The sequence below is a fragment of the Protomyctophum bolini genome, assembly GCF_963924005.1.
Source record: "Protomyctophum bolini genome assembly, chromosome: 3".
Taxonomy (NCBI): domain Eukaryota; kingdom Metazoa; phylum Chordata; class Actinopteri; order Myctophiformes; family Myctophidae; genus Protomyctophum; species Protomyctophum bolini.
The window spans coordinates 38,436,250-38,548,000 of NC_137864.1; the positions used below are offsets into that span (position 1 = coordinate 38,436,250).

The window sequence follows — 111,751 nt, forward strand, 5'->3', positions numbered from 1 at the left end:
CTAAATCCTGCTCCCAGCATAGTTTAAGACCCTCAAGCCTTTCCCTCATGTAGTCATAAAACATTGTAGCCCCACCATTAGATTTCCAGACCTTGTGAAATAATGTGTGAATCCCTGTCAGATATTCTGGCTCTGTTTAAACCACTGTTTTAATACAATGTCTTAACTGTATATTTTTCCACCATTCAATTTCCGTATCAGGTAGACTATATTTGACCTTTAATTGATCAAATGATGTAGAAAACAGAATTAATACAATACATTTTCGGAAGACATTAGTTTGTTTTTCTTTAATCTTTGAGTTTTCCTGTGAGCACAGTTGTAAGAGTTTAAATTCTGATGGTTATAAATGATAACTTCAGTTTGAACATGTTTAAATACATATGGCAGTAGAGTGCTATTTGGTCAACAGTAATTAATTCTGTACTGTCCATATGGAGCGTTTCTTGAGTGTACAGGGTTTGATGAGGTCAGATCAACATGTCAAAACAGGTCAGCTCATATATGGAGATCCAAGGGTGGCAGAATTATCTTGAGTGTACAAGGTTTGATGAGGGCTCAGGTAGGGCCGGGCCTTAATTCTCGGGCTTGTTGAGAACTCTAGTTTTCGCCGGCTGCCGGGCGTGGCTGTCAAAAGGGAGACATCGAAGAGGAAGGATGAGTGGGGTAGGATCAACATATGGAATGTCAGAACAGGTCAGCTCCATAGATCTAAGGGTTTGAGGTTTGAGGTTAGATGTAGAGTTGCTGGCCAGCTCTATATATGCAGATCTAGATGATCCAGTCTTCTCATGTATGGCTATCCAGGGTTTGATGAGGTCAGTGTCGTGATCTTCATATATGGAGACGGCCATAATGGCGTGCAGTGTCACGTGGTGTGATGTCACGAGATGTGATGTCACGAGGCGTGAGGAGGGGGAAAAGTATGGTTCAGTATAATGGTCTATATACAAATACAAATATACACTGTTCCTTATTGTGTCAAGAATCGTGAAAACAGGCCTCCTCGTGGTGCTATAAAGGCCCATGTAAAAATGCAGGGCAGAGATTTTTCCCTGACCTCTAGGGAGTGTGCGTCCGTACATTTGCTGTATTTTGCTAGTTTTTTATAACTATGGTGAATATACTTATGAGCTTATGACACTGAACAAATATAGAGCATCAGTAGTAAACATGGCCATCAGTAGTAAACCCATGTGTGTACTCGCTGACGCTAATTAATTAATGCTAACATGTTTTGAAAGGTCCGGGATAGATAGACTCGATTGTCTCGCCGGACCTGAACATTATTTATCTTCCAACACCAACAGTGCACCTGTTGAGCGGGTAGGCAGTATTTCATCACCCCTGGGCCAGATACATGTCATCACTGGTAAACACACACCTGCCGTTTAATTCTAGTACCCACCCATGGGTATAGTCTGTGTTGTTGCTAGACGATCAGACTATACCGATACGTCTGGACACTTCTGAATGAAGAACACAACGCTGTACGGCCATCACCACCCCAAGGAAAACCTTTTGATTGGTTTTGCAATTAATATATATATTTTTTAACTCTCCTTATTTTCAATGAAAGCAGGGAGATTGCATCATTATCTAGTGGGGAGATTCCGTTAAGGCCTGAGGCATGGGAGCAGTAGCAGGGGGGGGGGGGCACGACAGACACCCTCAGTTTCTGAAGAGGGGGGGGGACGTCCCCCTCCACTTTTGAGAGGAAGAAAAAATCACACCCGTCACCCGTCATCTTACAACATCTAGAGGGTATTCGGTATAGCTTGCATATACATACAGGTATGTTTTACGTGTAACCTCCATTAATCTAACTCTAATTTATTAAGGTCTAACTCGTGTTGCTATGATTAGGTGATGTAATGATGATGTAAAACAAACGGTGTCAAAACAAACTTAAATTCTCTTTATTACTTGCGCAGGCAGAGTGCACAAGTACTAGTTTCGCCCGGGACTCGTATGCGCCATCCCGCCACTTTTGATGCGTATGCATCGTCCCAGCAAATTGTGCCTGATACGGCAGTGGTGCCAGATTACATGGTGTGTATATGTATAACTATCTCTCAATGATGACGTAAAAAAGATGTGGATTAAAGGACCCAATGCCAGAGTGTAATTGGTTTTTGATGGTGACGTAATGACGATATGTTTTAGTGTTGGGAGGATTAAAGGTAATGCTCCTGTGTATACATGTATGTAATCTGGCACCACTGTCGTATCAGGCACAATTTGCTGGGACAGTGCATACGCATCAATAGTGGCGGGACGGCTGGGACGGTGCGTACGGCGCAAAATAACCACAGTATACCGCTAATCAACTTACAATTTACATATACATATACATAGTATATATGTATAACTAGCTCTCAATGATGACGTAAAAAAGATGTGGATTAAAGGACCCAATGCCAGAGTGTAATTGGTTTTCGATGGTGACGTAATGGCGATATGTTTTAGTGTTGGGAGGATTAAAGGTAATGCTCCTGACCTATGTATACATGTATGTAATCTGGCACTACTGCCGTATCAGGCACAAGTAGTCATTACTGAGATTTGACAGTTTGTAGCGGTCGAAAGTACTTGCGGTCTGCTTGCGCACTAGTAGACCATTTATGGCCTACACATGGTCAGATGCCCTCTATAGGCCTCACACAGAAGCCTGTGAACATAGACATTTCGTGCATAGATGTGCGACACAATGGTACGTAGGCCTCAGGCCTGGTATGGTATCTTTTTTTTGTGCCTACCACGAAAATACATGGAAAATCAGTCCCCCCACAATTATGAAATGCCCCCTTTTTTAAATGTTGGTTTTCTGGAAAAAGATACAAATAAAACTATGTTGCTATATCAGTGGTTCTCAAATGCGTGCGTGTGAAATACTGTACATATATTACAGGACACATTATTTTGATATGATAGGATTGTTAATGTAGGCCTATATTAAGCCCTGCCTCTACTGCCTCTGACCAAATGGGTGCATGCATGCTGTGAAGGATTACGTAATTATCATTTTGTGGTACAGGGGATGGCACAGCACAGATGGGCGGTGTGAAAGAGTACGTAGTGGCATAAGGGTGGCACGGGGGATGGCACAGCACTGTGTATAAAACATATAGCAACTGGACAATGGCTTTAGAGAAGGGAGGGCGGTGTTAGGACAGTCATGAGGGCTTCTCCAGACCTATACATGTACTTGAGCATGATTCTGTTCTCTTCCTTCTCTGCTTTGTCTACCTCATCTTCCTCTTCTTGTGAGTTGCAGGCACCTTTTAATGTCAACAGCATTTACAAGGCGGGGGATTTTGTTCTGGGTGGTTTGCTTCCGATCCACTACAGCCCTTTCTTCCCTGAGCTGACTTTCACCTCCAAGCAACAGGAGCCCACTTGCACTGGGTAGGTTTCACAAATACTGTACAACAACAGCAAGCAAGAGAACAGGGAACAGTCTTGTTAGATATGTGTAGGTTGCCTATACTTGCATATGCGTCTACAAACATGCACTGTTACAGTGACATTGTATGTGTTAGTTTTTACACTGCGTGGTTCAGAGAGGCCCAGGCCATGGCTTTTGCAGTTGACGAGATCAACGGAAACCCCAGCCTGCTGCCCAATGTGACTCTGGGGTACAGTATCTATGACATCTGTATCGTGCTGGGAGTCGGGTTCCGCGCAGCCTTGTCATTGGTCAGTGGGCGAGAGGAGCAGTTTCAGTCCAATGAGACGAGCTGTGTTGGGTCTCCTCCAGTACTCGGAGTAGTGAGTGCGTCCTCAACCAATTCTATTGCCGTCTCTAGTATACTAGGTTTGTACAGAGTGCCCATGGTAAGTTCATCACTTAGTAAACACACTTTTACCATCAACAATTATGCTTGATTTTGGTTACTTACTGTGTGTATATATATATATATTTATTTTAAGGAAAAAATAATACATAAACATAATAGTGTTGTTACCGTTTAAAGGCATAGAACATGCCACAGGCAAAGCATGTGGGTGAAGCAGGCACATCTTTAATGGAGGGTGGAGGAGGTTTCCAGAAGGTCAGAGTGCAATGCATCTGTGTTAAGAGGCCCAAGGTCTGCATGGTGTGGAAAGTATTTACTACAGTAATAGTTGAGGAGTTAAATGTATCATACCATTCTAATGTTATAGCAGATCCACAAGCTTAAAATATCACTTTGTGATGTGTTTATAAGCTCGTAGATAAACTATCTCCGCTATTTTGTACATTTTATGGAAGAGGGAAAAAAAATTAAAAACGAGATAAAGTGCTCCTCGTGGCACAGGTCTCCACCATGCAGGAAGAAGAAGCAAAAGAAAGAGTAGGCCTATATTTCAGATGTTTTCTACCTTTTCCAGGTCAGCCCTGGAGCCACCTGCGCTTGTCTGAGTGACCGGAACCACTTCCCATCCTTCTTTAGAACAATCCCAAGTGACGCCTTCCAGGTGAACTGCTAGTACTACAGATAATTATGTTTCATCAAAAGTACTTCACGTTCCACAGTCCACACACTGTTGATGAATTGAAAATGGTGGGCCCTATTGTAAACAAGTGTAATGCGTTATGGTGTCGTCCACTCACAGTTAACAGTTTTTGTATTGAGTTGTACTGTAATTCTGCAAACTGTCAATAAATACAATCAATCAATTGTCAAATACCTCCCTCTAGTGAGTGTAATCAATACTGCATATTCCCTCTCATTTTGCTTGTGTGCATTACTGCTGGAGCTGGAGGTCTTTATTGAAAGTGTAAAAACTAAAAGAGAACGATTAGACGTTTTCCTTTATGGAATCTGTGTAAGAGATTCACTCACTTCCCCCCCCCCATGTACAATCTAGCCCAGAGATGGGCACATTTGATGATAGAGAGGCCACTACAGTAGCCTATATTACACACTCACTCCAGAGGGCCACATTGCATACTGTCAGGCAGAAACCACTTATCTCCGTATTTTAACTTTTTCCTACTTTGTCATTCTATGTTACACAAAAGTAGCCGAAAATCTGCTTGATATATTTGAAATTGGGGATGCACCGAAGGGGAAATTCTTAGCCAAAACTAATACCGAATATAGGAAACAGTTGGCCTAAAACCGAATATCCGAATATGATTCATATTATATATATTTTTTCCTACCATTGCTTTCATGGCCGTACCTTAAAGCTACCTGCTTTATGGCAAATTAAATGGTTATGGCAAAACTTAACTTGAATAATAATCACTATTATGGGTCCATAAAACATTTATTCAGCTCTTTTCAATGCATTAATTGCATACACTATTCGGTGATATATTTTCTGCCTATTGGGGCCGAAAATGCATTTTTAGCCATTGTCTGCATCACTATTTGAAATGGAATCCTGAAATATTTTTAGCTATTTTTGAACTTTTTAAATTTCAAATTAATTTAGCCTACTAATTTAGCCTACTTATGTTAACTTTATGAACTCAAATACAAATTCATTAAAAAAAGACAATAAAAATGTAGCACTAGTCATTGAGCTAAGATAGACTGAAGTAATTATAACGGGTTATCTTTGCATGTTTGGAATTGTAACAGCTGTAAAGGTGAGGGCCGCATGAGGCCCCTGCGGGCACTCCGTTGCCCATAATATGATCTATTCTAGAACTTGCATGTCCTTCCATTCTTCATCCAATCAGGTGCAAGCTATGCTCCAGATAATGAGGCGTTTTGGGTGGACCTGGTTTGGATTGGTGATCATTGATAATGACTATGGACACAGCGCTGCCAGGTCCTTCCAGTCTGAGGTGGAACGCTCAGGGTTGACCTGTCTGGCGTACGTGCAGGTTCTGCCCATGGACAGTGACCCAGCCGAACTTCAGAGGATTGTCACTGTGATGAAGAGATCCACAGCTCGTGTCGTCATTGCATTTGGTTATGATAACCATATGGTTAAACTCCTGGAGGAGGTTGGGGTTATGATACATAATTATGGTCATTCATGATTATAGGGAATCTGAAATTAGCTACATTGAAGTTAAGACATTCTTTCAGAAAATTAAGTAGGTTGCTATGTTGTTTTTGTTGTTTTCGCAACCATTTACTTGCAGCAATTTAATCACTCATTGAATTCCAATGCTCAGCAATTGTTTATTTATTTTTCTTACATTTGATTTCCTTATTTTGCTTTTTATTTGGCCATTAATGAGAACTGTAGCACATTATCATACACATATATTGTTCAACACAACAGGTGGTAAAGCAGGATGTGGCAGGTCTGCAATGGATGGCCAGTGAGGGCTGGTCGACATATACTGTACTCCAGACTCCTGCCTTCATGCCGTACCTGAGAGGCACCCTGGGTATCGCCATCCGTCGTGGAGAAATACCAGGTCTCAAGGACTTCTTGTTAAAAACACATCCTGACCACCACCCTGACAAGAGACGTGAAAATAACCTAGTGAGTCTTTTGTTTCATTTAGTATCTAAGTATTTACTTTTTATATGTGGCCAAGTCTTCATTGTGTTTCTTCAGGTGAAGCAGTTTTGGGAGCACACATTTCAGTGTAAATTTGCACCCCTTCCACCAGCGTGGGTGGATGCTGGTGGAAGGGTGTGTACTGGACAAGAGGACCTAGGAACGGCAGAGACTCCACTGCCTGAAGTGTCAGACCTCAGATATGAGTATAACGTGTACAAGGCTGTGTATGCTCTGGCCCATGCCCTCCATGACATGCTGCAGTGTGTGCCAGGAAGGGGGCCTTTCACTGGGCACAGCTGTGCCAGTTTGCAGAAAATACAACCATGGCAGGTGGGATATTAGTTCACAGTTCTGTTTCAGTTAAAGTTTCTATAGATGGACACACATTTTGAATAATAATATTTAATGATTTTTGTAGGCCTATTTCAAGGGTGTAGTTAATACATCAATCTGACAATGTGTCTATAGTGTTAATGTGATTGTATACAGTAGTTTTTTGTTGTGTCTTCCTTAATTTCCTTCACTATTTCTAGCTTGTGTACTACCTGGAAAAGGTCAACTTCACCACATCATTTGGTGATGAAGTATCCTTTGATGAGAACGGTGATCCCATACCAATCTATGATGTCATGAACTGGGTGTTGCTCCCCGACGGAAGTGTAAAGGTTCAGAATGTAGGTGTGGTCAAGAAGTCAGCCTCCGGAGATGACGAACTCATCCTCGATGGAGACACAATCTTCTGGAGCTTTGAATCCACAAAGGTCCCCTTATTGGCTTTATAAAATATCTAATGTTGAGCTCGTTATGAGAATGTCCAGTGGTTTACAACTTTACTTTGTCTGGATCAGGGCTCACTTGGACAGTATGCATTTTCTAAGCATGTTTATTTTAATGATCAATCGCATTGGTATTCAGGCAGTATGACTCTTGAGTGTGTGCTGGTATTCAGGCAGTACTACTCTATTTGACCTGTATGTCAATACAGGTATTGGATTTAGGATATAACTACTTAAACACTTGCTATAAACACAACACGAGATCAGAACACTGGTATCGGTATATCGGTATCGGGATCGGATCTGTAACGGGAAAAGTGTATCGGGATATCCCTAGAATCAATGCATTGTTACTTCCCTTTGTAGCCTCCTCAGTCAGTGTGCAGTGAGAGCTGTTCTCCTGGAACCTGGAAAGCCAGAAGGAAAGGAGAACCTGTCTGCTGCTTTGACTGCAATGCTTGTTCTGAGGGAGAGATCAGCAATCAAACAGGTTGGTTCATACTTTGTTTACTGGTCCATAGCCTGGTTACTAGCCCATACCCTGTTTACTAGTCCATACCCAGTTTACTAGTCCATAGCCTGACAAGTCCTTGAGGATGATACTTAATTTCTGTCCCTTTAACCTGTCTTTGTTAGACTCTACAGTGTGCATCAGTTGTCCAGAGGACTTCTGGTCCAATCCCCAGCATGACCACTGTGTCCCTAAGAGCGTGGAGTTCCTCTCCTACCACGAGCCCCTCGGTATCTCCTTGACAACCATCGCATTGTTCGGCACATTTATGTGTGCCATTGTCCTGGGGATCTTAGTCTATCATCGAGACACACCCATGGTGCGCGCCAACAACTCAGAACTCAGCTTCCAACTTTTGCTGTCACTCAAACTATGTTTCATGTGTTCACTTCTGTTCATTGGCCGCCCCAGACTATGGACTTGTCAGCTGAGGCATGCAATATTTGGGATCAGCTTTGTGCTGTGCGTCTCGTGTATCCTGGTAAAGACTATGGTGGTGTTGGCTGTGTTCAAGGCCTCCAAGCCTGGGGGTGCAGACATTATGAAGTGGTTCAATGCTATGCAGCAGAGAGGAACAGTTCTTGTTCTTACTTCTATCCAGGCAATAATCTGTATAGCCTGGCTGGTATCTGCCTCACCAACTCCCCATAAAAACACACAATACCTCAGTGATACGATAGTCTATGAGTGTGATGTGGGATCAACAGTTGGTTTTGCAGTGTTACTAGGTTATATTGGCTTACTGGCACTCCTCAGTTTTGTCCTAGCATTCATGGCAAGGAATCTTCCAGACAACTTCAATGAAGCCAAGTTAATCACTTTCAGCATGTTGATTTTCTGTACCGTGTGGATAGCCTTCATCCCAGCATACATCAGCTCTCCAGGCAAATATGCAGATGTAGTGGAGGTATTTGCTATTTTAGCATCTAGTTTTGGCCTTTTGGTGGCGCTGTTTGGACAAAAGTGTTATATAATGCTTTTAAAACCTGAGAGAAACACTAAGAAGGCCATCATGGGTCGTGGTGCCTCCACGACATAGGAGCAGAAATAAAATTATACTAACATTTTCCATGTGTGTTTCCATGTGTGTATTTTATAACAATTTGTGTATTATGGATATTTTTGTATTGCTGAAAACCTTGGGTATGTTTTCTTCCGGATTAAATTAAAAGCAGTAATCCAGTCAGAGTTGCAAGCATCTATCATAAATACAATCTGCTTACAAATGTTGTGTTTTAGTCCTTTATAGATAAGAATAAAATGCACAAGCTTGTGGTTATTATAGGCAAATTATTAAAATCAACAAACTTCCTTAGTATTGTTTAACGGCATCATTTTTTAAGGCCTCTGGCCTCTGGATGTTAAAGTATTGTGTGATATATTCTTTGTCAAAAGGCCTATAAACAATATTCTCTGTAAGGTTAGCACCAGCCATTGTGCACATACTGTATACCGTATCATCCATCCATGGTAATTATTTCAAAAGTGTGTTAGACGAAGATGTCATAATACAAGTTTATCATTTAATGCTGGTATTGGTAATAATTCTATAGATACAGTATGTAGATTTTTTTGTAGAGCTTTATTTTGCTTGTTTATTATATTTATGTTGTACAATATGTTTATGTTCCATTATGTGTGAGACTGAGTGTATTGCCTATGCTTTACTTTTTACAGTCCGACATTGCATTGTTTGTCTACAAGTCAAGAAGCCCAAATAAATCCACCAGTATGCAGAACAAGCTCTCGTTTTTTAGGATCACTGAAGGGAGTGATGCCATGGCGTCACACACTGCAGTGTGCAGTGTGTTGTATAGTCTCTCTCACACAGAATTCATTTTATCAAACTACGGTATAATTTGCTGTGCACGCAATTTTCCTCCGGGGGAACCACCGGCTTCCACTTAGACCAGATGTCAGCCGTTCACTATATTTTAGTGCTTCGTCCGGTCGCATGTGTCTTTGTTTACATTCCTAATAGTCCGGCAGCCGACAGACTTCTTTTGTTTAAAGTGAGAAATGTATATAGTAATTTGAATTGGCCTAAAATATTGTCTATATACATACATTCATGAATCCACTTGCTGACCGACTGTCAGTATTGAGCATTTTTTTATAGGGGTTTCTTGTGACCTTCCCATGCCTGTAGAGGGCAAAAAAGTACTATACTAATGAATGAGATGGAGAGGCCTACTGTAGATGCCGGGTTGTTTACTGAATGAGTGAATCAAAGAGCAGTGAACAACAACAAATGTATGGGGCAAACATTTGGCAGGTGGTTTGATTACCCTACACCAATCGCAACGCACCTGTCAATTGTGTGCCCCATACCTTTGTGCTTCCCAAGCATCAACTGTTCCCAAAGGAAGTTTTCATATGTTCAGTCCGGCCTCGTCGCTGACAGAATGTTGCCCGTGTGAATCTCGTGGAAATTTGAGATATTTTACTAAAATTAAACGCATGTTTTCTGCCAGCAATTTCAAATGGATATGAAACTATAGAGGACAATATCTGACTCCAAATCAGATATTGTATTGTATTGGGTTAGTACACACGCCGTACTGAGCGGACTTATGTTGCGCACATTAGTCTGCTAACAGATCTATATGGCTGTGTGCATACATGAAATGTATGCAAACTGCAAAGCCCAACTAAAAGTTTCGTAAAAACGCAACTCCTTGCAACAAAACAGCTTTAAGGTCAGCAATGCAACTCCTTGCAAGTAGCTGCATGTTGCAAGAAGTGTCATGCAAATCGTTGGTGTGGTTTGGGCTTAGGATCACAGACATTCTGTCTAGGCTTATTAAATATATAATTTTGAAAGACCAAATAATACACGAGTCAGTTTTAGTATTTATGAGATTATACCAGTGTGTGCGAGTTGTTCTCAATGTGGTTGAACAGGAAAAGGAAGGTCTTTCACCTTCCTGTTCTATAAAAAAGGAAGTCACTTTTGCAGTTTACAAAGATTTGGTTTCACTGTCATCTTCTATAGTTGTGAGCATTTTTCCATGTACACACGTTACTGTATGCTTAAAGTTCACCACAGGTTCTCTTTGGATATAATGGCTATGGCTGCTAAAACACCTAAAGAGGCTATCGTAGACGCCCTTGAGGATATGGAGGAGACTGACCTGGAGAAATTCTGCAGCGCTTTGCTTGATCGTAAAGAAGAGCCACGCATTAGAAAAAACGCAATTGAGAATAAGAGTAGAATAGAGATTGCAGACAAGATGGTTACAACTTTCACTGAGGACAATGCTGTAGAAATAACGGTGACTATTTTGAAAAAGATAAACTGCAACAATGTTGCACAGGAATTAGAGAAAGTGATGGGTAAGTTCTTATCCTAATGGATGAATTTATGTTGACATTATCAGGGGTTTATTGTTTTAGTGTTTTTTGTCTTGCGTCAAGTAATAAAGTGTAGGGTGAACAAAGACTATTATAATCATTGCAAAGCCTATTGTAATATCTAAGCTAAAATATATAAAAACATAAATAAATATGTAGACTGGGGGGGGGATTGCACATCATATCATACATATAGCCTATAGTGGGGCTAATTTTAAATGTCTTTAGATAGTTTTGGTCTTTATGTTTTATGTTTTCATGTTGCACCGCAAGTGATGTGACTGAGGGGAAATGGTATTTCATATTCTTTATGTAGGCTATGGTAAGTACATGGAGGTGACAAAGTGATTCTGATTACCTGCACCAAGCTATTGACTATTGATTGCTGTTTTAGTCTCAATTAGTCATATTTGTAGCTCTACTGCTCAGTGAGAAGTATAGGCCAATATTGCCTTTTTATTTTGCCCTACCTTTGCTTATATATCTTAATATTTAGAAAGTGTTGGCACCTCCATTATGCCTTGATTACATTGGTGTCTGATGTAATACGTAGTATTAGCACTTGCCTTCAATCATTGTGTTAGCCATTTGTCTCATTGTCAACACTGCCCATCTCCTGAGCCTATGCCCATTGTCTCATGTTATCATCCTGCATGTAGGCTACCTGATGGAGAGAGCATTTGAATGTTGTATAATTTAAATTACACAAAGTGGGTGCATCTACACTACAGTATATATGCATCTTTTGTATTCTTGGACGTTCTTTGTTTTTAAATGATAAATACAGCAGTATATTAAACAGGCCAGGACTTAAAAGGATCTACACCATGCATTTAAAAATATATATATAGTTAGATTTTAATATCATATTGTTTATTGGTTTTATTCTAAATCACCACTCGGATAACCCAGTCCAAGTAATTTCTCTCCATATAAAGCTCTTTCAGTTGCAATACCACAAAAAATGGCAGTCTCCATCATAGTCTCCTTTGGATGTACACATAAGCTGTTAATATTATTTAAATATTAATATCAGATTGTTATAATTTCCTCATTAAGTGACTCTGCCTCAGCACCATAGGAGGCTGAGAGAAAGAAGACTATACAATTAACAAATGAGCATTTTAAATTCCGTGACCCTAATCCAACTTCAGTAAAACTATAAACCTAACCTTAATCCTAACCTCAGTGAAACCTGTTAAACCTATAACCTTAACCCAAAAATCCCCAAAAAGCATAGTATAAAGAGAATGTGCAGTCCTGAGAGGATTCCCACCATGGAGAATAGACTTTCAACAACACACAAGCTCACACACGGCTGTGGAATTTTCTTTTCATGTGCAGCAGAGGAGCGTCTGGCAAGGCGTTGGAGAGAATTCGCTAACGCTTTGGACCAGGGCTAGGAAGGTGTCACTCATCCGGTCTGGTATTCAGGAAGGGTGGCCCTTCAGACTGGTTGAGCAGTCTGGAAGTGTGCCTCGGTTATTGTGCATATGACATAGTCTTTTTCTTATTGCTGCATTCCTCGGACCCTCTTATTGTTGCTTGCAGCTATTTATTTTTATACAAATCTCTTCACTTACAAAGTGAAAGATGTATTCTGCATGATTCAAGGCACATGTGTAGAAAAGTTCCCAAGCATCGACTGTTCCCAAAGGATGTTTTCATATGTTCAGTTTGGCCTCGTCGCTGACAGAATGTTGCCCGTGTGAATCTCATGGAAATTGGAGTTGGAGTAATTATATATATATGTATGTTACATTATCATATTGTTTATGTCCCTCAAACGTTTTTCACTAGGTTTTATTCTAAATCACCACTCAGATAAATAACCCAGTCCAAGTAATTTCTCTCTGCCATATAAAGCTCTTTCAGTTGTAATACCACTTATCCTGGTTTGGCAAGTAGCACTATTTAGCCAGCTTGTTTGCAACTTATTACATTTCTTCCAATTTAAATAATATTTATTATTTTAATATTGTTTCAGAACAATCCAAAGAAGCGGTTGCATCAGTCTCAGGTGAGTGCTGTTCAAAGTTACTTAGATTTTTGTATTGCAGTCTCCATCATAGTCTCCTTTGGATGTACATATAAGCTGTTAATAATATTTTAATATTAATATCAGAATGTTATAATTTCCTCATGGTGAGAGAAAGAAGACTATACAATTAACAAATTATCATTTTAAATAGCTGACCCTAATCTAAATACAGTAAAACTATACCTAAACCTAACCCTAACCTCAGTGAAACTATGTTAAACCTAACCTTAGCCCAAAACCCCCAAAAAGCATAGTATACAGAGAATGTGCGGTCCTGAGAGGATTCCCACCATGGAGAATAGACTTTCAACAACACACAACAGCCTTTGTTTTTCGGTGAGCGAGTAGTGAAGTTTAGTTCAGTTTTACTAAAGTCGGGAGCTCACGCACGGCAGTGGAATTTTCTTTCCATGTGCAGCAGAGGAGCGTCTGGCAAGGCGTTGGAGATAATTCACTAACGCTCTGGACCAGGGCTAGGAGGGTGTCACTCGTCCAGTCTGGTACCCAGGAAGGGTAGGGGGCCCTTCTGGTACCCAGCCAAACGAGGCATGAGTTATGCCTGTTCAAAGTGCCAGATATCGCTGCTTGCAGATAATATTTGTATTATCACGCTACAGAAACAGGAGATAGGCTCCTGCCCTATGGGCCTCATGGCTCGGAAAGTCTACTTACTTAACTTAATTATTATCTTCACAAATGTTCACGTACAAACTTCTCTTTAACTGGGATTTCAGATAATGGTCCATATATTATGTGTAGAACGTTTCACGCAAATTTCTCAAACATCCCGGCAGAAAATCAGCTTTGAGCATTTTTCAAACTGCTCAATATGGCGTAAAATGTTAGGGCAAAGTGACAGATAAGTCAAGCTACATGTTTTTTTTCAGGAAATGCAAGCAGTGCATGGAATGGGTGGATAAAGTGTCAGATGTGATGTGTGATAGGAAAGTATCAGCAAGAATGAAAGGGAAGGTGTACATTGTACAAGACGGTGGTGAGACCAGCTATGTTGTACTGTTTAGAGACAGTCGCACTGAGGAAAAGACTGGAAGCAGAGCTGGAGGTAGCAAAGACTAAAATGTTGAGGTTCTCTCTGGGAGTAGCAAGAATGGATAGGATCAGGAATGAGTATGTCAGAGGGAAAGTGCATGTTAGATGCTGTTAGGGGCAGCGGTGGCTCAGGGGTAGAGTAGACGGATGATGGTAACCGCAAGGTTGCCAGTTCGAACCGGGGCTCCCCCAGAGTTGGTGTCAAAGTGTCCTTGAGCAAGACACTAATTGCTCCTGATGAGCAGGTTGGTGCCTTGCATGGTTTCCGCTGCCATCGGTGCATGGGTGTGTGAATGGGTGAATGTGAATGTAATGCACAATCTATGTAAAGCCTTTGGATAAAGGCACTATATAAATGCACCATTTACCATTTAGATGTTTTTGAGGTAAAGTCAGAGAGACCAGACTGAGATGATTTGGACACAGAAAGGTCTATTATTAGACAGTGTGATATAATACAGTAGGCCTATTGTTGTTGCTTAACTAAACATTAACGATTACACACAGGCGAGTGCACAACACCGGGGATACCTCTAGCTCTCTGCCCGGGGAGAGAGACAGCTTCTTTATTTTCGAAATATTTTTTATTCTGGTTTTTAAACGGAAGCCCAGGGGCAAGCTTGCATTATGTCACAAGTTATGGGGAAAATGTACAGGAGAATCAAATAAGAGTAGGCCTATACACATCGCGGTAAGGTGATAGGCTGATGGTTATTTATTAAGTAATGAAAGTAGGCCTATGTAGTTGCCTTAAGTTTCACATCAGCTGCTAATTTAAAAAACATAAACATTACATTCACGGATGCTGTCTCCAGAGAACGGTGAGGGAGGGGGAGAGGAGCAGTCGTCTGCCCCGATATAGCAACACATGAGTGGGGCAGTGGGCAGCAGTCCATTGGGTAGACGGCTGTAAAATAAAATAAAACAGGAAACATTGCAACATATTTTTGAGGGGCGCAGTATACAGGTTTGTTTGTTTTAAAAACGCCATTGACAATAAAGTGAATTTAATGTTTGTTTTATCTCAATGTTTGTTTTACATCATCATGTTGTAAGATGATAAGAGCGCCCCTCACTTCACATGCGTGTGATTCTCTTTTTTTACTTACTTACTTTTTACTACTTAAAATATAGATTCCATGTTCAATATCCTAATTACACCAACATTGTTCTTGTGAAGTAATGAAGTAGTTAGTTTGTGCTTTTTTTATAAAGATTATTAAGATTGCGTTTGTCATTTCTGGCAGTGGGAAGTGATGAGATTGTCCTCAAACAGACGAGATGGCAGCAGGGAAGGGTCCCATGGGGTATGTCTGTCTGTCTGTCTGTGTATGTATGTTACATTATCATATTGATTATGTCCCTCAAACGTTTTTCACTAGGTTTTATTCTAAATCACCACTCAGATAAATAACCCAGTCCAAGTAATTTCTCTCTGCCCTATAAAGCTCTTTCAGTTCATCAGTTGTAATACCACTTATCCTGGTTTGGCAAGTAGCTCTATTTAGCCAGCTTGTTTGCAACTTATTACATTTCTTACTAGTTTGTTTCCAATTTAAATATTTATTATTTTAATATTGTTTAAGAACAATCCAAAGGAGCGGTTTCATCAGTCTCAGGTGAGTGCTGTTCAAAGTTACTTAGATTTTTGTATTGCAGTCTCCATCATAGTCTCCTTTGGATGTACATACAAGCTGTTAATATTATTTTAATAATAATATCAGAATGTTCTAATTTCCTCATTAAGTTACTCAGCCTCAGCACCATAGGAGGCTGAGAGAAAGACGACTATACAATTAACAAATTAGCATTTTAAATAGCTGACCCTAATCTAACCACAGTAAAACTATACCTAACCCTAACCTCAGTGAAACTATGTTAAACCTAACCTTAGCCCAAAATCCCCAAAAAGCATAGTATACATGCCTGTTCAAAGTGCCTGATATCGCTGCTTGCAGATAATATTTGTATTATCACGCTACAGAAACAGGAGATAGGCTCCTGCCCTATGGGCCTCATGGCTCGGCAAGTCTACTTACTTAACTTAATTATTATCTTCACAATTTTTCACGTACAAACTTCTCTTTAACTGGGATTTCAGATAATGGTCCATATATTATGTGTAGAACGTTTCACGCAAATTTCTCAAACATCCCGGCAGAAAATCAGCTTTAAGCATTTTTCAAACTGCTCAATATGGCGTAAAATGTTAGGGCAAAGTGACAGATAAGTCAAGCTACATGTTTTTTTTCAGGAAATGCAAGCAGTGCATGGAATGGGTGGATAAAGTGTCAGATGTGATGTGTAATGAAGTAGTTAGTTTGTGCTTTTTTTATAAAGATTATTAAGATTGCGTTTGTCATTTCTGGCAGTGGGAAGTGATGAGATTGTCCTCAGACAGACGAGATGGCAGCAGGGAAGGGTCCCATGGGGTATGTGTCTGTCTGTCTGTATGTCACATTAGGATATAATTTTGGTCAAATGAGGTAAAACTTTCTTTTAAATATTTTGCCAGTTTCCAATAAAGTTCACAATTTTTAATTGCATATTGCCACTCTGACTACCACTCCTTCCAGAGACTAATTACATGCATGATGTTTAATGATTTGATGTTTCTTCTTATATAGAAAAATCCCAGAGGGACTCATGGCTATGCCTTAGGATCTCCAAACGTATGTAACAACCTTCAACCTTCACTGCCTAAATACTGAGTATTTGCCTAAATACTGAGTATTTAGGCAGTGGTTCTCAACCTTTTCAGGCCATATGATCTCCCAAAATAATCACAATTGAACTGGGGACCCCCACAACCTGATACACACACACAAATCACGTTATGTTGTTTGACTTGCTTTCACAACGCCTCACATCTACAGTATATGAGGTGTCCGTGTGTCCTGTGCTCTCATTAGTTTCCTGTCCTGTTGACTCTGCCTTTTAGACCCAGAAATAAACTGCACCCAGATTAGCCTTGTCCTGGGGGGGGGGGGGGGGGGGGGGGACAAGGCTTTAATAAAATAAAATAAAAACATATTAAAGTGCCAAATCACAACAAGTTGTCTCAAGACACTTCATGTAGAGCAAAGGACAGACAGAGACACCTGAGCAAGCAATTTTGTGACAGTGGTAACAAAAAGCGTCAAGCAGAACCAGACTCTAGGGTGGGCAGCCATCTATCTGCCTCAACCGTGTCGGGGAGAGGGGGGGGGGGGGCAGAGAGAGAGGAGATGCAGGCAAATATAGTAGCAATAGCAGTGATATTATATTATACTATTAAATGTATTATGGTATAACAATGTCAGATAACATATAGTGGCATAAGAATGTTAATATAAAATACAGTGAGGTGGTAACCGAACCGTATAATATGGTAGCAGCCCACTGGCCATATGACTCCCAATCCTTCCAGGTATAATTCACACTAGTCATGCTGTTCTTTATGACTTTCTGATTTGATCTTCTTTCTTATAGAACCGTCAGTAATTATGTATGATGCAAAGGCCCAACTGAAGTCTACACTCAAGTATCTACGGGACAACAGCAACAAATGCAAAGAGTTTGAACAGACATACAAAGACATGGTTCAACACAACCAGAAGCAGGTGAAGACCACAGAGCAGCAGATCAGAGCAAAGTGTGAAAAGCTCCACCAGATCCTGACAGAGGTAGAGGAGGAAAGAGTTTCAAATCTGAAAGAGGAAGAGAAGCAGAAAGCTGAAATTGTCAGCAGAGAGATGAAGAACATTCAGGAGAAGATCTCCTTTCTCTTCGATGCAATATCTGATATAGAACAAGAGCTGCAGAAACCAAATGTTTCATTTGACAAAAAACAGTTTACAGCATCAGAACCACAGCTGGTCCCAGGATTGTGGATAGATGTAGCCAAACACCTGGGAAACCTGACCTACAAACTATGTGAGGAGATCAAGGAGAAGGTCACGTTCAGTCCTGTCATTCTGGATCCAAACACAGCAAACGGCCATCTCTGTCTGTCTGAAGACCTGACCAGTGTGAGTGATACAGAGAGAATGCAGCAGCTTCCTGACAATCCAGAGAGGTTTACCATGTATCCCAGTGTTCTGGGTTCAGAGGGGTTCAGTTCAGGTTCAACACACACCTGGGAGGTGGAGGTGGGAGACCATCCTCTATGGCATGTAGGTTATGTTACAAAGTCTGTCGACAGGAAGGGAGAGAGAGATGTCCAACCAGAAGATGGAATATGGTGTTTGTGTCGACACAAAAACATGAAGTACTCTGACGGTGTAAAATATTTCAACCTAAAGAGGATTCCTCAGAGGATCAGAGTCCAGCTGGACTATGATAAGGGGCAGGTGTCCTTCTACGACACTGAAGACATGATCTGCACTCATAGAGGCACTTTCACTGAGAAACTCTACCCATATTTGAATTATATAAAGGATGTTGATTCTAAAACCATCAGAATCTGTCAATTAGCGCAGGGGTGCCCAACCTGTAGTCCGGTGTCCAGATGTTGCCAAGGAGGCGTGACACTCCAACAGTGTTCCCCCAGAACTCAGACAGGCCCACAGCTTTTTGAGACATCAAAGTCACCAAAGTGTTTCAGGAGAAATAAGTCACTCCCAACGTATTTCAGCAAAACCCGCACAGTCCCACAGCCTTCTCGCAGCACTCATAATCAGAGAGACTCACAAAGAGATGGAAGGTCCCCGTGTCCAAATCAAATCAAATCAAACTTTGTTTATATAGCACATTTCCAACAGCCAAAGTAGTGAACAAGGAAAAATACAACATACATAGAGCAAAAGTAAAGTATAGAGATTTGTTTATTGCATGTTGTTTTTGTGAGGGTACCTTACCTTAGGGGACATGGGGAGAACATGCAAACTACACGCGACAGAACATACGTTCTGTCGCTGGCCTTACTGTGTTATATTTGTAATGGTTCCAATTCATTTTAATGTATTCAATTTCTCACTATGTATTCAATGGACATTTAAACTAAATTGTATGCCATAAAATCACATCTAAAATGGCAATTCATTCATGTATCTGATGGATGCAAAAGTCACTGGTACGGTAAAATGTTAGGTACGTTATGCATGCTTGACGTATATGGAAGGTTGGCAGTCGTAAAGCAACGTTTCCTTGTAGTAATGCATCATAGATTTGCAGCTAAATGTATTTGCTGACAACCACAAAAAGTGGTACGTATGTCTATTAGAGGAGAGATATGTTAAAATGATGTAATTGTATAAATGGTAAGTGCAAGAGGGCCGGGTATGGTAAATGTATGTGATTGTAAATTATATATTTCCTAAAGGTCACAGGGAACTGCTTTTTAGAGGTCACTTGGCCTTTCATGTTCTAGGGCAGCAAGGCCATCAAATTAAAAAGAAAAGGGGTTTTACACATCCACATAATTATGTAAAGGGTTTGGGATTTTTTTTATACACATAACACATAACTATAGTGAAATTAATAAATAATAAACCCGTGGTAAAGACTGTGGTGTCTAAAAAAACATACTGCCAGGAGGCAGAGGAGGAAACGGTGAAACATGTCTCCCAACTGTTTCACCATTTCCTGGAGCGTTTCCTGGAGCATCAAGAACACGTTTTGGCCTCAGTTCATATAATGTTTAAGGGAACAATTAGTAGCCATGGCCTTCATGGAATACTTAATACTTCATCAGACTGGACTTGGTCTGATGAAGAGCCGTACGAGGCTCGATACATCATGTCCACTATGGTGTAAGCCAAGGAAGCTCAATACATTTTAAAGCTTTGGAGCTTATTCCAGTGTGCAGACCTTATTTTCTTTTGTATTGTTTACCTCGGCCCGGCACCTGGCGTTTAGTTAGTGGATGTAGCTATTGTGTTTTTCTTCATGGAATACTTGCCCTCAGTGCAATGCAATGTTTTCGGCCTGGGCCGTGGCTCAGCGGTCCAGGCACCCTTGCTGGTAAGCCAGCCTTACAGCGTGTTGTCGTGACGAACTTTGCTGTGTGTCCTTCCCCCCCCCCCCCCATATCTCTCTCCCCTTTCCTGTCTACCTACAGTCAAATAAAGGAAAACTAGAAAAAGTGCCCTTCTGGGCACAGGTCTCCACCAGCAGGATAGGACTGTGTGAGATGTTTGGCAAAATGTTTAGGAGTAATAATAAGCATGCGTTTTAGTTTTTTGCAACAATTTTCGACCCGACTACAGAGAAGCTGTTGAAGATGGACGGATCTTTGTGGTGGTACGTGTGAGTCTGAAGCCTCAGTAGTCGTCTGCTTTCGAGAGGTCTCCAGCTTTAGGCACCGGGATGACGTTAGGTCGAGATCAGTTCTTTAAGACCATCGGGGGAATGCCATCCAGCCCAGCACTTTTTCCCTCTCTTACGGTGGATTCCGTCCTGGCCAAGCTCACTGGCTAGTCGATGTGCAGGTTCTGGAGGAATGCTGGTGTATTTCCCTCATATCAATCTTCTTTTATGAGCAGTCGTTGCAGAAGTTGTTGTTCTTGCTTAGGCCTACTGTAAATTGTTCTGGATTAAGGGCATCTGTTAAATTGCAAATTGTACATTGTTGATAAAATAATAAAAATACACACACCTTGCTGCGTCAGCGTGTATATATTTAATATTATTTCATCAACAATGTACAATTTAGGCATTTAGCAGATGCCCTTAATTAAAATAGTATAGGTAATAATAGTTACCTTGCCATGATGGGACTCCAATGAATGATGGGAAATTAAATTAAATTCGTAGATTGTCTTGAAGAAATTAAATTTGTCAATTGTTTCATTGAATGAAACACGCACTCACGCGTGCATTAACATCCACACCACCACAACGTCCTAATAGCTATGCAGGGTAATACGGTAGGGAGCTGCACTAATTAATATCTGTTAATTTATGTCACTAGAAGGGTGACACAAATTCAATGTTTGCCACCTGGAAAGTACTACAAAAGGGGGTTAATCAAACAGAAACTACAACATGTGGCCAACCTGGCGGGAAGGAAACAACAAGATAGGGAAAACATTTGGCCAACCTGGCGGGAAGGAAACAACATATTCAACAGTTGGTACTTTGAAGCGATGTGAAGAGATGTGACGTCGACCAGCTGAAACCTGAAAGAGAAAACTAGACTGAAAACCGAGGTACGGGAGGCTGGGTAGCCGAGCACACTGGACGGGGGTCGCATGAGGGACCGCTGGGTACGACCCGGTTCCTGCACAACCCAGTTCCTGCACGACCCGCCTGCCGGCCCGACTATTGATCCCAGATTCAACCCATACCCCGGGGAGAACTACACTATAGCTGACGTAGATCCAGCGTCGTCCAGCTCGTAGATTTAACGTTGTCAACGTCGGGCCCCAAATTTCAACATGCTCGTAGATTACACGTCGGGCCAATTAAAAACAGATTCAACACACACACACACACACACACACAAACCCCCCCCCCCCCCCCCCCCCACACACACACCCACACACAACCCCACCCCCACACACACCCTTAGGCCCATCACAATTACTACATAATAAGTACTGTATTTGTGATAATCGCAATACTTTTGGGATAATAGTCATAATCGTCATACTCGTTCCCATGTTGTAAAGTAGTGGAAGTAGCAGATCTAGGAGCTCAAAACCGTTTTGATCTCTTAGATCTGATACTTTCACTATTCATGTATTTTTATTGTAATTTAAATGTATTAATACTTGTGACGGGCCTAATGTACCTCAATGTACCCAGGCTCCAGAGGTACATTTGGGGATTCCAGACAACATAGCGCTCCCACTATCGTTGCCCGGGCGGGGAGACCCTCGACCCTACCCCAGACGTCCCAAGATCACCGTCCTGGAGGGGAGACCCTCGACCCTACCACCAGCGTTCCCAAGGAGCATTCCAGACATCAAGGGCAGCAGGCATCATTTTCCTTTAAAAATAAACAAACAAGAAAAGTGTAAAAACAAGTAGGCCTAAGTGTTAGAAATGACTACACCTGTACGTGCCTGTCGGCCACCGGCCTACTTGAGAACGATGCAACTTGAGAACCTAATAATCGTTTTAACCATCTGTCTGTGTCCCTTTTGTGCCCATACTGTATACTAGAGATCTCTGTATCTGTCTGTCTGTGCCTGAAGAGTGCAAACTGACTGACAAGTGGACTGGTTAACCCATTCTGACCTGAGATCAGATTCATACGAGGTTTCCACTCGACACACACTGGTCTGATGAACCCATTCTGACCTGAGATCAGATTCTAAAAAAATGTCAGTCGTTCTTCGATTTTTCAAAAATAGCAGACCTACAAGCTCGTAGCGAGCCACTCGGTGGCGCGCTATGAGCTTGTAGATCTGCTATTTTTCAATAGCTAAAGCACGACACGATGCTAGCACCAAAACGGGTTCCCGGTCAGAATGGGTTAAGTAATCAATTAGCAGGTGTGGAGTTGCCGTGGCAATCAATTGGCTGAGGCAGAGACTGGAAATTGCACAGGTGAGGGACTTTGGCTCATTACGTCCACTGGCAGAGCCTGACCAGAACCTTTTGTGGTTTTTCTGGACAACGGTGTTTGCCACCGACTCACTGCACTTCCTGTGCGGGTGTGGAACGCGTGTGTAAAGTTTGGACCACAATCGGGCATAGCTCCACCCTAATTGCTACTCCACTACATCTCAGAGGCAAATATTATGCTTTTACTCCACTACATTTATTATTTTTTTCTGAAAAGACAAATAAAAATAAACTAAGACCATTGCTGCATCTAAAGCAACCAACTATACCAAAAATTATCAAACATTATCCAATTGGTAATTACATCAGAAAGGCAATGATTTTGAAAATAGCTGATCTACAAGCTCACAACAGCTCGCAGTGGAAGGCATTGCCACTGCAATGCTGCAGCTACAAAAAATACAATCTTTCTAACAGCAATGATGAATACTATTTAAAAGTATTTGCGTTGGAATTAAGTACTCTCATTTCTGACTTGAAGGACAACTTTAGTGTTTTTTTTTCAACCAAGGTTCATGTTTTAGGTTGTTATTAGAGAAATTAAAAGATGAGTGTTTATTGGTTTATTAATTTATTTTCATTTGCTGCTTTCTTTCGTTTCAACGAGTTTAGCTATTTTTGGGGTATTCGAACATGGGGCTAAATACATATATATATATTTTTTTACAAAATGTTATGGTGATTTCTTTAATATTATTTACTATAGTCCTACTAGGCCCCAGTAATTTACATCTGGCCACAGAAGATCATGGGATCAACTGAATGTGAAGGAGGATACTGGGGGATGCCAGTTTGTCACTTCACCCTTCACATTCAACAGATCTTTTGTGGCCAGATGTAATTTTATGGGATCTAGTAGGACTAAAAAAAGAAATAAAAAAAACATATTTAGCCCCATGCTCGAATGCCCCCGCCCCCATGTAAAAGAAAAAGGTAAACATTTCTAAAACGAAAGAAAGCATCAAATTAAAGAAAATGTACGCTCATCTTTTACTTTCTCTAATAACCTAAAACATGAACCATGGTTGGAAAAAGTCCGACCCGACCCGACTACGGATAATCGGTTGAAGATGGATGGATGGATGGATTCTGCAGAATGTCCCTTTACAAGTTTTTAAATGTGAGCTTGTAGATCTGCTATTTTTGAAATGGTCGAAATGTTACAAGTTGTATGAAATACAGTGACACTTGGTGTCACTGTATTTCATACAACTTAAGTTAAAACAAATTAAGTGTTGCAGCGCTCGTTGAAGTCACTGAACGGCCCCAGCGCACCACCCGTTTTGAATTTGCACATAATGCAGGAGGCAGCAGGACAGCCAGTTAACAACAACGAGTGCTTCCAAACTCCAACAATTGGAAAAAATCAGACCGGTCTGAAGTGAGCCCTCCTCCCTGGCCTGCGTCTGTTTGGCTGTGCTTGGTGGTGAACAAATGCTATAACGCTATTTTGGTGCTCGGACACAGGGTCAGACGGACTCAGTCAGGGACAGACAGACACAGGGACCCAGGGACAGACGGACACAGACAGACCCAGGGACAGACGGACCCAGGGACACAGCCTGGGACACAAGGACACAGCCAGGGACACAGCCAGGGACACAGGGACAGACAAGGCCGTCTATAGGAGTGGCTGCACCACTCAAAAATATCAGGGCACGTGGCTCATAAAGTAACCAAAAAAATAGCCTCTGAGATAGAGCAGAAGAGTAAAATGTATTGAAAATCTGAAATAGTCCAGTATAAATAAAAGCTTCATATCACATCACACAAAACAATGCTTCTATAACTCAGTGGTTCCCAAAGTGGGGTGAGGGATAGTTTGGAACCAAATGGAGTGGACCCTAATGCCTAATGGATCCATTTATACTCTCAGAATTAAATAAACATTGATTTTAGAGATAGTAATGACATTAAATGGTGGTCCGTGGCTCAAATCGGTCTGAGAGGCTAAATGTCATCAAATGGTGGTCCGTGGCTCAAATGGGTCTGAGAGGCTAGATGTCATCAAATGGTGGTCCGTGGCTCAAAGGTTCTGGGAGGCTAAATGTCATCAAATGGTGGTCCGTGGCTCAAATGCCCAATAAATAAATAAATGGGCCTTGATAAAAAAAAAAAGGTTGAAACCACTGAGCTGAGCTACACGCACTCACCTGCGTTTGATAAGCTGGATGGAGGCAGCAGGCCTAGCTACTTCTGTTTGATCAGCTTGTGTTGTAGAAGCTGTTTTTCGTTTAGTTTTTCACAGCCTGGTAAAAACACTGTCGACTCTTATTAACTCCATGTTCATGTCAATGAAAGTTATATTCTGAGGTGTTTAATAAACGGCTTAACAAACACTAGCAGCTAGCGTAGCTTTGTTGAGCGTGTGCTGTGCGTCACTGTGTGTGTGTGTGTGTGTGTGTGGGGGGGTGACCAAGAGGTGGCGCGCACGACCTGATGACTTAAATACATGCACGTGTGTTATTATGGATCCCACCGCAGCTCATCCCCCCCCGCCCGCTCCCACTGCTCCCAGCCCCACTGCAAAGGCACGCACGGCACAAACGCACACACACACACACACACACACACACACACACACACACACACACACCCACCATGCAGTACCGTGCACATACTGTGAAATTACATTTTACAACTGTGATGCTTTGTTTTGGGCTGTGGATGATTATTTAATTTAAAATTAAATATTAGGTAATAAATTATAGCTGTTATTGTGTGAAGCATTGACATTTATTAATCATCTAAATTTTACTATAGGTTTACACGTTGTAATATATAGGATTAAACGGATATTTCTCTTAAAAAAAACTTGATATAAATTGTATTGAGTTCCCAACGACAACTTGCGTGTGTGTGTGTGTGTGTGTGTGTGTGTGTGTGTGTGTGTGTGTGTGTGTGTGTGTGCGTGCGTGTGCGTGTGGCACTGCGTGCTTGTGTGTCAGCTAATAAATCGCTTGATACGCCCCCTGCAGGGGGGTGATTAAAGAAATAAATGGCAGTCACCGACGCAACACCGAAGTATAAAATGGGACAAAACCTGTTGCGCAACAATGTACAAACTACAGTAGGTGTGTTAGTGTGTATAGTCAGAGTGTGTATAAACCCTCCTGACAGAACACACACATCGAGACAGAATGGACGCTCACATAAAAGCTGGAGAGGTTTACCTGCAACCACGGAAAGCTGGCAAAGTGAGTCAACATATCAATCTACAATTCTACATTATTCATTTTAAGACGTTAGGGCATAACAGCAACATCGACAGTATGTCAGACTAAGAACACCTTTTCAATAATAGGCTTCAGCACGTTTCATTTTAGCTATTTCCTTGTAGTAGCCACAGTGTTTTGTTCTGTATTTGCACAAAAGTGATAAGAAATATACAGTAGGCCTATATCTTTCGAAACAGTGTGCAGCCATACACATTATCAAGAAGGCTCCACTACATATCTCGGATCTCCACATATTGTACTTTTACTCCACTACATTTGAAAACGTAGTTGCTGATTATTCTTACAAATTTTGTAATAATAATCAAAATCCACAAATACAAAACACACACATTCTGTACTTCAAACTCAAATCAATTTTGAATTCCATACTTGAGACTTTTCCCCCACCACGGGTAAACATATCCCTGTATTTAACAGCATGTTCATGTGTTAGACACATACAGCTGTGTGTTCTGTGACTGAATATAACTACAACACAAGCCCCAGCACAGCACACATGTTCAGACAGAGCAGCATTACCACAGCACATTCCTTGTACTAGTCTGCTCATCTTGTGTGTGTGTGTGTGTGTGTGTGTGTGTGTGTGTGTGTGTGTGTGTGTGTGTGTGTGTGTAAGCTCACATGCTGTGAGCTTGTAGATCTGCCACTTTCACTATAGTTTTGGGTACCGGGCAAATTTCTCTTTTGGATCTTGAGCAAAAAGGTTTGGGAACCAGTGCATAGATTGTGTTGAGGCTTGTGTTTCATGCTCCATCTACATTCCTTATCTACGTAGCTCCAATTTCAGGCTACGATCAGGTTCGCTTTAAAGCACTGTTTTCCAAACAAATGGGTCGGGGACCCAATTTTTATGGGTCACAACTCGAGTAACAATCTAATTTTCATTTAAACAAAAATATTTCAAACAATTTTTTAAATTGTAAAACAAACAAGTCTAAGAAATTCCATAAAAATAATATGTAGTGAAAATAGCAGATCTACAAGCTCACAACGTGCTCGTTGTGCACTTGTAGATCTGCTATTTTCACTAGTTTGTGTCCCAGGCAAATGTCTAATCTCTCGACCTGAAAGGTTTGGGAACCACTGATTTAAAGGAATAGTGATGACAGAATTGTCCTCAAACATTATTCTATACAGATCAAACACTGATTGTTCCACACAATGCTCATTTTAAATATTGCAACTTTCAATTAAAACAACTTAAAAGGACCACTTTGCTCATTTGCAACCTCGTCTTCATATATTTTCTTCACTAATGCTCATAAGATGGCATAATTTCTGTCTGCTCATTCTGTGTCTCAGAGGAGCTCTTTTATTAGATTTATTTGTAGGCATGCTCCATTTTATGAGTTCATGCTCCACTTTAACCACTTATGAGTTTTAACTCAACATTCACTAATAAAGGCTTCTATTTCAGCATGCTACATTTTCCAGGAAGGGTTAGGTTGGGAGAATCTGTTTGTCCGTCACTAAAATACATGATGTAACAGCTAGGGATAAGGGAACTTGCCTCTCTTTCCCTTGTGATATCCTGCAGTATAATATGGCTTTGGTAGTCAAATGTCTAACATAACCCTCTCCCACTCACACACATGTAACATGTACATTCACTTAGAGTAGTGGTTCCCGGACATTTCATGTCGAGACCCAAAGGAGACAATAGACGTTTGCCCGGCCGGGACCCAAACTAGTGAAAATAGCAGATCTGTATACAAGTGCACACTCCGCTGTGACTGTTGTTGTTGCCTCCATGGAGAGGCCAGTTAGGGTTGCGTACTGTACGGCCATAAACACTGCGTAAACTAAGGAACTGTCAGCTCATGTCAAGGTATACACTAGGGTTCTTTACTATGGGGTTAAGGTTAGAGCATGAGAAATATTTAAGAGACTTGGTCCTGCCTTATACAAACAAGCCTTCAAAGAGAAGGAATTTGCTGAGCAAACATCCATAAACAGTGGCTGATACTGGTGGACAGGGATTTCAGGGAGGCCACAAAGGCCATGGCCGTCGTTGCCACTCAGTTTGGCCTTATGCCCCTCAAAACAATGGCATTCCCTGAGGCCACAGTGGTCCTAATGCCCCAGCTGACTGTGACGCAAACACCTTGTTACTACACCGCTCCGGGCACCGCTCCCATTTGTTGAAGAGAGATTTATAAATGTTCAAATTATATTGTTGTTATGCTTAAATTATCGATTTGGCTCAAGCGTTGAAGTCCGCTGATAAAGTAGGCTATGTACATAACTACAGGCATTCATAACTACAGACATTAATAAAGCCTACCACATATAGGATTGTACAATTATATACCCTACATTTAACAAACAAGCTTGATTGACATTTGTAAATAGGTCAATACAAAAACTGCTACGAGGATAAAATCAGAAAAAGCACTAAGACTTGTTTACATCAGGTATAAAGTAAAAGGAAAACGTGACATCCATCTTCAACCGCTTATCGTCAGGTCGCAGGGACAACAGCTCCACCAGAGAGCTCCAGACTTCCCTCTCCAGGGCAACATTAGTATCTTCCTCCTGGGGGATCCCGAGACGTTCCAAGGCCAGTTTGTCGATGTGTATCCTCCATGGGTTGTACCAGTGCATCTCGCAGACGTGATCTAACCCCGCGTGTCATTCTGTCCCTTCTTTCAGAAGTGGAAGCAGGTGTGGATGGGTCTGTACCCCCCCAGAAGTAACGCAGTGGGACGCTTGGAGATCCAGAATGCAACCTGGGGAGGTAAGTACATTAGCTACGACTTACTTGATCATCCTCTTGTGGTTGTTTGGGTTTGGGGTTGGCATGTAGCACAGCAACCACTAGTAGAACGTAATCTGTATGGTAGATAGAGCTGTGCTACATGCCAACCCCAAACCCGGTAGTGTGGCATTGGTCCGACCTCCCGTTAGTCTGACCATTACTAACACTATCCCAAACCCTAATCCTAACCGTAACCTCACAGGAAGCCATGCGTGATTTGTAACCCGCAGCACGGGTGATTTGTAACCCGCAGCACGGGTGATTTGTAACCCACAGCACGGGTGATTTGTAACACGCAGCACGGGTGATTTGTAACACGCAGCACGGGTGATTTGTAACACGCAGCATGGGTGATTTGTAACCCGCAGCACGGGTGATTTGTAACACGCAGCACGGGGGATTTCTATGCAGTACAGGTGATTTGTGACCCGCAGCACAGTGATTTGTAACACGCAGCACGGATGATTTGTTACCCGCAGCACGGGTGATTTGTTACCCGCAGCACGGGTCGGACTTAGCCTCGCGTTGCGATACTCGGATGAAGTCTGGCTGCGCCAGGCTAGGTCGGACTAACAGGAGGTCTGACTTAATCTAGACACAAGGCCCATTCTAAAAAGGGTGCCTCCAGACCTGCACCTCCACGTGGAACTTTGTCTCCCTCTCATGTCAACATACAGTATAGGCATAGAATATATCTTGAAAATAATTGACTCTACAAAATATATTCAATGTCTAGGGCCATTCTTTTTTTTTATATTTTTTTATGGAGGGACAGACAGTAGGCTGACAGGAAGTGGGGAGAGAGATGGGGGGAAGACATGCAGTAAAGGCTGTCGGGATCAGGAGTCGAACCCGCGGCACACTGCCAGACTGGATTACCAGCCAAGGTGCCTGGACCATTGAGCCATGGCCCAGGCTGTCTAGGGTCATTCTAATCTAATCATATCTAATCTGGTCTGATCTGATCTAGTTTCATCTAGACAAATCCAATCTAATCCAATCGTAGTTGTTTAATCTACTAGGCCTAATGCATGCATCCATGTGTCGCTCGTGTGCAGGTGCTGGAGGTGAGGTCTGGAGGCACCAGCAGACCCACGGGGACAAGAAGATCAGGGTGGTCAGACTGTCAGACGTCCTCAGTGTCCGCAGACTGCCTCCCCACGCTGAAGCCTGTCCCAAGGTATACCTGATATGTTTATTGATAATGTGTACATGTACCGTAAATACACTTAATTATACACCACCATCAAAATAAATGCAAGAAAGCCAACAGCTTATTTCCATTGTATTATGACATGGTCATGCCATGTGATGTTGATTGTGTGCACTTCAACATCCCCTTCCCCCCCCCCCCCCGCCACACACACACGCCCCCCTCTAGATTCAATGGATGTGACACCACAGAACCAGGAGTAATCGTCACCTTGTCTCTGTGTCGTTTTCAGGAGAACATGTCGGCGTTCTGCGTGGAGACAGAGGAGAGAACCATGGTGTTTGCCGCCGCAAGAGACGACAGCATCGACTGGGTGTCCAGACTGTGTGCCGTCGCCTTCCAGGTGAGAGGGACACACATTCACAGTCACATGACATGTCACACATAAATTATGGAGTAATGCAAATGCAGAGACTCACAAAGAGAGTCAGGTTAATCAGAATCAGCTTTATTGTCACGTCACAACTTTACAGAAGTAAAGAAGTGGGTAAAGGGTGAAATGAGATCAAACAAGAATAAAATATAATAATAAATAATAATAAAAAAATAATCTACATATTAGTAGGAAGGAAGAGCAAAGAAATTCAAATTCAAGTCACTCTCTGTATAATCCACAGAGGTCCAAGGAAGAGCTAAAATACAATCACCCACAGAATAGGGCGCTAGGATCCATGTAGTTAAATCTCTCCTTCCTTCCTTCCTTCCCTCCCTCCCTCCCTCCCTGTCTGTCACTTCTTCAGAGAGGGAGCAGTCCACTCCATATGGAGAAGAACCAGATTTATGTCTCTACAGAGGAAGGTGAACACACACAGGCACGCATGACGCATGCTTGCACGTGCTCGTGTGTACGCACGCACGCACGCACACACACACACACGCACGCACGCACGCACGCACACACGCACGCACGCACGCACGCACGCACACACACACACACACACACACACACACACACACACACACACACACACACACACAGTGGTGTCATTTCAGCTAAATGGCAAGCTCCCGATGCATGCGTGATCAACACGCTTGTAATGTAGATCTACTATTTTCACATATATTTTTTTTCATAATCACAGTTTCAAATCATACAGTTTCAAAATCATTATGAAATGATCGATATGTGTTTAGCTCTTCTGTTTTTACGCCTTTAGTAATGTTTATATGTGCTCTTTTTTGTAATGTTGCTAGTTTTCTGTACAGGGACTACAGACGTTCTTGCTACATCCGGTGTATTTACACAGCATTCTATGTGTGTCATGAATGTCCGTCTAAAATAATGAACGTATACAGACAACATATTGGTTTGAAGTCTTTAGTTAGTGTTAGAATGTAATGACACAATACAAGTCTACGTGAACTTCACAATAAAAGCCCGCTGCCTGTGAACCATGTCCATTGCAGTGTGCCAGTTCTCTGTGCTGGTGCAGCAGACGGAGGCAGCGACGCGCTGCGGCCTCCAGGGGGCGTACTGGCTGCAGGTGGGGGAGGATGGGCTGACGCTGAAAGAGGCAGAGAAGAAGAGCAGCGTGTTAACATGGCCCTACGCCCTGCTGAGACGATACGGAAAAGACAAGGTGAAAACTGTCATTATGTGTCTATCACACAACTGTGTCACTTAACTAATTAAACCCATCGGGACCTGAGGCCGATTGTTACAAATGTCTTCTAACAGTTGTTTTAGCCGACCCCCATCTCAAAATATTTTGTTTCAGGGACACCCGAGAAAAGGATTTGAGTTAAAAATGTTCACTTTTAAATTATATGTAATCAAAGATTTGCAAAAATGTTCTAACCTGACTCCATCAGATGGTGGCGGTATTAAGTTCAGTAATTTTGTTCCATTTGTACACTCTCAGAGTTACCTGTAATGGTCCATTTGGTTCCGAGTTACAGACCTGTTGGCGTCCATTTGGTTCCATTTGTACACTCTCGGAGTTAATACAGAGTTACAGACCCATTTGGTTCCTAACTATAAATCATTTAGCAGGGGTTTCCAGGAAGTCAACGGGGCCTCTCGCACTGAGTCATATTGTGTCTAATTGACATCCTTGGCTGTCTGTCCCGTTCTCCAGTTGTCCTTGTCCATCGAGGCGGGCCGCCGCTGTGACTCGGGTCCCGGCACCTTCACCTTTAAGACGGGCCAAAACGACGACATCTTCTCCCTCATGGAGCTAGCCATGAAGCGCCAGAGGGTTCCCGCCGCCGCTGCGCTCAGCGTGGGCCAAGAGGCCGAGAAGGCTACGATGACGACCAATCGGTGCCCTCGCTCGCCTCTGCCTAAGATCCCCGACGCAGCCAACATGGCCGCCATCCTGGACAACAAGCTCAGAGTGGATGTTGGACCGGTGGATTCAACCTTGGAGAGCCCTTACTCCACGCCGGCCGATTCCATTGTTTGTGGCGGGCCGAACTCAGAACCTTCGGGCAGGAATCCCAGACAAGCACCAGCCCCCATTACCCTCCAGCCCCTCCCTCCTATTGCCACGCATCATGCCGCTCCTGCCGTTCATCGCACTGGCCAATCGGAGCCCTTGTACGCCGACCCGGTCGATTGCCGCTCTTTGACGCCAAAGGAGATAGCGGACGCAAACACGGCCGTGTACGTGGATCCCGCCACCATTCTGCCGCTCAAACCCCCCGCCTCGGCGACTGCGGCCCCCCAGATCGTCAACTACGGCCCCACAGCTTCGGTGCCTTCGACCACGGCCCCCCATCATCATCAGGGGGCCGTGGTCGTAGGGGGCGGCTCCGATCTCTCCCCACCGGACCCCGTTTACTCCGAGGTTTACAGCCCGGTCGCGGACAGGCTCCGCCCGATTGTGGAGCCCATTTACACGGAGCCCATGCCGCGCAAGACGGAAACGAAGAGCCAGCAGCCTGACCCCTTTGCCCACCTGTACGCACAGGTGTGCAAACCCAAACCCAAACCCAGCTCGGCCACCGCCACCTCTTCTTCTTCTTCGACGTCTCCGTCTTCCAGCGCCACGCCTCCTCCTCTCTCCTGCACCTCCTCTAACTCTGGGGTGGTCAGGTCCGCAGGGGATTGCTCCGCCCTCTCTGATGTCATCTATGAGAACCTGGGGGTTATTTAGGCCAGTGTCTCTCTCTCTCCTGGAGGGGTGCACGCCAACGATCACAGGGCGGTCTGCATGTTTTGATCGTTTTTATACTGACTGCCAATGTGCCAAAGGCAAATTCCCTTTATCACATTCCTAGATGGTTTGACATGTGATTCAAATGTGATTTCTAAACATATGTTTCAGTCTGGACACTTTGACACTGAAGACTGCTTTGTATTTTATCGTAAAACGTGTCCTTCACTGGAGACTGATGACATACTTTACAAGCCCACCACAATGTATTTTTTTTAAGTCCTAAAAATCAGATTTAATAACAGTGTGGACAGTCTGTCCTAAAGATCAGATTAGAGAAACACATTTTCAGATCTGCCTACAGTCTGAACAAAGTCTTCGAAATTTCATTTTTGGAGACCAACAGCTCCAAAGTATTCCTGGACTACTATACCAGGATTGAAATGTTCTTTATTTTATTGCTGTATTACTGTAGGCTATTTTAAATATTTTCAGTGCATACAGTATTTGTATCATTAACTCTGCATTGTTATCTGTATAGTATTAACTATTTTGTTACTGCAATAGGGACAAGTGTATTATGTTGGTCAAAGTAATATATTACAACATATTATTTTCACTTGGACATCCCATTTCAGATTTTAGTTTTAGCTTACTTTGATAGTGAAATATATGATGAATGTTAAATATGTTTTCTTAATGGCAAAAATGTTTATTACATGTGTCTGATATACTGTATGAGGGCTCTACTAATTTGGAAAATTCATTACGTAAAACATTTTCAGGAAATAAAAAGATATACCTTATTTATTTAAAACACACACCCCTGCTTCTGGTGACTGATATTGTCCTTCTAATGAATGTTACTCATTGGAAACACACGTTCCTTAGTCTCGCGTAGCCAGACAACTATTCCACAATCTCCAAATGTCTGGAACTACACCTCCCAAAATCGAGTAAGGAAGCTGCTATTTCCGTTCACGAAAATATATTTTACAATATATCTTTACACTTTATTTTGTTATTTCCTTTTCTGCTAAGCAACAAGCTATATATGCTTAGATGATTTGTATTTATAATTAGGATACATTTGTGCGACTGTAAAGACGAAACGGAAGTGGGGAGGAGGCTAGTAATTTCATGCGTGGACTAACTTACAGGACTGTTTGATGCAGTCATGCACATTACAGAAAATAGTAACAATGAAAAAACACATTAGAGGGACATTATCAGTCACCAGAAGCAGGGATGTACTGTATGTATGAGTCTAACATGGAGTTCAAAGTTAAGGGTTTGGGGTGCAAGAGGACATGGAAATGACCCCAGAACTGATCCTAAAACTGTCCTAAAAGCCACATTCAGGGACCTGACTACAATCACCCTCATGGGTCCATTTGTACACTTGGAGTTACATTAATACTCCAGATATTTACTTTCTTCTCACTTTCTATCTTACTCAGCAATAAGCCTACAAGGAATTGCAGTTTTAATATCTTTATTTAATGTTAAAACAAGTTTTTATGTATATAAAAAAAACATGTTTTTATTCAAGTCTCACAGTGTGTTTCTTATAGATTTTGATCATTTAATCCAAACATGTATAATTGAATCTGCCGTGGTGCTTTGTCAAGCATCTATACAAACACAATTGGCCGGTGTTCGGGGGAGGGAAGTCTGGCGGGGAGGAAGGTGATAATTGTCACTGTTCATACTCCTAGTAGCACCTGTCAACGGGGAGTGCTGGGCATGAGGAGTAGGATGGAGGCTCCATATCCTCCCGGTGGGGGCTCCTCACTGGCAGGTGGAGTCAGTAGGATACAACAGTAGTGATAACACAGAAATGTGCGTAGGGAGGACTAAATTGGGGAGAAAACATACAGGTATACCCAAAAGTGACTAAATAACAATGTGGCAAAAGGTGTAATGTATACCTTATTCTTGTTAGTTTGCCATCTTCACTGTAATTAATGACATTTGAACTACAGTTTGATGAGTTTTTTATGATACTTGCGTTATGTTTCTCTTAACATTGACATAGATCATAATAATCAGTGGCAACGTAAGTTAATATGTAATCATATAACGGGTTCAGCACTCATCAAAAGATTGGACGTGTCCTTCAGCCTGTCACACACACACACACACACACACACACACACACACACACACACACACACACACACACACACACACACACACACACACACACACACACACACACACACACACACACACACACACACCAGAGAGAGAGAGAGAGAGAGACACACACCAGAGAGAGGGAGAGAGAGAGAGAGAGAGAAAGATGAGTGAGTACTTTGATTCAAAATCCACATTCAATTCAATAATCCAACAAATCAAAATATGATAAATGGGTTATCTTCTATGAAGAGTAGACCATTTCTGGGTTTGCGTTTACATCACATAAATGAACAAGAAAGGTCATCTTAATTGGATTTTGGTTGCTCTGATTAAGAAATGAAGCATTGACATAAAATTAAGACCACACACAGTGATTGCATTATCAATCAGGTTAGATCAGTGGTTTTCAATCTTTTTCATATCAAGGACCATTAGTTATTTTGCATTTGAGCCAGAGACCTTATATTTCCATTGTTCCTTTTATATTTTTCATCATACATCACACAAAAGTAGTGAAAATAGCCCATCTACAAGACCGGCTATTTTCACTATTTTTTCATAATTTTAAAATAATAATAAAAAATAAAAAAACAGTTTTGGACATACAAGGTTTCCAAAGAAAGAAAGAAAGAAAGAAAAAAACTAACTTACAAGTTAGCGATCCTGTCCAGGGACTGTTTCACATCCTCCTGCACAAGAACATAACACAAGTCACTACTCACATTCCGGATCCATTCTGGGTATGTACAAATTAATGTGCTCAGAACATATATAAGCAATTAAGCATACATTAACACACTTTGTTTTCTCTAGCTGTGAATAGTTGATTTGGCGTTTAAGTGTCTATCTATGAAATCTATGACCAAGATTCAATCTGAATGTAGTTGAGGTCCCTATTTAACCTTTCAGTTAGGGTGTTCTTGGCCTGGTGTCTAGATATTATACAACTGAAATCAGCTATAACAAATCTGGTATTATGGGATAAGACTGTATGACTGTATTGCAGAGCTGTATTCATTATAGCTTATGATGATGATTAAAAATGGACTCACCTGTGGGGCTTTAGGCTCAGGTGACTGATGGCGGTACGGGACTTCATTGACCAATATGTTCTCTTTCTGAGAAGAGAAGAGAAGAGAAGAGAAGAGAAGAGAAGAGAAGAGAAGAGAAGAGAAGAGAAGAGTGTTGTTAACCCATTAAAAGCATTGAACGTATTCTGTGTCATTTTAGATTTTAGCGTTAGATATATATATATTTTTTAAGATTTAGAATTTTGTTAAAACAAATTCTCTTCTCTTAGACAGGGAGACAGACAGCCAAGGAAGACCTTAGCGAGATGGGTGTCAGCTGGCACGGAGCAAGAAGGGTCGCCAGAGACCAGAGCAAATGGAAAGGACTTGTGAAAATGGAGAGGACTTGTTGCCCAATGTTCAATGTTCCAATAGGAACGGGAGGAACTAAGTCTAAGTCCCGAGGTCGGCAACCGACCGAACATGCTCGGTTCTTTATCAACCCGTTGCTTGCCGTTGATATTGGCTTCCCGGCACGTTGGAAGCCGATATCAACGGTAAGTAACGGGAGCTTATGGTCAGGAGTCTCCTGCCGACAAGCTCCCGACACTTTGGGCCGTCTGTGCTGTCTGGAGCTGCCTTTACACTGTAAAATGTACAGTGTCTCACCTGTGTATTGTTGAGTTGGAGTTGTGTTTCCAGCAGTGTGACTCTACTCATCATGTTCTCCCACTCCTCTCTGCTTATGGTGATGGTCTGACTTTTATTCTGAAACACAATAACATTCAGAACAGAAATCTATTCTAAATTCAAGAAAAGCTGTCTGTCTGTACACTTCCTTAGCACAGAGCAAGACTGCTCTTTGCTTAGACGGCCATCTCAAAATACCACAATGCACAGACAGCCTCAAGGAACCGAGCGCCGCACAGACCTGTCCTCCAGCCTCAATGTGCCCTGCTTGCAAACACCTCCCCTTTTGGTTAGAGCGCTCTCGCTGACTGTTCCTCCTGCCAGGCAGGCAGCAGAGCCACACGGGGAGTCGGCCGGGGACAACTTCTCCCGACACGGCGCATACTACAGTGATACAAGCTTGATACCCGAGACCGACCTCCTCTCTTTCTTTCTCTCTCTCTGCGACACATGAATAGGCTACACAGGGCGAAATGTTTGCGATAGCGTAGCCTACGCGGGCTATAGCGACACAGGATGTAACATCTTTTCATTACATAATTCTGTCTCTCTCAGCATCAACATAGAGCTGGGATGCAGCCTCATCACCAGGCTGAGATACAAATGCCCATTCGGGATTTCGGATCAACACGGTCGCATTAACTACGCGGGTGACACACTCCTCTCCTACACCACCTCCTTCGCCGTGCCAGACAAATACAACAGGGTTTTTCGAGTCCCATTCAGCCCGGGACGGGGGAATTAGCACACAACCTTACGTGCGTTATCGTCAACACATGCACTGTCATGCGATGATTCGAGACAACAAAATGGAATGAGCGGGTCCAGTAGGCTACACTCCCAAAGTTACATTACTGTGACAGCGCAATGACTGCCATTCCGTGCCGTAATGACAGATATCCATATCTATCTATCTATCTATCTATCTATCTATCTATTCCGGGCTTCGGAATGCTGGTGTGTAACCGATATTTGGCCGCAGACCACTTGGCCCCCTAAGTGAGAGAACCTCCAAATTAGAAGGCATGTGTAGAACGGGCCTCAGGTCTTAATGTGGTAGAGTCCACATACCTCAGGTTGTCTGCAGCTCTCCAGGCGCTGCTCCAGAGCACTCAGTCTGTCCAGCCCACAGAGCAGGCTCTCTACCTGGGACTCCAACGCAGACAGTCTCCCTTCCACAGCCGCAGTCTGGAGGAAAACACACGGCAGCACAGAAGAGGCATCCACTAGTTAACTGTGAAGTGTGTGTGTGTCACATGTCACTAACATGACTCTGTATGAGGGACTACCGAGGGTGAGCCAGAAAATAGCAGCCAGGAGAATGAGACTAGCAGGACACTGCCAAAGGCATCAAGAACTGCCAGCCAGCAAACTGGTGCTCTGGGAACCAACACACGGGCATCGATCACGAGGACGCCCCGCGCTAACATACGTGGATGTACTCAAGAGCGATGCAGGAGTGCAAAGTACCAACGAACTGGCCGGATGTATGGAGAACCGAGATGACTGGAAACGTCGATGGAGGGCTCGTCTGAGGACGACCTAGAGTGTGTGTGTGTGTGTGTGTGTGTGTGTGTTATGCATACGATGCAGCCATATCCAAAATATTTAAATATTAAAAAATACTTTTTTCCATGCTGGGCAGGTTGTGTGGGTGCTAGAAATGTTACATTGCAGTGCGTTCGTCTCGGTCCGTCGCATCACGGAAACAGAAACTGCAAAAGCTGGGTTGTAACGCCTTATTATGGATCTCACCGCAATTCTAGGAAAGCCCCGTTGGCCCTAGCCTGGATCCAGGCTAGGCTAGTGGATGCACCACTCAGTTCACACGGGTGTGATTTTTTATGAGTGAATTTGACTTACTTTGGGTTCCTGGTACTCGGCTGTTAGCTGTGTGAGTATAGAGGGGTGGGGTGCAGACTGATGGGATGTCGTCAGTATTGAGGGGTGGGGTGCAGACTGATAGGATGTCGTCGGTATAGAGGGGTGGGGTGCAGACTGATAGGATGTCGTCAGTATTGAGGGGTGGGGTGCAGACTGATGGGATGTCGTCAGTATTGAGGGGTGGGGTGCAGACTGATGGGATGTCGTCAGTATTGAGGGGTGGGGTGCAGACTGATGGGATGTCGTCAGTATTGAGGGGTGGGGTGCAGACTGATAGGATGTCGTCGGTATTGAGGGGTGGGGTGCAGACTGATAGGATGTCGTCGGTATAGAGGGGTGGGGTGCAGACTGATAGGATGTCGTCGGTATTGAGGGGTGGGGTGCAGACTGATAGGATGTCGTCAGTATTGAGGGGTGGGGTGCAGACTGATAGGATGTCGTCGGTATTGAGGGGTGGGGTGCAGACTGATGGGATGTCGTCGGTACAGAGGGGTGGTGTGCAGACTGAAGGGATGTCTTCATGCTCCTGGTTGGAGGAGAGGGCTGCCCTGTGTGTCGTACCACCAACGCCTGGCCAGAATACACCTGGTAGTTCCAGTGATGGAACAAGTACACACATGTTTTACTTAACCTATTAAACTCATTAACTGCCAGGTATTAATTAATTAATTATCTGTGTAAAGTGCCGCCCACCGCCATCATCGGTGCTTTAAAAAAAATAATAATAATAATAAAAAACGCAATCTGGGAAAACAATCCAAGATAAATGCATATTGGTGTAAATCCGATTACATTGAGGCGGAAGGAGGCAGACTTTGGATGGGGGCAGACTTTTCACTTCCGGTTTTGTCCGTTGCTAAGCAACCTAGAACCATTCATTCATATGTTGGCGAAGAGCGCGATCAATCATAAACCACTGAAAAGACCACATGACGGAGATCTCCTGGTAGCACATAGTTGTTGTTTTCCTCCTCAACCTTGTTTTTGCTGACATGGGAGGAATCAGGACTCTCCACTTTTTGACGATGAAAAACAAGCTCATGACGCGACGCATTGTGAGCTTGTAGACTGGCTATTTTACTTTGGCGTGACGTACTTGTATGATGAAATAGGGCATTCATTTATGAAAAACCAAACGTTCAAAGTTGAAATGTGGAGATACAAGGTCATGCATGTTTACTTACTAGACTGTCTGGATCTGTTTGTTGTACAAACACCTTGTTGTCTGACTGTGAGGCGGGACGGATACTTCTGGTCTGAAAACACACATTAATTTCAACAACACTTTATTAAGCTGCTCTTGTACAAGTGTACAGACACATTTGTATTACTATATCTGTGAGGGCATCAACATTTTAGGACAATAAATTGTGTACATAATCCCTGCCCAACACCGCAGAGGTTGTGGGTTTGAATCCACCGTGGTGCATCCGGCTTTGTCGAGCATCTATACAAACACTACTGACCCGTGTTCGGGGGATGGTAGCCGGGCGGGGAGGAAGGCAATATTTGTCACTGTTCGTACTCCAATAGTGTCGCAGTCCCGCCCCCTCGAGAGACCCGGAAAATAAATCCCCGTTCATTTTCCTCATAGACTTTTCAGAAAGTATTTATTTAAAGATGTTTACGCCGCGGACAAAGCCAATTCTTGTCGTGACAAATCATGACAACAAACACAATGTTTTGGACCAAACAAAGAATTAGAAAGTATAAAAAAACGGCAGGTTACAAGTTTTGTTGTTTTTCTTCTTAGTAATTATTTGTTTGGTCCAAAATATTGTGTTTGTTGTCATGATTAGTCACGACTCGAGTTGGCTTCGTACGGCGCTTAAAAGGTCATTAAATAAATACGTTTTGAAAAGCCTATGGAGATAATTTATGGAGAATCATTTCCTGGGCCACTCGTCGTTCTGAAAGGGGGCGGGACTGCGACGCTCTATAGGGCTGGCGGCGACAGACCCCTGACCCCTCCCATCCCCTGGCGTATACAGAATACTTGGTTCTGCCCGAGTCCATTTCTACACTCTAAATAATCCACTTGGCGTGTGTGTGTGTGTGTGTGTGTGTGTGTGTGAGATAATGGAGACACTCTGAGCTCCCCGAATCCATCCTATTCATGAGGGAATGAAAGTTGAAAGAGTCTGTCTGATCTGATCTGATCTCTCATACACACACGCACACACACGCACACACCCGCACACGACAGCTGTGGCTATGTTTAGTCGCCATCAGGTCATAGTGTAATGCTATGGAGAGGGAGAGAGAGAGAGAGAGAGAGAGAGAGGGATGCCGCTTAAAGCCAAACCACAATAGGTTCTGTGAAGGTGAAAGACACATTAGTGTATGAGACACGTTGAAAATGTGCTCCCATTTTCCGCACACACGCACACAGGCATACACGGCACACCTAAGAAACACGGGGACCTAAAAATATATCATATATATATTATTATTTCATCAAAAACTATATTTTTACTTGACCTGTGCTGGCCCAATCGAATCGCCTCTATAACCACAATCACAATTTAAAACAAATCCTGACCCGAACCTGAACATACCTCAAACTAAAACCAATTAAGCTAATCTGTGTCTTCTCCTAATTGTGAAAATCTATGTTAAAGGTTAAGGTGATTTTCCTTTGTTAAAATAAGTACTAAATAAATAGCTCTATACTCTGTTAGTACTCACTGCAGAGTCTGGATCTATGCAAGCTTTAGTAAACAGAACATGCATTTCAAGCTATAATTAAGCTATCCAATCAGGAGAGAGAGAACTCACACAGGAGGATACAGATTAAACAAGTGAAATGAGCAGACATAATTGGAACTGGAACACTTAAAGGACCACTTCAATATTTAGAAGCATAGAAGCATTTTTACATAAAAAACAAGCCCAAAGACACTGATAATCATCAGACGTGGCAATGCTGTGAGCAAGCAGCTGCATTTAACCAATGAGTTAATCTGTCCTGAAACCCTCTGTCTGTCTGTCTGTCTGTCTGTCTGCGTGCGTGCGTGTGTGTGTGTGTGTGTGTGTGATAGTCCCACATGGACACAGCGTAAAGGGCAACAAACAAACAGTAAAGATGTTGTAACAACATCACCGTGCGTACGTGCGTACTGTATTTGTGTGTGTGCGTGCGTGCGTGTGTATGTGTGTGTGTATGTGTGCGTGCTGGTTTGACCCTCATATATCAGGGTGTTAAGAGTCACATGCCTGCACACACACACACACACACACACACACACACACACACACACGCACACACACACACAGTCCACAGAAGACTCTCCTCTCCTCTCTCTCTCTGTTCCAGACTTCATGGAGCGGTCGTTGGTTTTCGTGTGTCTCCTCTCTGCTTTCCATCATCTGTCCTCCATGGCTTCTCTTCCACCATCGTTCCTCTTGGTTTCTCTTCCACCATCTTTCCTCGTAACTTCTCTTCCATTAGCTGTCCTCTCAGCTTCTCATGCTTTTCTAAAACTTTGTTTGTCTTAGTTTAACCTTCGTTCAACTTTAATGTCTCCTTAATCCCTGTCCCGTTTCTCACTCACATCTCTTGTCAGGCTGAGTCCCATTTCTCCTCTCCTCTCCTCTCCTCTCCACACCTCTCCTCTCCTCTCCTCTGTGATCGGATGGAGAGTTACTCCCTCCAGTTTGGCCCCTCCCAGGGGGCGGTCCTCTTGGCGGGTTTCCAGCGGCTCCGTGCGGATGGAGCGATGTGCGACGTGGTTCTGGAGACGGGCGGGGCCTCGTTCCCGTGCCACCGCCCCCTGTTGGCCGCGTCCAGCGACTACTTCCGCGCACTGTTCGGGGAGCGCACAGCGGAGCGGCATGCGGACCGCGTTAGCATCCCGGCGGTAACGGCCGCGGGGCTCGGTGCCGCGCTCGACTTCCTGTATGGCGGCTGGCTCCGCCTGTCGCCCGCGACCCTGCCCGAGGTCCTAGAGGCCGCCAGGTAAGGGAGGTGATTGTAATTAACATTTATCGTGGAACGCTCATAATAATTGTATCGCGATTTAAGTTCATGGTGAACTTGTCCTACGTCGTTCTATATGAATTAGCACCACTTAAACCCTCCGTACTTACGTATTTATATTCTTTACACTTAACTTATGATCGGGATGCTGGGGGTTCAAGTGGTTCACAAAAGTGGCAATTTCACTTTTAAGCATATTTTTGATTATCACAATAATGTCGTTAATAGTTGTGATATGTAATGTTATGATCCCATCCTTCCAGATACCTCCAGATAGACGTTGCCATAGCGATTTGTCAGCGCTACATAACCGACGGCCTCTGCGTTCGAACCTGCTGCCGCTACGCCAACCTGGCCGAGAGACACGCCCTCCCCGAGGCCCTGGCGGCTGCCAATCAAGCGGTCGCCGTGAAGATGTGGGCTTTGCTGCAGCAGCCCGACAGGGGCGGGCTCCTGGGGCTCAACGTCCAATCACTGACGGCGGTGCTAGACTCTGACGACATGCCTGGGGTCAGAGAGGCGGAGCTCGTCAGGCTGTGTCTGGATTGGCTGGACGAGAACGGGCCGATGCCGCTGCTGAGGTCGTTGATGATTTCCTTCGACTCAAAACTATGACGGAAAAATGTTCGACGACTACCTTTTTTCACGGATGAAAACTAACTAAAAACGAAGCTATATGATGACTAAAACTGAGACTAAATATATTAAAAAACTAGACTAAAATGTCAGGGAGGGACTAGTGAAGAAGAGATCCATTAGAACTAAAAGACAAGTCATTTCATGTTTGGTTGCACTCTGAAGATAGCAGATCTAAAAGCCTACACCTTGTATTACATTGGCTATTTTCAGCATGGAACCAAGTGTAAAATCAGCCATTACGACACCATCAAGGCACCACCTAAATGCATTTTAGTCGACAGTAGAATACTAGATTTTAGTCGACTAGAATCTTATATTTAGTCGACAAAAACCAGACCAATGCCGAAACATTTCAGACGAAAAATGTGACAAAAAACTAAATTGAATTTCAATCAAAAATTTTCATTTTCTATGAAACCAAAATCTCTTGAAATCTGCTGTCAAAATCAACGCCACAGGTCCAACCTCCTGCTGAGCCGCCTGCGCTTCGGATTGGTCGATGCCGATGACCTCACGGCCCTAAGCCACTCCCCCATGCACCCGGCTTTGGCCACACCTCTGATCCGAGGTCATGTGACCCGGGCGCTGGAGTATCACGGGCTGGGAGACGCGCGGCCAATCAGGCAAAGCAGGCAGTCGACGGTGCGCGCGTCAGGGGCCAATCACCTGCTCCTGGTGGGGGGCGGTGCCAGTCGCCATTGGCCAGAGCGACGGCCAATCCTGGCGCTGGACCTCCGGACCAGGAAGTGCTCGTCACTGGGCTGCGACCCCATTGGCCGGCTGAAGAACCACTGCGTGTGCACGCTGGGCGGGTTCCTCTTCGTGATTGGTGGAGACCAGGTGCGACTATGCCTTTTGTCCAGTGATGGAAAGTAACTATGTACACAAATCAACTTTAGATTATATTTCGACTTATATGTCGACTAAAACTAGACAAAATACTAAAACATTTCAGATGACTGAAACTAAATGGAATTTTAGTCAAATTAAAGACCACAACTATTAAAACCATTTAAATATTTTTCTGTCAAAATTTTAACGTTGACCAATCAGGTGACGGGAGACGAGGACGAGGACGGTGGAGGCAAATCGGTGGCCGTGGCGCCGTCCAATCGTGTGTGGCGATATGACGGGCGCTTCCAGCGCTGGGAGGAGGCGGCCTCCATGCGACACGGCAGAGCCCGATTGGCCTGCTGCGTGCTGGGAGGAGTCATCTATGCCCTGGGGGGGCGGAGCCAAGCGCACCCGGAAACAGACCAAGGTTAGAATAGTTTGGGTTGAGTTTCAGTTCGTTTTGACGTTTTTTTTTTGGTTTGTTTTTTAATTCAGTTTATTTTAATTCAGGTTTTTTTTAGACGACGCTTAGTTTTAGTTTGGGATTTTTCATTATAGTTTAGTTTTAGTTAGTTTTTTTAGAGTGGGTTTGCTAGTTGCTAGTTAGTTTTAAGCTTTTTCATACATTGGCAGGTGAAGGATTCAAAAAGGTCAGAGTAAATAGAAAAAAAATAACTCAACAAAAAATAACTAAAACTATGGGCATTTTGTCAATAATTTCAGTTCGATTTAGCTTGTACAATATAGTTTCAGTTAGAGTTTTTTTGTTCATTACATTTTACTTTGTCATTTTGTTAGTTAACTATCATAACCTTGAAACAGACTCCGCCTCCGTGATGTCATCGGTGGAGTTTTACGACATGGAGGGCGGCGGCACGTGGCGACGGGCCACGCCCATGCCCCAACCCCTCCACGGACACGCCTCCGCCGTGCTGGGAGACACCATCTACGTGTCGGGAGGCAGCGACCAGCGGGGGGTGCGAGAGAGCAGCCGAGAGGTATGGATGATGATGGGGTGCATGTCTTTGCCCAGACTCTTCTTCAACAAAGATGGCGAAAGCAAACATACATACGAAACCTAACCGCCTAACCACACGCAGAAGCCACGGGTGAGCCTTAACCGGCCACACATGTGTCTTAACCCTGGGGCGGCTGTGGCTTAGGAGGTAGAGCATGGGTTGTCCAGTGATCTGTGGGTCCGCGGTTCGAGTCCCGGCTCCTCCTGTCTACTGTACATGTCGAAGTATCCTTGGGCAAGACACTGAACCCCACGTTGCCTCCAGCGGTTGCCACCATTGGCAAATGGTAAATGGTGCATTTATATAGCACCTTGATCCAAGGCACTTTACATAGATTATGCATTACATTCACCCATTCACACACACATTCATACACCGATAGCGGCGGAAACCATGCAAGGCACCAACCAGCACATCAGGAGCAATTAGGGGTACAGTGTCTTGCTCAAGGACACTTTGACACTAACTCTGGGGAGCCCGGGTTCGAACTGGCAACCTTATGGTTACCATCCGGCCACTCTACCCCTGAGCCACTAATCTATCGGACTAACGTATTCCTCCCCAGATGATATCAGCATTACAACATTTAAGTTGATAATTAATCGTCACTATAATAATTGCGATTAGCGATTTCATTATTGGAGGGTTTTTTTGGCATTTGAACATTATTGAACAGTTCCAATAATGTTCCCTTTCTCTTTCTTCATATGATGATTTTTTGTTCTTTCATAGAAGCGTTATATTTTTATGTCTTTAAATGTTCCTGGTCCTCAAAGTAACTTTTCTGTATTGACTTATGCTTTCGTTTGACATGTACCCATTCTGCATACTGTGAAATATTTCAATCAATCAATTAATCCATCAAACACGATTACGTAATCATTGTGACCCAGGCCTGCCGAGAGCTGTTCCGCTGGGAGCCTGCGGGGGGCACCGGTGCCACAGCGTGGGAGCAGAGAGCATCCATGTCCATCGGGCGGTTCGGCCACCGCCTGGCGTCGGCCTGCGGCCGCCTCTACGCGCTGTTGGGCGAGCGCGAGCCCTTTTGCGACATCGAGAGCTACGACCCCGTGGGCGACCTGTGGACACGGCTGCGGCCACTGACCCCCGCCCACACCTCCTTCGGCTACGGGATGGCGAGCACGCCCGCGGGCATGGTGCTGCTCTGCGGGGGCACGAGGTGGGTGGAGGAGGCGCCAGTGTTGATTTTGTCGACCGAATGAAAAATGTCTGTCGACTGCCTTTTTTTACTGACAAACACCAAACTAAAACGAAATAGGCCTACAAAAAAAGTAAGCATGTAGTTTTGTGGACAAATAAAAACTACAGTAGACTAAAATGTCAGGGAGGGACTAGTGGAGAAGAGATCCAGTAGAATTAAAAGACAAGTCATTTTATGCTTGGTTGCATGCTGAAAATAGCAGACAAAATAGCAGATACAACCAAGTGTAAAACCAGGCATTAGGTAGGTGTAGGCGTAGGCGTAGGTGTAGTCGACTAAAACACTAAAACATTCCAGATTACTAAAATACGACTAAAACTAAATTAAGTTACATTCCAAAGACTATGATGACTAAAGCTAAAATCACAATTTCAACACCATAGGTGGAGGGACGGCCGCGAGGTGACGCTGAGGACCGTCATGGAGTTCGACCCGGAGAGAGACCGCTGGAGGGAGGTCTGTAAGCTGCCTGACCCGCTGACTGGCGCCGAGTGTACCGTGATGGCCCTGCCCCTCTAGTGGCCACACCCTTCTGACTGGCACCGAGGCCCCTTTTCCACTGGGGTTGAACCGGTTCCATCCCGCCTAACATTGAACCAGTTCAGAGTGTCTCCTTTTTTCGGATCTGGAACCAAAAGAACCGGTTCTGTGAAAGCACCACCAAGGTTCCAAGGATCTAGAACGGAACCAGTTCTATAGAACTAAAGTACTTTTGGTAGAAAAGGAACCATTTCTAGAACCAAAGTTATTTTGGTGGAAAAGGAACCAGTGCTAGAACCAAAGTTCTTTTGGTGGAAAAGGAACCCGTTCTAGAAACACAAACTTCTTTTGGATGAAAAAGGGGTTTGAGTGTATCGCGATGGCACTTCCCCTCCAGGGTTCCCACATATTTTTACCAATGAATTTCCAAAACGTTTCAAGAATATATTTAACCCAATTTCCAGGCCTATATATTAACAATCATTCAGCGCAATAATGAGTCTCTTACTCATATATGTTCTAATGCACAAAGACAGGAAGTGTAGTGACATAGAATATAGAATGGTATAATTCCATTCCAAATTTTGTGCCAAATGCTTTCTTTGAACACTTTATTATGTATTGCTGCCATAAGATTTCTGCTCGCTTATGCACCCTGTTGTCATTGTCTTGATTTTATTTATTTTAAATTATTATTATTGCAGACATTCTGCAGACACCCATATTTTATTTCACTGTACATACTCGCATGAGCAGTGTGCGACAAATAAATTAACCTTCTTGAATCTCTTCCATTTGGGTCCATTTTCAGTCTCTCACACTTAGGTCACATTCACACCAGAGAGCTTTGCTGCGATTAAAACGAATCCTGCTGCGCATTTTCAGAAAGTGCACTTCGTTTGGCAGGCATGTGAAGGCTCATTCGAATCCTAATGCGTATCAAAGAACCACATTTTACTCCGAGCAAAAACGGGGGTTTCGCTTCGCTTCCAATCGCACTTGATTACGATTCGGTCCAGGTGTGAATGCAGTAAATAAAGGAAATGAAGCAAACAATGTGGCGGGTGAGGAGCTGAAAAGTGCACTGTTGCACTCTGTTTTTATTCTGTAAAGCACTTTGAATTGTCTTGAGCATGAAAGGTGCTATATAAATAAAATTGCCTTGCCTTGCCTTGCCTGAACACAGTTGGAGACGGAGAAGGCATATTTTACGCAGCGCAAAGATGTCCCGTTACCGTGGATACTAGACGTGGTCGAATGAGGAGACTGAAGCCCTGATCGAAATGAGGACGAGTACATTAATCAATTACTTAAGAAAACACATAAAAACACTGCAGTGTATTATAGCCTACAGAATATTCTGTCTGTCTGTCTGTGCCGTAAACATGGAGTGCTGTCACTGTGTGGGGACTGGGGAGCAGGGACTTTCATCTCGATAAACTTGTAAACATTTTACGCTGCTGTCTGTTATATCAGTGTGCTCAGCGCTGTGCCTCCATGCCCAAAAGTGCGTGGCGTGGCTGCATGTGTATAGTGAGAGAGCGAGAGAGCTGGTGGGGGGGTCCAGTCCCAGACGGCACGACACTATGCACGTTATGAGTAAAATTTTATCACCATAGAGTTCACTAGTGTGTAGGCTGTGTTGTAGGCTAGGTTTATGAACGGAACACATTGATAAAGGTCCCCCCTGCTGCGTTTCCAATTGCTACGGATGACAGTGTGAAGGCAAACCGCAGCAAATTAAATATGCAAGAATCTCTGCCCATACGCATGAGTCTACCGAAGTATTAGGTGAAATTATGGTAAGTTTAGACCTTCCAGAAAAACGTTAAAGTTAAAATCCTTGATTATGCAGGCTAAAATCCTGGATTATGCAATGAAATATGCTGGGTTGTATGTGATTGTATGCTGTGAAATTGCAAAAACGTGGTGAAATATGTAGAAAGTTGTGAAATATGCGGGACGTTTGTACAATTATGCGCCATTCAGTGCTATAGCGCCACCTTTTTGCCAATGGTCGTGTGCTTCACATCCTCACCGTTTGGCATAGCCCTCTACCATATTGCCAAGTTTTGTTAAAACCGAAAGTATGGTTCAGCCAGAACTGCTATTTTTGGTGTGAGAAAAAGAAACATCTGGACAAATCTGGACACACACACACACACACACACACACACACACACACACACACACACCTTCTTGCTGTGGTTGTATCTCTGCAGGACCAGGTTGATGACGTCACAGACGACACAGATCTTCCTTTGAGAGAATCCCCACTGGAGGAACTGTTGCTTGGACAGGACCGGTTTATACTGGAATATATCCCTGAGCACCTACCCCACACACGCACACAAACACACACAATTTGTATTACTATACTTGTGAGCACATTAACATGCCAAGAGTCAAGACAATGATTTTATGAATGTCATTTTGACTATTTCTTGCCACTTTAACCTTGAGCCAAAAAATAGCCTGTTAAATTATAAATGTACAAGTACAGCCATGCACGCACGCACACACACACACACACACACACACACACACACACAACTGCTTAATTGCCAATACTGATGTCATGGGGGGGGGGGGGGGGGGGAGAAAATAAATAAAAAAATAAACCCATATACAGGCCAAAATCATCTATCAGCCCGGCACTAGTTTACATAGAAGCAGGCAAGCAGCTTAATATGCAGCAGCTTGTAGACATTTTAATTTACTAAGTAAATCCATCAAATATACACAGTTTTTAACTCATCTAGTGTCAGTGAATCATGAGTCAGTTTTAACTCATCTTACAAACAGTGTCAGTGAATCATGAGTCAGTTTGAACTCATCTTACTTTATAAACAGTGTCAGTGAATCATGAGTCAGTTTGAACTCATCTTACTTTATAAAGTGTCAGTGAATCATGAGTCAGTTTTAACTCATCTTACAAACAGTGTCAGTGAATCATGATTCAGTTTGAACTCATCTTACTTTATAAACAGTATCAGTGAATCTCAGGTCCGTTTTGCCAGTTAGCTCCAGCCCCGCCCCCACCAGCTCCTCGGCCAACAAGGGAGAGAAAGACGTCAGGGTGAAGTTCACTATTGGTAGAAAAGCGGACGGGTCTCCTTTTGATAGGCTGTCGAAGGGAAGAGGATTCTCACATGTTAACCACTTAAGACCCATAGGGCATAGCAGTGGCGGCCTTTTTGACGTTTCACTCAAAAAAGCCCTTTCGTATTTTCCAATAGAGATTAGCAAAAATATTTACATATCAATTATTTTGAGCCTAGAATCAAGCCAGCCAGCCTCAAAACCATATTTGATTCTGTTATTTATTTATTAAGTGTCCTTGAGCAAGACTCTGAACCCCTAATTGCTCCCGATATGCAGGTTGGTGCCTTGCATGGTTTCGTCCGCCATTGGTGTATGAATTATGAATATACAATCTCTATGTAAATAGATTTGGATAAAAGCACTACATACAGTAAATGCATGATTTGCCTAAATAGGCAACCTGTTGATTTATGTATGTGTATATGTCTATGTCTGTATATTTGATCTGTGTGTCCCCTGAAAACTATGAATGATGCAGCTTAAACATAAAAAACAAACAGGTCAAGACTTGGCCTTGGCCGTGGAAAATTTAACATTTTCCTATTTACACACCATTCAGAATATGTATACAACACATTAGGAGTCCAACTGGTACTTAACTCTGAGAATGTACAAATGGAACCAAATGGCCCATAAGGGTCCATTTGTACTGAGTTACAGATCTGTTTCTATTATTGTCCACTCATTTTGTATGTCGGTGGCAAAAATGTTTATATATTTTGTTATGTTTAATTATATGATATACTGTATTTAATAAATACCATTTGTTTTGTTTTGCTCAAGCCTGGATGGCTTGATTCTAGGCTTAAAATAATGTATACCGGTATATGAATATTTTTGGAAATATCTTGAATGGGCTTTTTTGAGGGGAACGGATGCCACTGCTATGCCATGCCCTAAATACTTTCCACCTAGCGATAGACATGGAATTGTGATGAACAAGCTGTTGTGTTTGCCCTCACTCCCCATGAAGTGGTTGAACTGTTTCTGGTGTTATATTAACCAATTTTGCTGGGGACCCCTTAGAACCTCATCAGGGGACCCTGGGTGTCCCCAGAGTAGACCCCACTTTGACTATCCAAAAATAGAGCTATTGTACACATGTTGTAATGAAATAAACAAGCTCTGCACACATGGCTAGATATTATAACAGGATACAAATCATGTCTCTGATCTGTATAAGAGAACATAGCTATGTAATGCGACACAATGGTGCTATCTTGTGGTCAACATGCATTATTACAATACAAGTACAACAGCAAACCTGCAGCGGCCAGTACGGTGTTATAACCGCATTATTGCTGATTACCGTATATTTATAGATGTATGATTATTCTGTCGTTTAAATATAATGTATATTGTACAATATAAACGTACCCATCATAATCCACGTCTCTCGGGTATTTAATGGACCTCAGTAGCGTGTCCAGTTTACGGAGACTGCCTCTTACATCTCCAGTGGACATGATGGTCAACTCTGGGTGGTTAACGATTCACAAATACATTCAGCAGTCAGAAAACCATTTTATCACGAATGTATTTACTCAACAGAGAAACTGTCGTTGCCTACAAACGAGAGAAATACACAAGTTCCAAAGACACTTGTTCCAAAGGTCGGACAATAGCAACTTAGCCTGCTTGAACTACACCGATAATGGTAACCTATCGAATTATGGGACTCTGGGGCTCGCTGTGTTGTTACTGTTCACTAACACTGACGTCTGGAGTCACACATTTCGACAGGACACAGTTCAAGTGTTGCTGCTGTTTTGATCGCTATGGTTTTGATGCCTTTTGGTTTTGCCGGCTGAAAATCAGCAGGAAGCGGGATTGGTTTACGTCGCTACGTCAAACGGTGTTAACCAATCACTTAAATCAGCGCCTTTACGTCATTCTTTTTTTATATTACAACAACTGAACAACAACAACAACAACTATTATTATTAATAATAATAATAATAATAATAATAATAATAATAATAATAATAATAATAATAATAATAATAATAATAATAATAATTTGTATTCTTTCTTTGAATACAAATTGGGTTGGTCCTGAATGATGGCACCATCGGTCCAATACCTTTAGCTCTCACTGGACCGGTTCGCAGCCGAGTGTACGGCGCCTGGGATGAGGATCAACGTCTCCAAATCTGAGGCCATGGTTCTCAGCAGGAAACCGGTGAATTGTGCAGTCCGGGTAGGGAATGAGGCATTACCCCAGGTGAAGGAGTTCAAGTATCTCTGGGTTTTGTTCACGAGTGAGGGGAGGACGGAGAAGGAGATCAGCCGGAGTATCGGAGCGGCAGGGGTGGTATTGCAGTCGCTGTACCGCACTGTTGTGACGAAAAGAGAGTTGAGCCAGAAGGCAAAGCTCTCCGTCTACCGAGCAATCTTCGTTCCTACTCTCACCTATGGTCATGAAGTGTGGGTCATGACCAAAAGAATAAGGTTGTGAATACAAGCGGCCGAAATGAAATTTCTTCGACGGTTGGCTGGCATCTCCCAGATCTTTATCCTCCTCCTCCTGTCCAGTAGGTGGAGGTAAAGCATCTAAAGTTGTCAAACAGACAGAAAGAGGCAGGAGGAGAGGAGAGCTGAGGGTACCACCAGTGAGGACAGCAACAGAAGGTGGCTTAACACCTCAGTGCACGAACACCTTCATGTTCTGTTTAGTTTATACTACTAATATGACACACAACTGCTTCTAAAACCCATTCCTCGCCGCCACAGTGTGTATTCTGGCTGGACATTGGACTAGCACGTCATTATAAACACTCAGGTAGGTTGGATACACCACTCTGGGTTTAATTTATTTCATTGACATTAAACAAATATTGTTTAATGTCACACTTTTAAACGCTATATGATGCGGTACAATGTTGATATGGTGTCACAACCAGACGTTTCTCTGCGCCACCGTCGTCTTTGGTTTAATATAGAATAATAATCCCAACAACAAGATGCTACCTAACATGATGGTGCTAGTGACGTAGCTGCCTGCGGTGATTGTCGAGGGTTTTAGCCAATGGTCGCCGTCCTTTTTAACGAGTCTTCCAATTGGAGTGCCGCGGAGGCGGGAGCTGCGCGTCAATCTAGCATGCTACCCGCTGGAAGTTCCAACGTTGATGTTTACTGTTTTGTTTATGTAACATGCATACCTAAACCTCACGCACATGACATTCATACCTAACATACACACGGTATTATTCCTCTGTTTATTAGCATAGGCCTACACATACACTCGCATGTATGTATTAATATGATTTATTCATTACATATACCATGTGCCTGTCATACACAATGTACATACTGTACACGGTATTGTTTAAGTATGCATTTATTAACATGCCTCCATGCACATTATTATGTTATGTATTATTGACATATTATTGACAATCATGTGTTATTGTATTATCTGCCCCACGTGCATGGAGGTATGGATGTAATGGATGTATAGGATTGATGGATTTAAAAAAGAAATCTACCCCACATGCATTTTACTTTACTTTATCTTTTTGTGTTTTATTTGTACTATATAAATGACGGACATGTATATTGTTGTTGTTGTTTTATTGATTGAATACTTTATTAGTCAGAAATGTAAACAGCACAGAGTACAGTCAGACATTACTGCTAAAAAGGGACTTGTTTCCATTGTGGTCCTATTGATTCATTAATTATAACATAAAGTGTAGTGGGAATTTACATTCACCTCCCCTTGTGTGTCGATGATTGATCAGGCTAGTTCTTTAAGAAACCAGTGATTCACATCTTTCAATATGGTGTGTTAGGACACATTTTGAATGATACTTGTCCCGTGTTTGTTCTATATTTGGGTGGTACCAGATCATTGTCGCGCCCTGTAGTATTGTTGCTGTGGGTGACTAGCTGTCACTCACAAGTAGTGACTATCTTTATTACCAATAGCATTTTGATTTGCTTATTTTGCTTTATTTGCTTTCTAGTGAGCCATGCCAGACTAGCAAAGTGTGTTGCAATCAGGTGTGCCATGGGCTTTTCGCTTTAGGCAGAGAAGTAGTCAAATCAGTTTGTGTTGGGAGATCTGGAGCTTTGTTTTTTAGTGACATTGAGATATTGGAAAACCAAGAGGTGCAAGCATAGTCAAAGCAGCAACTGTTGTTGCTGCTGCTGCTGTTTTTTGGTGCTTGATAGATAGATAGATAGACAGTATGTGTAAATCTGAATGTATTGTGAAAACGTTGCATGATGATTGTCACATTCTCCAGTGCACTTGCTAATAGACATGCTTGAGAATGTTTTCATTCTAACCACACACACACACACACACACACACACACACACACACACACACACAGTGTCACACACATGCGCGCACACACACAGAGCAAGAGAGATTTTCATTCCATTGTTGACAGTCTAGTTGGACTGAACATAACATGCCAAACATAACACTTGTTCCTTCACTAAGAAGCATGCCAACAATCTATTAGAACACATAGCACCTGTCACTGTCATTGTGTGTGTGTGTGTGTGTGTGTGTGTGTGTGTGTGTGTGTGTGTGTGTGTGTGTGTGTGTGTGTGTGTGTGTGTGTGTGTGTGTGTGTGTGTGTGTGTGTGTGTGTGTGTGTGAGTGAGAGAGAGACAGAGAGAGAAGGCTTGTATGACTCAGCAGCTTACCTTGATGTTCAGTAGAGTACTTCAGTCTGCTTTGAATTGTAAATCCGACCACTCTGGAGTTAAACACAAATGCAGTTAAACTAGCCGTAGCCGATCTGCAAGCGCATTGTGAGCTTGTAGATCTTGTAAAAATAATAATGATAAAAAGGAACGGCTTGGACCAGGTTTATCTTGTCACTTCAGTGTGTACATTGTGTAGATGAGCCAGTCCATTGTGGAAGTTATAACACTGTTGTTGTGCCGTGCGTATTGTGTGTATGTGTACATAGTGCTCATGGGCCAGGCACTGTGGAGGTTGCCTCCCAGACAACAGCAGCAGCTGCAGGAGCAGTTGGCTGATCACCTGGCTGACAGACAACGCCAGGAGGAGAGCAGGGGAGCCAGGAGACCACAATACTACGGTAAGGCTCTCTAGTCCACTGTTCAATGTACAATCAGTGGCTCGGGACCCATTGTGGGTCACGGACCAATTTGTATGGGTTGCGAGTAAATATCTTTTACAGAATTTTATTTTATAGAATTTCAAAAGGTTTCAAAAAGTTTAAACAAACAAACAAAACAAAAATTTTCATCAATCTAAAAACAATTCCAACATGCTTCAAAATAATTTCAGAATAAAATAAATAATATATACAAAAGAAAAACATTAAGAAGTAATGAAAATTGCAGATCTACAAGCATTTTGAGCTTATATCTGCTATTGTCACTACTTTGGGCCCCAGGCAAAAATCAAGATTCTAAATTCAATAAATGAAACAATGAAAATGAAATCATCATATGATAAATGATGTGGAACGGATTGATGTATTGTAGACTGACAGACCCGCTGATACCATACCAGCATTTTAGCAGCAGTTTTTTCAGTTTCAAAACTCGTTTTCACGCCGCGTGACAAGTCTGCGCCTCTGCGGATCCGCTACTTGTGTCGCTTTTGAATTTGAATCCTGAAAAGTAGCAGTTTTGGACATACTATGAAATCTGTGTCTGTCTGTCTGTGTGTGTGTGTGTGTGTGTGTGTGCGTGTGTCTGTCTGTGTGTGTGTGTGTGTGTGTGCGTGTGCACATGTGATTCTAGGTAAACCGCACCGTGGTTTTATAGACCTGGAGATGTTACCACCAGAGTTGGGCATCACTATCCTCTCCTATCTGAACGCTACGGACCTGTGCCTGGCTGGCTGCGTGTGGCAGGACCTAGGGCACGATGAATACCTCTGGCAAGGGTAAGACACACACCCCCCCACACACACACACACACACACACACACACACACTGGCTGCGTGTGGCAGGACCTAGGGCACGATGAATACCTCTGGCAAGGGTAAGACACACACACCCCCACACACACACACACACACACACACACTACGGACCTGTGCCTGGCTGGCTGCGTGTGGCAGGACCTAGGGCACGATGAATACCTCTGGCAAGGGTAAGACACACACACACACACACACACACACACACATGCATGTGTTTATGAATATTAAGCCCCAACCACACCAATGGGTCGAGACGCAACAAATTGGATTTAGTGTTTGTCCCAGCGGTGTAATATGTACTGTTGCACGTCGTCGCATGGTGGCGCTTGTCGACGCAAGTCGACCCAAGTGATTCAAATTAAAACGTTTGCAACTACATGCGTCTACATGTGTACACGTGTCTACTCGCAACCGTTTGGTTGCAAGGAGTTGCATGGCGACCCATTGGTGTGGTTTGGGTTTAAGGGTGAATTGATGGAATATTAAATGAAGTCACTACTAGTAAAGAATTAATAGAACCTTTAACTCTTTGTGTGCCAAGTATTAATAATTTAATTTGATCGCCAGTGTTTACAGCGTTTTTAAGTGCCTCACTGCAGGCGTGGCGTGTCCAGCATGTAAACAAAGCTACATGTGGGAGACAGAGGTGACGTCTCTCCTTACACACGGAGAGAAACTAAATCAACCGCGACCATTGGTTCATGAGTTAGGTGCCGTTTACCACACCATCCAGGCCTGCCAAAATACATTTTAGTTAATGAAATCAACTATAGATTTAGTCGACACAAATCTTTTCATATTTAGTCGACTAAAACTAGACTAACACTAAAACATTTCAGATAACTAAAACAAATTGGAATTTTATTCAAAAGACCACTACTGAAACTAAATCAACATTTGCAGTCTAAATCTTACACTATGTTCAAAACGGTTACTTTTCAGGATTCAAATTAAAAAAATGCAGAAGTAGACAGATCGACAAGATGCTTTTGTGTGCACTGTGGTATGATCAAGTAGGGCAACAACAGTGTACTGTATTTGAGCTCCATACTTGTCCTGTTGTGTGTCCAGGCTGTGCAAGTCCACATGGGGGCACTGTTCCATCTACAACAGAAGGCTACCAGCTGGTTTCTCATACAGGAGACTGTACTTACAACTGGATGAAGGCAGTCTCACCTTCAACGCCAACTACCAGGAGGTAGTGCTCATTAACGCACACACACACACACACACACACACACACACACACACACACACAGAATAAAATAAAATTATAGTACAGATAATAACTGTGTGTGTGTGTGTGTGTGTGTGTGTGTGTGTGTGTGTAGGGGATCGGTTATTTCATGTCTAAAGGCATAATAGTGGACCATCCCAAGGAGCTGGCCAAGTTTATCTTCTACACACGACGACTCAACTGGAAGATGCTGAGGATCTACCTCGATGAAAGGTACACAAATATTTATTTTTTGTGTTTTAGCAGTGATCATTGATCAGCCATTGATTGATGACTATTTCTAATTAAAATGCTAATAAAATAGCAAATGATTGAGCTGGTGTTCCGTGATCATATCTCTCTCCAAACTTCCCTGGAGGATGGAAGCTCCTCTTTCCATGTATTGACGTTAATTTAATCAGAGAAGACCATTGAGAGCTTGCTCTCATTTGCAAGGATGATCACAACATACAAAAAAGAAACAAACAACAACACAATTTTAATATATTAAAAAACAAAAACAAAGCAAATACACAGGGCCTACACAAAGCAGGTACACTCCTTGTTGGGGACAGGTTAGACAGCTCGATGGGTTGCTAACTTGCTATGGTTACTATGGTGACGTGGTGTCAGACAGGTAGTAAAGTCAGCTGTTCACCGGTGGCGTTTCATGAATGGAAGGAGAGAGGGTGAATGACGGGGAAGTCCAACTTTGCTGACCGCTTTATAAACACAAACGCTAAGACAACACCATGCTGCATTGCTGCTATCTGTATAGGATTCTGCACAACGCACTTTGTTATGATGCCAAACCCATTGTTTTAACTACCTTTAATAAATTAATAAAACGCAGTACACTGGAGAATTGAGTCCATGGCATGCAGCGCGTCTGGCAGTACATTTCCCCGCTTTTAGCCTCTCTGTGGCTTAATAAGTTCGTCGCCATACACTCCTTATGTAATGCATCCTCAAGTAGTTTCTTAAATGTCTCTATAGAGACCAGTTTGTCCAGTTTCAGCGAGTCTATTCCACTTGTCTGGGGCATAAAAGATGAAAGCAGTCTTTCCTTGTTCAGTGTTCATTCGTGGAGTCTCAAGTGTAATGTGTGTCTGTGAGCATGTTAGATATCCCGTAGTTTTTTAATTTAAAAATGAAGAGAAATACAATGGAAGCTTGCCACACAGGGCAATAGAGCGTCGCAGTCCCTCCCCCTTTCAGAACAACGAGTGGCCCTGGAAATAAATCCCAATGCATTTTTCCCATAGGCATTTCTTAAAGTATTTATTTAAAGATGGTTACGCCGCGGACAAAGCCAACTCGGATCGTGAGAAATCATGACAATGAACACAATGTTTTGGGCCGATCAAATAATTTATAAGAAGAAAAACAAAACAAATAGTGTTGTCTCCTGCCTTTATTTTCTTCTTTCTAATGATTTGATCGGCCCAAAATATTGTGTTCATTGTCATGATTTGTCACGATCCGAGTTGGCTTTGTCCGCGGCGTAACCGTCTTTAAATAAATACTTTAAAGAAATGCCTATGAGGAAAATGAACGGCGATTTCTCTTCCAGGTCTCTCGAGGGGCGGGACTGCGATGCTCTATAGCAGTGGCATTAACACACGACCCTCACCAGAAATTCACACATGGAGCCGTTTGGGTGGAATCAGACTTTACAAATAACTTGAATAAAGCATGAATAAATACATAGGAAAATCAATGAATTTCCATAAATAAGAAAAAAAGTAATAGTAATAGTAAATAATTTAATAAATGCGTGTGCATGCATGCGTGTGTGTGCGCGTGCGGTGCGTACAGGCGTGACGTGCTGGACGAGCTGGTGACTCTGCACAACTTCAGCAATCAGTTCCTCCCCAACGCGCTGAGGGAGTTCTTTAGACACATCCACGCTCCCGAGGAGAGAGGGGAGTACCTGGAGACCCTCATCACCAAGTTCAGCCACAGGTTCTGCGCTTGTAACCTGGTGCTGGTCCGAGACCTGGGACTCAGTCCAGGTCAGTGCGTGGGTGGGAACATTCACCGGCTGAAATAGCCCATCTATACAAGCTCACAACTAGGGTTGGTTCTGGACGATTCCAGTTCCTTAATAATTCCCTCTTAATGGCTCAGATTCATTAACGGTTCCCTATAACGATTCCTACAGGGGGTTCCAAATGGGCCCTTACAGGTCTGTATCTCTGAGAGCATTTTTTTCGTAATCACAAATTGCACAGGGCCAATATGAGAAATAACTAAAATATACAAAGAAATCACTGACACATTTATTCATTTTTTATATTTTTTCTTTCCAAAAAAATGGATGCATGTCATGAGCTTGTAGATCTGCTATTTCTGCTATTTAAAAAAATAAATATTGAAAGAGTAAATTTTTTCAACATGGAAACGAGAGGCGATTATGCAAAGATAATTGCGGTTATCTCAATATTGCGATTAGGCGATGATCAGGATATGTAGTAATTGTGTTCCTTGTGGTCCTGGTGTAGACGCGGTGTACGTGCTGTGCTACAGCCTGATCCTGCTGTCCATAGACCTGAGCAGCCCGCACGTCAAAAACAAAATGTCCAAGAGGGAGTTCATCCGCAACACGCGCCGAGCCGCCCACAACGTCTCCGACGACTTTGTGGGCCACCTCTACGACAACATCTACCTGATTGGCCACGTGGCTGCCTAGTCCCGCCTGCTGTACCGTACCGTACCGCCACACCAGGCCCCCCTCACCACACCACACCCCCCCGTCCTATCCTATTACAGCCATCCAATAGAAGAAGCTCTTACACTGCACTGAACGATGGGGAATAAGTGATCAGGGGTTTCTGATGCATGCCTGAATTGGTACCGCATGGGAAGAGTGTGGAAAACGGATTTGAACCTTGTTTAAGTTGTTTAGGGCTTTTTTTCTTTTTTTTTGGCAAAAACGAAGAAAACGTCAAAATCGTAAAAGATACAATTCATAACCTGCACTGTGCGTCGCCTGCCACGATGGAACGCCACTTTGTGCACAGCTGTCAATAAATAACTTCGGCCTATTAAGTCGCTTTTTCGCAGAGCGACAGAATCCGCATAACGGCCGAACAAGCACCTCCCCCGAAGGCACGCTCTGACACTGCACTGAACGACGGCTGGCTGCCAATTGGTGGAACTCGGGCCAATCAGGAAAGCGGCAGGACAAGACTGGGCCGCCCCCCCATTCAGGAAACGATGCCGTCGGCGACATTGACTTAATGCTGCTTGAGTGGCACTGATCAACGCAACGCGACACTAACTAGCTAACGCTAACCGAGCGGCTAGCACGCTAAAGCAACGGCTCACTGTGGAGACTCCGCCCTCGATGAAGTAAAGATGAATGAATGTTTAAACTGTAGCAGAACCGCTATGCCAGTTTTGTACTTTACACCTTTTTGTACCTATACCTGCGTTGGAAGGAGCAGGACTAGCCTGTTTTTACTATAATAACTTTGAAAGTTTTATCAAATGAGTGTGTACAGCCCCTCTGGGCCTTGGGTAATATTATATTGCATATTGTGTTGTCGGGCAGAAACCTTATATTTCCATATTTGAACCTTTTTGTGGTTTCCTAAATGAATGCCCTACTTCATCACACTACACCCAAAAGTAGCATTTAGCTTGTTGTTGATAGTAAGTAAAGTTGTTTTCAGTTAAAGTGAAAATGTTGAAGTTTGTGTTTGGGCTTTTTTGAAATATTCAACCAATGAAATGTATTAAGAAAGAGCTTGTGACTCCATTTGGAACTGGACATACAAGGTTTCCACCCGACAGCAAAGATATACACATTCACACAGCTAGTGGTCAGTGTGAATTTATTTTATTTTGTCCATAAGGGCGTTTTCGAGGGGGGTCCTCAATGCCTTTCGCACCAACACATTTCCAAAACCACACCCCCAGTGGTTCTCAAAGTGGAGTCCATGGACACTCAGGGTTCCTTGAGGGGGTTCTAAATGGACCCTTAGCGGGTCCATTTGTCTACTGTCAGAATTAAGGGCATCCTTAAGGTTTGAGAACCACTGCCCTAGCCAAATCCCAATACTACACCTACTCCGTACTCCAGCGTGACCCGCAAATCGTTTGCGTCCCAAATGTCCATTTACTTTCGGGGGAGCCCAGAGCTCCCCACCAGCCGTTTAGAGTGAGGATCAGCGAGGAAACATCAAGTGCATCCTTCATGTCTTCTTTGCTGAAGTTCTTTCATCAGAATGTGTGACGTATATCCAGTCTCCTGAATGCACCAGTGAACAGCTGTGTGACACTCGATTAAGTAAATTGCCATCACTAAAACAGTGGTTTTCAACCTTCTTCTTATAAAGTTCTATTATTTACCATGTGATGAGATTGGGATGAGACCCAAAACTTAGAATATTTTGTTATTGTCCACAATTCCATGCTGTATTGATGTGGTGCCATTAGGAGAGATGACTGGCAAACATTGATAAAAAAGAACAATTCTTCTACATTCTCTATTTGTGTAGACCTTGTAAATTAAGTAATGCAGATGCAACCCTAAATAAGTTAAAATAACGCTGACTAAAGCAAGGCGTGTTCCCATTCCATAAACGTGAACCCGGTTCAATAACTCCATCCTTCCTGATCTCTTCCTCGCTCTCGAGTCCGAGGCGGCGGGGGCTACGGTGTGAGGATGGATGTTTGAGTGCAGGGGATCTGGCTAATGAAAGGTGTGGTTTGTGAAATGTACCATGGAGAAACGCAGAAAGACTGGTGGACTGGGGAACTTATTATTACTTTTATTTATTTTCGGTGATCAGGCAAAGTAACTACCTTTCCACATTCATGATCTGGAGTGCTGATTTAACCCTGTACTTTCTTTTTTATTATTATTATTGTTTGCCCCTTGTATGTAATAGGGTTATGTAACTCATTAGATTGCACCCTCACACTTTGGCCTTCCTCCTCTGTCTGCGTCGCATTGTTTTTAACCAGACTCAAAGCCCACTAGATGAGTCCCAGTCCAGAGCTACAGTATGTACTGTATGTACTAGATCATCTAGTATCTCCCTGTGCATGCAATATCTTTACTGAAAATAGCCAGATAGCTAGTGTGCTTTTAGATCGGCTGTTTGCCCCAGAATAGGCACGCTAGTGTTCACGTTGAGGACCGATCACCGTAGGAACGAATAGTGAAAATAGCAGATCTACCAAACTTAACAGTGAGCTTGTGTATCTGCTAGTTTTGGCTCTTTTTTTGAACCCTTTTTTGTTTTATTTGTTCACCTAGTCTCCCCTTTCCTTGTTCAGAGCGGACACAGCCTCTTCTCCTGGGGTCAGAAGAACCCTTGGGTTGTGTCCAGTCCCGGCTGAATAGAGCCTATGCGTGTGACATCATCGTACCCGGAAGTTATGCGGGAGCGTCTACTGAGTAGCCTTGACAGCACGTACATCCAAACAGAAAAGTCTTATCTGATTGTATTAATTTAAACGATGTTAAACTAAAATAGACACGTTATGAGCTACTTTCTGTCAAGGAATCATGCAGGTGATTAGTGTCAGAGTTTGGATGTGCTCGTTTGTAATATCGCAACATCCTGCTGCCTCCTGCAATTTGGAAACAGGTGCTACACAGGACCGTTAAGTGATTTCCAATGAGCGCTTTCAAACTCCAATACTCCACGCTGCTCAATGTTTTGCCACTCAGTCTAGATGAGAGTGTGTCCCTGTCTCCTGAGGAAAAGTGATGCATGTGCATACTCTATACTTCCAGGTGTATGTTTGTTTGCTGTAAAGACAAGGTTTCTGTATCCCTCGGTGCTGCGAAGTGCGAACTTTCCCATTCCAGCTTCGTGGCTCAGCAAAATAACTGACAACCTCCTGATCCTGAGCGCGTACCCGAGTGAGGCGACTGCAGAGCAAATGCTCGCGGTCATTCCTTCATCGTCAGCATTCGACACAAAATGCAACGTTTCCGGAATTTTTTATTTTATTTCGGACAATGAAATGGGCAGCAACCAAAACATTTCATTCTTCTTTGGCCGTACTCTGGACCAGTACCAGGGTGGCAGAAACCTGTCAATATCATTGATTTGTTGAAATACTATCAATGCATCGATCAATGCATTAACACTGTTTGATTTATTTTGCACATCGTGTACATAAGGACGTCTTTTATTTTGTTCAGAAGGACCGGCATTGTGTAGGAATTGTATTTTGCACCCGTAATCTGTCGTCACTGTCAGGCACAAACCTATCAATATATTTCATATTTTATTCATGCACAATGTTATACTTTTGTCATATGGCACTTGTATTAAAGGTAGGATAAGTGTCTTGTTTTTGTTGAAACAAAAAAAGTTTCTTGTTAAAAAGATAAAGCTCTACGTATATAGTGTGATAGTAATCATTACTATGTAGTGAGTGTTTGTTCAGTAACAGGAGTGTCCCTGTCTCCAGCTATTTTGTAAACATCACCAATTTCATCCAAAATATTGTACATAGTCGGATAGTCCCAAAGGTGTCTGCTCATTTCTTTGTCTCATAACTTCCAATTTGTGTATGTATCTATCCCATGCATGTGAAAATGAACATCTTGTGTTTATTTAAAGAGCTGGGGAGACCCCTGTTTCTGAACAAAGACACCACTGATCCCACCTTTTAATAAGTGTTTGTGACTAAGCAATACTGCCCACCACAGCTAAATTACAGTATATATGTTTTTGGACACACCAACTTAATTGTGTCCCAAAGCTCAAATTAGCCTTTTGGGGCATAAACAATTACCTCAAGAACATATTTACAATTAGTGTCATATTATTTCCCCGATATCTCATTTGACTGACACACTTTTAAACCCAATATCAGCCATTCTTTCTCGTGGTTACTGCACTTTGGCTTTGTATAGGGCAGAATAGGCCTGACCTCGATTTGTTGAATAGTCAACTAATCGATCGAGGGAGTCTGATTCGACTGTCGCATCTCAGTCGAATCATGACAAAAAAACATTATTGCATGTTTCGACTGAGAGATTAGCCTAATTTGTTAATTAACTAATAGTTTGCCTATAAAAATAGGATATGCGTCATGATTTATTGGGGGAAACCAATAAATTATTAGTCGGGTGCAGGCCTACTAAACAATAACTACTGTACATTGGAACATGTTACGTTATTTTCCATTTCCTGAACAGTAACCCTTTTGGACATACAGTACAAGGTTTCCACTGGACAGCGACGATATGCATCAAGCTGATATGAGATCATATGCATGGATTAAAGTTCTCAGTCGCCACGACTATCCACAAGCTCACAACACGTCGCAGCGCGAAGCTTTTCACGCTGTTTCACAGTCGGTACAGACTTTTCAGCCGTGAGATTTTATTGTGCTTTAATCCATGCATATGACATAATGTGGTCATTTGTTCCTATGGACAAACATCCCAATGTGTGGTGTTTAATACAGTTTGTGTTAGGGGTGTGAGGATTGATATTTCTTGTCGCGATAATCAAAGTATGCTTAAAACCCAATCTTAAAATATTTGTTAATTACATGCACCCCAGCTTCCATGTTTATTTGTGGGGGGGGCATTAGCCAAAAAATAGCAGATCTACAAGCTCACAACACATCATGCTTTGAGTGTGTGGATTGTCAATGTTCTCGGGTGAAGAGATTTGGTACAAAGCCAACTCATGTCCAGTGTATGACGGACAACTCCTCAAGGATAATTCCTCGCAAAATTATAATCTTCACCATAGATTATTGTGAGCCTCTTTATCTCGTCACATCCCTACATATAATAAGACCCTGACAGAATGTCTGTATTCATTCTCACTGGCTGAGAAATGCTGATTTAGAAGATGTATGTTTTATGTTCCTGTCACAATAAGGGCACAGTCACAATTCACACATGCACTTCATACAGTATGTGTCAGTGTTCTAGAGTACCGATGTCCTGACGTCACTCTTTCATCCCCTGGGTCGCGGAAGTAATTTCTCTAGAGAGAATAACATTGAGTCATCTTAAAATCGATTGTGGTTCAAAAATAACAATTGAAATTGTCATGGCGATATTGTCGGGGAGGTGTCTCGGTATCGTTTACGATAGTTGAGGTCCCTGCACACGACGCGTTTTCGGATTTTTAGCTGCAGATGTCGGTTTAACGAAAAACGTGTCCAGTGTGCAACCACCTTTACTCATATTTGATGTTTCTAGCAAAAATGTAACTATCGGAGGCAGTAACATTAGCGATTTCTCGCAGTCAGTTGAATCTTCCACAAGTGAAACCACTAAACAAACCAATTTGTTTATTTTTGGAACACAGTTCTTATTTGACGCGATAAAGTCTATGGGAATCCGAATGGGGAAATAATCCGAAAACCAGGTAGGATGTGAAATTACATCACATTATTACGGCACTCTATTGTCACATTGCAGCTTTACAGGTGTGAAGACCTGGGTGAAATGCTAGTGTTTGTGCTAGCTTAATCATTCTTAGTTTTCAGCTTGCACTGCAAATACAACACAAGAACACAATGTGAAGTGCGTGTGTGACCGGGCCTTTAATCCCCTATTTTGAATGTTAAAAAGATACAATCTATAACTTGTATGTTCTTCAACCTGTGAGTTGAACCCGGACTTTCCACACGAGCGACTACATTTGTAGAGCTCAAGCGTGTCTATGCTCGGGCGTAGAATAGAATCACGCTCATCCCAAGAGCCACTCCCCGCTTGTCATTCCGGGTGTGGCAGATTTAAGCTTTGGTGATTGGATGAAAACAGTATGGAATGTATGGAAGTCCAGCATGGATGCTTTTTAGCAGAGGTGTGATGCTTTATCGTTGTCATGTATATTAATTTTGTCTAATATTTATAACCCTATGAAGGCTCTCGTTCATTAGGAAATATTTTATATTTGCTTTTTTCTGTTGACCTTTTTATGCAGGTCGTTGTGGGATTGTCCATTTGTCTGTCTTTGTCGCATTTAGATGAAAACGGACAGAATGTGTTGATTTGATCCTGTTTTTATCCTGTATGTGGTTTATAACACAGAAAGAACACATGCAATACCATTATTTGCTTCTTAAAATGGGGAATGAAACTCCAGGCTGATTTTGCAGTTTTCCAGTTCAGCAGTGATGGAGGAAATGTATAGGCCTACTCAAGTAAATATTCAAGTATTCAAAAGTACAAATTACAGGGTACATTTTCTTTTAAATATCAATGGATTTCTGTATTGAAATTTTGAATAATTCTTCTTATTTTTTTTCCCACGATTTTTGCAACCCATTTTTTCACCCTGTGTCAATTATCTAACGTAATCCTGCAGGGCGCTGCACTTCCTCTGCCAACCTGGGGGGGCAGCGGACTTACCTCATGGCATGCTTCCTTCTATGCATGAGGAGTCCAAGCTGCTTCTTTTCACCTGACGGGAGAGTTTCCCCCAGCCGGACGTGGCGCGTGGAAGGAACACGTTATTTCGGCGTACTATATCAGGCCTTCTTCCTAAATTTGGAATAATTCATAATAATAATAATAATAATAATAATTTTCAGAAATGGTGAAGTTGTTTTTACCGTTAAGTGAATCATGTACTTTTGCCAATAGACAAAGTACAATATTTTTTTTATTTTAAATGTAGCTCAGTGAAAGGAATGTGCTTGCAAAAACGCAAATCTGTTGCTCCAAAACTGTAAATACAGTACTCAAGTGAACTACAGCATTAGCTGCAGCTGTGTTGCTTTACCTCCCATGTTTTTTAATATACTGTAGTTCTGATCTGAACCTGAACTGGACAATAATCAACCTGTGGAGTTTCACACCTCATTTACCAAGAACATAAGCTGCTGGAACTGACACAGTAAACATTTTTATTTTATAACTGAGGACTGGTTCCAATCTTGATTTGGTTTCTAACAGACTTATTGGATTAATAATAAAAAAAAAGAACCAACTCTTTGTGAGCTGTCAGCTGTGTTATGCTATCTGTCCCCAGCCCTTCTTCAATAAGGACAACAGTGACCTCTACTGGATCCATGACACAACTACAGCTTCACACTGAACATAGGCCTACATGTATTCTAGTAACCAGTGCCACCGACTCTCATAATTGTAACATTCAGGTCTAATAGTTAGTCCCCTAATAATTGACTTTCTGTTGTAAAGCTCTCTCATTCTCCCTTTTCCTGCAAGATGTGTTTTTATGCCTGTTAAAATGACATGATAAATATCCCCTTAGTCTACAGTACCAAGTGAGAAATATCCCCTTAGTCTACAGTACCAAGTGAGAAATATCCCCTTAGTCTACACTGTAGACTATAAGGGGATATTTCCATGACCAAAATGCAACCAAAATGTTGGTCATGGGTGGTATGGTACTGTAGACTCTACAGTACCATACCACGTATGGTACTGTAGACTCTACAGTACCATACCACCCATGACCAAAATTTGCATTTTAAAACAAAATGTGAGATGCCAGAGGGGTTTAATGACACAATGATATAGGCAATATTAGGCCTACATGTGGTCGAATATGACATCACGGCTATGAGAGCCTCCGTCTCTCGAGGTGTTGATCCCGTGGTTGGACCTAGCTGACGCGCTGATGTTAGACTTGTACTGTTCGCTCCGATGATAAACACAGGCAGCTCTTCGTGCTTTTAGATATTTATTGCTTGCTTCACCTGTTCACCATAGTCAGTACAGCATCTGCGTTTTCATAAAACAACCCATAATTAGAGACAGAAAAATAAACATTTCAGACAAAACAAACATTTCGCTCCAGTGTTTAAACAACACAATGACGTACCTGCGGTCAAAAACCATTGCCCTTCCGGGTCAATCCTCCCTACCAGTTCCAGAGAACCAGACGCTTATAAAGCCAACAGCGCCACCCCATGGTCACAAATTCACTTGATAATTGTACTCATTTGGCCCTTACACACCGGCCCCTAATTGTTATGGTGGGCATAACAATTCAAAACAAACAAAAACAAAACAAGGGCCAAAGCATGTCATAAAATCGAATGCATTGTTTCATGAACCAAGCGCCACTTCGTCACTGGCTTGTATATGGTGATGCCTTTATTTTCAATGGACACACCAGACCAGACCCGTTTGTCTGGAAAGACCTCCAGCACCCTGCCTAGTTATCCAGCGTCCAAGTATGGCCTCCTCAATGCTGCTGTGCGTTCCTGTACACACCGGTCCTTACCGGCCCCTGTATGTCCACATGTTTCCTGTGAAGTCAGTTGATCATCAGATGGCTCCTTTAACAGTGCTGGAGGTGATTGTCTTTTGATGTGAAGCACAGTGGGGTGAGTTTGTCCACACACTTTGCAGGTCAAGCGTTTTCCACAAAAACGGCTTATATGCCCAACACATAGGCATGCAAAGCAAACTCCCTTTTCTCGCAGCACCTCTATTTTCTCCATGTGCGTCTTTTCCTTAAACTGTTGGCACTCTTCCAGTGAGTGGCCACGAGTAGAGCAGAGGCATACTATTTCCTTGACATTCGCATAGTTTGATGTTACTGATGTCAGCTCCTCACCTCCGTCAGGCCAATCTGTAGACGTTATTGTAGCGGCAACAATATTTCCCTTCCCTCTGTTTGATGAATAAGATGTAAACATGGGAGCCTTTGTGCCAACCACACCAGATATGGGATCCTGAATGTTACCAAACAGGGGGTCAGAAAGAATACTGACGCACCGCTCCATAAACGCAACAAGGTCCCAAAAGTGGGCTCTTTCATGGGTGTTCCCCATGATGTCATGAGCCACTGTCCTCCATTGCTCCCTCATCTTGAATGGCAGCTTTGCTATCATGGCTCGCATATGGACGGGCATGTCCATTTCCTGCATGTGCTGAAGCTCCTCCATAACATTACAGCAGCCACGCAGGAATAAAGAGTAGGCCTGGAGTGCATTAGCATCCTCAGATTTAATTGTTGGCCACTCCAAGGCCTTTTGCATATAGGCATTTGCTATTTTGTACTGGTTTCCAAAATGTTCAATTAGAAGAGCCTTTGCCACAGTGTAGCCATGCTCAGGAGCCATGTGTTGGCAGCTACGCACCAACTCCTGTGGTTGTCCTCTTGTGAATTGCTCCAAGTAGTATAAAGCATCTGCCTCTGTCACTTTTTCTTCCACTCCTTGCTCGAAAGCTCTAATGAATGCCCTGTATTGGAGAGGGTCACCTTGAAATGTTGGAATCTCTCTTGGTGGTAGAGATCTTGACTGTTGCTGTTGTACCAAGGCAGCGGTTATTTCATTTTGTTTCTCCATAATGGTTAGTAGGGTTGCAGGTTGATTGGTTTGAACATGATTGATTTGATTTGCCGATTGACCTTTCACATGCTGTGGTGTTACCATTTTGCTTAACTGTTGTTCCTTGTGGTTGTGATGAGGTATATGGTTAGCAGCAGCAGTGTTCCATTGGCCACATTCCTTTGGCCTTACGCCCGATTGTTTAATTGGTGGCATTGACAATTGTGTTGGTTTATTTGGTGGCATTGATGTTCCAGGTTGAAATTGTTTTGCTTGTGGATTCAATACATTGACCTTTTCCCTTTTCCTTATTTCTCTCTCCAAATAGGAATTCATTGCATTTGAACCATTTGAGGGTGCCTGAGAGGAACCTTTACTTCCCGAGTTCAAAACAGTCAACTTTGCATGGTTTGCAGCTAATTCTGCGTCCACAGCCAGCTGCTCTCTTTTCCTTCTCAGCTTTTGTTGATGCTCTTTTATTTGCCCCATAGTGCTCAACAACTCGTTTTCCTCCTCCTCCAAGGCATGTTGTTCCTTAAGTGCAGCCGCAAGGGCAACAAGTGCAGCTCTATCAGCCTCTGCAATTAGCTTTGCAGAGGCTGTACTTGAACACGAACATCCACTTTTAGCACTCCGTTTTGATTGTCTACTGCCAATATTGGACACACTATCATTAGGACCAATACCATCATCAATCAAATGACAAACACCTTCATTTGTTATACCATAAATTTCATTTGTACCATTTTCATCGTGCATAATATTACCATCATCATCATCACCATCATTGTCAACCTCATTGTTTGAAACCCACATAGCTGCTTCTGAAATGCACTCATTGTTGGATAACATTTTTGCTTTAAACCATATTTCATGCTTATCCTTTTCCTCAGGTGGCATAAACCCCAACAGATTGATATGCATGAACTTTGCCTCATTACACACTTGCATCAGTTCTGTGACAGCATTTTGTACATTTGTGACTTCGTTTTTGACCATGAAATCTTGAATATCATCTCTTAATTTGGCTGCTATATTCAGCTTAGCCTTTCTGTCCCTTTGATATTGATCACATTTTAATGCAAGTGCTTTTGCAGTTGGTTTCACCACCCGTTTTCCAATCTCACTTGTCGTGACGTCACCACTAACGGCGGCGCGCGCAGCCGTATCCACGGCAACGCACGACGCCACCCTGCCCTTCCTCATAATAAATAGTCAGTGTGAGAGTGAGTCAATTCAGTCGAGAGAAAAGTTCGCAGCTCGCACAACAAGGTCAGTGCAAAAGTCAACAAGCAACGATAAAAGTCAATGTCAATTATTTTCAGCAACCATGGATTTACGCTTTACTCCTAATAATGTGCGCGCACAACTAAATGGCCATAATACAGTGTAGCGCTACACATACCTCCTGTCCGCGGTGGGCCACACTATTAAAGCTGCAAACGTCGGATCAGCACCGCAGCCCCATTACCGCCGTGGACGGCTGCTGCGGTCGTGTTCCTCCATAGCGATGGCGTAGCAGCAAACTGTAGAATCCTTCAAACTCCGACAGAAACAACAGCAGCTCCCCTCGATCGTCCTCTCGCGTCGCCTCTGCCCGTCACGAACGCAGCCAAGCTCCCGCAGTTTACAAACGATACGAAGGTCCAACTGGTGCATAGGTTTTTGACTGTATGAGAGCCTCCGTCTCTCGAGGTGTTGATCCCGTGGTTGGACCTAGCTGACGCGCTGATGTTAGACTTGTACTGTTCGCTCCGATGATAAACACAGGCAGCTCTTCGTGCTTTTAGATATTTATTGCTTGCTTCACCTGTTCACCATAGTCAGTACAGCATCTGCGTTTTCATAAAACAACCCATAATTAGAGACAGAAAAATAAACATTTCAGACAAAACAAACATTTCGCTCCAGTGTTTAAACAACACAATGACGTACCTGCGGTCAAAAACCATTGCCCTTCCGGGTCAATCCTCCCTACCAGTTCCAGAGAACCAGACGCTTATAAAGCCAACAGCGCCACCCCATGGTCACAAATTCACTTGATAATTGTACTCATTTGGCCCTTACAACGGCATTTAATAGCAACTTAAGTACTAAGTTGCTTACCTCGACCGTCCCACTTGTCCCACACAAGATACTTCTGTTCAAGCACTTGTAGATCTGCTATTTTCACTAGTTTGTGTCCTGGGCAAATGTCTCGTTTCTCTTTTGGGTCTTTAGCTAAAAGGTTTTGGAAGCACTTCTTTACACCCATAGGCCTTGTATTTGGACAACAATTTAAACATATTGGACACAATCATGAATCTCATTTTGGGGGTCATTATATTGTCAAATTATTATCAATTGATACATATTCCAGGTCACATGTGTTGATTAAGATGTTCCAGATCATATTCATTGATAAAACATATTCCAGATCACATTTATTGATTCAGATATTCCAGATCATATTCATTGATAAACATATTCCAGTAGGCCTACACTGCATCTCATCATCCTCTCCAGACTCAACATGACCGTTGACGTGCGTGTGTGAGTGTGTGCGTGTGCCCTGTCCCAGGGCAGTGTGTGTGTTATGTGCTGCAAATGAAAAGAGCTCTGAGATCAACGAGACATGACCTACACACACACACACACACACAGGAGCTGCTCTGGCAATGTGCTGTCAGCACACTGAAGAGGTATTTGCATTAAGAAGTGAAATACTTAGACTGCACCTTTACACTGTCAAATCCTCAGTCTTCATTTCACTCCTGAGTGTACAAATGGGACCAAACGGACCCGTCCAAAATGAGGTGCCGGTATAAACCTTTTTTTTTAATAAACCATCCCCCCCTCGACATTCCATTTATAGCAGTGGTTCTCAAACTTGTTTAATTTCCTCAGATTTGTGTGTGTGTGTGTGTGTGTGTGTGTGTGTGTGTGTGTGTGTGTGTGTGTGTGTGTGTGTGTGTGTGTGTGTGTGTGTGTGTGTCTGTGTGTGTGTGTGTGTGTGTGTGTGTGTGATCTATAGTAAACACATTTGGAGACCTTACCTTGTAGGATCTGTTTTCAAATTGCTGTTGTATATACTGTAGGGGTTAAGGACCTCACTTTGGTCCCTCTGTTGTAGATAAACAGACCACATTTGAAACCAAAATGTACTCACATTCTTTACTAGTACTAGTAAAAGTACCAACACTGAAATGTAGAAATACTCTGATACAAGTAAAAATCTGGAATTCAAAATGTACTTGAGTAAAGGTATTGGTATCAAAATAGTACCAAAATTTGAAAGTACCTATTGTGCAGAATGTGAAAGTAGCAGATCTACAAGATCACAATGCGTCATATCGTAAGCTTTTATGATCGGCTTTTTCTTTTCAAATGGCCGAAATGTATATAGGGGTGTGTGTGTGTGTGTGTGTGTGTGTGTGTGTGTGTGTGTGTGTGTGTGTGTGTGTGTGTGTGTGTGTGTGTTTGTTATAGCCTACTGTAATAATCTAAATCTACGAAGTAATTAGTAAGTAGCAGCAGACAGTAGTACACACTAGCCTACTACACAGCAAAACCCAACAAACAGACTAAAATATAATCTAAAACTAAACAAATTAAAGACCTAATTCTTTAGTATTATGATGAGTAATACCAAAGAAACACAGCCAAGGTGAAGCCATTAAATCTTGGTTGACAAGTCATCTGGACTGTTGCAAAGCACTGTTAACTTGCTTCAGCCAAAAAATAAATAAATCCAATGACAGATTCCAACTCCCAAATGACTGCTATGTATGTGGTGTTGTAACAAGACAACTAAAACCAGGGAGAGCATAGCACTTCAGTTCTGATTCACTGTGTCTGTTTCAATCAATGTTGTGCATGTTTTTAAAGTTCTTTAAATGGTGACATAAGTTATGTCTACAGAATATGTGTCTGCAGTCCTCTAATCTCCCACGGCTGTGCATGCATGTGGGTCAGGAACCACAAATGTATTTTATTTGTATATTTTCATTTATTTTATTTTGGGGGGGGGGGGGGGCAGATGACAGTGAGTGACCTTTTTAATACTTCAAAAAAGAAAGAAAGAAAAATACCATTACTTGCATCAAAAGTAATGAACAAACTATATACCATAAAAACTGGTCAAATATTGGCCAAATTGTAAAATGATATAAGAAATATAATAGCTAATAGGCAGAATTAATAATTAATTAAGTTATCAGGGAAGCTGGCCTTTTCCCATGCAGGGAACCATGGCAGAATCAGGGAAACTGGCAGAACCTTCACTAAAACATCCGGTATACAACGTTCCACACGTCCCAAACTCTTCTTCCTTCTGGCTCCCAAACTTCCCATTGCAATCAGAACTGCAGACTCGCTTCCCAATCTTCCACCGTAGTCTGAAAACTCTCTTCAAAACCTCTTCAGACTCCACCCATAGCACTTGTCTTGCCCTAGCCTTGACAACCTTGCAGGCATATGCGAATATTCTATTATATTTATCTGTCTCAACATACCTCTATTTGCATTAAATGCGTAACTTCACACAATCTGGTGCCAAAGCAAAAGTGTGTTTTTTTTTCAAATCTAATAACCATAACAGATAATTACACAATTGCATGGTCTATTATTATTGCTATTATTAATTGTACAACAATTGTATTATTATTTGTTAGGGCATAATAATATTATTGACCCTATCATCACAGGATAATACACCGGTAAATAATAACAACACAATGCAGAAATATGCATGTTAAATTTGAGGTTTGAGGAGGTTTTTTTATTTATAGATTCATTAATTATTTTTGTCTGTGCTCTTCTTCTTCCAAGAAATCCAAAATCATATTGTTATGTATCACAGTTTAGAATGAGGACAGACAGACAGACAGACAGACAGACAGGCAGGCAGGCAGGCAGGCAGGCAGGCAGGCAGACAGGCAGGCAGGCAGGCAGGCAGGCAGACAGACAGGCAGGCAGACAGGCAGGCATGAGGCAGACAGACAGACAGACAGACAGACAGACAGGCAGGCAGGCATGAGGCAGGCATGAGGCAGGCAGACAGATAGACAGACAGACAGACATGTGATAAGGATGAAGGTATGTTTAGCTATGCTAGCCGTGGTGGAAAGTAGCATGACACAGTACAGTAGCCTACATTTAATCACATACTCAGGCAAATATTGTACATTTGCACTATGGGATTATCTCACAGCTTTGCAGTGACAAGTTACTGTAGATTTAGATCATTTATACAATACATACATTAACGACTTAAGCCTTATGTTATACTGTACTTAGCTTGTAGATCTGCTATTTTTTAAAACAAGTAAAGACTCAGAGTGGTCCTTCCACGGCTGGTCACTGATGTGTCGTCATTAGAACGAGTCAACGACAGCAGAGAAGGAGAAGAAGAGGCTGATGATGATGTTTATGTAGGTGTGTGAGGGCCGGTGAGCTGTGATGAAGGTGGTGTGTGTGTGTGTGTGTGTGTGTGTGTGTGTGTGTGTGTGTGTGTGTGTGTGAGAGAGCGTGTGCGCAGGGCCCCGACAGGGCCCCCGGTTGGGGGGCGGGGCCCCCCGCCTCATTTAATCATGATTGATGGCGTCCTTAGTGCGAGACGCTCTCTGCACTGCGTCAACCTGAGAGCGCCAATCGGCCGCCACGCTACCACCCCACACACACACACACACACACACACAAACACACACTGTACGCTCATCAGACACTATTACCACATTATAAATCATAAATATATATATATATACACACACACACACACACACACACACACACACACACACGTAACAATAGAAATATATCTATCTACTATCTCTATCTATCTGTGTGTGTGTGTGTGTGTGTGTGTGTGTGTGTGTGTGTGTGTGTGTGTGTGTGTGTGTGTGTGTGTGTGTGTGTGTGTGTGTGTGTGTGTGTGTGTGCATATTTGTGTATTTAAATGAATCAATAAAAGTTTAAACAAACATTTTACAGCAATAATAAAATAATGGGTGAAGCCAACAAGAAGCAACAACTTTTAAAGGTAAAATAAATATCCAGCAAAAAAAAAAAGAATTCAAGTCAATTTATTCAGACGTTTCCACTTCTGAATGAAATAAGTAAACAAGTAAATCTTTGAAAAACAAATATGGCACCCAAAAATACAAAAAATAGCATATAACTATCATATTAATGAATGAACTACTTAAGCCCTATTTAAAATGTAAGGAAAATTGACACGCTCACAATGTATCGTGCAGTGACACATTACAAGACATATGTTATTCATTATTTAAAATACTGAAATCCAAAGGTGTACTTTTTATCAAAAATATTCTATTTGTCACTAACTAGTAGTACAAGCAGCAAAATGTTGGCAAGAAATTGTGCGACATCGTAATTATAATTAGAGTAAGAGAAAAATATAATACATAATTATGCAGTATATGAAACAAATATATCTAGTCTATACATTAGGCATTAGCTTATCAATATGCAGCAGTAAGCAGCAAGTATACTGTATGCATGCAGGTATAGTTAATTCTTGTATGCTGTTGAATTTAATACATAGGACCACATTGGAAACAAGTCCACAGGACTTTTTTGTGTCATCCTTTTAGATTTAATGTCTTAATGTACCCAAGTGCTTCAATCAATATAGAAGCTAGAGCTTGTCGATTATGTTATTTTTTCATTTGAATCCTGAAAAGTAACAGTCTGGGGAGACCCGACGGAGACAATATACTTTGTTTACAGTTAAATGAACTGTCGAATGATGGCTGATGCAGTCAGTCAGTCAGTCAGTCAGTCAGTCAGTCAGTCAGTCAGCCAGCCAGCCAACCAGCCAGCCAGCCAACCAGCCAGCCAACCAGCCAGCCAGCCAGCCATTCAGAAAGCCAGCCAGCCAGCCATTCAGAAAGCCAGCCAGCCAGCCATTCAGAAAGCCAGCCAGCCAGCCATTCAGAAAGCCAGCCAGCCAGCCATTCAGAAAGCCAGTCAGTCAGTCGGTCAGTCAGCCACAAATGGACAAAGCAATATGCTGGATTATGTGGTGTCATTTCAATCAATGTCATAATATAGGCTATACTACCCACGCACACATACCACTATGAAATGAAAAGCAGACCCGTATGTGAAATGAGAGAGAGGAGGCAATAAAAAGACAAAGAACAACAAGGGATTAACAGAGAGGGGGTGATGCATAAAGCCAGGGAGGCGAGAGAGAGAGAGAGAGAGAGAGAGAGAGAGAGAGGTTAGCCAGGCACAATAAGAGCAGTGTTGCCAGATTTTGCGAGATAAACAAGCGGCCAGTCTAACGAAAACAAGCCCAAAAGAAGCAACCGGTTTTAGTGAACCCGATATACATACGGACACGAATATACGAAAATATCCGATATTTTTAAACATTATAACAACACAAATCTTGGACCTGGCACAAAATGTGTTCAGATGGGATCTGTGCACAAATATAGGCCTATACTTGGTCATCAGGAAGCAAGCCCCATTTAAGCAACTACACTTTAGAAACAAGCCACCCAAATATGCAGATTTGGCAACACTGAATAAGAGAGAGCGAGAGAGAGAGAGAAAGAGAGAGAGAGAGAGAGAGAGAGAGAGAGAGAGAGAGAGGGAGAAAGAGAGGGTGAGAGAGAGTGATGCGATAACATCAGAAAGGAAAACAAAGGGATTAATGGTGAAAGGAGTGGGAGAGAGGGTGACAGAGAGAGGGAGACAGAGAGAGGGAGAGAGGGAGAGGGAGTGAGGGAGAGAGGGAGACAGAGAGAGGGAGACAGAGAGAGAGGGAGACAGAGAGAGGGAGACAGAGGGAGAGAGACAGGGAGACAGAGAGAGAGGGAGACAGAGAGAGTGCTACAATAAAAGCTCAAAAGCAAAACAGAGGATTAGCTGACATTATATCTGTGGGCTGCTGACTGTCTGCAACGGTTTGCCCCTCGCCGCTTATACAAGCTGCATTCCAATAGAGAGAGGTCACACACACACACACACACACCGCTCTCTCTCTCTCTCTCTCTCTGTGTGTGTGTGTGTGTGTGTGTGTGTGTGTGTTTTATCTACAGTAAACACATTTGGAGAGCTTGTAGGATCTGTTTTCAAATTGCTGTTTTATATACTGTAGGCCGGGTTAAGATGGTAAATGTATGTATGTGTGTGTGTGTGTGTGTGTGTGTGTGTGTGTGTGTGTGTGTGTGTGTGTGTGTGCGTGTGCGTTTGCGTGTGCGTGTGCGTGCGTGCGTGTGCTTCCATGACCTCAGCAATGGGTCCATGATGGCCACATTTTTCTTCCCCTATATATACGTTGGCATGAACACCATCAAATCAAACATTGTGCGACTATTGCAGTAACATTTTTATACCTGCTTACATCAACTCTAAAGACTCTGCATTCTATTCTGGGACTGAAGTAGTATATTTATTGAACACCTAGGCCTCGTTTTTATATTTTTGTTCCGCTTTAAATGAGAAGTGCATTGTAAATTTAAATCCTAGATTATTAAAAAATAAAAACCCCTGTGGCGCTTCAAAGGGCTTGTGCTTCTGGGCTGTGGTGGAAAGTAACTATAGGCTTACTGGTAATTACATTTACTCAAATATTGTACTAGGTTTTGATGTACTTTTGCTTTTATTGCATATGGTATGTCCAATTTTCATTATACGTTATAAATGCTCCATTTCATTTCAGTTTTTTTGTTTTACTCCACTACTCATTTTAAACTTTAGTTGCAAAACATATAACCAACTATGGCCTATTGTTTACTTGGGGCCTTATGCCTAATGCACTTGGGCAGTTTTTATTTATTTTTTTAAAGTTAAGAAAATAGTGAAAATAGCTAATCTACAAGCTCAATATTTTCATTTATTTAAATGTTAATAATAAAAAATGCCTACGAAGATTAGACGCCACCCAACATAGGCCACTAAAGTCTGTTAGAAAATAGCCGAACAAGCTAAACATTCTGCATATATACTTATAAGTTATTTCCAATACCAATCTCTGCACTTTTTTTTGTCAAATAATTTGTACGAAGAACAGCTCATACAATTTATACAATGTATAAAACACATACATATGTATGTGTTTTTTATGTTAAACTAAATTCAAAGAAAAACAAATAAGACCAACAAATTAGACATGACAAATGTATTCCTACATTTTGGTATTGCTACTTCTACTTGAGTAGTCCTACTTCTTCCAGCGGTGTTACATTAAAACCCAGCGTTATTAAAAAGCCAAAGCCCTTTGTGGCAGTTAAGTGTTTTAAAAGGGCTTAGATGTGCGTTCTGGCATCTCGGCAGTCTGTGTGTGTGTGTGTGTGTGTGTGTGTGTGTGTGTGTGTGTGTGTGTGTGTGTGTGTGTGTGTGCGTGTGCGTGTGCGTGTGTGTGTGTGTGTGTGTGTGTGTGTGTGTGTGTGTGTGTGTGTGTGTGTGTGCGTGTGCGTGCGTGCGTGCGTGAACCCCCCCACCAACCACCAAACCACCTCTTCTAAACATGCATGGGGCCTGCTCTCTGTTACTCACTGCTGTCTCACACACACACACACACACACACACACACACACACACGCACGCACGCACGCACGCACACACACACACACACACACACACACACACACACACACACAAACCTACGCACGCACGCACACACACACACACACACACACACACACACACACACACACACACACACACACACACACATATTACTATTCTTCATCATTTATCAAAATGTTAGGATTTAATTAATGCCATTTTTGAAAATGTTTTGGTTCATTTCTAACCCTAACCCCTGAAGCTTGAGTTATAGTTACATGCCACTGTCATGCAAAGAAGTATAAATCAGGCATGTCTCCCTAACCCCTAAACCTAACCTCGAAATGCCTAATTCTTACCCCTGAACCTAACCTCGAAATGTCTAATTCTTACCCCTAAACCTAACCTCGAAATGCCTCATTTTAACCCCTAAACCTAACCTCTGAATGTTTAATTCTAACCCCTAAACCAGTGTTTTTCAACCTTTTTTCATAGCGAGGTCCATTGATTCAGCATTTGAGCCACGGACCATCATTTGATGAGATTTATCCTCATGTCTAATATAAGATGTCTTCCACATTTCCATGATGTGATACCATTAGGAGAGATAAACATGGCAAATGATCAAAATAACAATTATTCTACATTTTCTAATTGTGTAGACTTCTTGTAATTTAGGTAATGAATATGTTTAACAAAATAATTTAACTCTTGAGAGCGTTAAGTTGTTACGGGTCCATTTGGTTTCATTTTACACTCTCAAGAGTTAAAGATCTATAAGGTCCATTTGGTTACCAACTCTCCATAATTTAGCTGGGGACCACTAGTTGAGAACACTTGTGAGGACCACGAAAAAATGTATTTGTATTTTGTAACAACAATTTATTAATAAATGCTATACTGTGGGGATATTTTTGGCCCACACAAGCATAGTAATAAAAGTAAACGCAGTAGCACGCGCACACGCACGCACCGTAACATACACTATTGTTTTGGTGTTAGCCATATGCACAACTGCACAGTAAAAATATGGTATGTAACACAAGCTGAATACAACAACACTGTACACGACTTTTCATCTATAACATAGAAGAATAGAAATGTGAGATAAACGGAGAACACTCTGGATTCTGGATTAAACATTCTGTAATTTGATATACAGCAGTGGTTCCCTGTTTAGCTTGGGACCCAAAAGAGAAATTAAACGTTTGCCTGCGACCCAAACTAGTGAACAATGTCACTACTTGTTTTCTAATTCATGGAATTTCTTAGATTTTTCTTAGATTTTCACTAAATTTATTATATAAATATATTTATATATAGATATATATAGATATCTTTACGTTATTGTAAATCAATGCAATACTTCATCATACTACAGTGTCACACAACATTAGCTTGTAGATCGTCTAATTCCCCTTTATTTAGTTTTTAAACTATAATGTATCTGTCAGGTCCTCTAGTTTAGACTGTGCAGAACACGTGTCAGTATTTTGTGTTGTGTTTTTATTGTGATGTGAAATCCATATTGGGTCGGTACTACTTTTAGGTCTCACAACACATTTCAAAGCACATGTTTGTTTATGTATTTATCAAAATAGTACATATAGGCATCATATAAAAAAAATATATATATATATAGTCTTCTTGGCTACAGTAATACCTGCAAGGTTGTAAAAAGCTGTAATGTTTATTTCACACGCACGGCGTCGCACGCACACACACACACACACACACACACACACACACACACACACACACACACACACACACACACACACATGCACGCACGCACACGCGCACACGCACACACACACACACACACACACACACACACACACACACACACACACACACACACACACACACACACACACACACCTCATACCATGTGGTTTGGGACAGAGTTTCTCCCGGTTAGGACACTGGAGTGGGTTGTGATGGTTCTCTGACATGGCTCTCACACACACAGAACAACTTTAATAAAAGAACATTGTGCCATTTGATGTAGGCCTATATATCGTGCCGTGCAGTGGTGGGAAAAAAAGTACTCAAATAAATCTCTTGAAAATAGTAAATCTGCAAGCTCACACAGCTCGCATCACAACACATTGTGAGCTTGTAGATCTGCTATTTACAAATGGCTGAAATTAATATAGGGCAGTAAGTAGTAACTAAAGTTTTCAAATCCATGCATGCAGAAAAGTACCATTTGGATCAGAGATGTAAAGTACAAAAACTTTCTTTTTTGAATCCTTAAAATTCACATTTTCCACCCGACAGAGATAATATACTATTGTATAATTACGTTTAAGGCTTGACATTTCAACAAATAATACAAATGACAAAAACTGTATTTTTGGGCTTATAGAAGCCAAATGGTAAATGTATAGGTCTGATACTGAAATCCTGTATACTTTTCCCAAAAGCTTACATTTATTCTTGTTCGTACATTTTGAAAAGATAAAAAAATATTATAAGTGGGGGCGCTCTTGTCATCATCACATTCCGGCCAATCGCAATTTGTGTCTTCACTTTTCTGTCCTCACTTTTTATTATCCTCATGTACTTTGCTCATGCAGCCAATCAAATCATCGCTATGGAGTGATCACTGATCAGCCAATCAAATTATCACTATATGATTCACAAAAACACACAAAGCTGGGCATAGGAGGGACCCTCAAAAAAAGAAATTTTAACATCGATGTGCCCCCTGGCCTGGAACCTATATATAGGACTAATCTGTGTTCCAAAATCGAGCCTAGAATATCCAATGCTAAAAAAAATCACTTTGTTTTCTGGGTCTCAACACTTCACCAGAAGCAGCTAACATCCACAAGATAAGTATCACTTAAAAGCATTAGCCAAACTGCCAAAGTAAAAAAACACTACACTGTGACTGATCCCAAACGCCTGTCTTCATTCACTCTCTCTCTCTCTCTCTCTCTCTCTCTCTCTCTCTCTCTCTCTCTCTGTCAGTGTGTGTCTCTCTCGTTTCTCCCCCTCCTCCCTATTCTATTGAACGTTCAACGCTCACCTCGTTCAATTTCCTCCTTCCTTCCTGTGCTGTGATGAAAACATGAGCTAGCAGCTAGCGTGTCCTGGAGCCGCTCTACCGCCCTATAAATCTACTGTCAGAGAGAGAGAGAGAGAGAAAGAGGAGAGAGAGAGGGGGGGTGGAGAGAAGAGAGACTCGACATAGAGGCAGATCAGGGACAAATTGAGAAGAGAAGAGAAGAGAAGAGAAGAGAAGAGAAGAGAAGAGAAGAGAAGAGAAGAGAAGAGAAGAGAAGAGAAGAGAAGAGAAGAGAAGGATAACAGAACTTTGTGTATAGTCTTGATACTGTCAAATAGAGCACCATGGGTTTAGAAAGATGTGCCTTTTCTGCTATGGCCTGGTCTGATCTCAAGTTGTAGTGACATTGAAACGTTGTCGTTTTGCCTGAACCTTGTTAATAACGGCTTTAACTGTCCAAGACTGCACTGCCTTCCTTCCACTGGCCTGAACAAGCATCCTGTCAGCAAACTACACGTGGGTGATTGAAATCCCATTGAAATGGGAAGTATCAGCGCCCCCATGAACCTCTCCGTACACCTCTCTGTACCACCTCTACCTCCCCATGGGAGGCTGTACTGCACTATTTATGATTCACCAAATCTGTGTATGTGTGTGTGCGTGCGTGTCATCGGTATAACTCGGAAGGCGTCTGGGTCTCAGACTTGATGTATTTGTGATACTTTTGGACAGCTACGTGGCCCTCACACCTATACACTCCACTGATACGACCAATGCAGTGTATGTGTGAGTCATAGCCATAAAGAAGAATGCAGGGGTCTTTTTTCAGGCCAATGATTAAGGAAGGACTCCTTCAATTCAATTCAATTCAATTACATTTTTTTAAGTGTCAAATCACAACAAGTTGTCTCAAGACACTTTACAAACCAACAAAGATCCACCCAGAGCAGCAATATTGCGACAATGGTAACGAAAAACTCCCCTTTAGGAAGAAACGTCAGGCAGAACCCGACTGGTGGGCGGCCATCTGCCTCGACCGTGTTGGAGGAGGGGGGGGGGATAGAAAGAAAGAATAGAAGAGAGATAGACAGGGACAGAAATACAGGCAAATACAAGTAGTAGCAATAACAATAATAATGAATTAAATATTGTAGGATAATATAATGAATATAATATGGTATAGCAATGTTGTCGGATAATAATAGTATATAATGTATGAGAATATTAGGATATAGTGTAGTGGTGTAATAATATGATAGCAGTCCATGGCCGGGTCCACAGTCACACTTTGGTGGGCTCCGTAGATCTATCTATCTATGACCATCTATCTTATATAATAACATTTATTTTGTGGCCAAGTTCAACACAATTTCCCAACATCATTCGTAAACAATTCCCTGTGATCTAAAAGATATATCGCATTACTCACACTGTACATCATTTCTCTGTTCATATATATTACGGGTAAGGCCCTAGTATTAAAAATCTTTGGTATAGGGCACTGGCTGACCTGTGACACATGTGCACTTTAACCCTATTTTATAGCCAATCTACAAGCTCACAACACGTCGCACCACAATGCGTTGTGAGCTTGTAGTTCAGCTATTTACGATGCGTGACACCGACATAATGACGCAGCACCAAACGAGACAGCTCTATAGATCTAGATGGATGGATGGATGAGTCAGCGCTACACATCTGCTCAGCAGCTGGAAAATGATGTCTTACCTCATAACTTTCTGTCTGCCTTCTAACTCTTTCTATCTCTATACCCCCCGCCCCATCCCCCCAAAACACCCATTTATTCTCTCGTCTGGATGGCTAGCACGCTCCCCGGTCATATATAGTAAGACTTGTCTGTCTGTCTGTCTGTCTGTGACTAGTCTTAACCAAAAATGGTCTAAACTAAGTACTGCACCCGATACGTGTGTATGAGGCCTAAGGATAGAGACAGACAGTTGCTCGGTCGCTATAGCTCTCCCAGTTGGATGACATTGGCAATCCACCTGAAAATGTATAAATTTGAATCCTGAAACGTTTTGAACATAATATGATATTTCCCACCAGCCCGTGTTGGCTTGAGCCGGGTGTGGTGGTGGGGAGCCCAGAGGCAGAAATGCTTTATGGGTAAAAAATGACTCGCTGGAGTGTAGCTCAAAGTTCCTCGCGTTACAGAGGAACCCACATGCGTGTTGTGTTTGGGACCGACAGCTAACCAAACAATGCGTGCGTGCGTTCCTGTGTGTACTTAGATACTTAGTATTGCTATACTTGTGAGGGCCAAATGCCCCCACAAGTATATACTGTAGTAGACTTTGAGAAATAGACATTGTGCAGACACTTTTCCTGGTCCTCACAAGAGTTTTTTGTTTTTTGGTTAATATCTTGACATTTAGAGCTTAGGTTTATGGCTATGTTCAAAGTAATAGTCCCGTCAAATACCCATTAAGGTTCACGTTCAGTATTTGTAGTCCACCCCATCCAACACTGCATGGGGCATTGTCCAGAAAGATAAAAACTCTCACTCACACACACACACACACACACACAAAATGGTAAATGGTGCATGTTAAATGCATGGTAAATGGTGCATTTATCCAAAGTGCTTTACATAGATTGTGCTTTACATTGACCCATTCACACACACACACACACACACACACACACACACACACACACACACACACACACACACACAAATGGCGGAGGAAACCATGCAAGGCACCAAACTGCTCAACGGGAGCAATTAGGGGTTCAGAGTCTTGCTCAAGGACACTTTGTCACTAACTGGGGGAGCCCGGGATCGAACTGGGAACCTTGCGGTTCGGACCCGGCCTGTATAGAACAGTGACGGATAGCCGCCTGCTGACTGGTAAACATGTGCTTCCATCAGTTCCACGCATGTGTCTTCTCTGCTAACAAGCACATGGCGATGTAAAGTACTTTGAGCTGCATTTCATGTCATGAAAGGTGCTATATATTTTATTATTATTATTATAGCTGATTGATTCTGCCACTCCCTCAATAAATCACAATGCTCACTAAAGTGGCCGTCGATCCTGCCACGGTTAAGATCCCAGTCTGCCTAAGCACATGTCGGAGTCTCTGATGTCCTACTGTCTGTCCTACATGGGGCAGCGGTGGTCGAACGGTTTGCGGAGCGGTCTTGATACCGGAAGATCGCCACGTTAAAATTACCACCGCTGAAGTGCCCTTGAGCAAGGCATTGAACCCCTACCATGAAATGTTCTATGAGCAGGGTGTGGCTGTAAACAAGCATCTCGAGCTTAGTCCACTTCCCTGGGTAAACAAAGAACTTTGCTTTGTCTCTCCTACACTGTCTCCCTCTCTGATGTCCTACTGTCTGTCTCTCCTACACTGTCTCCCTCTCTGATGTCCTATACTGTCTGTCTCTCCTACACTGTCTCCCTCTCTGATGTCCTATACTGTCTGTCTCTCCTACACTGTCTCCCTCTCTGATGTCCTACTGTCTGTCTCTCCTACACTGTCTCCCTCTCTGATGTCCTACTGTCTGTCTCTCCTACACTGTCTCCCTCTCTGATGTCCTACTGTCTGTCTCTCCTACACTGTCTCCCTCTCTGATATCCTACTGTCTCTCTCTGCTAGTGTCTCCCTCTTAGCTTTCATACTGTGACGTCTGTCTCACCTATACACTGTCTCCCTCTCTGATGTCCTACTGTCTGTCTCACCTATACACTGTCTCCCTCTCAGCTTTCCTACAGGCTGTCTCACCTACAGTACATGGCCTATGTGAACTGGGGACCTCCCAAAATAATCATATGTGAACTGGGGACCCCCCCACCCTGACAAGCACTTGGAACGTAGGAGTTGAGGCATTACATTGTTTGACTCGGTTCGACAGATAAATATTGTGAAGATAGCAGATCTATAAGCTCTTAAGTTGTCAAGTTTTGACAATTTTGGCGAATGTTTGACCAGTTTTTCGTAGTATAGTTTGCTGAGGCAGTAATGGTCTTTTTTTCAGGTTGAGAACCACTGTGTGGCAGGGGGCGGGATTAAGGTGTCTGTGAGTGGGGTGACAGGGCTGGCTTTGCCAGCTCACAGGCTCACCTGCAGCAGATTGTGTCAATTAAATGAAGGACAGCTGCTGTGTATATAAGGAAGCTAATGTGCTTGTATTCTCGGTTGCAGTGAGAGGCTGGTTCCAGACAGAGCCACACAAAACTCCACATTCCTGCCTGTTATGTCACACGGTGACTGTTTATCTGTTATCGGAGTATAGGATTCACTATACATCCTATACAACTGTACAGGACAACTATCTTGATGACTGAGATAGTTTGTTTGTTGACCAATTCCCTGGCTTAAAAGGAATAAACGGCCTACTTGAGAACAACTGCCTGTGTCGTGTCCTTCCGTACCCTAGGTTGTGACCCGCTTGGTCACATACTGACATGGGGAATTCATTTACAAAAACAATAGGACATTTTGTTGTTCAACAAAGAAAAATCCAATGCATTTCCACCATAGAGATTTTCAAATCAAACCATTCAGAATCAAACCATTCAGGATGTGAATCATGACCATACAACCAAGGGTATGCTATTTATTAAATATAGTATATCACATAATTAATCATTCTTTCATCCATCCATCCATCCATTCATTCATTCACTCACTCACATAATCAAAGATGTAATGGTCATGATTCACCAGGACCCTGCAGGCTTGATTCTAGGCATATATGAATCATGTTTTTATATGCAACATATATGTTTATCATATGTGGCACATTTTCAATTGGCCGCCTGCCTCATATGTCACATAAGGCAAGCTATAAGAGACAAAATATATTTCCTATATCCACATATATGAACCTGCTGAATATGGCATCTATTTTGCATATACAGTACTTGCCATATATTGGCATAATATGTTCATGCTGTATATTTAAAATAAAACCATAGCACCACCAAGTCCACCATTAGCCTTAAGTAGCCAAAGTATAAAATATATATATTTATTTTTTTTTACTCGGATATAAAATTTCACAGATGCCTTCCCGTTTTTTAAGGGGTTAAGCTACTCCTCACATTGACAACTTACTTACTTAAGCAACAAAGGATCTCCACTTCAGTCTGTTTTGGACCAGCATCTTTATAGAGCCCCAGGTGTGATGCAGGGTATTCAACTCTCCCTCCACTGTCCTCTTTTGCGTTTTCCCTCTGGTGTCCAGTGAAGGGCAGTTTTGGTGATGTTGTCCTGTTCTCTACGGATTACATGCCCAATCCATTTCCACCGTCTTCTCATAAGGATGGTATCCATGTTTTCCTGTTTGCACAGGTCAAGAAGGTCTTGGTTGGAGTCTTGGAGATGGAATATTCGTTTTCCGTAAGCTTTTGGTGTGGAAGGTTGACATTATTGTTAAACCCGATCTGTGAGGTGTTTCTGGCCTTGCCGAGCCTGCTTGTGATGTCGCTACCTGCGCCTCCATCATGACTGCCAACGCTGCCTAAGTATGTGAAATGGTCTGTTGTCAGTAGGTTTATTCCCTGTATGTGTATTGGTGAGGGGTTTGGGATGTTCAGCATCATCAGCTCACAGATGCCTTCCCGTTTTTAATGGGGTTAAGCTACTCCAGCTAACTCACATTGACAACTGATGTTTATGTGTTTTATTCAGCCAGTGTCCGGAGTCTCTCCATAAAGTCTACGTTTCATAAACGTCTGCGTGAATCATTCCCAAAGGTTTTGTGGGACACAAACTTGGAATTTCTCCAGTCAACACTCCCCACCCCCTCCCCTTCCAGACCCGTTTCCTCAATGTCAAACCATTTGATCTTCTTGGAGCCACTCAAGATAAATGGCTGTGTGTGTGTGTGTGTGTGTGTGTGTGTGTGTGTGTGTGTGTGTGTGTGTGTGTGTGTGTGTGTGTGTGTGTGTGTGTGTGTGTGTGTGTGTGTGTGTGTGTGTGTGTGCGCGTGTGTGCGCGTGCGTACATGCATGCGTGAGTGCATTTGCGTTCGCTTACTTGTATTGCTATTGCGAGGGCCAAATGTTTCCCCATGCAGGTATAGCAGAAACAGACATTGTATGGACAATTCATTATTGTCCTGGTCCTTAAGCAGGGGCTCAACACTTGCGCGGCTGCAACTTTCAGCGTGGGCGGTGCTATTGGAATCACCATCCAAGCTGCAAGTTGCAGCCGTGCGTGAGCTTCATTATCCCATCTACCAGCTGTCTAAAAACCAGGAAGTGACGCCTGCTCTATAAGCTGCATCTTGCATCTTCGTAACGCTACTATGTGCCTACGCTCAATGGAAGAAAAAGGAACAGTCCACTCCTTGTGTTTTCAAGGTGGGACAGCTAGTATGGCAAGATGAGCTGAACATGAGCTCGTCTCTGTCAGGCGGAAACGTATAAATATACAAATTGGTTAATACTTTTCAGAAAATGTTTTCCAATGGATCCACTGTCGTTATTTAGTCACAAATTCTTGTTAATACTTTGAATTTCCTTATACAACAGGTCGTTTCTGATTGGTTGAAGTAGCGATCTAGCTGTGCTTAAACGAGCATGATGGAACACCTAATCAAAACATAAATCACACCCGTGTGAAGTGAGGGGCGCTCTTATCCTCGTACATCATCTTATTCCTGCCAATCACCTTCGTCTTCAATGTTTGTGTTATGCAATGTTTGTGTTTACACGGACACTCAAAATTGTCCATTCATTGTCAATGGGATTTAACGTTTGTGTATAGACAAAGTTTGTGTTAGCACATCCCAAAAGCTGGACATAGCTGGACACAGCTGTGTTGATCTCCGACTGGGTTGCTATGCTAGGGATTTTCTTTTTGATCTAGTGGCTACAACTGTAATTAAAAACATTCAACGTGTTTTTTTTAGGGTAACACACACACACACACACACACACACACACACCTTTTCACTTTTGTTTTGTAATAATATATAGGCCTATCATATGTTTCATTTTGAATTTTGTTGACCTCTCGAGACGTTATTATATTTCTTCCCCTAACCCTAGACTGGGGCTAGTAACATTAGTTGGGGATATATGGTCTACTACAATGTCATCAGAGTGTTTGATACAGAGACCAACTGCTGGTTTGCATGCCTTCTGCACAGCTTCTTCCAGAATGACACACGGTGCATTCAGCCTATAATGGAGAGCTGTACATATTTGGTGGCTATAACGGCAACCGTGACCAGACCTTCAACGATTTGTGGAAATTCAACCCTGAGAACTTCGCCTGGAAGAAGGTTGAACCCAAGGGGAAAGGACCGAGTCCAACATGTAGTATGTGCTGTTGCAGGGTCGTATCATCCTCTCTGGGGTGATGTGTATATCTTATGGTGTGTTCAGACGGACAGATGAAACAATGCAAAAACGCATCACAGCATAATTGGTGGTAGCTTCACGCGTCATAGCTGCTTCGTAGCTTCATGTCGCTGGCTTCCATTGACAATGAATGGTAGACTGCATCGCTTAATCTGCCCGTGTGAACGCAACATAAGACCTCAGTCCTATAGTATGACCTTATGCAAGCTAGCAGTTATTCCCCAATCCTCACACAACATCAGGTGCAGGGAACTGGCAGCCATGACTAACCAACAGCATCAGATGAAAGCACACTAAAAACGAACAAAGAAACATTCAATGGCACATAAGTTCACACAGTCCATAATGATCTTCTGTATTCTACAGTGGAACCATTACTTCTTGTCACTTTTATGGCCCAAATCCATCAACCCAGTGAACAACCACTTTGAAGTTCAAAGATCAATTAAGAGCACGATTAAGATTAAGAGCAATTAAGTGCACGATTTTTCCGTGTGTACGTGGGGGTTACGCAGCCCTTGGCCTCGCCTCCAGAGGGAAAAAAACAGTAAATACGGAACTCCCCACAGGACGGATGAATTGTTGATGGAGCCACATAGCTGCTTCCGTGCCGCTCCGCCCGCGGTACGGTTCTGTTCCGTCCCCAGTCTATAGCTCCCCGTAGGGCCACCAGAAGGCTGCACGTGGCAGGCCACCTGTTTCCCGAAAGCCTTCGTTGGCTACGCAGTGCGCAGCCAATGAGTCTATATCTCCTGTAACTCTGAAACCTTATACAAATAGAACCAATGGAGGGTCAATTTGGTTCCATTTACACTCTCAGAGCTCATGGTTGGTGTCCTTGAAATTAAATTGGTTGAGAGCCAATCCAAGTGAATTTCTTTGGTTCCTAATGATGACAACAGCTACCTGAATATGGAGGTGTGTGTTGACGTGTGTGCATGCGTGCATGCGTGCGTGTGCATAGGTGCGTGTTGACATGTGGGTTTGACCTCTGCCGTGGCTTAGACCCCGAACCGCTGACTTCAAAAGAGAGCCCGGGTCAAAATTTCAAAGGTCACGTTCTCACTGCAGGAACCACCCATATTCTTCACGTTGATGTATGTTTCCCCAAAGGTCACGACCTTTGCAAACATACACCCACCTTATAACAGTGGATCTCAACCTTTTGATATTTCAAGGACTCCCAGTTTGATATGCCATAGAGTGGACCCTCACAGTAGAGTCAGTACTGCTATATGGGGCTGAGACATAGACCCTCAGAGTAGAGTCAGTCCTGCTGTATGTGGCTGAGACATAGACCCTCACAGTAGAGTCAGTCCTGCTGTATGGGGCTGAGAGGACCCTCACAGTAGAGTCAGTACTGCTGTATGTGGCTGAGACATAGACCCTCACAGTAGAGTCAGTACTGCTGTATGGGGCTGAGACATAGACCCTCACAGTAGAGTCAGTACTGCTGGGGCTGAGACATAGACCCTCACACAGTAGAGTCAGTACTGCTGTATGGGGGCTGTGGTCACCTCTTCACCGAAAACTGGACTATGAATAGGCCTAAGTGTCACATGGACAGACCACAACAAAAAGGTCGTCCTCTGCTGGGACCTACCACGGGTCACAGACAAAGTCTGAGAGAGAAGGATGAGGCTGGCAGGGCACTGCATCGGGCACCCAGAACTAGTGCCAAGAAAACTGCTACTGTGCGAGCCAACCTGCATGGGCACAGCCAGGAAAGGCCAGAAGCGCGCACCACATACGCAGATGCACTACAGTGCAAAACCTTAGCTAAAAAAATATAATGAAATAAAACTGTAAGTCCCTGATGCTAGATAGGAGGCTGGGGAGGGCAGTGATTCAGGAGTCCCAAGTTGGTGTTGGCTAGACCGTACATTCACATCGCATCTGTAAGGAAGCCGCTTGTGTTTTTTGTGTTAGCATTTTAGCATAATTCCCTTGACTTAATTAACAAGCTTGTTAATCAATATTCAATCAATCAATCAAAAATGATGGCCTCTCTCTTCCTGGAAAGTTACCTTACTTTCCAACACTGCATGCTGAGGTGCATGTTTATTTTAATGATCAATCAATTGACATGTTCGCCTGGATCAAGGAACTATAACATAGTAAGTTCCCATAGATCGGTAGCACAACAGGTTTTAAATAAATTAATGAATACAAACTTTTTACAATGATTTAATTTTAATTTATTTTAATGTATTATCAATACAAATGCTAGTGTTTTGGTAATTATTTGAGGACCAGTCCCACTTGACCTGTCCTCACAGGCCATCATGCCTGTCCCACAGGTTGGGAATCACTGACTCTTTCAAGTTTTCAAAACTGGAAAATAGCAAACATTTAATGTGGTCAATAGTTTGGGAATTTGCTGATACTGCTGACAACGCGCGCGCGCACACACACACACACACACACACACACACACACAGCTCTCTCTCCCTCTCTCAGTGATGGATCGCGCCATTACAGACCATTTCCGTCCAGTAGACTATCAGGGGGCGCGAGGAAGGCGCGTGCATGTGGCGGTGGCGGGTGATTTGCTCTGCGGACTAATTGGCTTTCGGTCAGCATGTGAGACCCCGCGTGTTACTTCACACATTACCTGCTTGTTAACACACTCTGTACCCTAATGCAACGCAGATAGGTGTGTGTGTGTGTGTGTGTGTGTGTGTGTGTGTGTGTGTGTGTGTGTGTGTGTGTGTGTGTGTGTGTGTGTGTGTGTGTGTGTGTGTGTGTGCGTGCGTGTGTGTGTGTGTGTGTGTGTGTGTGTGTGTGTGTGTGTGTGTGTGTGTGTGTGTGTGTGTGTGTGTGTGTGTGTGCGAGAGAGAGAGAATTGTGACATAATACTTTTATTTCGTTTTATTTCTTTATTACTTTTACTTTATAGGCTACTTCCACTAAATCTCTATTCCACTGCAATTATTTGACAGCGTTATAGATTTCGATGGCTATTACAAAACATTAACGAAATAAGCTTATATTTCATACTTTGTCCATTCGAAGTGATCTACAGGTCCAGAAGAAAACTTGTATTTAAGTTTTAGTATTTTAACTTGTTGTATAGGCTAAGTCTATATGCTATTTTTACTTTTGGCCTTTGTGTGTTTTTATGTATTATGTGTGCAGGTGTGTCACGTGTGTGTATTCAAACTGCTGATTTTCGAACGGCATAGCCAACTAAACCAAGGATAACTATTCATCAAATCACAGGTAAGCACACACACACACACACACACACACACACACACACACACACACACACACACACACACACACACACACACACACGCTGCGCACGCGCGCACGCTGCGCACATCATGCGTGCGTCAATCCATCATCATTTGCAGGTGAAACGGTTTTAAGCATCCTAATCCCAGCCGTCATTATAACGACGTCATTAGCATGTCTCTGTTTTTAAAATGTTATTATCTGGAAATGACGTCGTACTTTTATATAAACACCGCTGATTAAACACGTTTTAAAACGTGCATATATTTTATTTGTTATTGCTCTCATTATAATTATTATCATTTCTTTTTCGTATAAAGACCTTTTAACTACCGTATAGGCTATGACCTGACATTAGCCTATGGTAATCATTCTTATTAAAAGGATCTTTAGAAAACTTTAGAAAACTATAAAACTCATAACGATTAATGTTTATTTTATTTTTTTATATAGATATTTATGGTAGTATTTTGTAATAACATCTTCTAACTATTATAATTGCAGCTTTATTTTATTAGCTATTTAAGCACGGAAATGATAAATCTTATCAGTTGCAGATTAAGCATATGGTAAACTATATTGCAATATATTGTGTAAATACATCTAAAATCTAAATAATATTAGATTTGGGATTGGGAGAGGAATGTATTATTATATTATTATTATTATTATTATTATTATTATTATTATTATTATTATTATTATTATAATAAAAAGCATTACAAAAAACCTCTCTATGAGTCCTGCATGAGATCCGAGCGAGTTATTTGCTTGATACACATTTATAATATATTAACATTTATATTGGAACGAGGTTAATCGGGCCATAGTTATTTTTCTTTGCAGATAATTAATCACACATCTCAGCTGTGCGCTGAGTGTCTCTGACTTTTCGCTCTGGTCCATTATAGGAACACATTCCTTTAGATTTCTTTAGTGAAACGTCATTCATGAAGACTTCAATGCACATAATGAATAACATTTAATCTAAGCGCCATGCGTGCATGTCATCATTATTTAATTGTCAACTCTCTCTCCCACTCGCGCGTTGACTGCAGGCCAACATATTTTCTTTGTCGGTAAAGAAAGAGCAACTTATAACTTCATCCATCGTACGACGGACTATATATTTCGTATATGTCGGGCCAGAAACCTCCACATTTCAATTTGAAATTAGTATAAACTATATTTCAGTTTTCTGTAAATTATAATAAATGCTTCATATACAAGAGTGTCGAATACAAAAGTAGTGGAAATATAGCCAAGCTGCAAGCTCACAAAGCTTTGCATCGCAATTCGTTGTGAGCATGCTGTGCTCTTCACGATTTACTCATTTTTTACTAAAAGCAACGATGACTGACACAATTTCATTTGATCACGTTTGTCCAACAAAAAGTAACTTTATGATTACAAAAAGATAGACAGACCTTTTCCTTCCTAAATGTAATTGCTAAGCCTTTTTATGTCATTATGAAACATTCTTCTTATTTTGACTTTTTTAGTAATTTGCTGCATCTTCTCTTTAGTCGAACTACAGTCCACTGTTTGAACCATAACTCCGCCCTGTTTTTCCCTCCTTTGCACCAATAAAAATCAGTGTCACATAGCAAACATGCAATATGCTTTATACCAAATATAGTCTGTTATTGGCGGATTTCGTTTAAAGCGCAAACCAGCCTTATATGCATGGAACCTGATTCCTTCCAGTTTAGCTGAGGTCACATTTGTGCAGAATTAATATATGCCACACGCCGGCTATACGTGAATGATATGTTACTATAAACCAACATCATCATAACAGCGCATAACTCCAGAGAGAGAGAGAGAGAGAGAGAGAGAGAGAGAGAGAGAGAGAGAGAGAGGCAGCCATGCAGGCATGCAGACAGACAGACAGACAGACAGACAGACAGACAGACAGACATGGACGTGCTTCGGCTTATCCAATAAGCAAGGTAAATAATCGTCACCATGCAGGTGAACAAGCACTCAAGCAGTCTATCTATCTAAAACGACGAGATGTGTGTGCGTGTGGGTGTATGGTATGACGAATCGTAGTTTATATGCAGTGAGTGTGAGTTTATCTAGTGAATGAGTGTGTTTAAATGAAGATCTGTGCATATTATTCATCAACTTATACAACAACCAACCAACCAACCATCATGCTCCAAACCGCTTTACTATCCAAAACCTGCGTGCACGCGTCTTTGCAATGCTGTCGCCTGTCGGGCAGAAACCTCCTATCATCTCCATTATCATTTCCCCGTCATTTTACCCTATTCGTCATGGTCGAGTGCAGCTAAAAAGCTGAATATAGCCGAGTGCACAACGCGTCGCGTCGGGACACTAGCCGGAGTTAGCCGGTTTTTATTTCTGCATATTTCCATTCCATTTCCTGAAAAGTAACTGTGTCTTTCACGGGTTAGTTTTATTTGTCTTGGTGAAATGGTCTTTATTAATGAGTGTGTTGTGATGCCTCTGCCTCATTGAGACACATTGAACCAACGCCTTTCCTGCTGTCAGCTGTCTGCATGCATGCAGGAGATCTTAATAGGATTTTCCTAAAGAGGATGTGATCAACTGTGTCTTAATAAAAATCTATTTTAGATTAGCCATAATTTAAACAAACACGAGGCTTCAAAGGTCCCTGCGCATTGCTGCGTTTTCAGTCTTTGTATTTTTCTGCAATCACTTCCAAGATCATCGGACTTCCCATGACACACCCACACACCACACTTTATACTGATATATGAACAAGAAGGCCATCACACGGCTAGCTAGCAATTTCAATATCACATGGCACTGATCACCCCCTCGCCCTCAGGACAAAACTGTCCTGAGAAAAACCTTACCATGGGAAAAGATCCGTTTAGGGGGTTTGTCCCCAGTCAGCACGTCAACCAGCATGGCGGCAATTTCGGCATTAAACAAACTGCCTCGCCGTATAGGATGGTTCTGCACACAGTGCACGGAGACCTCATGTTTTTGGATTGTCTTGGACTTGGTGTAATATTTTCTGTACTATAGTGTTGTTTTGTTGTGGGTGTTGATGAACAGACCTGTGAATCCTTCGGGACAATAAAGATGATTATTTTAATATAATATTATCATATAGTAATAGTAGCCAATGTCTAAACGGGTTTTGTTTTGTTATTATTCGTGAAAATATATAATCCTATACTCTATACTTAAACGTTATTTTGTAGTATCAGTAATACTAATAATACGTTATTGTTTTCCTTCTTCTATCATAACATAAAAACGGCATTAGCACGTGCTGTGTCTGTGCGTTAAATTCATCCTGTCTATCTGCTGGTTGACCGAGGCGCGTGCACGAGCCACATGTTTTTTTTTTTAAAGCCATAATTGGAGCTATTTTGTTATTAGAGCACTTTGAGAAGCTACTATCCACACACACACGCGCACGCACGCACGGTGAACGTGTGAAATCAATACATTAGGGTAATACCGTAATAGTGTTTAAACAAACAGGGGCAAATCAATAATTGTGGTATTAGTCTAAGTAGCATAATGCGTCTCGCCTGCTCTATCACTGCTGTGCTGAGTGACTGCCACTATCTGGCCTGATGGCGGAGCAGATCTGTCCACTTCAAAAGAGCATTCGTTACGACACGATAGGCTATAGAGCTCAAATTTGAAATATTTATAATGTGCAAAATAGGCTATAACCGCAACAAGACGCACCATAAGTTTAATTAATTAAATTAAACATCAAGATATTTCACATATAGGCCTATATATTTACCGAAATATTACATATTACATATTTATCTATTAAATATTACATTTATTTGATGTATTTATTTATTCACGAAATTCTTTTGAAAAATGTTACATTTATTTTAATGGTAAATTGTGATTTGTCTTTGCATATAACGCGAGATTAAAATAAGATGTAATTTTCAGCGTTTGTTATCTCTTCTTATCTCCTTAATTATCATGAGATTATCGCCGTTCGGTTCAAATAAATCTCAGTTCAAACTGTATTGGCATTTGGCCTAAAACTAGCAGTGGATAACGTCGATGTCAACAAACAATTATGTCAAATCGGCCACGTAGGCTATATCATGCATTGTAAACATTTAAATTGAACCAAAAATTAACATAAAGATGGAAACACATACGAGTTGTTCTGGTGTGCCATATATAGTATGATAATGTTACACGATTATATGTATAATCCATAAATGTAAGCCGAGGTTGAAACATGACAGACTCCGTGAACCACAACGCGACGGGGTGCAAGGCGGTGGATGGCTCGAACCTGCACAACAAAAACAGGACACGATGTGTAGGCTATATAATTATGTATATAGTTCTTTCTTTGTGTTGAGAAAGAATCACTTTAATACATTGTGGAATCGCCATGCAGAATGTGTTGTCAATATCCTAAAATTAGCCTATCCCAAATTCACAAGACTATATAAAAGTCTTAACAACCATGACGCATTATCGTTACAAAACCAAACGGAATCATATAGATAAGTCAACTAACATTTTATATGTGATTTGACAGGGACAATTCCTTCCCGTGTTGTTTGAATTATTCGTATTTGCATTTTAAATAACTATACTGTATTCGTTTTTTTATCCTCTATATAATTCACTGTAATTCCAATTTCATCTGAACGTTTCGGCGTGATACAATGCCCGTCTCTATTTTTAAATGTTTCTATGAAACACATATGACCTGTAGGCCTACAGACCAACATGTGTGTTTTCCTGCAGCTGTATATAGGCTATGTCAGTAAAGTCCCCCGTGTTTCCTATAAGTCCATTTGGTTTGATTAATGACATGGAACATGGAAAGCAGAGAAATCACATATATATATATATATATATATATATATATATATATATATATATATATATATATATATATATACACACACACACACACACACACACACACACACACACACACACACACACACACACACACACACACACACACACACACACACACACACACACATTGCTATATTTGTCCTATAGCAAGTTAGGCTAAACAAGAATTTGAGGAAGCACGAGTGAAATATTGCAGTCCAACCATGATATTAGCACATATTGGATTTGTGCTCTAAAGGTCTATGATGAGCTCACTGTGTGTGTGTGTGTGTGTGTGTGTGTGTGTGTGTGTGTGTGTGTGTGTGTGTGTGTGTGTGTGTGTGTGTGTGTGTGTGTGCCTTTCAGTCACACATGCACACACTCTGTTTCCATATCAATGTTCACAATGTGCGTGCAGTGTGATAGAGAGAGAGAGAGAGAGAGAGAGAGAGAGAGAGAGAGAGATGGCAATGGTGTAAAAGTAACTATAATACATTTGCAAGTACTGACTATTACTATTTTGAGGTAGGCTACTGTATACTTTATTTGAGATGTGATGTCAATTTCTTCCCCAATACTTTATTCTATACTCCACTACATCTCAATACTTTATTCTATATACTCCACTACATCTCAATACTTTATTCTATACTTTATTCTACACTCCACTACATCTCAGAGGCAGATATTGCACCTTTGTACAGTTACTCAACTCAAACTCTGCTTATATTGAAAATAGCAGGCTTACAACTATAGACTGCTACTTTCAAAATAGACCAATCTGGATACTTGTACTTATACAGTACTTTTTCGAATACAGTACTTTTATACTCTGTATATTTCTACATTGTGGTATCGCTACTTTTACTTGGAAGGAGGCACTCCTCTGTGTGTGTGTGTGTGTGTGTGTGTGTGTGTGTGTGTAAGGGATATCCTCTGGCCTTGGGAACATGCTGCATGCTCCAGTCTGACAGAAAGCAGACTCCTCCATAGAGCTTCCTCTCAGCTAATGAATTCCTGATCACATTTACACACACACACACACACACACACACACACACACACACACACACACACACACACACACACACACACACGCACGCACACACACACACACACACACACACACACGCACGCACGCACGCACGCACGCACGCACGCGTCACTTGAGCAGCAAGCACATGCATTGATTTCAGGCCAGGGTTAGTCCTTATTTAAAATCAGATGTTGGTTACACCAGAGAGAGAGATGAGAGAGAGAGAGAGAGAGAGACTGAGACACACACACACACACACACACACACACACACACACACACACACACGTGTCCATGGCTCAAATGTTGGATAAATAATGGGCCTTGATATGAAAAGGGTTGAAAACCACTGACAGACAGACAGACAGACAGACAGACAGACAGACAGACAGACAGACAGACAGACAGACAGACAGACAGACAGACAGAATAGATGTTTGGTCTGCTATTATAAATCATATTTCTGCCATGAAGCCCTTCAAGCCCATGCAGGTCATTAATTAAACAGACGAGTCAGAGTGTTTAACTGTACAAGCTGAATAAACAACGTCTGTCCATATGGACATATAGCCTCGCCCTTCTGCCATGATTTATACCCAATGGTGCACAAAATACTTTTTAGTTCAAATTAGCAATACCTAATATACAAATATAGATCCAAAAGTATAAAGGGACGCAAATGTTTAAAAATGTTTTTGAATAGCCCTAATGTATAAAATAGGGCTTTAGCTTGATTAATGTGTATACGGTGTATTCATAATTTGAATCTGAAAAGTATTATTTTCAAATAATTAGTTGAGCAATAAAAGCACAAACCTGTAGTGGAGTAGAAGCAAGTAAAGTAAGAAGTAAAGTAAGAAAATACCTATAAATTGTAATACAGTACAGTGCACATTACCACTGCTGATGACCGATTCATTCCTTTTAGGAAATAGTTGGACAATGTGTGGATTTCACTGAAGGAAGCTGCTATTTTAGAATAATATTAGCATAGTATGGATGTCATTTCAACTGTTTTACACTGCAGCCATACGACCCCTTAAAGGACAATTATTATTGTCCTCCGCAATATGACCGTGTCGCACGGAAAGGAGAAGAGAGAGCCACTGCTTTTGGGGGGTTTTCAATATCTGTCATGGGCTGTTCCACAAATGATGGCGTATAGTATACAAACAAGCTAAGAGGAAGGGGCTGTGTTATACAGGGTTCATTTGCATGTGTTCATTTTTAGTGTACTGTAGGCCTACTATACTTAAGTATATACATTTTGGAATTTTGGAACCCCCTCAAGGACCCCTGATGCTGGTGGCCCCAGGACCACAGTTATAGAGAAGCATGATCTGCCTACATATATAGTTTTCTTTCTGTTGCAGTACTCACTCATCCCAACAGATGGCATCATGGCAGTGTCCAGTCCCTTCTAAATCCCCACTTATACCTCTGTCTGTCTGTCTGTCTGTCTGTCTGTCTGTCTGTCTGTCTGTCTGTCTGTCTGTCTGTCTGTCTGTCTGTCTGTCTGTCTGTCTGTCTGTCTGTCTGCCTGCCTGCCTGCCTGCCTGCCTGCCTGCCTGCCTGCCTGCCTGCCTGTCTGTCTGTCTGTCTGTCTGTCTCAAATTGATAGAAGGCTATTTTATTGTTTGACATTTCCAAGGCAAGTGTGAAATAAAAAACAAAAAAATAAGAAATGTCTGAACAATTAAGGAACAGGCCTGCTAAGAATAACGTGCACAAACACACGCACACACACGCACACACGCACGCATGCACGCGCACACACACACACACACACACACACACACACACACACACACACACACACACACACACACACACACACACACACACACCTGGCAATTTACACAGACAACTTTCCCACGCACTGCAACTCTCTCTCTCTCTCTCTCTCTCTCTCTCTCTCTCTCTCTCTCTCTCTCTCTCTCTCTCTCTCTCTCTCTCTCTCTCTCTCTCTGTAAAGTGAGCCCACATCTGTTGTAAACCTCATTGTTAAATAAAACATAAAAAAGTTCCCATTGTAAGCAAAGTATGCAACTATATGCTCTCTGTGCTGGTTTTGTAATGTTACCGGACATCCTGATAGGATTTACTGGCAATTTAGTAGACATTTTTATTACATTTTGAACAACATAGAGATGCAGCCTAGGTTCATTTCATTTCCTGTTACACTCTTTGGCATGCTAGGTGCTCTTTTGGATTTTCCCCCAGTATTGTTTGTTTTTTACTTTTCTTTTTTTGCATTATGTCAAATGATGAACAGTATTGTAGCCTATGTATATGTTTGTGTTTTATTTCACTTAGGCCCAATTAGCCTCGGTACCCAATGCCATGCAGGCTTTCATTTCCGTCTGCACAAAAAACGTGATGTGACATAGCGCTGCAATAGGGGGGGGGGGGGGGGGAGGAGGGGCCTGGGTTGACGGACAGATCGGTGAGATCCAATCAGGGCGTGCGCAAATCTCAGCCGCGACCCGCCCCTCTAGACCACGTTAGCTCAGGCTAGGGCCCACTTGAACATCCTGAGAACATTCGTGTTCGTGTGCATTTTAACATCCTGAGAGCGTCCGGGTGCATTTGCAGATCATGTTTATTTTAACTCGTTGACTGCCAGCGTTAAAACATTGTCTATAGCTGCCCTTGCCAGCGAAAACAATGTTGTGATCACGTGATTTCTGGGTGTACTCGTCATCATTGATCCTGGTAAATAGGAAGTTAAAGCATGCTAGTTATTATTTTATTTTCATTCATTTAAAATCTTAGTAGGCCTATTTTGACAATTATTTGGGGGCCCTCTTGCGCTCTCCTGACGGCCCTACTGTTTTGAGCAGGATCATGGTTTATTTTATACCCATGCATGGATCATCAGGGGCATACCATACCATACCATACCGTACCGTACCGTACCGTACCGTACCGTACCGTACCGTACCGTGCCATGCCATGCCATGCCATGCCGTGCCATGCCGTGCCGTGCCGTGCCGTGCCGTGCCGTACCGTGCCGTGCCGTGCCGTGCCGTGCCGTGCCGTGCCGTGCCGTACCATACCGTGACCCCCTTGCCCCTCCAGGGGGGGCTTTAGCCCCCTCTGGTTAAGGCTTAGCCCCCCCTCAGTTTAATTCAGTTGAGCTCTATATTCACTTGAATTCAATTCACTTCCCCGTATACTGTTTTGCGAGTAAATGTATTTGTTTTCAGAAGTGTGTTCATGTGGAACAGGGACATATTAGTAATATTCATGGGATAGAGGGAACACTGTGTTAAATGAACAGGCAGGCAGTGTGTGCATGCAAGGTCATGTGTGCGCAAATGTATGCGTGCGTGTGTGTGTGTGTGTGTGTGTGTGTGTGTGTGTGTGTGTGTGTGTGTGTGTGTGTGTGTGTGTTGGGGGGGGGGGGTCTGAGATAGTCCTCTTAGCAGACTGGATATAAGAGCTGCCTCAGGACCGGAGGTCAAACTCCTGCTGCAAAGACCAGACTGAGCAAGATGGCCTCCTTAATACCTAGAGAGAGAGAGAGAGAGGGAGAGAGGGAGAGAGAGAGAGAGAGAGAGAGAGAGAGAGAGAGAGAGAGAGAGAGAAAGACAGACAGAAAGAGAGAGGGAGAGCTAAAAGTACCTGGATTATGTTGCTTTTTGAAGTTTAACCACAAGACATACAGTACGAGTACACACAAACACACGCACGCACGTCGCACACACGCACACGCATGTATAGGCTACACACACAGGGGACCACCACTGTGGTTTTTACTACTAGGACATGCAGACACATGCACACACACACACACACACACACACACACACACACACACACACACACACGCACACACACACACACACACACACACACACACCGTGATGTGGAGCGTAGCTTAGTAGCAATATAGTGTTTAATGGGCTACTTCCCTGGAACGGTTCCACCATAAATCGTGCGATAGCAAGCCGTCACGTGGCCACGCCTCCAGCCACGAGAGTACTTTACTCAAGTAGAGTACTCAAGTACTTTACTCAAGTAGAGTTTTGCTGTACCTCAATAAATAGGCAGTGATTCTCAAACCTTTTTATTTCAAGGACCCTTGATACATTAGGCCACTGAAGATCACTGAAGAAGGCCATCCCTTTTTTCAAGCTAGTTGGCAGGTGATTGGATGGGACCGTCTGTCTATCACCGTCTGGGTGTGCTAACCAACCAATTATTTTGACGTGTCTACAGTTTACCTACGTTTATGTACGTGTCCACCGTAAACTAAACTAACCCCACAAACAAAATATTATTTTAAATAAGTGTTAACGAACGCCTCATATAGCATTAGGTTTAACACAAAAAAGGAAAACACAATCGTGTCGGATGTGTAGGTCCGAGTCCGAGTCGAGACTGAGACCGACGAGACCGTGTCGGGACCGAGGGGCCAGCTAGGCACTCCAATGTTGAAGCGCTGGTCCCTAGTGGTAAGAGGAAGGACTGCAGGCGGACCCGTGGATTCTTGACGAGGAAACCCCGTGCAACCGAGCGCCCAATGTAAAGCCCAGGTGCACTCTGGGTGCACTTCCGCATTTGGACACCAAAATTTGGTGTCCAAATGCGGAAGTGAAATGCTGAATCAGCGAAAAGACGGTACTTCCGGCAGCCTTCCGGGTGCTTCAAAACGCCACTGAGCAACTTCCACTGACATGAATAGCGGAGGGGGCGGAGCTTCGCGCTAGTTTAGTCTCTATCCTTTTAATACTCTATGGTCGGGACCGAGATCAGATAACTTGATAGTCAGAAAACAGTGAGAGCAGGCAAGTGTGTCAGCTGTGCTGTTACTTAACAAGACAGCTGCATGTCTATCAGACAACTCTCATAATGTTAATGTGAATGCACGCACACACGCACGCACGCACGCACTTTCACACACACACACACACACACACACACACACACACACACACGCACACGCACACACACACGCACACGCACACGCACACACACACACACGCACACACACACACACACACACACGCACACACACACACACACACACACACACACACACACACACACATTGTAGGCCTATGTCTTTGCTTCCCACAGGTATTGCCAATCAGGTGCATTGGGAGCACCTGGCCAGTGTTCCCAAGGTGCATTATAAGTGGCTGGGCGTTGGCCACGCTCAGTCTCTCTCTTTCTGATGGCAGCACCACTTAGTTTTGTCTTAGTTTTGCACCAGTCAACACCCCACACTACATTTACCACACATCCACCCACCTACACTACTGATTTCACTGATTAACACACCCCATATCATGTTGAAGCTTTAAGCTGTTTATATTGTAAATAAATATTATTTGGTGCACTTTTAAACAGCCGTGTGTCTTCCTCCTTTTGTTATGGCCTAAGAGACAGGTGTCTCACACACACACACACACACGCACGCACGCACGCACGCACACACACACACACACACACACACACACACACACACACACGCACACACACACACACACACCTCTGTGGCATGACAGTAGCAACTTTCCCATGTCTGTCACTCAATCTCTCTCTCTCTCTCTCTCTCTCTCTCTGCAGTGTCACCTCAGAGTGTCAGAGAGATAAAAAGCTGTTGGAATGGCTGTCCCCATCCAACACTGTGTGCGTGTGTGTGTGTGTGTGTGTGTGTGTGTGTGTGTGTGTGTGTGTGTGAGTGTGTGTGTGTGTGTGTGTGTGTGTGTGTGTGTGTGTGTGTGTGTGTGTGCGCGCGTGTGTCATACCAGACATTGATCCTCTTGTCTCGAAGATAGGTTTCCTTTTAGCATGTACATAAGTTCAGTGAGACTCAGCAGACATTACACACACACACACACACACACACACACACACACACACGCACACACACACACACACACACACACACACACACACACACACACACACACACACACACACACACACACACACACACACACTGTGACGAAAAACAGCATGCCGAGTACAGTAGCAAGTCAGGTCAGTTTTAGTGGATGGTTTATGTAAGCACACTGTTGGCACTATATGGTTGATGTGGTGCAATCCTTAAACTCTGGACTGGATATTGCCCGATTTATTTCGCCCTCTGTTCTCCCCTGGCCCTGTCTTTTCAGAGCACGCTCTTATTTTGAAGACCAAATGCTCACAGGCCATAAACCCGGACGTAATAAATGGCTATGTAAAGTGAGCCGCAATCTTATTTTAAAAGCAGTGGTAACTATAAGTAATGAATTGCATTTACTCATGTACTGTTTCAGGTAGGCTACTGCGTGCGTGTGCGTGTGCCTGCGTGCGTGCGAGTGTTAGGCAAATTACATCATCATCAGGTCAATGGCTCCTCCCACTTTGTACCAACAGATGACTGTAACCATGGCGACATGGTCAAAGCATGGAGTCACCGCAGAGTCTGCTTTTAACGATTATGGGATGTCAGAAATGATCACAGAGACACAGCTAATAATCTCTCTCTGCACATGCACACACACACACACACACACACACACACACACACACACACGCATGCACGCACGCATGCACGCACGCACACACACACACACACACACACACACACACACACACACACACACACACACACACACACACACACACACACACACGTCACACACACACACACACACACACACACACACACACACACACACACACACACACGCTCTGCAGGTAGCCAGTAAAGTGGCAGTTAAAGTGGGGGTCAGACATGCTAAGACACCAGCAACCGTCTCGCTTTTACACAGACTGTAAACTACAGACATAATACTGACTACACCTACAGGAAATGAAGACACACGCACACACGCAGATCACACACACACACACATACACACACACATGCACAAATAATGCACGCACAAATACACACACACGCATAAGGAGGGTCCTTGGAAGCCATTTCAGAGCTTTTGTTTTTGTCCAAACTGCTCAAAACCTGCTCAAGTGAGTTGGTAGTCAATGAATAATACACAGTATAGACGTGTATATCTCCGCTGTCGATGCAGAAACATTTTATCTCCAGATTCTGTAAGATTACATCTTGTGTTTTTCCCCCCGTAAATTCACGCCCCTATCACACAAAAGCATCAAAAGTAGCAGATCTGCACGCTCGAAAGACGATGCATTTTTGCTTGTGGATCTGCAATTATTATTTTTCCTCCCAGATTTGTTTAACAGTAACAGTTTTGGCCATATGAGTGTGTGGATGGAAATCTTGAAGCCTACTGTATGTGTAAAACAAAGATCACACTCGTGCAACCAGACTTTTGGGGGCATGCATGTTCTCATGTCCGTGAAAACGGTGGAGCAGTCGTATACTGTCGCCTCATATATCATATCATATCATATCTAGAAGGTTTCAACGCTGTGGGCGCTGCAGGGGTTGTGTCCTCTCCTCCACGTCATTAGTGCCCATATACCCTGGTTGGCATTCAGGGCCTTTCTGTGTGGAGTTAGCATGTTCTTATAATTAGGCCCCAAACTAAAATTAAAAGTCCATAGAGTGAAGGGGCTAGTGCAGAGCCGCCGACAAGGGGAAAAAAATCACACCTGTGGGAAGTGAGGGGCGCACTTATCCTCATATACATCATCTCATTCTGGACAATCACAATTTGCGTCCTCACTTTTCCGTCTTCACTTCTCTGCCCTATATGTATACTTTTCTGCCCTATACTATCAGCCAATCAAACCATCCCTATGGGGTGATCAGCCAATCACAAGCCAATGTTTGTGTTTACACGAACCCGGAAAGCTGGGCCAGTGCTGGATTTACAGTAGTAGGGGCCCCCGGGCTAGACAACTTTCAGGGTCCCCCTTGGTTAAAATTAGGGGTATTTTGGTTTACTTTTGGGGTACCCAGCCCAGACAGACAGAGACTAGTCGCTGTGCATGGCGGGCTTTAGGCTTTCCACATCCCACAACACAGCAGGCATTGTCTGCAGTGCAGACAGCAGCGCAGAAGCTCTCAATGTTTGAACCATCATACAACTAAGTATAACACAAATCTCACTTGAATTGGATTGCAATAGGCTACTTTACAATTTCATCCCCACTGGGGGGGCCCAGTCCAATGTTAAATCCGGGCCTGAGCTGGGCATAGGAGGGGCTGGCGCCCCTCAAAAACCCTATCTTACGTCTCCCACCGCGTGAAGGACCAGAGAAATGGGGACCCCCGTCCGCAGACTGCAGTGGGACCCTCTGCCACGTAACCATAGCAACCACATCGCCTCTCCCTGTCTTTATCCCTGTCTTTATCCGTGGTTGTTGGAGACTAAATATTTCCCCAAACATGTTGACTTTACATATTACTACACTCCTCGGGAGGTTTCTGTTTATTTTCAAAGTGCTGTGTGTGTGTGAGTGTGCACATGCATGTCTGTGTGTGTGTGCGACAGTGCGTACATGCGCGTGTGTGTGTGTGTGGGTGTGTGTGTGTGTGTGTGTGTGTGCGTGTGCCTATCCCGTATCTATGTGGGCATGCTTGAGTTGCTTATTGTGTAAAAATTGAAACTGACACCATGAATTGCCAAGAATGTACGGCCCGACTTCATCACTGTACATCTGACCTTGTGCGTGCGTGCGTGCGTGCGTGTGTGCGTGCGTGCGTGCGTGCGTGCGTGCGTGCGTGCGTGTGTGGTAAGTGCTAGCTTTCATCTTCGGGGGCCTGTGTGAATGTGGGTGGTACCATATGAAAGGACCTCATTGTGCCGTCCCAGTCTCCTGCCTGATCGGAAACAACCCATTTTCCCCCCAGCGCCAGCAACATGTGTGTGCGTGCGTGCACACGTGCAGTGTGTGGTTTGCGCGTGCGTGAATGTGTGCGAGACACTGGGGCAGAAGTACAGTACTTTAAGGCTTTTTTAAGATTACTTTTAAGACATTTCTTGCTTTATCAGACACAGCCAGCTTTATCCACAGTGACATTTTGCTGTGTCGCCCAAATTGAGGGTATGTACTGTGTGTGTGTGTGTGTGTGTGTGTGTGTGTGTGTGTGTGTGTGTGTGTGTGTGTGTGTGTCTGTAGTGAAGCCTCCCTTAACTGCCCAAGGAAGCTTCTGTGTTTAAATAAATACATTTAACAGCCACTCTCACGTAATAATAATAATAATAATAATAATAAAACTTTATTTGTATAGCACCTTTCATGACATGAAATGCAGCTCAAAGTGCTTTACAGAGAAATGGAGGATAAAAGAAAAGCATGGCAACAACATTAAAAACAAGCAGTAATGCAGTGAGGACATGAATAACAAAAAATAAAAAAATAAAAGATCAATTAAAAGCAATGTTGTAGAAGTGGGTCTTGAGCTGAGCTTTAAAAATGTCTACAGAGGCTGCCTGACGAAGGTACAGTGGGAGCTTGTTCCATACCGACGGCCCGTAGAAGCAAAAAGCTGCTTCCCCGTGTTTTTTAGTTGCCATTTTTTTTGGCAAAGCGAGCAGGCCGGCAGTGGAAGACCTTAGGGGGCGGTTTGGGACATATTTAGGCAGGCAGTCATGTAGGTAGGAAGGTGCGAGACCATTGAGAGCTTTATAGACAAGTAAAAGAATTTTAAAATCAATCCTAAAAACAACCGGAAGCCAGTGCAGTGATGCCAAAACTGGAGTAATATGTTCTCTCATCTTAGTTCTAGTTAAAACTCTGGCTGCTGCATTTTGGACAAGTTGTAGTCTGTCAGTTGTTTTCTTAGGCAGTCCTGAAAAGAGTGCATTGCAGTAGTCAAGCCGAGAAAAAACAAAGGCGTGGATTAGCGTTTTTGCATCGTCCAAGGACAAATAGGCTCTGATTCGTGCAATATTTCTAAGGTGAAAAAAGGCAATCTTGGTAACATGATTAATGTGTGAATTGAAATTCAATTCAGAATCAATAATAACCCCCAGGTTCTTTACTTTACTGTTACTTTCTACAGTCAGGTTACCAAGTCTGCTTATTATTGATTCTTTCTGCTCACTAGAACCGATTATGAGAACTTCTGTCTTATCCTCGTTTAGCTTGAGAAAGTTCTCACTCATCCAACATTTGATGCTAGACAGACAGGTCAACAGCGGGTCTAAAGCACAGGGATCATCTGGAGCCACAGAAAGATAAAGTTGGGTATCATCAGCATAGAAATGAAAATTGACTCCGTGGTTGGTAATGAGTTCGCCCAATGGCAGTATGTACAAGGAGAAAAGCAGAGGGCCAAGAATCGAGCCCTGTGGAATACCAGAGCTGATGTCGTGTTTGTCTGAGTCAAACTCGGCTAGATTGACAAAGTAACTTCTGTTTGATAGGTAGGAGGAAAACCAGGACAGGGCCGTACCAGACAGGCCTATCCAGTGTTCCAGACGCTGTATTAAAATTGAATGATCAATCGTGTCAAATGCAGCCGTTAGATCTAGGAGTAGGAGAACAGATACATGTTTCTTGTCAGCAGACACCCTAAGATCATTAATTACTTTTACAAGTGCTGTTTCTGTGCTGTGACCTTTCCTAAAGCCAGATTGGAATTTGTTGTGCACATTATTGTTCTGTAGAAACACATCCAATTGATGAAAGATGCATTTTTCTAAAACCTTGCCCAGAAAGGGTAGATTTGAAATGGGTCGAGAGTTACCCAAAACAGAGGGATCAAGATTGTGTTTCTTGAGTAGGGGCCTAACTACAGCAGTCTTCAGTGAGTCTGGGAAGACACCTGATTGTAGAGAGCTGTTTACAATTTTTAGGATATCTCCAATCACACTGTCCAAGACCTCTTTGAGAAAGGTGGTGGGAATTTTATCCAATGAACAGGAGGATGATGTCATCTGTGATATGGTTTTGCGGAGTTCATCTTCATCAATTGCGCAGAACGTTAATAGGCTCCCCCTGGAGAGATCTACTCTGGGACCATTAGCTGCTGTTTGAGGGTTTGCGCTAGCAGCAGCACCATTCATAATATCAGCTCTAATGTTAAAGATTTTGTTATCAAAAAAGCATGCAAACTCATTACACTTAGCTTTAGAGGCCGGGAATGACTGCTTGTAGGACTGGGGGGGGTTTAAAAGTCGTTCAATGGTAGAGAATAGGACTCTGGCATTTTTCTTGTTCTCATTAATAATGCCAGAGAAATATGCCTGCCTTGCTAGACGCAAGGCTTTGTTATAGGCGACTGTTGACTTTTTAAGAATCTCTAGGTGGATGGTGAGTTTGTTTTTTCTCCACGCTCGCTCAGCTCTACGACATTCTTGCTTCAGTGAGCGTGTATGCTCATTTATCCAGGGTGTTATTCTGGTGTTATGTTTCTTTTTTGTTTTCAAAGGAGCCACTATATCAAGAGCTGACTCTAGTTTAAGATTAAAAATTTGAACCATATCATTTACTGGGGGGGTATCGGGCAGGGGGGGCCCCAGATGACGAGAGAACTCGTCGGCTGCAGAAGAGCTAAAAAAACGCTTTTTTATGGTATATTCCGTGATGTTTTTCTCTAGATCAGAGACAGTCATATTAAAACACAGCAAATAGTGGTCTGATAGCTCAGGCCTTTCAATAGTCCTTTCCACAGTGATGTTCAGCCCTCTAGAAATCACCAGGTCCAGAGTGTGCCCATGTTTATGTGTAGGCCCAACAACATGTTGGATAAACTCAAAGGAGTGCAATAACTCTAAGAAGCCCATAGCCACAGCATCTGTAGTATCATCCAGGTGAAGATTAAGATCACCTGAGATAAGAGTTCTGTCATAGTTAGTGGAGCAGATAGATAAAAGTTCTGATATTTCTGTTAGAAATATTGCTTTACTGCTATATAATATTGCTTTACTTTAATGATGGTAGAGCTGTGTGTGTGCGTGTGAGTGCGTGTGGAGGCAGGAAATAGTGATCCAGTGGCCTTTGTGATAATTAGATGAGTTACTCTGTCCCCTCTACTTGTATTAGTCTCTCTCTCTCTCTCTCTCTCTCTCTCTGTGTCTATTCTGGGCCAAACATTTGTCAGAATTTGCAGGTCTACAAGATATATAAAATACCGGTATAAGAAATTATGAGCAAACGTGCAACATATTGACTCTGTCGGGGGAAACCTGTCCAAAACTGTTAATTTTCACACGCACGCACGCACGCACGCACGCACGCACGCACACACACACACACACACACACACACACACACACACACACACACACATGCTTTTGTGTGTCAATATGATCAAGTAGGGTGTCAATTCACGAAAAAGCTAAAAGTTCAAATATGGAGATAAGAGGTTAATTTCTGCCGACAGCAACATAAAGCAATAAGCCACAAGAGGCCACATGGTTTACCGTGGATTTTACAATGGCTATGAGGTGCAGTAAAGTGAAGTGCTTCCGACCCTCTTAGATCGAGTATAACATAACCGCATGTGGCTTATCACTTTTTTTTTGATCAGTTACCAAACATGGCAACATGAAAATATTAGGCACATCCCAATTGAGACTGACACATTTTTAATACAAGAATAATTCCTTCTTCAAGAAAAAGCATAGGCCTATAGTCCCTGTGACTGTACTGTCTGTACAAAACCGAAAGCACAGTCCCTGTGACAAAACAGGACGTTGCTGTGCAAAATGAATATTAGCTACAGAATGGCAGAGTGGCACACTTCATGTCATCTGCAGTGGTGGAAAGTACATTTACATATACTGTACTTAAGTTCAATTTTGAGATATTGGTACTGTCTGACTTGACAGACAGAATATCCCGAACTATAGCCCTGGGTAAACAAGATACAGAAAGATCCAGAGAGCAATAGGATAGAGAGAGAGAGAGAGAGAGAGAGAGAGAGAGAGAGAGAGAGAGAGAGAGAGAGAGAGAGCTGACCAGATGCCCATGTTGACAGTGTCCAGGCAGGGTTCTGGTCCACCGTTAATTCACTTAACCTCCACCACAGGCCTGTGTGTGTGTGTGTGTGTGTGTGTGTGTGTGTGTGTGTGTGTGTGTGTGTGTGTGTGTGTGTGTGTGTGTGTGTGTTGCACATCTGATGTGCATTGTTTGGCCCTTGGCCCCCTGTGTTCTGGCCTCAGAAGCCGAAAGGTTAACTGGATTTGGCCGCAGCGTAATTGATGCTCCCAGTGTGTGTGTGTGTGTGTGTGTGTGTGTTAACATGGTTAGAGATTACAGTAGATTTATGTGTGCAGTGATTGGAGCCTGCCGCTACAGTGGCAGTCTATCTTTCTGACCCAGAGAAAGAGAGAGAGAGAGAGAGAGAGAGAGAGAGAGAGAGAGAGAGAGAGAGAGAGAGAGAGAGAGAGAGATGAGAGAGAGAGAGAGAGAGAGAGAGAGAGAGAGAGAGAGACACACACACACACACACACACACACACACACACAGAGAAGACAGACAGACAGA

General features: G+C 42.7%; 6 protein-coding genes across 7 annotated transcripts; 5 read left to right on the plus strand and 1 right to left on the minus strand.

The window, feature by feature from the left end:
• Window positions 1-3,214: 3,214 nt before the first annotated feature.
• LOC308312414 (extracellular calcium-sensing receptor-like) lies at window positions 3,215-8,785 on the plus strand (the record flags this gene model as incomplete). Its single annotated transcript, XM_080759020.1, has 9 exons — window positions 3,215-3,408; window positions 3,564-3,837; window positions 4,375-4,461; window positions 5,678-5,947; window positions 6,232-6,438; window positions 6,514-6,789; window positions 6,993-7,220; window positions 7,602-7,725; window positions 7,872-8,785. The coding sequence occupies 9 exons, from the start codon at window positions 3,215-3,217 to the stop codon at window positions 8,783-8,785; spliced, it is 2,574 nt and encodes an 857-aa protein (XP_080615146.1).
• Window positions 8,786-17,676: 8,891 nt separating this feature from the next.
• LOC308312415 (zinc-binding protein A33-like) lies at window positions 17,677-18,848 on the plus strand (the record flags this gene model as incomplete). Its single annotated transcript, XM_080759021.1, has 2 exons — window positions 17,677-18,612; window positions 18,807-18,848. The coding sequence occupies 2 exons, from the start codon at window positions 17,677-17,679 to the stop codon at window positions 18,846-18,848; spliced, it is 978 nt and encodes a 325-aa protein (XP_080615147.1).
• A 6,894-nt stretch (window positions 18,849-25,742) lies between these two features.
• Window positions 25,743-33,004, plus strand: dok1a (docking protein 1a). The gene is made up of 7 exons (XM_080759849.1): window positions 25,743-25,881; window positions 28,576-28,660; window positions 29,740-29,861; window positions 30,127-30,237; window positions 30,635-30,692; window positions 31,302-31,474; window positions 31,973-33,004. Exons 1-7 carry the CDS (start codon window positions 25,825-25,827, stop codon window positions 32,990-32,992), a joined length of 1,626 nt encoding a protein of 541 aa, XP_080615975.1. The 5' UTR covers window positions 25,743-25,824; the 3' UTR covers window positions 32,993-33,004.
• Window positions 33,005-34,773: 1,769 nt separating this feature from the next.
• cep44 (centrosomal protein 44) lies at window positions 34,774-51,595 on the minus strand. The gene is made up of 10 exons (XM_080759022.1): window positions 51,374-51,595; window positions 49,871-50,018; window positions 49,087-49,224; window positions 39,903-39,974; window positions 38,698-39,303; window positions 37,906-38,022; window positions 36,814-36,912; window positions 36,187-36,252; window positions 35,786-35,823; window positions 34,774-35,116 (listed from the first exon to the last, which is right to left on the minus strand). The coding sequence occupies exons 1-10, from the start codon at window positions 51,460-51,462 to the stop codon at window positions 35,068-35,070; spliced, it is 1,422 nt and encodes a 473-aa protein (XP_080615148.1). The 5' UTR covers window positions 51,463-51,595; the 3' UTR covers window positions 34,774-35,067.
• On the plus strand, window positions 42,354-46,930 carry klhl34 (kelch-like family member 34; the record flags this gene model as incomplete). Its single annotated transcript, XM_080760481.1, has 7 exons — window positions 42,354-42,676; window positions 42,961-43,278; window positions 43,795-44,176; window positions 44,390-44,597; window positions 44,993-45,168; window positions 46,083-46,369; window positions 46,795-46,930. 7 exons carry the CDS (start codon window positions 42,354-42,356, stop codon window positions 46,928-46,930), a joined length of 1,830 nt encoding a protein of 609 aa, XP_080616607.1.
• A 996-nt stretch (window positions 51,596-52,591) lies between the features above and the next one.
• Window positions 52,592-67,022, plus strand: fbxo8 (F-box protein 8). 2 transcript variants are annotated; one of them, XM_080760072.1, is made up of 7 exons: window positions 52,592-52,778; window positions 54,928-55,059; window positions 55,733-55,877; window positions 56,989-57,115; window positions 57,249-57,367; window positions 58,952-59,148; window positions 59,638-67,022. In XM_080760072.1, the coding sequence occupies exons 2-7, from the start codon at window positions 54,933-54,935 to the stop codon at window positions 59,823-59,825; spliced, it is 903 nt and encodes a 300-aa protein (XP_080616198.1). In that variant the 5' UTR covers window positions 52,592-52,778; window positions 54,928-54,932; the 3' UTR covers window positions 59,826-67,022. The 2 variants fall into 2 exon arrangements, with proteins under 2 accessions (XP_080616198.1, XP_080616199.1); XM_080760073.1 differs by lacking the exon at window positions 58,952-59,148.
• The last annotated feature ends 44,729 nt before the right edge of the window (window positions 67,023-111,751 follow it).

Bases quoted from the DNA above. Each gene is read 5' to 3' on its own strand.
- dok1a (XM_080759849.1), top strand. From the start codon at position 25,825: ATGGACGCTCACATAAAAGCTGGAGAGGTTTACCTGCAACCACGGAAA. The intron at 25,882-28,575 runs GTGAGTCAACAT...CCCTTCTTTCAG, and splicing joins AACCACGGAAAGCTGGCAAA to AAGTGGAAGCAGGTGTGGAT. The intron at 31,475-31,972 runs GTGAAAACTGTC...CCCGTTCTCCAG, and splicing joins GACGATACGGAAAAGACAAG to TTGTCCTTGTCCATCGAGGC.
- fbxo8 (XM_080760072.1), top strand. From the start codon at position 54,933: ATGGGCCAGGCACTGTGGAGGTTGCCTCCCAGACAACAGCAGCAGCTG. The intron at 57,368-58,951 runs GTACACAAATAT...CGGTGCGTACAG, and splicing joins AGGATCTACCTCGATGAAAG to GCGTGACGTGCTGGACGAGC. The intron at 59,149-59,637 runs GTCAGTGCGTGG...GTCCTGGTGTAG, and splicing joins AGACCTGGGACTCAGTCCAG to ACGCGGTGTACGTGCTGTGC.
- cep44 (XM_080759022.1), bottom strand. From the start codon at position 51,462: ATGTCCACTGGAGATGTAAGAGGCAGTCTCCGTAAACTGGACACGCTA. The intron at 39,975-49,086 runs GTGTGTGTGTGT...GTGTGTTTTCAG, and splicing joins GATACAACCACAGCAAGAAG to ACCAGAAGTATCCGTCCCGC. The intron at 38,023-38,697 runs GTAAGTCAAATT...GTTTTCCTCCAG, and splicing joins CCGAGTACCAGGAACCCAAA to ACTGCGGCTGTGGAAGGGAG.